Source organism: Heterocephalus glaber, unplaced genomic scaffold, assembly GCF_053883595.1.
Source record: "Heterocephalus glaber isolate CG9 unplaced genomic scaffold, H.glaber_assembly_v1.0 deba00001608, whole genome shotgun sequence".
NCBI classification, from domain to species: domain Eukaryota; kingdom Metazoa; phylum Chordata; class Mammalia; order Rodentia; family Bathyergidae; genus Heterocephalus; species Heterocephalus glaber.
The window spans coordinates 40,891,525-41,019,807 of NW_028258379.1; the positions used below are offsets into that span (position 1 = coordinate 40,891,525).

Sequence of the window (128,283 nt, forward strand, 5' to 3'; positions counted from 1 at the left end):
TACCCTACATCGACATCGACTGCAGCTGGTCTGCGGCAAATTTCTTGGACTGTTTCTTTTAGAAGTAACATTGTTACTAAACATTGGTTTTTAGAAGTAACATTGTTGCTGAAATAACATTGTTGCTAAAGTAACATTGTTACTTCTGAAATTTTAGGAACAGGGTTTCCACACTGGGCCTCCAGCCTGGGTTTCCTGCCTGTCCTGCACCATTTAACCAGGGACATCGGAGACCTTGCCAGCATCTGAGACCCACAGCCACCTGTTGCATCACAGGAAAGTTCTTAGACACCCCCAGAGCTGGAAGCACTGCTCGGGGGACACCATCCACCCTTGCAGGGTGCCTCCCTGATACTCCCAGCTCCCTGTCTTGCTCTATGCCCCTCCCCCAGACCATCACAAAGCTCTCTAGCTGAGTTAAGTTACTAGTTATCTTACCATCCTTTTCCTTCAAAATGAAGTTCACATGTGGAGCATATCTGCAGCCTAAGAGGGGGTGAAGAGTGAATGCTGCTACCACATGGCTGAGGGCTGGAGCACACTGCTCAGCAGCAGGAGCTGGGCAGGGGAGGAGCTCGCTGCAGGGGCCACACACAGGCAGCATCAGAGTAGAGTGCTCTATGGAGACAGGAAGGGACAAGGGGCTGCTGGGACCGTGGCCTTGGAGTGTTCTTTTTTGGGGTGACATCTTTTACTCTGCAGAGTGTTGTGAGATTCGCTCATGAGGTTGTGAGTATCTGTAGTCAATGTTGACATGTTTAAGAAACTGGGGTTGGTCTTTTAAGCAGACCCAACAAAATCTCGTGTCATGGAGATTTAAAGCCCACCATCAATGTTTAAAAGGCAATGTGTTAGCCCAGTGTGGTGGTACACATCTGTAATCCCAGCTACTTGGAAGACTGAGACAAGAGAATCACAAGTTCAAGTCCAGCCTAGGCAACTTAGTGCTTGAGGATATCCTGTCTCAAACTTTAAAAAATAAAATTAAAAAGGCTGAGTGTCTATCTCAATGTGAAGGCCATGGGTTTAACTCCCAGTATCCCACCCCACACACACACATATACACACACGGAGCTCTTTAATAGTCATCTTTTTTTCTCCTTTACTTTATATTTCCATTCCAACAGAATTGTGTACTTTGCACTGGAAAATCATTCACTAACACCTCACCATACATCTCTGCAATTAAAATCCCCACCTGATAGTTAGAAGCTCAGATGACGGTGGTTAGACGTGGCACCTTGGGGAGGTGACAGATTAGGTAAGGTCCTCAGCAGAGTCTGGCAGTGAATCCTGTGACTCCCTAGGAAGAGAAGACAAAGGGACCCACGCATACTCCCTGCAAGTCGGCCACAGCATGACGCTGTCCCTCGATCGATCGATCGTAGATCTCAGAGCCACTAGCCAAAGTCAGCTTCTTGCCATTAAAATGAACCAATTTCGGGCTGGAGATACAGCTCAGTGGCAGAGCAGTGCTTGTCTAACAGGGACGGAGCCCTGGGCTCCATCCCCAGCATAGGAGGAGAGCCAGAGAGACAGAGACAGAGAGGAGAATGGAGATCTGCAGTATAGAGTGTGTAAGTTGAAATGTCACTTTTTATCCTTTATTTTCTGAAGTTCTTCATTATCTGTACATTTTTCTGTTGGCTTCACTTATTTTTTACAATTATTAGCTCACACCTCATCCAAGCACAGATCCAAATATAAATAATTTGCTATCATTTTTTAAACTGTTTAATCACTTTAATGTGTACATACTTATTCACAAAATTTATACAGCTTATGCGATGTCAAACTAGCACATTACATACATACGACACTTTAGCAGCTGGCCTGAAATGTTAAGAACATCCTCAGAAAAGCACATCATCTGTGCTGCAGTCATAAGCGTCATCCTCTTCCGTCTTCTCATCCAAGGTAACGTAAGATCTTCCTGCTGCAGACCCCTCCGGCAGGGCCACTTTCCCCCACAGGGGACAGGCTGAGATGCTTTCCTGGTCCCCTGTCGCCTCGCCTGGAGTCCGGGCGCGTCTTTTCCTGCCTTATCCCCTCTGCCAGGCCCGAGGACCCGGAGCTGCGCTGCGGGCGCGTTGCTCTTGCACTTGGCCCTTTGAGTAGCGGGCGCCGAGCCTCTCCGGTCTCCCGGGCCGCAGCGGAGGCCGAGCCGCGCAGCTCCGCCGGGAATAGGCGTGGACTCGAGTCTCCGCCGGCCCCGGGCTGCGGTGCCCTTGCGAGGGCGGCGCCCCGGGTGGGGCCCTGGCGGGAAGCTGGGCGGGACTGGGGGCGGGATCAGGCCCCGCCCCGCGGCCGCTCCCAAGTCGGCGACGAGGGCAGCACCGCCGCGCGCCACCAGAGGGCGCTACCCCTCGCGTCCCCGGCCCTGCCCTGCCCTGCCGCGCCCCGAGGCTGGCCCGAAGCCCGGAGAGGCTGCTGCCCCGGGCTCGCCCGACTCAAAGGCCCCGTCTGAGCCCCCGGGGCGGCGCTCCGGCCTCCGGAGAACGAGCGCCCGGACCTGCTCACGGCTTCTCCGCGTGCCACTCGCTACAGTCTATCTCTTGGTTTCTTTTTTATTTGTTCCCCAGTACTGGGAATCAAACCCAGGGCCATCACTGAGCTACCCCCTCGCCCTTCTTTATTTTTTATTTTGGGACAAGGTCTCACTACGTCGCCCAGGCTAGACTCAAACTTTCGATCCTCCTGCCTCCGCCTCCCAGAGTGTGGGGATTACAGGTGTGCACCACCTCACCCAGCCATATTTAAATTTTTTTTATCTTCATTTTAAAACATTTTTCATTGTTTATTCACTCTGTGTTCTCTTTGTTTTGATTTCTAAATAATTTTTCAGTTACTTATTACGTTTTCTTTTTTTTCTTTGAGACAGGGTCTCACTATGCAGTCCAGCCTGGCCTTGAATTCACTGTGTAGCCCAGGCTGTCCTTGAACTCGAGGCAATTCTCCTCCCTCAGCCTCCCTAGTGCTGGGACTACAGGCGTGCACCGCCACACCCAGCCTTCTCACTCTTTTCTGTAGTCCCACCTCCTTTTTGAGCTTTTCTAGTCCTGATTTATCCTATTGTTTTTTCTGCTGTGTTGTGGTTGCTGTAGAACAATTCGGGCCCAGTGTGTGAGGCCTGGCCCCCAGGAGACCCGACAGGAGTTAGCAGCACGGACAGAGCCAGAGCCACGCAGGTGCTGGGGTGGGGAGGCCGGTGACAGAAGCGTGGGCTGGGACGGAGGTGACCTCACCCTGCTGGAATGCACCTGGCCTCTCAGGCGGCCTCCCCTCCCCTCCCCTCCCCCGGACCCTGTTGTCCGAGGTCCCTGAGCTGGAGATGCAGAGGTGCAGGACTTTGGGGACCACACCCAGAGCCTCCCCGACTCTGTGGTCAGAGGTGAAAAGGGACCCTGCAGGGCCCCGGAGGATCAAACACTCTGCCGTAGGAGTGACTGTTGCTCCCTCCCAGACTCGATTTATCACTCAGATTGGCCCTCAGGTCAGTCACGTGGCCGACCACCCTGACCAGGCCCTGTTCTTCCCGTGCCCTGCATGAGTTTCTGGGGACATCCTTCATTGCCCTTTATCCTTGCTTTGGCCTCTGTCAGTGAACAGCCTCGGAAGCTTCAGTGCGGGGCCTCTGCGCGAGACTCCCACGCCGAGGGCTCTCATGAAGGGCGCCCCTCTGGGCCTTCTTGGACTTTGAACTGGACTTGACTTCAAGTAATTTTTTATCCTTTGCACCGCGCCACAGTAGTGAACTACAACACACGACAGCCAAACTTTACAGATAGAGCTCTAGAAATCAAAAATTCAAAATCTCATTGATATTAAAACCTCAAACGTCACCTTATATGCACCAGGATGGCTGCTGTCAAAAAAAAAAAAAAAAGATAGATGCTGGTAAGGAGACAGAGGACCCAGAAGCCGGCACACACTCGCTGGGAGGCCGGGAGCGGCGGCCATTGTGGAACGCGGTGTTCCACAAAGCTGGAAGCAGAAGATGCGCCCAGGGGCTGCAGGAAGAAGTGGGCAGATGCGTGCAGTCCGGGTCCCGGCAGCACCTTCACAGCGGCCGCGGGCACCGCGTGTGCGCTGCAGCCCCTGCAGCCCCTCCCAGGACTGGAACTCCGGCCAGCAAGGGGCAGAGAGTTGTCACGTGCACACGGAGGGACTCGAGGATGCTGGCCCAGGGGAGGGCCGCAGCGTCACCGAAGGACACGGTGGTGCCACTCGGCCTGCGCAGCACTCGGATGTCCACAGGGACAGTGGCAGCTGGGCGGGGGAGCGGGGCTCCTGTCCAGAGTTTCAGTTTCCGGTTGGGAGCAGCAAAAGCCCTGGGCGTGGCTCTCCAGACAGCCGCTCCCCAGGCGAGGGTGCTGGTGCCCCGCCTGACCTGCGCACTGAGCACCGCTGACGCCCGCACCGGGGCCGGGGGCCAGAAGGGGACGGAGTGCAGAGAAGGTCGGAGGGCCGGGCATAGGAAGTGCGGGGCACGGAGAGAACACAGCCTGGCCTGGGATCCGGCAGGGGCAGAGGGACTGGGACCTCCCAGAACTGAGCAGAGTCCAGAAGGACCCTGAGCTCAAACAGGAAAGCAAAGGAAACCCATGCCAGAATCCGCTGTGGGACGCGGCAGGACGCGAGAGACCACGCAGGGCCGTCGGGGTGACACCGGCTCTCCCTGGTGGTGACGGAGCCGCAGCTCCAGAGCAGAGGCCCAGGCAGCAGTGAGATGGTTCAGAAGGAGCCCTAGGCCAGGGCTCTGAGGAACGCCCTTGAGGAGGGGCTGGCGGCACGTGGGGCACTCGGGAGGCTGAGGCAGGAAGATCGCCAGCCTGGGCAACTTAGTGACTTCAGAGATCCGGTCTCAAAATAAAAAATGAAAAAGCCTAAGGGTGTAGCTCTGTGTGAAGACTTGGGTTCAAGCCCAGTACTGAAGAAAATGAGCAGAGGAAGAGGGAAGGGAGGGAGAGAGGAAGGGGCAGCGATCGTGGTGAGACCACAGAGCCACGCAGCCCCGGGGGCAGCGCGGTGTGGGTCTGAGGGTGCCGCAGGCCGGCACGGCCGCTGCGGGCGGGGACAGCGCAGGAGGCGGGGGGGGGGGGGGGACAGGGCTCCCGCAGGAGCCATCTTTGGGTTTAAACGTGTACGCTGAGGCCGGGCCCAACAGAAAGCATGGAGCCGCTCTGCCTCGGCCTCCAGCAGGGCCCTTCCTCACCTGGAGCAGCAGGGCCCGCGGGAGCGACCCCAGGACCACGCGGGGCTCGGACTGGGCGGAGAGGCAGGAGAAGCGGAACCCAGAGGGGGCCGCGGGGGGCTGCTCAGGGGCGGACTGGGGACCCCACTTCGTCTGCCGGGGGCCGCCCACACAAGGGTGCGCGCACGCGCACTCGTGTACGAGCAGAGCCGAGGGCCTCCGGGCCCGGGCAGAGGCGGAGCCGCCTCCGTGCCGGCTGCCACCTCGCTCTCTGCTGCCCCCAGGAGGCCGGCGGCGGAAGTGAGGCTGGTCAGGCTGCTCCCTGAGGACGCCTGAGCCTTCTGGACAGGGGCCCGGGGCCACGCGTGAGCGAGCCACGCAGAGGGTCCCCAGCCCAGGCCGCGGCCCTGCTCACACCCGCGGACGGAGGGGACCCGCAGACTCCTAGCGGAACACAGGGCGCAGCGCTGACGCCACTGGCCGCCAGGTGCCTGCGCGAGGCCACAGCAGGGGCTTCACCTGGGGAGCCCTGCCTCCCTCCCCGTGGTGTCCTGGTTTGGATGATAAGGGGCCCCTCATCCTCTGCACAAAGGGGCCCACCGAGGCAGCCCCCCAGTGACCACAGACACCACAGACCCAGAGTCACCCAGTGGCAGGAGCGGGACCGAGGGCTCAGGTTCACGGGGATCTGGGTTCAAATCCTGCCGCCCATGCTTGGAAAGCTGCTGCCTCTCAGACCTGGGTTCCCTCTCTGTAAAGAGGAGGACCCGGTCCCCAGAGGGGCCTCAGTGGGCACAGATGCCTGGCTGTCCACACTCGCTGTCCTCAGCCAGGCCGGAGGCTGCACAGGAAGCTCAGGACTGAACCAGGGGTGTGGCGGGTGCTCCGCTCCTGGGCTCTGGAGCCCTCCCAGCCCTCAGCCCCGCTCTCACTTCCTCCCAGAGTGAGCACAGCTGTGCAAACCGCATGTCACCACAGCTCAGCAGGACCCTCATCCCCACCGGGCCTGTGTGTGCCTGGCCCACCCTGCCGGCCCACAGACCCAAAGCCTGGCGGCAGCCCCTCCCCTCACCCCTTCCCAAGCCGCCTTGGCTGCTTGGTTGCATCCACTGATTTCCCTGTGCACACTCACACACATGCACACGTGCGTGACAAGGACTGTGCTGAGCTGTGCATCCCTCTGTATTTGCAGGACCGAGCTTTGCACTCGTCATTTGGGGTCACTTCTCTGCTGCCTTGTGACCTGCGGATAATGAGAGTCACGTGAGGTGGTCATGTGAAGTGCAGAAGCCCAAGCGGGTCCCTGCCACCACACCAGGCCCTTGTCCGCTCCCCACACGTCCTCCCACTGTCCCTTTGCCTGCCACAGGTGCTCTTCTGTCTCACCTTCCTCAGGACCCGGAGGTTCGGCCCTGTCTGGAGTGAGGATCTCTCTCCTGCTGGAAGCCCAAAGGGTTTCACCTAGGAATTCGGGGAGGTTCAATATCAGAATCAATCGACGTGCATCCCAGGCAAATAAATCGAGGGACAAAGAGCACATCATTCTCTGAAGAGATGCATTTGTGGCTTTTCTAAAATCTAGGAAATACGGACAAATGAAACATTTCTATTTTGGTAAAATTGTTCACCAAGAATCCACCACAAAAGTACATTTAGGAAAATGGATTGGTGGTGGCCAGGGACTTGGGGGAGCCCAGGACATTCGGAGAGCAATGAGACTTCACAGTGGCATTGGAATGGCAGAGGCCTGAGCCTCAGTGCCTGTCACTCCTGAGCCCCAGGGGCCAGCAGGCTGCAAGGGGCTCCATCCATGCAGCAGAGCGGCTGCCCTCGGTCACTTCGGGAGGAGCAGGGTCTACAAGCTAAAGCCTGGAACTAAAAACAAGGAGAGCACACAGGGGCGCTGTGTCTCCCTGGCTGAGGGTTCACAGCCCCGATGCAGTTCCCCAGGGGTGCAGAGGCAGGCATAGGTGCTAGGTTCGGGTTCCAGTGACCAAGGGCAGGGCTGGACTAGGGCATAGACGTCAGCACCAGCTCTTGTTAGTGTGAACCAGACAGAAGGCCGCGTAGCCATGTCCCCACAGGGTCGGTGCGCACCAAGGGCCCGTCTGTCTTCTGTCACTGTCACAGAATACCCAAGGCTGAGCACCTAATAGAGAAAAGAAGCTGTGGGCCGGGGATTTAGCTCAGTGGTTCTGCTGCCTGCCTCAAAAGCGCAAGGTCCATTCAATCCCCAGCACCAAAAAAAAAAAGAAGCTTACTGAGCTCACAGCTGTGGAGGCTGGAAGTCTGTGCTTGGTCAGGCCTGGGCAGCAGCTGTGCAGCCTGTGGTGCAGGCCCGTGGCTGCATCACAATATGGTGGAGAAACAAGGAAGTCAGCAGCCAAAAGCAAGACAGGGCCAGCCCACGGGGCGGCCTTGCTTTACAGCACCGCACTCATGACGATGGCCCGGATCCCTGGAGAGTGACCCGAATCCCACCAAGAGTGTCACCCTGGGCCCAGGTGTCAGCCTCTGTCCGATGCTGTCAGGAAACAGCTTACAAGAAGGACAGGACCCAAGCAGGCCCCGGCACACGCGCGCACACACACACGCGTGCTCACTGGATGGCACCCGCTGTCCCCTCCCACCCCTTGCAGTGGGGCAAATGGTGACCTGAGTACCAGAAGGCCTTCGTCCACATGGGCCAGGTGGCCCTGGGTGACCCTGGAGCAATGGCACCCCAGCCGGGCAGGTGACCAAGGCCCAGGCTGGTGGCCAGAAGACTCGAGAGCATCTCAGGCTGCACACAATGAGGGGCCGGGGCCTCCAGGGTGGGACACACGGCGTTTCCAGCCTTGTCGAGGAGACTCAGTGCCTTCGCTGTGTGGAGTTGTAGCTCAAAACAGCTCAAGACACAGTCACTGCTTAAAAATTCAGAAAATGTGGACAAACCAAAGGAACACTGACTCACCATGGCCGTGCCGGCAGGTACTGTGGTCCCTCAGCTGCTCCGCACAGCAGAGGCACTGGGAGGGCTCTCATGGGCACTCCGCCCCATCCGGCCCACGGCTCCCTAACAGCAGGGCCAGCGCAGGCAGTGGCTGAGAGGCCCCCAGTTGGCTGAATCACCCAGCTGTTTTCCCACATGCCGGCACCTGCCGTTGGAAATTCCGTCTCCCTGGGGCATCTCCTGCAGCCTAGGTCTGTGATCGCCTCCCAGCCTATTGCCTGGAAAGGGCAGACCCTCGGCAAGGAAGTAGCAAGTCACCCTCAAGAGCCCTTACCTTGGAATTTTCTTTGTTTTGTTTTGTTTTTGCAGTGCTGAGGGTTGGACTCGGGGCTGCTCTGCCACTGAGTCACCTCCTCACCCCTTTCTGGTTTTTTATTTTGAGACAGGATCTCACTAATTGCTCAGGATGAGCTCACTTACCACCTTCCTGCCTCAGCCTTCCCAATAGCTGAGATACCAGGTGTGCACCGCCACACTCTTCTGAGTTGTACACCCTCGAGGGTTTTTCTCTTAGTTGGAACATTCCCGAGATCACAAATGACCTCCTTGACTCCTGGTCCATCCTGTAGTCCTTTAGATAAACATTTTCTTTCTACTTACGTTGGATTTTTTTCACCAAGAAACAGGTTAGCAAGTGCTAACCAAATGTTCCTGTTACGTGAAGCCCACCAAGTGTTGCAGAAACACTGAAGATGACTGGTTAGGAGGCCCAGGGACACGAGCTTGTCACTCTTTATCCCCTTTCCCTGGAGTAGTTGACTCAGAATTAACATCTGAACCTTTTAAGGAGGGGTTTTTTAGAAGTTACAAAACTGGTAAAAAGAGAGAACAAAGAATGACTTACAAAGAGGAATTTTGCACAATAAAGCCAATATTAGTAAAGTTTCCACAAAACAACAGGACTGGTGATCAGGACTGCTGCCTTCGGGCCCCCTGGACCTACTTAGGGTCTTAGTGATGTGTGGAGCTCACCCCAAATCCGCAGACGTGCAGGGAACAGCAAGAGGTGGCCAACAGCCAGCAGAAGCGGCTGGCGGGAGCCAGAGGACAAAGCAAATGAATACAGCAACCGGAATACTGTACTGAGCCCAGCAAAAGTATCCTTCAAGATGAAAGTGAAACAAAGACTTTACAGACAAGCAAAAAAACAGAGGAACCCATCTCGGATAGCTCTAGACTGAAAGGAAGGCTGAAAGAGAAGCAAGTAGGCAAAAGGAAACGATCCCAGATGCAAAGCTGAGTGCGGAGAGCACCTAAAGAACACCAGGAAGGATGAGCCTGGTGAGCCTCACGGCTCACAGATGTGCCGAGAGAATCTGCAATATCCTGGAGAGGTTAGGTATGTGTGAGACTTCACATAACGATGACCACAGCAGAAGGCGGGTGTCTGCCGCACACTCAGCAGCAGAGCTCAAAGGACTGGTGCACGTGCAGTGTACCTGGGCCCCACAAGCCCACAGCAGGGGTGATGACACCTCGGAAAGCAGGCGCAAGCCTGGGGACGCCTCACTGCCCAGTGCCAGTGAGCACACGGAAAGGTGCCCAGCTCAGTCGCCATCGTGGGACCCACCAGGTCACACAGCCCGAGACAGGTCAACATGAGGAGGTAAAACTCCCGACTGTCAGCACGGTGCAGAGCTCCTGAGGGCGCTAGCAGCATCGAGAGCCAGTTCAGCAGGGGTGGGAGCGGTGGCTGGTGCCTATTAACCCACAACCTGCCCAACAGAAACGTGCACAGATGTTCACCAGCACTGCGCCTTGTGCTCCATGGCAACAGCTCGTCAACGATGGGCCACAGGTGTCACTGTGATCCCATAAACCCGGTCACCTAGCAAGGTCACCGTGCTCTTAATTTGTGTAAGCACTCGGTGATGCTCACAGGATGATGATGTTGCCTAGCAACACATGCCTCAGAGTGCACCTCCACTCGAACAATGCATCCCAGTGCTAGAAGGGCCAGGGCCACACAGAAGCCACAGCTGGAAGCCACTAGTGTGCCCGAGGGCTATAGATGGTGAGCAAGGCAGGTTTGGTGCCCCACAGCCAGGGCCACCCTCTTGGGCCTGACGCCAAGCCCAGGAGCCAGATGCAGAGTCGGGGGCAAATAACACTCCACTGTTCAGGACAGGGTGCTGGCTGGGGCCCAGAGCCTGCGGGTCCAGGGTGGCTGGGCAGGCCCTGGTCTGGGGGCTGTTGGCAGGAAGTCCTGCTTGCTTCCTGGAGACAAAGCACACACTCTGCCTGGGCCGGGTGCCGCTCCAGGATCAGCGGGCGTGGTGAGAGGTCTTCCAGTGTGACCATTCAGGCCGCTCATCCAGAAAGCAGAGGGAGACGAGGAAGCCAGAGAGGGTCTGACGTCCACCCAGGACCGAGGTGCCGGCCACCTGCCCGCTGTGGGGTCTTCCAAGCCCTTTTACTTCTTCATGGGAGACTTTCAGGAACCACCGGCTTCCATCCTGATGAAACACTTGGAATTCAGCGATTCCTTCCAATGAAAACCAAATGGAATGCAAGTTGTTGTTGTCTTTTCAAATAAAGCGTTACAGTGCTATCCCATGCCACTGCTCAACCGTCTCAGCCTTCTCTGTCTCTGGAACACGGCGTGGCCATCGTTGCTCAAGGTTGGGCTGGGTGAAAGTGACTTTCAGACCCTTCCGATGTATTTCGCTGCTCGATCTGGTGATTTGATCCCAGCTCTGACCCTCTCAGAGGTCAGGGCCAGCAGGGAGTAGGGTTCTCCTGCCTACAGGGGTGGCCTGCGGGGCTGTGAGCCAAGGTCGCCCCAGCCTCTGGGACAGGGGACGTGGGAGCTGCGGCCAGCATGAGGAGTGGTGGGTCCTGCTGTGCTGGGGGACAGCGGGTGGTCAGGAGGGAGCCTGCAGGGAGGGCCTGAGAAGCAGCTGGGGCCTGGGGGCCTGGGGCTCAGTGGGCCTCTGGGAGCCACAGCAGGGCTCCCTGGAGAGGACCACGCCCTTACGCAGCCACTGCTCCCCTCCCACTCTTCCCAAGGAGGCAGCTGGCCATGGAACTCCACTTCCTGCACTGTCCTCGCTTTCCGGAGGAGAGTGACTCAGTTCCGAAGCTGCCTACCCCACCCGACCTGGCTCCCCCTCCCCCAGCAGCTCCCTCTGGAGACTGTGTGGCTCCTGGCTCAGAGTCCCTGCTGGGGCCCCGAGCAGGGAAACCCACAGCCTGACCCCAGCCCCGGGCCCCCAGGCCTCATCCCTACCCTGTGCAGTGCAGCAGAGGGGATAGTGTGGTCAGGTAGGGCCAGAGCCGGTATCGCAGAGGGCACCATGTAGCTCAGGCTGGCCCTGGCCAGGGGAGAGGGCCGAGGGCCAGGGGCCTGGGCAGGGGCCCAGGAGGAGGAAGGCCGGGAAAACAGTCATTTCCAAAGCCAAGGCTGCCAGTGTGGACGGCTGCAGGAACCACCCAGGAACGTCCCTCAGCCCAGAACAGCACCCTGATTGCCCACAGGGGCCCTTGAAAGGCCAGAGGTGCCCTCAGCCGGGCGGGGGGCGGCCCAGGAACCTCCAACCTGCAGGAGCTCCCCCTGCAGCAGCCTCTCCTCCTCTTCCCTCCCAGGACAGGCCGCACACACCCCTGCCCCTGCCACTCGCTGTTCCAGGCAACCACTGTGCCTGCAGCTCCTGCCTCTCGTCCCACCCTCTCCCCCACAGCCCTGGGTGACAGCTGCAGAAGCAGCTCAAGGCCAGGACCCCAGCCCAGGGCCACAGGCTGAGTGCAGGGCCAGGGCAGCCAGGACCCTGACCCAGGCTGGTGCCTCTGTATCCTGAAAAGCCCTTTGAGTTGGGCCTGTGTGAGCCCAGGAGGGCTCTAGACACCAACACTCAATGGTCTCGTGGGCCCCAGGGGTCCCCCACAGCTGCACTTGAGGCCTGGTGTCCACCCAGGTCCACCGAGCTGGGACCTCTGCCAAGTTACCAGCTCCTTCCAGCCCCCTGGCTACCAGCTGCTGCCGCTTCAGCCTCGACTGCTGCATCTGTAGGTTGAGGATGGTGAGGCGCCCCTGCCCAGAAGATGGGGAGTCTGGGGTCAGGAGGGGCGCTGGGCCATTCCAAGGCCAACCCCGTGCCACAAAGCCCAGCCAGGGAGACACGCAGGCTTCTGGGCCTGGGCTCTCCCATCTGTAAAGAATGACCCTATCTGCTGGGCAGAGCCATGGAGGGCACACGGAGCCAGGCCCAACAGGGGCTCCCAGCCATCAAGACTGTATGCTGTGTGGCCACGGGCAGGGCCCACTCTGCCTTCTCTGCCCAGTGTGCTGGATGTTCTGGCCCACGGTCAGCTGTCCCACACCCCAGGATGAGGGACAGCTCCAAAGCCAGCCCACACCCACCCAATGCCAAGCACCCCGGGAGCCCTGTGGGTTCCCCTGGAGGGTCCCAGCTGGCCTGGGCCACGCTGGCCTTTGCAGAGCACACAGCTGGCTCCCTCCCGGCATGCTGTCCCCAGTCCCACCTAACCCTGACCAGTCCCACCAGCCCTGCCCACATTACCAACCAGCGTCCCTCATACCTCCCCTGTTCTTGGGGTAAAACCCACCTCCGTCCTTACTGACCCCTGACCCCCATCGGAAGTGGCCCTGCACCTGCCCCTGGACGCCAGCCTGGCCATGGCAGGGCCTCTGCCACTTGGTCTGGTCTCTGGGCCACACCTTGGTGTCTGTCTGGTCATTTTTTACTGCCAGCAGCTGGGCACTGCTGGGGGCCCCATGTACACGACCCATTAGGACCTGGAAGCCCCGGGGGCTGGATCCTGGCTCCTTAAGATGCCCAGGCAGAGAGCTTGTCAGCAGCATGGACTGGGTCACCAGCGGGCACGCCCCCAGGGACCTTCTGGCAAGTGAGGGCTCTCACCCAGCTCAGCATGCAGCCTGGGGTGGGCGCAACCAGCCACAGGACAGGCGGTGCTAGCAGTGCTCAGAGCGCACTTCCTAGGCCCCATGCACCTGGCCTGCACCCCAGACCGCACCTCCCAGCCCTGCACACTCACCCCCCAGCCCCAGGGAGGTGGGTGATGACTCAGCCCCTGAGTCAGCAGCTCCGGGAGGAGGCGGCTGCCATCCCTGTGCCAGTACAATGAGGCCCCAGAGAGGATCAGCTCTGAGCGATGGTCAGTGGGGACCCCGGCTGGAGCTGGAGTGGCCACTTCAGGGAGTGTGATACAGGGCAATAAAGGTCACTCTCAACCTGCTAGATGACAGATACGCTGAGTTCCTGGTCCCTGGAATTGAAGAATGAATTCTGAGAGTAGGAAAACTTTATTGAGAAAGATAGCTCCTGAGAGACAGGAGGGGATCCGAAAGTGGGCTACCAGTGAGCCCACTTCTCCAAGGAGGTTTTATACAGCAAAACCATTCGGTGGATACCCGCGGGTCAAAACTATGATCGACCAGTAAGACTGCAAGCATAGCTAGTTAGGTAATATTGATCCAATGGGGAGGCAGGTCATGAGCGAGGGTACAGGCAAAGAACGAGGACCTTCTTGAGGAAGGGGTGGGTCGGGAGGTCCTGGTCACCCACCAGGGTGACTGATGTCTACCTAGGCTATCTAGACATTGTTAGACCAGGGCAGGACCCCGGGGAGGTACGAAGCCTGCTCCTTCTGTCTTTATCTTAAGGCCTGGCCTCCAACAGATGTGCCTCCAGCCACAGCTAGGATGTGTTCTCCTCCTCTACACTGACTCCCTTGAGGGCCCAGCCCTGTCTGACTGCCTAGGATATTTCTACCTAACTCAGCTGTCTGCAATAAGTTCACACATACACGCACACACACTCACTCGAAGCCCACGATCAGGATCAGGAGTCAGTGGGGCCGACCCAACACCAGCCTAGGGCAGAGATATCGAGTGAGCCACGATCCACCCAGCTCATCTTGGGGCCCCTCTGACCGTGGAACCCACAAGCCCCCACCCAGCCCCAGTGGAAAGCCTGGCAGCCAAGGAAGCCCAGCTCACCGCTGACTCATCCCAGCAACCACCGAACCCCTCGGGCTGCGGTCGGGCGGTGGCACCACTGGAGGGAACGGCCTGGGATAAGGCTCCTGGGGCTGGGCCTCGAGTTGCCCTGCACCCATTGCCACACTGATGGCGCAGATGCCTGCATGTCCAATAAACAAAGCACAAAGACATGGAGGTGCCCGCAAAACACCTAGGGGTGCTTTCTTCCCACCTTCCAGACGCCAGGCACGTGGCTGCTGTGTCACTGCTGGGCTGGGGACTGGAGCGGGGGTCCAGGAAGGGCTCACTGCAGAGGGCACCCAGCACCCAGCACCACCCACCCCACCGCCCAAAGCACAGCGAGGCCCGCAGTCAGTTACAGTTACAGTCGGGGCCCTCGGGGCCCCAATGTCCCCAACACGAGCCCGTGCCTTCCAGTGCACTTTGCAAACATGGCCACCAAAGTAGGGCCTGAAAGATGAAAGGAGTAAGACACCAGCGGGGGCCACAAAGGAGGGTGCAGAGCAAACTTGGAGAGCTGCAGGTGGGGGATCTGTGGAGAGGCCCTGGAGCTGTGCCCAAGACCTTCCTCCACCACTCCTGCAGTCCCAAGGGTGAAGATCAGGGCTGGCTGAGGGCAGAGTGGAGACCTGGCCATCAGGTCTCCCTGGGCGGAGCTGAGGCAGAGATGGGAAGGGACAAGGAGGAGGCAGGGCGCCAGGAGGCACAAGGAGGGGCACTCAGGTAAAGTAAAAGAGCAGATCATGCAGGGTGTGGGGGCGCACACCTGTGATCCCACTTGGGAGGCTGAGCCAAGAGGACTGTCTCGAGTTCAAGGCCGCCCTAAACTACACAGCGAGACTCTGTCTCAAAAACCAAAACTGAGGGCTGAGCATTTAGCTCAGTGATACTGTGCCTGCCTCACAAGCACAAGGTCCTGAGTTCCATCCTAGTACCAAAAAAACACCCCAAAACAAATAGAGTAGAACTCAGGCCCAGGCTGGTCCCATCAAGTTGGGAAGAGAGCCAGGCAAGCTGGGGAGGGCCCAGGCCTTATCTAGCCACAGTCTAGCTGGAAAGCCAGAGGTTGCTTAAGAACAGGATGCTTCTTAATCAGAATGTGTGAGTTGTGCACCCAGCCCCAGGCCTCAGGAAGATGGTCCCCAGCCCAGGGGCACTGACAGCCGCTCTTGGAACCCCGACTTCCCTCCCAGGTAAGCGTAGCATCAAGTACAGGCAGGAGGTCGGGCAGCGCTGGTGTTCCCTCCTGCTGAACCTGGAATCATCCGGCAATGTCCCTGGGAAGGTTCTGCTCGCCTTGCTGCTGTGGGGAAGCATCAGGCCCAGGCAGAGGGGACCAGCTCCCCTGCCATCTTAGTGCCCGCCTGGCAGAGAGGACGCAGATGCTGTTAGTATTCCTCAAAGAACTTGAGACTCACTCTGTTCAAAGGCTTGCTCTATTAAGTCCCCTTTTAAGGTGCCGATGAGGCAAATATCATCTATTTAATTCACAAATGCATTTGAAGAAGGAAGAGTCCCTCCTATAGTGACCATTAGAAATCACTAGATTAAGAAGGAAAACAGCATGCTTGGTAAAATAAACCAAATATTTAAGGTCTAGATGTGGCTCTGTGTGCTGCTTTAATAAATCGAGCGTCAATGTTGAAAACTCAAGGAGTGGCAAGTCCTCAAGGACACTGCAAGCTTGGGTGGAGGGGCCAGGGACAGAGCACCCCGGAGGCAGCAGGACCTTGGGTGCCTCCTGGCCCTTTGGTAGCCCTCTGATGACCCCCACATGGGGGTCCAGAAGTGACCCCTCCTCCTGCACCTCCAGCCTGGGGCCACATTCTCTGTGCCCAGCGCCCCCACGGCCCTGGCTTCCCAGGTGCGGGGACAGGGCCATCCCCAGCAGCCCGAAGCCCCAGGGGCCACTGTGGCACATGGGGAAGGTGTCTGGGGAGACCGAGGAGAGCTGACATCAGGAAGCCAAGCTGGTGCCGGGGGCCGGTGGCGAAGGCCTCAGCCCCCAGGGCCACATCACAGTCAGCGTGCGGCCACCTGGCCCCTTAGTCATCAGTGACCACCTTCTGCTTGGCTTGGAGTCCAGGCTTGGCTGTGTCCACAAAACATAGTCCAGGGCCAAGCCACCAGCCAGGAAGCCCAGGCCCCGCTGCTTCTCTGGGGGCACAGGCGGGGCTCAAGGCCAAGCCTAACTGTGCCCACCGATCTCCTGCCCAGCTCTCCCCAGCCCTGCTCGGCCAAGTCTGCAGCTTCCAGGCCAGGGCAGGGCGAGCAGACAGGGCCACATTCCTGGGTGGGATCAGGCCTCTCCCTGCACCCAAAGCCTTGAAGGAGGCCCTGGGGGCCCCACCTTGTGCCCCTGGTCCCTCCTCATTCCCTGTGCCTGGGCAGCAGCCCCAGCAGCTTCCCACTTCCTTAGCTGCAGAGCCTCTTTGAGCAAAGCGGAGCAGCCCCCATTGCATCAAGCACTCCGTGCAGAGCCAAGGAAAAGGCCTCTTGGCTGGGGAGCAGCGGTCGGCTGGGGTCAGCTGAGAGGCCCAGGCTGCCTCTGGCAGAGTTCCCGTGCTCCCCAGGGTGCTGCTCCCTGCTGGGCCCCACCAGCCTCCTGCTCCGGCCCCACCTCCTGAGCCTCCTCCTTGGAAGGTGGGCAGTGCAGCCTGCAGACTCGGAGGCCCCGGGCTGCGGTGGGGACACACGGCCCAGTCCAGGCCCAGGCCCAGCTGCCGGTGACACTGTTCATGCTGAGGAAGAGCCAGGGCCACAGGGGTCGCCTGTGTCTACAATTCTTGCCAGGCGCCCATCCGAGAGCATGGCCAGTGCCCACCAGGAGCCAGGCTCAGGAACCGCACCAGCCTCCTGAGCACCCACAACCCAAAAGCCACCTGGGCCGTGACAGGTTCGAGACGACACATTTCACAGTCACAGAGAGAAGGGGCACAGAGACTCATGTGGAGCAGAAGCAGTCAGGCACGCGCGTGGATGTTGAATCTCAGAACCAGCAAATGGGACCCACGGAGCAGGGGTGAGAACGAAGTCACCTCCTCCAGGGACGCCCAGGGGAGCAGCACCATGGCACTTCCTGGGCCCTGGAAGCACTCACTGCATCTGGGTGGTGGTACCCAGTATGCAAGAAGGCACAGCCCCAGCCAGGCATGGGGCATACACTGCAACCCAAAGCTTCGGCTTGTTATTCGCCATGGTTATGAACCATGAAGGGGGAAGCACAGACCAGGTTCTGGGAAGCCTTTGCTCACTCTTGGGACTGATCACTACACAGTCATTGCGTTGTGGGTTTTCCTTTCGAGGCCCCTGGTTACTGTGTGTCATCATTCCTGAGTGTGGAGCTCTCTCGGGCAGCAGTTCGGGGACTCTTGTGGAATGAGCCTGTTTACCTCAGGGCACAGCCTCAATCATGAAGCCAGGCAGCACCTCAGCACTGTGCCCGGGGCCTCTTTAAAGCCAAATTCCCAGCCGGGCACTGGGCACGCCTGCCACCCCAGCTCTCCAGGGGCTAAGGCAGAAGCACTGCAGTTTCCAGGCCAGCCTGTCTCAAAATAGAATTTAAAAAGGGCTCAGGATGTGGCTTAGTGAGAGGGTCTGGGTTCAGTCGAACCCCACTACTGCAAAACAAACAAAAGAAACTCTGGGGTACTTAATTAACAGGCAGGGACCGTGGTCTAGAGGATGAGATCTGGGACCAGAAGGAGAGTGGCCCACAGCCCACCTGCACGGACACCCGCACATGGAGGACTCAAGATTTTGCAGCTCTGTGAATGTCCTGGAGTGACCTGAAAGTGCCTCAAGTATTGACTAGGGCCACGGATAAACTGCATCGAGCAGGGGAATTCACAAATACAGAATCTGCAGACTCGACTCTGTGTGCCTGTGATGTAGACAGGAGGGTAGAGGCTCCTGCCAGGCCCTGGCCCCAAATGCCCAGCCCACCTCTGTCCCTTCTAACAGAAGCTGCTGGCCCAGCACCTGGTCCCCCTCCCTGGACAAGCACGGCATCCACCTCCTGCAGCCAGGGGCCCTCAGCAGCTCTCTGGGAGCAAATAGAGAGCTAGAGGAGGGCCCCTGCCTGGGGCCACTGGTGTGGGCACGGAGGGGCTGCCCTGGTGAGGCCACAGCAGCCTCCCTGCCCAGCTGCAGAGCGCCGACCAAGGCTGAGAGCCCACCTACCTGGGGTGGCAAAATGAGTCCTGTCCTTCTCAGAAAGGACAGAGCTGGACAGGGGGGGTGGGTACAGGGAACGTGGGCAGGTGGGCAGTGGACGGTAGGCCAGCGGGAGGGCAGGAGGTGACAGTGTGGGCAGACAAGTGGCTCGGTGGAGGGTGGCAGCGGGCAGGGTGAGGGTAGGTGGCAGGTGACTGGGTGGATGGGTGGAACAGTGGGTAGGTGATGGGGGTGGACATGTTTTCACCGACTTCACTCTGTGACAGTATCGGAGGTTGTCCCAGGGCATCCCAGGAGGACGGGAAATGAAAAAGGTTTCAAAAGAAAAATGTCAGGAACCATTCTGGGTGCTGGGCTGGCAAAGGAGATGAAACCCAAGCCAGGCTGCAGCTTGGGGTCCCGGGTGGCCTGGCGACCCCTCAGCCTGCACATAGCTGCCCGCCAGCCTCAGGGCCTTCCCGGCTCTGCACACGTCCGACCTCGGGCTGGGAGGTTCTCTCCTGGCAGTGCCCACGCCCACTCCGCCTCAACCCACCCTCAGCTTCAGCTTCCCAACCGGAGCGGTCGCGAGCTCTCTGCAGGTCTGTGGCTTCGAGGCCTCCCTCGCTGTGGTCTGAGCAGGGCCGCACGGGGCTTGGCTCGGTGTGGCAGGGTCTGCCTGGTGTTGGCTGCTGGCGGCACCTGCACATCATGGTGAGCTGAGCCCATGGACGGGGCCTCGTGTGGCTTAGAAAACCATGGTTGAGGCAGGAGGCCTGAGAACATAAGGTTGTCCTGTGCTGGATATAGAGGGGCCTCCAGTGCCGGCATACCGACCCACACTGCCACACTTCCCACCCCTGGCCCCCAGCACCCACTCTACCCACGACACGCACGCACACCCTCACGCCCGAGCCACCACTCAGCCTCCCCAGGAACTCCCCAGTGTCTCCCGCCTACCCGCATCTTCCTGCTCTCCCCCTGCTCCACCCCTCGGGGGCAGCACAGCCCAGGGTGCAGGGCCCCTCCATAGCCCCTGGCAGGAGCCGGGCCAAGGTGCCGGCTCCTCTCTCTGGACACCGGGATCCTCACACCTGAGTGCGCAGCTCCAGCCCAGCCAGGCCCTGCCTGGGTCTGCTGACCCCCGGAGTGTGGGGGCATGAGTGATTGGGTGGGCAGGGGTAGCGGCCACCCTCAACACTGCTTTCCCAGCTTGGGCCCTGGGCCCGCCCAAGGCTAAAGGTCATACTCCTCCTTCCGGAGCAAAATACACGCCCACTGACCAGTCCGTGCAGCCAGGCCCAGCGCGGGAGAGGTGAGTCAGGCGACCGCGGCCTTCCCCAAGGTGGTGCCAGTGCCAAGCCACCCCTGGGGTCCCCAAGACACCGGGATGCCCAGGCCCCAGTTCACAGGAGGACAGGAAGGTTCAGTGGTGAGGGTCACGGAGTGAGCCTAGAGACAGCCCAAGAGCCAGGGAGCCTCCAGGGCAGAGCCACGCCCGCCAGGTCTGGCCACTCCAAGAATGGCCACCACCTCCCAGCCATCAGCGGGGCCTGGCAGACTCCCCGGGCACACCCGGAGCTCAGGACCTTCCTTCAGCACAGGCTGGGGGCGGGCCAAGAGATTGCCGAGGCCAGGAAAGGTGGGCAGGGCACAGACACAGGAGTGGATTGAACGCCAGAGGGCGTGGGGCGGGTGCAGGGCGGACCCCCCTCCCCCGCATTCAGGCCTGGGCAGTTAGTTGTCCGAGCCCTCCCTGTTCCTGGGCCACACTGCAGGTTCAAGATGAGAGGCGACCCTTCTCCCTGTGTTCACGGCTATCCTCAGACAAACGGAGAAACTGAGGCTCGGGCGGCCACAGCCCAGCGTGGGGGCAGTGGGCGCTGGAGCAGGGCCCGGGACAGGGCTGGCAGGTGGATGGGCTCGGACCCAGGAGGCTGGGAAGCGCCCTCTCCCACGAGGGAGCAGGCGGGGACGCGCCATTCCCCAGGCTTGAGCAGGGCTCCGAGCTGCGGCCAGAGCGGGGGAGGCGCGGGAATCCCACGCACTGCCTCCGCGGGGACCGGGTCGGCCGAAGGGGCCCCGCAAGCGCCCCCGAATCCGCCCTGGGACGTCAGGGGACCCCGCCCCCTCGGGCGCCGCCCCACACGTGGCCTCCGCGGGCGGGGCGGTGCCGCCCCTTCCTCCCCGCCCAGCCGGAGCGCGAGAGCTCGGACCGCGCTGATCGCCCGCCCCGCCCGCGCAGCCGAGCGCCCCATCGGTGAGTCCGCGTGCCCGGTGTCTGGGGGTAAACTGAGTCCGGAGGCAGCGAGGGCGCGCTTGGGCCTGGGGATGGAGCTCTCGTAGCCCGGGGGCGCCCGGGTGGCAGCGAGCCGGGACCCGGCTCCCAGGTGCAGGGTGGGGCAGGGTCCGCGGGCCGCCCGCAGCCACCACATCCGCAGTTCAGAAAATAAACTTCTACTCCGTCCGCCGCGCCAGCCTGAGCCGCCTGCTGGCTGCACGCGCCCACGCGCGGGTAGGCGCACAGGCGGCCCCGCGCCCGGCCTAGGGGCGAGGCCCCTCCGCAGGGTCGGGCCTGTGCTCCTGGCCCCTTCCCGCCGGGCCCCGGAGGCCCGCTGCGCCCCATTGCGCAGCACGAGCGGGGCGCGGGCCCCAGCCGGACGCGCAGGGGTCCGGCAGAGAGGGCCCGGACCTGGGCGGGAGGCTGGCACGCCCAGGCAGCCGGCCGGGTAGGGAAGTCCCGGCCCACCTGCCCTGTCCCCCGGTCTGGGCCTCGGTTTCCGTCTGCTGGGGGCGAGGGGCGGGGTCAGGCTTGCGGCTTCTCCTGCAGGAGAAGGGCGGGGACCCAGGGCACCTTCAGGCAGGGCTCGGGGGCCTCCTGTTGGGTTTGGTTTTCTCTTTTTTTTTATTGGTGCCGGGGATCGAACTCGGGATCTTGCACTGGCGAGGCAGTTAGCGGCACCACTGAGCTAAATCCCCGGGCCTGTGTTTGGTTTCAGGGCTGTCCCCACCCACCAGGTCAGCAGGAACTTTCAGTTAAAAAGCCCAGTTGGGGGTCGGGGGTTTAGCTCAGTGGTTCAGCCACCTGCCTCATAAGTGCAAGGTCCCGAGTTCGATCCCTGGTACCAAAAAAAAAAAAAAGCCCGGTTGGGCGCGAGTCCCTCTTGGGACAAGTCTGGCTGACCACTGCCGTCCACCTACCCATTCTGTCTTCAGGACCCCCAAGCTCTACGTGGTCATGGCCCCATGGGCGGGCCAAGGGGGCATCGCTGGGGTCTGAGGTGGCCCCTGGGTGGGCTGCTGTGGAGGGCTGCACTCCCTCCCAGGCGGAACGGCAGAACTTTAACCTTCAGAGCTGGCTCTGTGGAGGTGTGCTGCTGTCAGCTAATTATGCTTACCTCGGAACGGAAGGGGGACGGGGAGCTTTGCCTTAAATAGACTGTGCCTTCCATCAAAGTACCATTGCTCCCCAGGTGGAAAGTTTGAGGTTCGTGGGGGCCTCCGGAGGGACGGGTGATCAAGGCGTAACAGTGGCGTACCACAGGCATGAAGGCGGGCCAGGCAGGGCCAGGCCTGGCAGAGGCAGGACATGGGCTCGGCTGTGGTTTTCCAGGGTGCCAGTGTCTGCTGCCTGCCCCCAGGCCTGCTTTGGCTGTACGCACAGGCGTCTGTGGGTGCAGTCATGGCCAGTGGAGCCTGTGGGTGGGTGGGTGGGGTTGTCCTGCTCTGTTTCTGGAGCGCATGTTGGGGAGTCAAGCAGGAGACCCCAGGTAGAGCCAGTCCTGGAGACGCCTGACCTCAAGGACAAGAGGTGTGGCTAGGGTGACTGTCCCTGGAGATGTGAGGGTGGGACCCGGATATGTGGCCTCCTGTTGTGGAGACCTCCACCCCACCAGTCTTGCCCGAGTAAGGAGGGTCCCTGGGCAGCCCGAGCCCTGAGCCAGCCGGCTGCCCACCTGCCCAGCTCCCAGCACAAGCGACCTCCATGGTGACCGCTACCAGTGTGGACCCAGGCCAGGCAAGGGGCAGCTGGGCCTGTTCTGTGGGGTTGTTGCTCTGTCCCTCTTACAGCCACTATTTAAGATGTGATTAAATAAGGAACTGTCAGATGGGGAAACCAAGGCACAGGCAGTTGGGTACAGACTCTGCCTGTTCTGGCAGGAGGCGCTCCCAAAGCCCTTGCTGTGGGTACTGGTCCTTGTGCCCACCTCCCCCCGGGGATGGCACCACACCAGCACACAGCCCCCATCACTCTCGCAGTCCCACAGCTGGCACAGGCCTGGGGGCCAGGGACTGCCACCCTGGGAGACGGAGGGCTTTGTCCTGGTCAGATGGCCCATCTGGGTCTCCAGATAGGGCGAGGCCGGGCACAGCTCCCCTGGTGGATGCCCCCTGGCCCCTTCCCCGTGTGACCCAGACCAGCCCAGGCATCAGCCCTGGACCCCTGCAGCTGCTGGCTGCCCACTGGCAGGGTGGGGTGAGTCTCCATCTGGTGGTGACTGAAGCCAAGGCCCATCCATGCTATCCAGGACAGGACAAACAAGACCACTCCTGTTCCGTCCACTTTTCTCAGTGGCAGGAAGGAGAGCGAGCAGATGGGGCCCCTGGCAGCCTCCGCGTCCCGGGCAGTGCAGCACTCAGGAGGGGCAGGCTGGCATGGTGAGGACTGCAGGGAGGCCTCTGCAGGGTTGGGGGCCCCAAGACACCCGGAGACTGTCACAGCACTGCCCACTCCCCCCGGGCCACACCTGGCCGGCACCTGCACCACAGTGACGGAGGGTGCAGCGGGTGGAAGGCCTGCTCCTGAGGCTGCGTCCCCGGCTGGGCCCACTGTGGAGGCCAAGGCTGCAGAGCCAGCTGTGGGAGGCAGAGGGCGAGGGGAAAGCCAGGGCTGGGTGGGAGGGAGAGGTGGGCTCTGCTCCTGTCCTGCAAGTTGTGCCACTGAGGCCTAACACCGCAGCTCAGCACTGAGACAGCCAGAGCACAGCGGCTCCCGCAGGGTGGGCAGGTGCCGCAGCTGGACACCACCTTGGGGGTGCGTCCCTCGGGCCTCCTGAGGCTGTGGGTGGAGGCCACGCTGGGCCCTCGCTGTGCCCACGGGGCAGGGGCTCCTCTGCTGGGCCTGCCTTTGGCCGTGTCCACAGTGGGGTGGCCTGGGCCTGGCTAGCTCTGTGCGGAGGGCTGGCATCCCCGTGGCCTTGATGGCCCTGTCTGCCTGGCCGGGTCCTTTTGGGCCTTGCATGTGGCCTCTGTGTACAGCCGGCCTCCCCCACCGCCACGTCCCCCCACCCTTGTGTCCCTGTTCCCACTTCAAGTACAGCTCAGCTCTGCCTCCTGTGCCCAGCAGCGGGAGGCGGACATCTCTCCGCTGCCCGCGGGGAGAGGGTGCTGCCAGTGCTTCGCCTGTCCCTGCCTCCCTCGTCCACAGGGGTCTCAGGACAGGTCCCTGGGATGCCCTGCTCAGAGGGACCGGGCCCTGCAGGCGGGCGCTGGAGGCGGGGCTGCCTTCAGCAGGTGGCGGAGCAATGATGGGGACCCAGTAGGTTGCCCCAGAGAGGACACGAAGAGTGGGCAGCTTGGGTGGGGACCGTGCAGGCCTCCCCCAGCAGCGCTGCAGGTGTAGTGGGTCTGGATCCACCACAGCCCCAGGCCTTGTGAGTTTTTATTTTGAGACAGTCTCACGGAGTTGCCAAGGTGGGACTCGAACTTTTGATCCTCCTACCTCAGTGTCCTCTGTGCTGGGGTCGCAGGCCTGTGCCCCTGTGCCCGCTTCCTTGCCACTTCACAGATGAGCAAGGTGAGCCCAGAACGGGCTGGCTTTCCCGGGGCCTGGTACCCTCAGTTTCCAGCCAGGGCTGCCAAGAGGCATGCTGTGCCCACGCCAAGCACCTCGCCCGCCCGGTCGGGCCTGACAGGCTGCTGGCGCTGGCGCTGGCCGCCGGGCCCAGGTGGCTGAGTGGGGTCCAGGTGGCCAGCCCAGCCACAGGGCAGTCAGGGCCCAGCCCTTCACGTGGTTTCAGGGCCTGTCGTCTCCTTCTGCCCCCCGCTGATGTTGACACACTCATCTCTGTCTGTCAGGCAGGGTCAGGAGGTCAGTGGTTGTCCAGGGCCTGCGGGCCAGTGGCAGAGCCTCGTCCTGCCCGGAATCGGAGCCACCCCTGCCCCAGGCCTTGGCAGATGCCTTGGCCGTGCCAGGCTGGGCCAGCTGTGGCCCTCCCGCACTCTCAGTCCATCTTTGTTCCTTCTGCCTCTGGGAAGGCAGCCCGGAGCGGGGACATGGATGGGGGACAGGGACCTCGGGACTGGCATGGGGTAGGCAGAGAGCAGCCTTCCCACCCCGCCCACAGGCTGGGGCCTGAGGCACCAGCACACAGCCACCAGGACCTGAGTCCTAGCCTCCCTGCCCCGGGCTGGGAGAGGCCTTTCCGAGGACAGCGTAGCATAGGAGGGACACAGCAGCCTTTTGGAGGCGAGTCTCCACAGTGTCCGGTCTTAGGGCAGAACCTAAGCACAGCACCCTGGGGTGGCCTGAGTTCTCCTGGGTGTGCCCCATGGCCCAGTGAAGCATCTGCAGAGGGAAGGACAGGGGCCCAGGCACCAGAGGAGGCCTCCAGTCCGGATCACCTTGCCTTGCCAGATCCCTGGCCCAAGCTGCCCTCCGTGTCTGAGTGGAACCACCACAGGGTGCTGTGTTCAGGTGTCTTTGTCATTCCCCAAGCCTCTCCAGAACCCCAAGGTTGTCGGGCGGCCAGGCCCTCAGAGAGCAAGCATTGACTCTGCTCTTTGTCCAGCTGGGGAGTCGGGGCCCAGAGAGGGGCCCTGTGGTGACAGCAAGTCCAGGGCAGCCTGGGCCTGCATTGTCTCGCAGCAGATGGAAGCGAAACCTGGCTTCCTGGTGCAGGGCCGCCACCCTTCCTGTCCTCCCTGGGCCGGGGAGCATGGTGCTGGGGGAGGGGAGACCCGGAGACCACCCTGCCTGCCCACTGAACCCCAGTACGTGGTGCCAGCACAGGAGTGCAGCCCAAGGGTAGCACCCACCATGCTCTGGCAGGCATATCCTGTTTCCTGCTCCTGTTGGCATCAGGCAGGTGTCCTGGTGACAGACATGTCACCCCACATGTGGCTGCAGCCCTACTTAATGCACCTGCTCCCTGCATTTTTTTTTTTTTTTTTGGTACCGGGGATCGAACTCAGGTCCTTGTGCTTTTGAGGCAGGCGGTGGAACCACTGAGCTGAATCCCTGGCCCTATGCTCCCTGCTTTTTGCTGTTTAACCTGCTGCTGAGAGCACCATCATGCCCTCCCGTCCTGGCCTCTCTGCCCTGGGGAGCAGCAGCAGTGGTCCGGGGTCTTCCTTGAATGAAGGCAGGCTCAGGTGGCTGTCCTGACCTGGGGCTGCAGGTGGCAGCTGGGTGTTCCAGACCTGCCCAGGCGAGCCTGCTGCAAGTGACCCTTCCAGGGCAGCCCCAGTCCCCCGGGGGGCTTGCAGCCTGATGGGAAGGAGATACTAGCTGGCAGGAGGGGAGGTCACAGTGGACGGGGTCAGCTGCAGGGACTGCCTCAGAACCCCCGGAGCTGCCAGGGACCGTGCAGCTCTGAAGAACTGAGGGTTGCCAGGCAGTGGAAAAATTTAGGTTCTTGCAAGAGCTAAAAATAGCGTTGCAGCCCCTGCCTCCAGGTTCCGGAATCCCGCTCCTGCTGCTCCTTCTGCCCACCCATGGAAGATGAGCTCCCTCCTTCTGCCCACCCCCAGCCCCATCCCAGAAGCATCCCAGCCTCTGTTCTGGTACTGTCAGGGCCCTCTAAGCTGCCTCCCCACCCCCAAGTGCCCCTGCCCTCCTCTGCCTCTGACACAGCTCCCCAGGACCCCACGACACAGGCTGAAGCTGGCCTGTCCCTCCTGGGGAACCTGGCAGGAGCCACAGGTCCCCAGGCCTAGCATGCTGCTCAAGGGCAGGGAACCCTTCTGTGCCACCTGGGAGCCAGTGACCGGTTGCCCTCGCTGGGGTCCCTCCAGGCAGTGCACGGCCCAGAGCCCACCTGGACACCCCCCGCCCTCTGGCTCCGTGTGCACAGCAGGGCCAGGGAGAGCACCTGTGAGGTCTGGGTCACCGTCACCCCACCTCTCCATTCGTGGGCGGACCCACGACTCCCAGCCAGGGCAGTGGCCTCAGGCACCCTGAGTCAGTGCTGCTGCCTGGGCTTGTGGAATGGAGGTACAGGCATCACCATGCCAGGTGCCCAGGTGCAGGGAGGGGTCAGATGTCTTACCAAGAGCCACCTCCAAGGGGGTGGCCAGCGGCTGACTGGACCCCAGTCCCTGCCTCTGCAGGGGCTGGCCCCTGGCAGGCCCTGTGGGAAACCCCACCTGCAGGAATCTTGGTCTGAGCGGAAAGCCCGGCAGAGGGCCCTGCAGTCAACAGATAAAGCAAAAGCTGAAGAGCCAGTGACTGGTCATCCTGGTGAGGGATGAGCCCCACCCGCAGCAGCTTCCTTGGGGCCAGGGGGTGCTGTGCGGGGCCATGGGACACTTCCTCCATTCTCCTCAGCAGTCTGGCTGACTGGAGCCTGGAAGGTGCTGGGTAAAAGCACTGCTAAGGCAAATTCCTGCTCAGGGCCCTGCCCTGAGGCCACACTCCCAAACGGTAGTCTGAGCTGAGTCCCCTGCCAGGCCTGGCTGGGAACCAGACCCTCAGCCCCAGGGCTGGGCAGGCCCAAAGCCGAAGGCCGAAGGCCCACGTTCCCGACACTCCTGGAGTGCCTGCTGGCCCTGTCCCCACTTTGCAGATAGAGAACAGAGGCCCAGGGCATCTGGCCCAGGGCACCGCTGGCAAGCTCAGGAATACGCTTCCACTTGGGCTGGCCTCGGTACCCACTGGGGCACTGTCGCCAATTGCACTATGCCCCTGAGACCAGTAAACTGGGTCCTCATCGTCCTGTGCCCTGGGGCTGGCAGGGCCCTGTTCAGGATTGCAGCCACCTCTGTGCCTGACAGAGAGACCCAAGGGCGAGCAGGGGTGGGGGAGCTTTAGTCTCCGTGGAGAAAGGAAGGCTGACGGGAAGCAGGGGCTCCTATAGCTTGGGGCTTTGTGGCTCCTTGTTGGACAAAAATTATGGAAGCTGTCGATCACTGATGAAGACCCACAGTCGTGCGGGGTCTTGCTTGGCTTTGGGTGTAGGTCGGCCCTTTGCCGGGGCTGCCCATCGTATGGGGTTGCAGTGTCACCTGCGAAGAGGCAGGGCCTTTGTAGGGTCGCGTCTCTGCCTGGGGCCTGACCCCACCGGTCTTTGTGAAGTTGTGCAGTCTGCTGGCATCAGGGGGAACGGCTCTCACCTGGGCCTCTGGGTGTCCAGCCGAGCTTGCTGGCCCAGCTGGACAGTCACCTCCTGCCCAGGTTCCACCGTCAGACCAAGGGGGTGCCCATTATTTGGGGCCTTTTAGGGAGCTGTAGTTCTAGGGACAAGGGGTACACAGGTGGGGAGGACTGGGCAGCACTTGGGGCAGTCCTGAGGTCAGCAAGCACCCTGGCCTTCGTATCTGGGGACCCTGGGGCCTGGGCACCGAAGCTCTGGGCGGCCCTGTTATGTCCAGCTCAGGTCCTTCTGCTTGGAGAGCTCAGGCTCCCAGCTGGAGTGAACACTGTGGATGCCAAGGCCTGGCTGGGAGGGTTCACGCTGCGTCCATTCAGCCTGTGCCAAGGGGGCAGGGACTCCGGCCAGCAGGGCGGAGAGTGGGTGGGGAAGGGAGGACCCACACCAGGCAGCTCCTCAGGCAGCTGCCTAAGGTGGGCGTCAGGCATCCAGAGGCCACTCAGCCTTGCTCCTCCTCACGGTGGAGCAGCTGCTGCTCCTCCCTACTGGGCCTTGGGGACCTGCAGCAGCGTGGAGTCCACAGCGATGAGAAGCCCACGGCAGGGTCCGGAATGGGTGGGCAGAGGCGGCCGCAAGGTCTTGTGCATCTGGGTGAGTGGACACAGGTGACCGAGGGTGGGCCTTAGGCTTAAACATGGGGGTCCAGGGAGGACCGCAGGCTCCTCGCTTTCTGAGGCCTAGCAGGGGCTCAGGCTGTGGGCCGAGGAAGGAGTGGAATCCACCCGGTGCCTCCATCACCTGCAGGCCTGAAGCCAGAGATACAGATGCAGAAACCAAGGCTTAGGCTGAGTGACCGGGCTGCGGGTGGTACCTAAGCCGGGTCCATTCACAGGATGGAGGGACTACCTCTTGTCCACCCCTGACCCAGCAGGGCAGCTGCAAGGCACACGATGAGGGGCTGGACAGAGCCTTGTCCTGTGTTCTGAACAGGCAGGGGCACTGCAGGACCCTCACCCAAGCAAAAGTGGGCCCTGGGGACCCAGGAGCACCTGAAAGGGGTGCCTGTCTCCCCACCCTGCTCAGCAAATGGGTCCTGGGTGGCCCTGGGCGGCCCCTTTGTGGTCTCAGCTTACCAAGTTGAGCAGGACTTGTAGCAGAGCCACACCGGACAGAAGCACTTAGACTGCCGGTGACCCCTGGGGTCTGGCCACACCTCCGCTGTCCTCCATGGTGGAGCAGTGGGTACGAGACCTGGCCTCCCTGAGTGTTTCCTCCATGGCCCCACAGCGGAAGGTCTGGGGAAGGTGCCCTTCCAGTGGGGCCAAGTCCACCCAGTGCTGCCCACCAGGGCCACCCTCCTGTGGCTCCACGCTGCCGTTCTCAGGCCCTAAATATAAGATCGAAGCCGTACATGGTCGCAGGAGGGCCTGGGATGCCCCTGACCTTTGAGGCTGTCCCCAGGGGCTGCAGTGGGGACAGAGTTGCAGCCAGCTGGGTCCACGCAGGGGGGCTCGAGGTGGCGGCAGGATGCTGTCTGCCTGCCCCATGGTTCTGCTTAGGAAAACCATGTTTTGGGGTGTCCCTGGCCTGGAGTCAGACCCACACTCTGACCCCTGGGGCCCAGTGCCAGTTCATCTGTGCACCCCCGTAACTGTGGTCTGGGGAGACCACAGCCGCCCACCTGGGTGAGCACCAAGCATTCGTCACTCAGCCGAGGCCATGGGCAGCTGGGACGCACCCCGGCCGGGAAGGGACTCAGAGACACAGTTCCAGCAGCATCGTCCCTGCCAGTCAGTGGCCTTCCAGCCAGCGTAGCTGCCCACGGGGCCCCTCCAAGCCTCCCAGCTCAGGATCTGAGGTTTGTGATGCAGCTTCTCCTCCCTGGATCTGCTCTGGGGTCCTCCTGTTCATTGAGAGGCCCTAACCCTCTTCCCTTCCAGCCCTCTCAGCAGGAAGCAGTGGGGAAACCTCCTGGTGGCCACGCCTCTCAGCCTGGGGGTCACTCCTGTCCCCTGACCACCTCCTCCCTGTCCTGTCCTGCAGTTTGACAAGATGTCGGTGAAGGAGGGTGCACAGCGCAAGTGGGTGGCGCTGAAGGAGAAGCTGGGGCCGCAGGACTCAGACCCCACGGAGGCCAACCTGGAGAGCGCAGAGCCCGAGCTGTGTATCCGGCTGCTGCAGATGCCCTCCGTGGTCAACTACTCGGGCCTGCGCAAGCGGCTGGAGAGCAGCGATGGCAGCTGGATGGTGCAGTTCCTGGAGCAGAGTGGCCTGGACCTGCTGCTTGAGGCGCTGGCGAGGCTGTCGGGCCGCGGGGTGTCGCGCATCGCCGATGCCCTGCTGCAGCTTACCTGTGTCAGCTGCGTGCGCGCCGTCCTGAACTCGCAGCCAGGCATCGGGTACATCCTCAGCAACCAGGGCTACGTGCGCCGGCTCTCCCTGGGTGAGCACGGGACGGGCTGGGCTGGGCCAGCTGGGCAGGCTCCCCGGCGGAGGGCGGAGGACGTCCCCACCATTTGCATGGCTGTCCCTTTCGTCCTCTGTCCCGTGGCTCTGCCAGCCCTGCAGTGGCCCCGTCTTCGGCCCCCAGGTCCTGGTCCACACAGTGACCACGTGAGGGCCCATCCCAGCCCCAGGCTCTTGCACCTTAGCCCGGCTAGGCACCAGGCACAGCCTCCACCCCGTCCATTTACACCACCGCCTCCAGATGTCTCCTGGGCATGGCCACGTTGGTCCCGACCTGTGGCAAGAAGCCCCTTGCTGGACAGTGATCTCGTGTGTCCTTTGCCCACCCTCTGTGCTGCTCCAGGGTGGCAACCAGGCCCACAGAGGCTCCCGCGCTGGCCAGGTTTCTGGGCAGGGATAGGGCAGGGCCATGGGGGTGGCCAGGGCCTGTGTGGCCGAGTGACCAGAGGCCGCCCTCCGTTCAACCCGGGGCCCAGCCAGTCAGCCTTCTCCCTGGCCAGGCCCTGGCTGTGCTCTTGTCTGGGGGCCAATGAAACAACCCCCAAAACTTTCCAAGTTGGGCACAGGGTAGAACTCCAGGGCTCATGGGACAAGGACGGACTCTAGGCTGCGTGACCTAGCACAGGGGGTGCTGTTTGGGGAGCACTGCACCCAGAGCTAGCAGCAGGGGCTGGGCCCGCCGAGGCTGACCCCAGGGCACTGGCTGGCCCCTGACCTTGCCTCTAAGCTCTGCCCTGCAGGGGTGGCCCTGCAGTGTGGGAGGCAGGGTGGTGCGGACATGAGTCAGCAGGCCAGGCCCCATGCCCAGCACATGGTGAGCCCAGGGTGCCCCCTGGTGTCCACTTGCCAGGCTCTGAGTTGCAGTCAGAAGGCAGTGGCCCCTGTGGGCCATGCTGGCCAGGAGGGTGGACAGTGGGCCGGCTGACATCCACCCCTTCCAGCCTTGGACACATCTAACGTGATGGTCAAGAAGCAGGTGTTTGAGCTGCTGGCCGCCCTGTGCATTTACTCACCTGAGGGCCATGCGCTGACACTGGATGCCCTGGACCACTACAAGGTGAGCGCAGGGCCAGCTGGGGGCGGGGCCTCCCACCCCGGTGCACACTCACCGCCTTGGCCTGCAGATGGTGTGCAGCCAGCAGTACCGCTTCAGCGTCATCATGAGTGAGCTGTCCGACAGCGACAACGCGCCCTATGTCGTCACCCTGCTTAGCGCAGTCAATGCCATCATCCTGGGCCCCGCAGACCTCCGCACCCGCACCCAGCTTCGGAGCGAGTTCATCGGTAACCGCCCACCTGCCCCATCCCCGGGGAGGCACTGTCGCGGGGCCCGGAGCCTCTGGCCACCTCCGCCTGACTCGGGCCTTGGAGCGCCTGGATGTCCACCCTGCTGGCTCCAGTCTGAGGCCGGCTGGGCGGTGGAGGAGGCCGGGACCACTGAACAGGCACCATGTGTGTCTGGCATGCTGTCTCCTCTTGTCCCCTGATGTCCTGTGAGCGGGTGCTTTGTGGGGCAGGAGTGACAAAGGAGGGGAGGGAAAGGGGTCCAGTACAAGTAAGCCAGGCGCAAGAGGTCGGTGGGTGTCCGGGGGCAGCCCCCAGGCCCTCTGACCCACTGTCCCCCCAGGGCTGCAGCTGCTGGACGTTCTGAACCGGCTGAGGTGAGTTCTGCTGTGACCGGCCCTGTGGCTCCCCCTTGCTCCTCCCAGGCGAGGCCCGACCCTGGAGTCCCATCTGCCTGTCCACACTGCACCTCCAGGGGACAGGTGGCTCCTAGAACTGCCCTGTGCCCCATCCTGAGCCCGCTGTCAAGGGTGCCGTAGAAATTGGGCTTCCAGGTTGGCACAGCACCCCAGTTAATGCCAGCGGCAGGCACATGGCAAGGTGTCAGTGTGAGCACACCCTAGATGCAGCTCGAGCACACTGACAGGACCGTTCGCCTCAGTTACCTGCCACCCAGGTGGACCTGGGCCCAGCTGAGCACCTGTCCTGACCTCGGCTCACACTGCCCCAGGGACGCCGGCTGGTGCGGCTGTTGTCCAGTGGCCAAGCTCTGCAGGGTGGGTGCCCATGCCCAGGTGGGCACTGAGGGCCTGGCCCTGCCTGCTGAGGGCTCTGCTCACTGGCCAGGCAAGACGAACAAGGCTCACGCTGTCAGCCCCAGCCAGCACGGCTGTGAAAGGCCGGCCTGGGGTGGGCTTCACCTTCCTTTCCCCTCCCCTCCGGGCTTATGTGGAGGTCATGCGAGGCTCAGACCCATGAGCCCTACCCCAGCTGCCTCCAGGGGCCAGTGGGGGCAGCAGGTCAGCAGCCGGCCTTTCCGCCTAGGGACCTGGAGGATGCCGACCTGCTGATCCAGCTGGAGGCCTTTGAGGAGGCCAGGGTGGAGGACGAGGAGGAGCTGCTGCACGTGTGTGATGGCATCAACATGAACAGCCACCAGGAAGTCTTCACCTCGCTCTTCCACAAGGTAGGCTTGCACAGGGCAGGGGCAGGGCCTAGCAGTGGCACAGAGCTGGGCGCCCTGCAGGTGGATGGGGGCTGTACTGCCCGGGGTCAGGCTGCACCGTCCTGGGCCTCGTAGTTGGCGGCCATCATCGGGGTCCCAAGTCCTGAGCCTGGCGGCCCTCAGCGGGGACACGTGCACGCTGTCATCTGGCAGCATCTGGAGACACCTTCATTTGTCACCGCTGGGCGGAGCGTGTTCCCCGAAGTGTGAGTGGTGGAGACCCTGTAACGCACAGTACAGTCCCCCGTCACCAGGAACACAGGGGCTCATGGGTGTGGACACCCCGGGCAGAGGTGGGGAGCGCTGACCGGGTTCCTGCCTTCTCGCTTGCCCAGGTGAGCTGCTCCCCAGCATCGGCCCAGCTGCTGTCTGTGCTGCAGGGCCTCCTGCACCTGGAGCCCTCAGGCAGCTCCGGCCAGCTGCTCTGGGAGGCCCTGGAGAGCCTGGTGAACCGGGCCGTGCTCCTGGCCAGCGACGGTGAGTGACCAGGAGAGCGGAAGGCACAGCCCACTGGGAAGACACTGTCCTCAGGCTGTGCGGGGAGGCTACCCCGAGCCTGCCACCCCAGCCTGGCCCACTTGCCCACCCTTCCCCGGCCTCTCCCTGACCTGAAAGTGCCCTCCCGTGTCACAGCCCAGGAGTGCACCCTGGAGGAGGTGGTCGAGCGGCTGCTGGCTGCCAAAGGGCGGCCCCGTCCGAGCCCCCAGGACCGGGCCCACAAAAGTGTCCAGGCTGACCTCGACCGGAGCCAGAGGGACAGGCCTCCCAAAACCATTGCCCCTGGGGCTGTGGACACCCCGCAGCCAGCAGTGGCTCCTGCCTGCCAGCAGGTGGCCAGCACCCAGAGCTCCAACGTGACAGCCACACAGCCGGTGGCCCCCCAACAGCGGGCACCCCGCCCGCCCCCACCTGCACCTCCTGTCCTGGGCCCCACTCCCGAGCCCTCATTACACCCCATGCCAGGCCTGGGGGCTGCGTCTGCCCCAGTGCCCCCCCCTCCCCCCCTGCCCAGCCTGGGGAGCCCGTTTTTCTCGGCACCCCCACCTGCACCCCCTTTGCCTGGCTGTGGCAGCGCCCTGCCCCCACCTCCTCCTCCACTTCCGGGCACAGGGTGTCCACCCCCTCCCCCTCCCCTGCCCCCTGGAGTGGGCTGGGGCCCCGGCATCTCTGGGCTCCCCATGGCAGCTGGCATGGAGGAGGTCATTGTGGCCCAGGTGGACCACGGCCTGGGCTCCACCTGGGTCCCCAGCCACCGCCGGGTGAACCCCCCAACGCTGCGCATGAAGAAGCTCAACTGGCAGAAGCTGCCATCCAATGTGGCCCAAGGTGAGGGCTGCACGTGCCCAGCAGGGAGCCGCAGGCTGTCCCCACGCTGGCCTGTGAGGGGCCCACCTCACTTGCCAGGGCAAACCGGCCCTGGGGGCTCTGCCTGCACCGTCAGACACAGGAGTGTACGCAGGCGTGTCCACGTTTGGGCTGCAGGACAGCACTGGGGTGGGTGGACTCCGCTGTGCGCTGCCCCTGGCCGGGCTGTGGGCCTGACGCCAGCCCCTCCCTGCAGAGCAAAACTCCATGTGGGCCACGCTGAGCGGGCCGGGCACCCAGCAGGTGGAGCTCGACTTCTCCAGCATCGAGCGCCTCTTCTCCTTCCCCACCGCCAAGCCCAAGGAGTGCACCACCGCCCCCACCAGGAAGGAGCCCAAGGAGGTGGGCACGGGATGGGATGGGCTGCATGGGCCCCACTGGCTGCCCTCCAGGTTCCAGCCTTGCTGGGTCTTCCAGGTTACTTTTCTGGACCCCAAGAAGAGCCTGAATCTCAACATCTTCCTGAAGCAGTTTAAACGGTGAGTGCTGGCCTGGCCACTGACCACCCGAGGCCCTGCGACTGAGGCCCTGCGACTGAGGCCCCAGGAGACCAAGGGGCTTCTCACTCACCAGTCCCTGTCCCGTCACCCCTCCAGCTCCAACGAGGAGGTCACTGCCATGATCCGGGCCGGAGACACGGCCATGTTCGACGTGGAGGTTCTCAAACAGCTCCTGAAGCTACTGCCAGAGAAGCACGAGGTCAGCTGGGCTCCCAGGCCACGAAGAGGACAGGACAGGCCCTGTCCTGGCTCTCCCCGTGGGGACAGGGCAGGGGAGGGTCCCAGGCCACCCTGCCCGGAGCAGTGAGCACACAAGCCAAAAGAGAACAGTGCAGGAGGGCTTCCTGGAAAGGGCAGGAGCTGGTGTGCGTAGGTTATGTGTGTGTGTGTAGGTTATGTGTGTGTGTGTGTGCGTGCGTGTGCACAGCGCATGTGCATATGCATACGTACAGCAAATCCTGTGCCCGGGCCTTCTCCCGGCAGATTGAGAACCTGCGGACATTCACAGAAGACCGAGCCAAGCTGGCCAGCGCCGACCAGTTCTACGTCCTCCTGCTGGACGTCCCTTGGTGAGTGTGGCCGAGGGGAGCGAGCCCTGCAAGACGGAGGGGCTGTGCAGACGTGGCCCCCTCATCCCCAGCCCTTCCCTGCAGAGCAGGGGCCTGGGGCCCCTCTAGGGGTCTCTAGGGCGGGCTCCTCCTGGGAAGCCCTCCCATGCCCCAGCACCCCAGCCACCAGCCGTGAGGAATCAGGCTTGGGCGGGCCTGGGAATGTGCATGCGGACCGAGCAGCGCTCTGTGCCCAGCACATACTGACTGCAGCGGGGCACCCGGCCCTGACCGCTCTTTCCCGGCAGCTACCAGCTGCGGATCGAGTGCATGCTGCTCTGTGAGGGCACGGCTGTCATGCTGGACATGGTGCGGCCCAAGGCCCAGCTGGTGCTAAACGCCTGTGAGAGTGAGTTCCGCAGGGGAGGAAGGAGGGACAGGCCGGGCGCAGGAGGGGACAGACTCGGTGCAGCGTCAGGACAGCCGCTGAGAGCACTGAGCGGGAGGGGTGACCAGGCAAGGAGGCCTCGGGCCGCGTTCCCACCCTCTCCACTGCCGGCCCCACAGGGCTGCTCACCAGCCACCGGCTGCCCATCTTCTGCCAGCTGATCCTGAAGATCGGGAACTTCCTCAACTACGTGAGTCCGAGGTGCCCCTGTGTGGATGCCCAGCCTGGGGAGGCAGGGGACTCACTCCTGGTCCCTCACAGGGCAGCCACACGGGGAACGCTGACGGCTTCAAGATCAGCACTCTGCTGAAGCTCACAGAGACCAAGTCCCAGCAGAGCCGTGTGACCTTGCTGCACCATGTGCTGGAGGTGGGCCCGGCAGGCACCGGGGATGGATGCAGCACCCCTCCTGCAGCCGCTGTCCCTCCCCAGGACACCTAGCCCTGTCTGGTGTAGGCCAGTCCCTAAGAAAAGCAAAAACATCATGAGATCATGGCCAGGCACCAGGGAAGGACCCAGGAGGCCCCGGGCTGAGGGTTTCCTGATCCTCAGTTGCTAAGGGTTAGAGCTGGGGGAAGCCCCAGGTCCAGGGGCCCAGAGTGAACCTTACTGGACACATCCTGTTGCAGGAAGTGGAAAAGAGCCACCCAGACCTCCTGCAGCTGGCTGGGGACTTGGAGCAGCCATCCCAAGCAGCAGGGTAGGTGGCTTTCTCCAGCCCCCAGTGGCCTGCCACCCCAGCTTCGGCCCCAGCCACAGAGGCTCCAAACAGGGCTGGCTCAGGTCACAGCGCATCCCTGGCACCTGTGGAACCTGCAGCCTGACAGGGTGCTGACCTTCTCTTTGGGACAGGACTTCGCCTCTGCTGTGGCCTTTGTCTCCATGTGGCCTAGACTGGGAAATGAGGCCTAGGGGGCAGGGAGTGGGCTGGGCTGGCACAGCCTTTTGACAGGCTCATGCCACCCCAAGGTTCTGCAGAGGAAACCGAGTCCAGGGCAGCCGTGTCACCTTCCGAGGTCCCACCACCTGGTGGAGCTTGGGGAGGCCCCCAGCCCCGACTGCAGGCCCTGCCAGGTTCCATCATCCCAGATGCCTCTGTGGCCCAGGAGCTGCCGGACCTTGGGGCCAGTCAGACAGGAGGGCAGCTGACCTCCCCACCCTGCTGGCCTAGTTCACAGTGCACCACCAGGTCCCCAGCAGGGTGTGGATGCAGGCCCCCTAGTCCCCGAGAGGCTGGGTGTTGGCTCTCCCTGAGTTGGCCCGGCCCTGGCACCTTTCAGGATCAATGTGGAGATCATCCGCACAGAGGCCAGTGCTAACCTGAAAAAGCTGCTGGACACAGAACGGAAGGTGTCCGCCTCAGTACCCGAGGTGCAGGAGCAATACAAGCAGTGCCTGCAAGTACGTGGGCACAGACCCAGCTGCTGGCGGGAGAGGCTGGGGGGCTCCAGGGAGGGCGTGCCTACCTGGAACTGGCCAGGCCGGAAGGGAGCACAGAGGCGGCATTCAGGGTGGTGGCCTCCCCGAGGCGGGTCCTGGTGCTCAGGTCCTCACGAGTCCAGGGCTGCCCTTGGCTGGTGGCCCTGCCCCCATGGCTGCTTCCCCACCCTGCCGGGCTGGCGACCCTTGAGTGGTGACCGAGCCCCTGCCCCCAGGCCAGCATCACCACCTGCCAAGAGCTGAACTCGGTGTTCGAGGCCATTGAGCAGAAGAAGCTGGAGCTGGCAGACTACCTGTGTGAAGACCCCCAGAAGCTATCTCTGGAGGACACGTTCAGCACCATGAGGACCTTCCGGGACCTCTTCACATGTGCCCTGAAGGTGGGAGGGGCCACCTGAGGCCAGACTGGCGTCCTGTGGCCCCTTGCCATGCCCAGAGGGTTGAGTGGATCCAGCTGTGTAGCCCTGCAGCTGGGGAGGGGGCCATGGCCATCCTCGCCACACCGCGGGCTCCCGGCCAGCAGAGGGCTGCAGGGTGGGTGACAGGCTCCTGTCCGCCCGAGCAGGAGAACAAGGACAGGAAGGAGCAAGTGGAGAAGGCAGTGAGGAGGAAGCAGCAGCTGGCGGAGGAGGAGGCACGAAGGCCCCAGGGCGGGGACAGGAAGCCTGGTGAGGCCAGGCTCAGTGGGATGGGGCAGGGGTAGGGACCGGGGGACATTGTCCTCCCTTGCCCAAGTCCTACAGCTCTGCCCCAGCCAGACCCGTCCTCCCCAGGGCCCCAGGGTGGGATCTGGGTCCCCAGAGCAGCTCTCTGAGGGCCCCTGGCTCCTCAGGGAGGAAGGCGCCTGGGAGGCAGGAGGAGGTGTGTGTGATCGATGCCCTGCTGGCGGACATCAGAAAGGGCTTCCAGCTTCGCAAGACGGCCCGTGGCCGAGGAGACGCCGAAGGGCTCAGCAAGGTGGCCGCCGTGGACCCCGTCAGGCCCCGGGAGCCTGGTGAGCCCGTCTGCCGCTTCTGCATGGTTCCCCTGGTCCCATCCTGCAGCCCTGTGACCTTAAGAGTGCTGCCCACCCCTGCACCCTGGCAGGGGCAATCCCAACTGCCATCCTGGGGGCGTGTCTGTGGATGGTCCTGTCCAGCTCCATCCAGCCCCGGGCACCGGGAGAGCTGGGGGTCGGTGACCCGTCCACAGACACCCCAGGGCTCGAGACGCGGGTGGTGGCCCAGGCAGGCCAGGGGAGGGGCCCACTCTTGGGCAGCTTTCCCCCGGGCCCTGGGGGCAGTGGCAGTCTTTGTGGTCCCCAGGGTGTCCCTGCTGTCCTACATTGCGGACAGCAGGACTGGGACCCAGTCTGGCCGTAGAAAGCCCCACTGGGGCCTCCGGCACAGCAGAGATTAACAGAGCCAGCCAGGCAGGGTTGGCAGCACTTCCTGGGCGGTAGGGGGCAGGCCCTTGCCCTTCGCTGACCGCGCAGCCCTCCGCCCACAGCAGCTGCCAGTGACACTGCGCAGGGCCCCGCAGGTGGCACAGGTTGCCCTGCCCCGGATCTGGACCTTCGCGTCACAGTGACCAGTGAGCCACAGGGCTGGGACCTTGGGGATGCTGTGAGCCGCAGCCCGGTGCCCCCTGGGGAGGAGAGCGGCCTACCACGCCTGGAGCGGCGCTCCTCCTGGTATGTCGATGCCCGTGATTTTCTGGATGCCGAGGACGCCCTGAACGTCTGCCCCTCCAAGGAGGCCTGTCCGGTGGCCCTGGGAGACTCACAGGCCCTGAAGCCTCTGCAGTTCTCCATCGAGAAGCCCCTGGGATCACAGAGTTCAGGACCCCAGGATCACGAGAACCCTAAGGCCTCCCAGGGTGTCCACCAGGCCAAGGCAGACAGCACAAGCCTGGCACCAGAGGACATAGGACCGAGTGGGGATGAGGACAGGGAGGACACAGCCCCAGAGTCTGCACTGGACACATCCCTGGACAAGTCCTCTGAGCACGCAGTGACAGACTCGTCCGGGTCTGGCACCCTCCCCAGGGCCCAGGCCTGGGGCCGGGCCTCAAAGGGCTCCAGCAGGCGGAGGAAGAAGCACCCCTCCAGGAGCCAGGAGGGTAACTCGGGGCTGGGCTGGGTGGCAAGTGGGTCTCGGGGGTCGGGCTCTTGTAGTCGAGGCTCCCTCCGGCCAGGGCTCGGGGCCGCCCCCTCCCGCGGCCACCACCTGGTGACAGGTCCCTTCCCTTACACAGAGGGTGCTGCAGCTCCAGAGCACCTAGGGGAGAGGGAGGGGGACTGGGCACACGGGGTCGGCGCTTCAGGGCCTCGCAGCTGCATCGCTGTACCGCAAACCACTCTGCCCACCGTCACAGCCCCGCAGGGAGTGGGGCAGCTCACGCCAGGCTGCACGGGGCTGGCACTAGGCCCGGCACACCCTGCACTGGGCTCCGTGCAGAGAACCGGGGGTGGTGCCAGTGCTGTCACCCGAGGACAGCAGCCCCTCTGTCACCTGGGACAAGCTTCTGAGTGCTTTTCTTTCATTTAAAAGCAGAGCTTGCCCCTGGTTCTGATGATAATAAAACAAAAAGGCTGTGTGTGGTCCAGTGAGGTAGGTACGCAGCCGCTCTGTGTGCACTAACGGTGGTGGGCGCTGGGCTGAGCCTGCTGCCCGGCCCTCCCGGGTGCTAACCTGGCTTCGCTCTGGCCCCTGGGGCACGTGGCAGGTGCCTCCTGTAGCCCTTGGTGGCGGCTCCTTCCGATCCACTTCCTTGTGCCACCTCCACTTGGGCAGGATGCAGCCTCAGCGCCCGCCTTGAGACCAATGGCCAGGGACGCGGTGGAGCTCCCCGTGGGAGGGAGGGGGCCAAGGCTGCTCCTGCCCCGGTCTTGGCCCTAACCGTGGCCCGCTGCCCCTGCGGCCCTGCAGCTTTACTGACCCCACCTCCCCGGGGGCGCCCTCTGCCCGGAGTCTAGGCGACTCTGGGGCTGCTGCAGTGCGGGTGCTGGCCACGCACGTCCCCAGGGAGGCTGTGAGGGGCTGCAATGGGGTGGGCGGCCCCTCCCTTCCCATAGCCGGCTCTGTGTTGGGCAGGTGCCTCCCAGCGAATGTGGACAGGACCACCGGGGGCCATGTGGCCTGAAGGGCTGAGGTGAAGCCAGGCGCCCCATGAGAGGTCAAGAGGGCCTGACCCCATCTGAGCTTGGCGAGAGCTCAGGGCCCACTTGGCGCCCTGCCCCTCCTCACACCAGGCTGAGGCTCCGGCAGGGGCACAGGGATGAGGTCTGTGGGAGTGGGGACGGGACCCGAGGGCCTTCCACTGAGCTATGCCCCCAGCCCTTCTTATATTTTATTCTGAGACAGGTAGGTACCAGGTACCAGTCAGTCATTAGGTTGCCCAACCGGACTCTGATCTCTCCGGAGTGCTGGATGACAGGTGTACCGCCTGGCTGAGGACTGATAGCTATGCTTGGCGCTACTGTTATGGCCTGAGCCTTTGCCCCTGGCTTGGTTTCTGGTCTTGGACCCTGATCTGAAGCCCTAGCCCATTTTCTTGAAGGGCTGTGGCATCCCCTGAGGTGGGAATGTGGCCTCGCAGCCCTCCAGCAGCTGTGCCCGGAGTGGGGACAATGGTGTCCTGCTGCCTGTGGCATGGAAGGCCACGTGGCCACCGTCCTGTAATAGGTGCTGGGCCCAGTGCCACGTGTGCCCCACCCTTGGGGTCACCTCGGGGAGCGGCCATCTGGGTGGCCACAGGCAGGGGAAGAAACCCCACTGCCTGTCTCCTAGCTTCTCTTTTGGACAGACCTGAACTCAGCATCTGAGAGAGATCAGAGCAAACTGCACCATCTCCCTGGAATTGCAGACCTAACAGAATTGTTCTCCCCTGGCAGCTCTGCCCCAGCTCTAGACCCTTGCAGGGTCACAAGGATGTCCTGATGCTTGGCCCTAGGCCCATCCACAGGGGACTCTGAAGGCCAAGGCGAGCGTGCAGGCCACTTCAGCCACGCCACAGAGTGCTCTGAACTGAGCCATGTGTGCAGCTGTCCAGCAGTGCCATTGTGGCAAATGCATGGTGTTTTGGGAAGTCCTGTCCACAACCCCACTAAGTGGCTGTGGCACCTTGCAGTGTCCTCTGTACAGCAAGTCTGGCTGCTCTGTGTCTCTCTGACTGGTGGCCTTGCAGCCCCTGCCCACCTTGGGCCTGGCCCATCCCCGTTCCTGTCAGAGGGCTGGCGCTGAAATCCCACCTGCTGTGTTCTCAGCAGTTTTTTGTTTGTTGGAACTGGGGCTCAAACTCAGGACCTTGTGCTTGCTAGGCAGATGCAGAGCCCCTGAGCTCCTTCCCCAGCCCTCTATGAAGTTTGTTTCTGCTCGTATTCTGCTGCTTTGGGAAAGAGGTTCTCAAACCCAAGCCTGCCGCATCCCCCACAGACCCCAGGACTCAGGCACCAGGATGGTGACAGGGCAGACTCAGGGAGCACAGAGCGTGCTGGGCAGAGGGTCTGCAGAGCCAGCCAGGCGTCCTGGTAAAGGCCCTGGTCCTCTGTGGGTGGAGACAGCGGGCAAGAGCTCCAGCCCGAGAGGCCCGGTGGGCACCACAGTGCAGACAGTGGGCGTGGGTTGGAGAGCCTGTAATCACTGGGCCCTGGGGCGCAGGGACCTGGAGCCGTCCCCAGCAGGTCTGCCGGTGATGTCCCTTCCTCTGCTCCACAGGCCTCCGGCCCAAGCCCAGAGCCAAGTGAGGGACCCACAGCCATGGCACTGCAGTGGCCGGGACATCCTGCAAGGAGGCTCCACTGGCCAGGTGGGACTGGGCCCCGAGGAGCCGGACTCCGTGCCTTACCCAGCCGGGGGCCTCGGAGCTCCCGGTGGCGTCGTGGCCAGGACCCCACAGGCTGCAGCGCCAGGGGCTGGCGCCCCTTGTACCACCCGCACGCACACAGCTTGTGACCTGGTTTATGACCTGGCATCAGCCCACAACCCTGTCACCCAGCCCTGCTCCCTGGGTGCCTTGTGGCCCTTGGAAGGTGTTGCCTCCCCCCGCAGCCCTGCCCTCGCCAGCTCAGCCAGGGGATTTTTTTTTTTAATTTTGTGTTTTTGGAGACAGGCTTGGTAAGTTGCTCGGGCCGGCCTCCAGCTTGGGACCCTCCTGGCTCAGCCTCCTGTGAGGCCGCAGTTACAGGCATGTGTGACCCTGCCCGGCCCTCAGCTGGCTTTTGATTGAAAGATGGCTCTTCTTGAGTCTGTGCTGTTCAGAGGCAGCTGTGTTGGGCCTGGGTGGTGGGCTAGCAGGCAGTGCCATGGGCAGTGTGCCCAGCCCCTGAGGGCAGCCTTGAGGCCCTGCACCTGGACTGGCCACTTCATCAACATCCCCCAAGACCAGCTGCCCAGGCCCCAGGTGGGCCACCGAGGTGGGAAGCAGCAGGGACTTTGACCAATAAAGAGCAGCATTGGGCCACCATGACTGTTGTGTTTGGGGCAGAAGGGGTGGGGTCGGACAGTGCTCTGGGGGCCCAGTCCACACCAGGCTCCCCTCGCAGCAGCTGGGGTGACGTGGGGAGAGGGATGGGTGATGAGAACGGAGAGCGGCAGGTGGAGGTCAGGGGCACGGGGCCTAGCACGAGTGGGTGGCGCAGGCTCCACAGCCGAGGCGGGGAAGCGGCAGGGGACCGGGCAGACCCCAGCGGTTCAGCCCTAGCTGTCCCGGCCTCCAGACCCACCAGCAGCAGGGTGGGCCCGAACAGGGCTCTGTGTCTGGCACCAGAGGCTGAATTAAAGTTGCCAGTGGGCTTCTGGCCATGGCCCCTTAGTCACTGACAGCAACAGTCATGGAGCCAGGAGCTAGGTGACAGCTTGGGCAGCAAAGGGGACACAAGTCGAGCCGTGCCCCTCTGGCTCCTGGGACAGGCATCAGTGCTCTGCAGTGCCCACTCTGGACATGCTGTCCCCTGCCATGCCCAGCAGCCTGGGTCAGGCCTTCTCAGAATCTCTCTGAGCACCAACCAGGGAGCCTGTGCCGCACACCCAGAGGCCCCAGCACTGCAGGTTTGTGGTAGGAAGCCTGCTTTCCTCCTCGGCCAAGCACGGCCCGGAGCATGGTGGGTGTGGTGCTGCTGGTGTCAAGTAAACATCATTCAGTCATTCAACAAGCATCTGCCAGGGGCCGTGGAGGTGGGGGGCACTAGAACAGGCAGGTGGAGAGTCCCAGCCACTGGGGGAAGAAGGGCAGGTGTGCACACCCACCCACCCCAGCAGTGACATTTTCAGCCCATTTATAAGGTGGCACAGCCATCGCCACGACCAGGCTTGGCTCACTGCTGTCTCTCCAGAGCCTTCCTGCCGGGCACAGTCAGCCCTGGTCATCACTGCTGCCCCGTGGACACTCCCTGGGAACCGCCACCTGCACCCTTCCTTCTTCGAGGCTTCTTCACTTAGGCTTCCAGCTCCTGAGGGCTGTAGCCCAGAGCAGGGCTTGCCCCTCACGGAGCTCCCCGTGGGTCCAGACCAAGTCCCGCCTCCACTGCGTCCTCCCCAGTGGGACCTCCCTTGTGACCAAAGCCTGAGAATTTGCATTCTGGCCCTCACATCCACCTTGCACCCCTTCCTCTGCTGTGGGTTTCTAGCAGAATGGCGGCTGTGGCTGTGTGCCGAGTTCAGGTTTAACATTAGGAACCTGCAAGATGAGTTTCCAAGGCCGAGTGTGCACCTGCCTGGCCCACCAGCCGCTCCTGCAGCCCCCAGAGCACACAGCTCTGAGCCGCACTTGCGCTGGACGCTCGACGTGGGCTGCCAGGGACCAGGCCTCCCCAGAGCCTGCCTTCCTGCTGCTCCCCGGAAGCAAGCTAAGCAGCTACACACCGAACCCTTAGGCACTGTGGGGGTGCCTGGCATCTGTGGGTATCTGGGTGTCCCACGGGGTCCTCCCAGGAGCCCACTGGTGGTCGTGCCCTGCTCCCCAGAGGGGATTTTGAACCCTCAGCCAGGTGGAGGCCACTGGTCCCAGGTCACAGCAGGAAGGCCACAGCCCATCTCCCCTGGACAGGCTGGCTGCGGGGTGGGTGATCTAATCTGGGCTGGGCCGTGTGACCGTGCCCAGCTGCTGGGCCTGTAGGAGGCTGTATTTAGAAGTGCCTGTCTCCCCACCCCAGGCCTGTGGTATTTATAGTCTTGGGCCCCTGGGACTCAGTGCCCCAGGTCGCCGTTGGCCCACACAGCCAGTCGGAGCCCCCAAGGTGGGACGGTCTAGGTGCCTCACTCCCGCCAGCCTAGGGCCCTGGGTCTCCCCAGGAAGGACAGCTGCACCCCCTTTTCCGATGTGACTTTAGACCTGGAAGTTCACGATGCTCCTCTCATCTGAACCCAGCTCCAGGACCCCTGGATGTCTCCAGCCACCATCCTGCCCCCGCCTCGCCTACGAAGCACCGCATGTCCCCCCACCCATCTCCAGGGGGTCCCACCTGTGCCAGTGTCAGTCTGGAGCCTGCTGCCCCTGGCTCAGCTGCTTCCCACCCGGCCATCTGTCACCCCCTGGTGGCACTGCGAGGGCGAGAACGTGTCCCCTTAACACAGAAGGTCTCTCCTGGGGACGCAGTCTGGCAGCTCAAGGCCCCTGACTGCTCGGCCCATAGGACAGAGGGCAGGGACAGGGAGGGGAGGAGCCTGTTCTCGGGGCTGGCCTCCTCTCCCGCCATCTTTCTCTAAACCAGTCCACTTGGGAAGGCGCGGGGGTCTGGGAGCGCACAGACCATGGCCTCTCTGGGTCCCCAGGCCCCTCGGGCTGGATCAGGAAGGGCTGGTGTCAGGCTCTTGGAAACCGGCGCTGCCATGGCCGGTGCGCATCAGGCGACCCCTCTGAGGGCCGAGGTCCCGCTCTGCCTGCACTTGGGGCTGAGGGCCGCGCACAGGCCGGCGGCTGAGCGGGGCGGGCGTCTTCGAGTTGGGGCCTCCGTGGTCCCGCTGCCGCTGGGGGCGGTGTCCGCCGGAGTGCCCCGCTGGCAGGGAGGCTCCGCGTTGGCTGGCGGGGATGTGGCGCCGTGCGTGGCCCGCCCTGCTTCCCGCAGGCCACGCCCGGTGTCCGCACGCCCCCTGCCGCCCAGTGCAGTGCTGGCAGCCCCAGGGCGGGACCTGCGCCGAGTCACGCGCGCCCCTGCCCGCCCCGCCCCGCCCCTGCCCGCCCCGCCCCGCCCCGGACGGCCCATTTAATGGCGCAGCGCGCGGGCTCGCGGGCTCCTGGGCGGCCCAGCGCGGCGGACGAAGATGTCGGGGACCCGAGCCTCCAACGACCGGCCCCCCGGCGCGGGCGGCGTCAAGCGGGGGCGGCTGCAGCAGGAGGCGGCGGCGACCGGCTCCCGCGTGACCGTGGTGCTGGGCGCGCAGTGGGGGGACGAGGGCAAAGGCAAGGTGGTGGACCTGCTGGCCACGGACGCCGACATCGTCAGCCGCTGCCAGGTGCGGGCCGGGCGCCGGGTCCCCCACCGCCCGGCGAGCCCCCCCTCCCCGGGAACCGGCGCCCCTGGGAGGTCTTCGCGGGAGCGGCTCCCTGGGGCGCTTCGCCCACGATCCGGCACACTCGAGCCACTCACACTCCCCGTCATGCTGCCCGCTCCCAGGGTAGCCCAGGGCCAGAGCTATAAATACAAGTGCTGACTTGGGGACACCCGATCCTCAGGGGTGGGCAGGGCGCGCCGTGAGAGTGACTGGGCCGCCCCGGGGTGTGGGACCCGGCTCGGGCTCGGGTAACTTGAGGCCGGGAGAACCCTCCCTCCTCCTTCTGCAGCCATGAGGGTCTGGGCAGCTTCAGGCTGGCCGCACCCGGTCAGGCTGAGTGTCTGGGGCAAGGACCTGGAGCAGAATCCAGAGGATCCCAGGCACCTGGGGAGGGAGGAGCCCAGACTTCTGGCCAGGGCGACCCAGGGTCTACTGGAGCCACGCAGGAGCCAGGCACAGCTGTGTCCCCAAGGACCTGCACAGGGCATGGGCACCTGCAGTGCTCCAGGTGCTGGGTGGACACTCTGGGCCACTGCCCTCGCCCATGGGACCCTGCCCATGCTGCCTGTGTGCTGTCAGCCCCATGCAGTGTCTGCTTTGGGTGCTCTGCTGTGTTTGGAGTCACCCCTGGGGCAGGTGCACCTGGTGGAACTCTTCCCTGGCACCGGGGCCTGGTGCTGGGCTCAGGAGTGGCTGTGGGAGCTCTGGAGGAAAGGGGTGGCCGCAGCCCGCTGCCCGAGAATACAGCCTCTGGACAGGCCTGTGGGTGGCTGTGAAAAGTGCTTCCTAGGGTGGGGCAGTCCCCCGTTCTCTGACCCCCACCCCTCAGACCTGTAGCTGGGTACACGTCCAGAATTTTGTCATTCCAGGGCGCCCCTGCCCCGCACCATCCACACAAACTGTAGGTCCATCAAGAGGACCCTGCTGACACAACCCTCACCCAGGTCGCCAGGCTAGGCCCCGTGACTCCCACCCTTTGACAGGACCTGTCACTGGGCCCACTCAGAACCCTCTCCCCCAGCCTGTCCCCTACAGAGATCAAACCCTGTCCTGGGCTGAAGGGGCCGTGGATGCCTGCTCAGCAGGAATTAACAGTGGAACCACGGGTGCCCCCCAGCCTGCTGACAAGCCCGTGAATGGGGCTCCATAGAGCTCCCTCACATCTCGGGAAACTCGAGGGGAAGCTGAGGCAGGCCCTAACTCCCTAACCACAGCCACCTGCCCAGCATGATGAGCCTGGGCTTGCACCCCTGCCTCACCTGTGGGCACCCAGCCAGCCCCGCCCCACAAGGCCATGCCACATCCCCGGTGACAGACCCCTGTTTTCTGCACATGCTCAGGGACCCAGCTTCCTGCACTTGTCTCTGTCCTGGAGTGAGGCTCCTGCCTGCTGCCGGCCTCCCAGCATCTGCCCCATCTCTGTGCACCCAGGGCCACCCTGGTATGGTTAGAGGCTGGCACTGAGGGTCCAGCCGGGGCTGCCTGTCCTTACAATGCAGGAGCATAGCCAAACGATGATGCCAGAGCCGGGTCTGATGCCAGGGCCTGACCTCACAGAGGATGCCAGGCTGAAGGAACCAGGTGGTCTGTGAAGTGGGCACAGAGCAAGGGCTCCACACCCGCCCTACTCCATGTCCTACCCATTCCTTCCTCTGAGGATGGCCAGCTGAGGGCACACTGGGCACTGGAGCCTGGTGGAGCTTTCTCTTGTCCACTATGAACTCATGTCCGTGACCACCCAGCTCCGGCCAGGGCTGAGGCCTGGCTCAGGTCACTCTCTGGGTCGACCTCAGGCTGGTGGTGGAAGCCACAGCCCCGTGGGTGGACCACAAATGTGGGCACCAGGTCCCAGGGGCTCCTGTGTCTTCTCTGGCTGATGTCCTGTGCCTTGGGGGGTCCTGTCCTATGGTTTGCAGGGTTCTAGAGCTTTCTCAAGTGCTCACCAGAGATTCCAGGCTGCTCTGGGCCCCCTGGAGTACCTGAGATGCTCCCAAAAGCAGGTCCCCTGCCACCTCTGCACCACCATGGTGCTGGCCACAGAGCATGGCCACATGGCCACACTGCCCTGTGCTTCCACAGGCAGATGAAGGCTCCATCCTCCCCAACTTTGCCCAGGGCCTCCCAGAGGGAACCTGGAAGGAGACACCGAAAGGAAGTGCGGCATCTCGTGGGGGTGCTGGGGCCTGGCCATCAGGCCCCTACCTCAGCCCCAGGAGGGTGGCTTTTGAGCCTTAAGGCCCGGGAGCACCCAGGGCACAGGAGGTGAGACCTCCCCCAAGCCGATGGAGCAGCCTGTGATGCAGTCGGCCCTGCTGCACCCAGGGTGACTTGGAGCCGGGGGAGCATGGACGTGGGCCGAGGGCTGGGGACTGGAGGGGAGCTTGGCATGGAGGGCCCACTGGGGAGGCACCTCGCAGCACTCCACCCAGGGTCTGCCCTGGGAGGAGCTTCTGGGGCCCACGCTGGGAGCACCCAGGAGGGCAGGGCAAGCCACGGGCCTCCAGGTGGGGAGCCAGGCAGAGCCATGCAGATCCAGCCCTGAGGTCAGCCTCCTTGGGGCCCAGCACCCAGGCAGAGCCACAGGAGGGCTGCCGGTGACCCCAGGGGCCCCCAGGGTGATGCCAGCAAGGGCCCAGGAAGGAGACTGCACGCTGAGACGTGGCCATCGCAGGCTGAGCACACAGGCCCTCACACTGCACGGTGGCCGGGCTGATGCCCATGTGATGAGAGCTAGCTCTGGGCACAGCGTCCTCCAGAGCCTGCTCACCCGGATGGGGGCAGAGCCTGCAGGGCTCAGGGCACCACATGGCTTCCTCTTGCCGAGCCGGGCAGGTCCGAGTGCCCCGCCCCCTCCAGTGGTCGGTGACCTCTGCAGGGCTGCTGGAAGCCCCGTGGCTAGTGCCTCCCCAAGTGCCTGTCCCTGACGCCTGGGCTCCACAGCGGGCACTGGCCCAAGGTCATGGGATGCCTGCTGGCCTGTGATGCTGTGCTGTTCCCAGGCACCCGAGTTTACCCCGACACAGGCGGTGTGCTCCTGTGTCCTCTGCCAGCTGGCCTGGTCCTGGGCACCCTCCCGGGGCGTCTGGCTTCCTGGCCCCCAGCTGCCCTGGCAGGCAGTGCTCAACCACCTCATTGTCCCTGAGGTCTGCCCACTGCACGGAGGAGGCTGTGGGCCAGGATGGTGTGTTGCCGGCTCTGCCCCAGACTCGCCTTTTCTCGGGACCTTGGTCCCTGGAGACCTCACCTCCGGTAGACACCGGTCATAGACGCAGGTGCTTCCCAAGCCAGAGGGGTTGCACATGCCAGGTGAGAGAGGAGCATGGAGGGGTCTCCCAACCTGGCTGCAGGGTCCGCTGTGGGCCTGGCCCATCCCACAGGCTGTACCCACAAACCCAAGAGAGGATGCAGCGTCTGCCAAGCCCCCAGGGAGTTCAGGGATCTCTCAGCTCCTCCTTCCTCCTCTTGCTGTGCCCCCAGCCTCCTTTGTCTCCCTGCCTCCAGGCAGCCCCCAGAACAGCTTGCCCATGTGCCCCATGAGGGGCTACACAGGTCCCCTCCACGCCCTTGCTCCCCACAGGCCCCTCAGCATCTTCATCATCCACACACAGAGCCCACCCATGCCAGGTTGGACCACAGCCACCACCGCATGGCCCAGTGCCGGCTGGGGGTGCCCTGGGAGGAGGTGCACTGCCGTGTAGTCAGCCACGTCTAGACGGGGCCCCCAGGCGGGGAGGCTGACCTGGGTGGATCTGGGAGGGTCTCACCTGGCCAGGAGGCATCACCAGCATCACAGTGTGGGTGTGCTGGAGGCTGCTGGGAGAAGCCCCAGGGAGACCTTCACCCATGCGCTTGACATCTAACGCTTCAGCATCACATCTGGGGCCGTGGTGTGGGGCGGCCTTCTAGCAGGCCCGTCTCTCCGGGCTGGAGGATGGGGAGGGGATTGGGTTCGTGGCACTCCAGCCCTCTCCTCAGTGATCGCTGCGAAAGTGGGGGCCCTCAGGGCCCCGAGCATCACCACCTCCACCCAGCTATTTCAGCAGAGGACCCAGGAGGCTTGGACTCGCCAAGCATGCGAGCCACAGGCAGCCGCATTGAGGGTCCTGCCTGGGGAGGCAGGGAGGGGTGGGGTCAGCATCAGCAGCCTGTTGGGCCCCTGTAAGGCACAGATAACAGGTGCGGCATCGGAGGTCTTGGGGCCGGGGTGAGCCTAGCAGGGGACAGGAGGAAGGAGGAGGTTGAAGATCAGTCAGCCAGCAAGTCCCTTGTGTGGTAGTGGGCCATCCTTGGAAGGGAGGCGCTGCCACCCCCAGGCCCCTTGTGTGCCTACCAGCACATGTGTGTCCCCGTGGTGGGTCCGCCTGCCTGCCTGAGGTGCAGCCCTATCCATTGCGCCCAGGGTCAGGGGTCCCGTTCCCATCTGCCCACCAGCACGCCTGTACTGCAGGGGCCTGTTGGACAGGGCCCTGTGAGCTTCCCCAGGGGCCCCTCTCTGCTTTGTCTGCTGGTGCCTAGGGAGCCTGAGGACATTGCCAGCTCAGTCTCTGTCCCCAGGGGGGCAACAATGCTGGCCACACCGTGGTGGTAGACGGCAAAGAGTATGACTTCCACCTGCTGCCCAGCGGCATCATCAACACCAAGGCCGTGTCCTTCATCGGTGAGTGTCCCCTGTTGCCACCCTAGCATTGCAGCCTGAGCCGGAAGGCCCAGAGTTGGGCTCAGGAGACCCTATATGCGGTCTGCCCACAGCCCTGGGCTTCCTGGACGTCAGGAGCTGGTGTAGGAGTCCCCCACAGCCAGCCACCAACCAGGCCAAGCAGGAACAGACAGGAGGGGGCCTTGCAGACCAGTGTGGTGCTGCCCGGGATGCCCCGGGGTCAGAGGGCACAGGAGTCTGCTGAGCTTGGACTCCTGCCTGTGCATGCACAAGTCTACCCACCGATGTGCCTTTCATGACCTCTGGTGCGTGTGCTGGGCGAGCACAGCTCCACAGTGTGGACTGGGTACGCTTGGGAGCCAGGCTGGCCTCCTACCGTGCGACTCCAGTGCCTGACAGGCTCCCCACCCCAGGGCCCAGTCCATGCTGCAGGGACCCCCTGCCCCACGGTCCCCCAGCTGCCCCAGGCTCAGTGCACATCCCCCTGTTGACCTCACTGCAGCCACCTGTGACCTTTCAGTGCCCGTGAGAAGTGAAACCACCTTGGTCCCCAGGTTCTTGTCTCCTCCCCACCTCCATCAGGGCTTCGGAGCCGTCCTGGCCTAGTTCCTAGCCTAGTTCCTAGCCCGTGTGCGTAGACCTCTGCCTGGTCCCCAGCCAGGCTTGGCTCTGTCTGGCCCATTCCTTCCAGCTCTTCCCAGACCCTAGAAATCTAGCTGACCCCAGCCCTCAGGAAGTGCAGGGGATGGGAGCAGCTTGGCTGTGCCCCAGGATGACAGCCTCTGCCTACTGTACAGAAGCAGAGGGGGCACCGGCTGAGGACTGGCCTCATCCTGCTGGGCCCTGGTCACTTCCCGGGAGGGTCATCTGCCTAGACGCTGAGGCCAAGTCAGGGCCATGGCCAGAGCCGGGCCACGGGGTCACCGGGAGCACGAGTGAGTGGACTCACAACCAGCATGGCAGGCACCCCGCAAAGCCATCAGCAGGGGGTTTTCCACGCTCACCACCTCTGCCACGAGCTTATTTCCAGATGCCGTGGCATTTAGGTGACCTTTTCCGCTCGCTGTGACTTGTACAGTCTCCAGGTCACTCCCTTCTGAACTGAGCTCCCCCTCCCCTCAGCCAAACCGTGCATGGCAGTGGGGCAAGGGGCTCCCCTGGGAGGCAGTGGGGGACTCTGCTGGGCTCCTGATGGTGAGCCAGAGGCCCCTTCAGCCAGACACACCAGCATGCTGTGTGACCTCGGGAGAGTTGCCCGCCACTCAGCCTCGTGGGACCCCTCTGTGGACCCCACCTCAGTTTATGTGGATGGAAAACGCCTCAGAGCTGGGTCGGTAGGGTCCTGGGGGACGTGGGGGCTATGCTTTTCCAAGGTTCCCCTTTCGCATAGTCACGCTGTTTTGGTAAAAAATCCTTTCAATGAGGTTGACATAGGAGTCATAAAGTCCTCTGTGGGGTTGCTGCCCTGAAGCCAACTTCAGAACTGTTTTATCACCAGAAGCTCTGTGCAGTTGCTGGTCACTGCCTTCCCTCCACCTGCACAGGCTGCTGCTGAGCTGCCCACTGTGTGTGTTTTCATACCACACTGCTGCTTTTACCTTTTTTTTTTGGTGTGGTAGCAAAATATATTCAGTGAGCTTTACCATTTAAATCAATTTCTAGTCTTTTAAAAGACTTTATGCCTTAGAGCAGTTTCAGGTTCATGGGAAAACTGGGGCGGGCACAGCACATTCCCAGCGACCCCATCCCCTGCACTTGCAGCCCCCAGTTCACACCCTGTCACCATGGAGGAGCCACACAGCCACCGCTGTCGCCCCACCCAGGGTTCGCACTGGGTCCCCTGGGGTGGTCGGGGGGTGTAGACATGTGCAGTGATGCGTGTCCACCGTTAGTGTCACACACGACAGTGTCACTGCCTTAAAATACCCCGTGTCACCTGCTCACCTTGCCCACCACTGATCACTTTACTGCCTTCATGGTTTTGTCTTTTCCAGTGTCAAAGATAAAGTTGTATCATTATAGTTTAAAGACTGAGCTGGCTCTTACCTGCCACCCCAGGATGGGCAATGCCTGGACTCCATGGAACAGGGTGGGCAGAGGCAGTGGCAGCGGCCACTGGTGGTGTCACAGTCCTACCCACACTGGTCCAAGCTGAGGGGACAACCTCATGGTGCTCGCTCAGGTAGAAAACTGTCCCGTTTCCAAGTTCAGGTTGAGGTCATGGCCCTTGGCACAGTGCCACCGTGCTGGTCTGGCCTGGTGGTGGGGCAAGGCTCACAGCCCTGCCCCCCGAACCCTGACCTGCCTGACCTTCCTGGCCACACCAGGGTCGCATGCTGCACAGCCCCTCCACTGTCAGGTGCGCCTCATTTCCTCGCTCCACACAGGGAAGGGCACCTTGGCTGCTCCCGCGGTGGGCAGGCAGGAATAAAGCTGCCTAGGCACTGTGCTCAGGCCTGGGTGTGACATCCGTTTTCAGCTGCTTTGGGTAAACGGCAAGGAAGTGATTGCTGTGCAACATCGCACTGTCCATGCGTAGAACCTGCCACCCACCCGGACGGCAGCTCTGAAACCGGAGCCCGTTAACCGCGGTCCCGCTCCTGCCTCTAAGTCTGCCACTTGGGGACCTCACACCTGGCTGATGTCACCAGGCGTCATGTGCCAGGGCTCACCCATGCTGTCGTGCGTCAGGGGTCCCTTCCTTTCCAAGGCTGGGTCAGGGTGAGTCGTGCGAGGCGACACCTGGCGCACGCATTCACCCAGAAGGACGCTGCGCTGCTCCCAGTTCCTGGCTGCTGTGACCCCGGCCGGCCAGGTGCAGGCCAGAGTAAGCGTCGGCTCCCAGGCTCTGGGCCTGGCTCAGCCTCGTGTGGCGTCGCTGTGTTGCAGGCAACGGTGTGGTCGTCCACCTGCCGGGCTTGTTTGAGGAAGCCGAGAAGAACGAGAAGAAAGGTGGGCCCAGGGGCGCGGACCGCCCTGGCCTGCAGGGTGGCTGGGGCTCCGCCAGCGTCCCGGACGAGGAGGCCTGGAAAGAGAGCTGAGCATCCTGGCTCTCGGCACTGGGCTGGGTGCTGCAGGGCGGGGCGAGGGCCCGGGAGGAGGTGGTTTGGGCAGGGCCATCATGCTGTGCACAGTGCGGGGGACCCCTGGCCTCCTGGCCCCATGCTCACCCTGGCGGGGCTGGGTGGGCTCGCCTGGCCTGGGCACAGGGCACCTGTGGACGCAGCGGGCCATGAGGCCGCCCCGTGTGCCGTGTCCCTGCAGGCCTGAAGGACTGGGAGAAGCGGCTCATCATCTCCGACCGGGCCCACCTCGGTGAGCTTTGAACCACGATCCTGCCCGGTCCCACACAGCTCCCACACCTGTTCCTCACCCTTCCCAAAGATCTGGGTCAGGAGCCACTACCCCCATTTGCAGACAGGGAAACTGAGGCCAGGGAATCACGCAGTCCCACCTGCATGGGCCCAGGGGAGCCTGAGGTTCTGGAACCCCAGCTTCTGCTCCTGCCCGGGCCCCAGGGGTCATGCCCACACCCTCACCCTTCCTGGGAGACGGCTCATCCCGCCGCCGAGTACCTGCACAGACCTCTGCCCTCTGCTTCTCTCCCGCCCCCTGACACCTGGTGGCCCGGCAGTGTTCGACTTCCACCAGGCGGTGGACGGGCTGCAGGAAGTGCAACGCCAAGCCCAGGAGGGGAAGAAGTGAGTATGGCCCGCTGCCCTTCCTGGGTCTTGGGCCACGGGCACGTCCGTCCTGGGTGCAGTGGGCGGGGACTCCACTCAAAGCCCCTGAGGACACCCCCATGACAGCCCACCTCTCAGGGCCCACACTGTCCCTGCTGGCTTCCCTGCTGTCCCTGCCCTGGCCTGCACCACCCTGGCTGCACATGAGGGCCTCCGGGAAAAGAGAAGCTGAAGCAGCCCAGCAACCCTGCCCACCCAGCCCCAGCCAGTGCCCACATCCTGCCCCTGCACGGGATGGCACTCAGCGTGCACTCAGACATCTGCTAGGACCTCTGACAACCAGAGACCGGGGGAGGCTCACGTGCAGGTCCCACTTCCAGCTGCTGTCCTCATGGGTTACACGCATGCGTGCAGACACGCCTTCACACCTACACACAAAGGCACATCTACAGTGGGCCTTGTGCTCACATGGGCACACAGCCAGGCACAGATAGCAATGGTGAGCAGCCTGCGTGCTAAGAGCAGGCCCTGGGGATGGTGGGCACAGCCAGCACTTCCGTCTGGGGGAAGCAGCAGTGGCTCAAGAGCAGCATCCTCACTGCCCAGCACGGGAGAAGCCAAGGAAGGGCAGCTTGGAGGCAGCAAGGGCACTGCTGGGGACAGGCAGAGGGCTGGGGCTCTGAATGCTGTGCCCTCACCAGCCCTGCATACGTGGAAGCCATGCACTTGAGCATGGGGGACCCCACAAAGCCCCACATTTGGTGTCCTGAGTGCAATTTCAGGGATGCTCTTGGGACGTCACCCTGCCTGACCTTCATCAGTTGGGGGACCCCAGCTCTGCAGGAGCTGGCAGGGCTGAAGCAGGCCATGGTGAGGGCCAGGGGTCCTCGCCAACACCCGGTCCTGTCTTTCAGCATCGGCACCACCAAAAAGGGAATTGGACCGACCTACTCCTCCAAGGCTGCCCGGACAGGTCTCCGCATCTGCGACCTGCTGTCGGACTTTGATGAATTTTCCACCAGGTACTGGGGTGTCTGGCAGGAGAGGAGGGGGCTGGGATCCTGCAGGGCAAAGTTCTGTGTGACAGTGTCGATCACCTGCACAGATTCAAGAACCTGGCCCACCAGCACCAATCCATGTTCTCCAGCCTGGAGATAGATGTCGAAGGCCAGCTCAAGAGTCTCAAGGTAAGTGGGGCACCCCAGGGTTGGCGAGTCACTCCTCCCTTGCTATGACTGCTGGACTCCTCGGAGCAGCCTATCAGCACCGCCTGGCGTGGTCCCTGCAGGGCTTTGCCGAACGGATCAGACCCATGGTCCGAGATGGGGTCTACTTCATGTACGAGGCGCTCCACGGCCCCCCCAAGAAGGTCCTGGTGGAAGGCGCCAACGCTGCCCTCCTCGACATCGACTTCGGTACGCTCTCCGCCCCTGTCCCCACCCCCGCTCTGTCCTGGGTTCCGGATCCCGATGGCCTTTTGTGTACGCTGGGGACTGGCTGCCTGTGGAGCGCCGTGGGGTGAGCAGAGCCTCTGTCACAGCCATGGTGCCACCCACGCCCACAGAAGTGATGCTGCTGTCCCAGCTTTCCTAATGGCAGCAGGTCAGGGAGAAGAGAAGGGCTGAGCTGCAGATGGACACTTCGGGCTATCCCTAAGCCCACAGGCACAGCAGTGGACACCAGGGGGACCAGGCCACCTTGGTCCACACTGGGAACAGCCTGTTTCTGCCCTCACCCCACACTCCTATGTAAGCTGCATGGCCCTGTATACAGCATGGCACGCAGGGGTAGACCCGGCCCCTGCCCTTTGCTGAGAGGCACCTGGGCCCAGGGCAACCAGGGGGGAACGAGACTCCAGCCTGTGGCTTGTCTTGCAGGGACCTACCCTTTTGTGACGTCGTCCAACTGCACAGTGGGTGGCGTGTGCACAGGGCTGGGCATCCCGCCCCAGAACATAGGCGATGTGTACGGCGTGGTGAAGGCCTACACCACCCGTGTGGGCATTGGAGCCTTCCCCACGGAGCAGATCAATGTGAGTGCCCAGCCTCAGGCCGCAGGGTGGGGCTTTGGGGGCCCTGCTCAGCCTCACCGCCCCCCCACACACACACACAGGCAGGCAGGTAGCGAATGGGCTGAAGGTCAGCTTGCTCCTGTGGCGGGGTGCATGTGCGGGTGTGCATCCTGCACTCTGCTCACCCCCGCAGGGTAGGGACCTCAGACACAGCATGCCCGGAAGCCCCAGACACCTTCACTGCAGTAGCTAGCTCCTCTAGAGAGGACACTGGATGCTTTCCTTGGCCTGTTCCTGGGGCTGGGCTGGCTGGGTCCTGTTCGGGGCTTCTTTTTCCGGCTCAGGCCAAGCTAGGACAGGGCTGAAAGCACAGCCCCACCCTCAGACTGTGATGGGTAGGAGGGGCCGTCCAGAGAGCCTCGGGGCTTTCACCGAGCAGCACAGACACAGGTGGATGAGATTAAAAGGTCTGCTGTCCCCAAGCTGAGCTGCAGGCCCAGGCTCCTCCCTGCCGGCTCAGTCCCTGTTGGGCCCAGACTTAACCAGAGCACTGCTGCTGGGTTCTGAGCCCCTTTTCCACGAGAAGCTCAGGAACCACATGGCTGGGACTTGATGTCTGAGGTCCCTGACCTCAGTTTCCCTGGTGCAGCCTGGGGCTCCTGGGAGGCACGGCTGGGTGCCATGCACCTCAGCTGGGGACATGGCTGCTAGGGACACAAGGGCGGGGGACATGGGGGTGACCCTGTGCAGAGTGCACCTTCAGGGATCCCCAGGTCAAGAAAGGGGCAGCAGTGGGAGGAGAAGGCACAGAGACCACAGGCACGAGGGCCACTGAGCCATGTGGATGCCCCCTTGCCTGCGCAGGAAATCGGAGATCTGCTGCAGAACCGTGGCCACGAGTGGGGGGTGACCACAGGCAGGAAGAGGCGCTGCGGCTGGCTGGACCTGATGATCCTGAGATACGCGCACATGGTCAACGGCTTCACGGCGTAAGCAGTCCCTATGCAGGGTTCTTCCATCTCCCCTTCAAGGCATGACAGGTGGGCCTGGTGTATAGTGGTGGCATCCTGGCCTTGTGAGAACTCACAGCAGGTCCTGTGCACATGTGAAACAAATCCAGGTCACAGGGCCATGCTTCCTCCCCAGTGAGGCAGAATCCCTGCTCAGGTTGTTGGGAGCAGTGATGCCCATCTGGGACCACTTGCCAGGCCAACACTCACCGAGTCTGTCTTTCAGGCCCTTCCCAGTGGCCCTGAGTGTGGCTGCTGGACTCATCTTCAGGGGCCAGGGGACAGGCTGCAGAGGGACAGCAGGGCTGGGGCAGCCCAGCAGCAGGTGCCCATTCCCCCTCATGCCCAGAGTCACGCTCAAGTGGTCTCTGAGCTGAGGGGCCTGGCATCTGAAGGACCATCTTACAGGTGGGCTCAGAGAAGGAGCAGGGAAGAGACCAGACCCAGTGGGGGTGGCGCAGTGACACAGCCCTCAGCCCTCAGCTCCCCAGACCACCACGAGTGTCTTGGGCTCCTAGGAAGGACGCAAAGCCCCAACAAGAAAGGCCACCTGTGACTCACCAGAGACCTGACACCTGCCCTTCGAGGAGAGCCACAGGGGGCCACAGAGGCATCAGCTTGAGTTAAGACCCAGAGTATAGAGGTGCTCCTGTGGTGCTGCCCAGGTTAGCAGCCCTTGGGAAGGGCCTCACGGTCCCCCACCTCTGTGAGCCCCAGGAGAGAGCGCCCGAGGATGCTGGGAAGGGGGCTGCTTTGCTGTCAGGTGGAATTTCTGGATTTTCCTGTGAGGGTGTGGCGGGGAGAGGCATGGTGGGCCCCCAGGGTTCCCCAAGAGGACCTGGAGGTCCAGCTGCTTGGGACCCTCTCTGGGGCAGCAAGGCTTTGCTGCTTCCTCTCCAGCTTAGTGAGACAGCCAAGGCTGTGAGTTGCATGTTTTCCACCAGGTGGCAAAGTCCTCATTGGGTCCAGACTTAAACAGAGCACTGCCTGGTGGGTTCCAAGCCCATCTTCCCAGGGGAACCACATGGCTGGGGACCTGATGTCACTGACCTGTTTCCCTGGTGCAGCTGGGGTTCACGGCACCAGACTGAGAAGCACAGGGTCCAGGATCCATGAGGGCCACCGCACCTGGGGTCTCCTCGGAGGGAGGGAAGACAGAAAAAAGGAGAGAAAAACCTGGACGCTCTAGCCTCAGGCTGGCACAGAGGAAAGTCGTGGAGAGCCAGCTGCCATCATGACACCAGCTGCTCCAGAAGCAGGGATGGGGGCATGGGAGGGCAAAGGGGACACAGTGCAGTGTTCGTGGCACTGAGACCCCACATGAGGCCATGCTTTGGGCAGATGTGGCTAAGCCTCAGGCAGAAGGGGCTCCGACTGTCAAGGAGGAAGCTGCAGTCACAGGAAAGAGTCTGGGCCAGGGCATTTGGGGCGGGAAAGCTGGACAGCCAAGATGGCACAGGCCTGAGTGGGTACCTCCCCTGTACCCTGGAGCAGATCAGTCTTCTGGGATCACCCAAACTTCAGGGTTAATATGAGGGAAAAGGAGAGGGTAAGAACAAAACCAAGGCAGTGAGGGCTGTTTCTGCATCTCTCACTCCTTGCTTTCTGGGCAGGCTGGCCTTGACCAAGCTGGACATCCTGGACATCCTGAGTGAGATTAAAGTTGGCATCTCATACAAGCTCAACGGGAAGAGGATTCCCTACTTCCCAGGTGCGCGACATGAGCCAGCATTTGCCTGCCCTTTGGGCATCAGAGAAGGGGACCGGGGCGGGGGGGTGGCATTGCCAGCAGGTGGAGCACCACTGCTTTGCCCCAAGGACCTGCCCCCACCTGGCTTTGGCCTCTCACGGGTTCCTGGGGAGGACTGGCCAGTCTCAGGGACACTTGGTGAGGACCCTGAGGACCCTCACCCACATCGGCATGAAAGTCTCACCTCCTGAGATGGGATTCTGAGTTAGTGGACATGGATGGCTCTGGAAAACCTAAAAGCCTCTGCATATGGAAAGATGACTATTTCATCTAGGAAAATATGCTTCACAATTAGATTTATTTCCTTTACTTTTTGGAGCAGGGATGGGACCCAGAGTGTCACTCATGCTAAACACTCATCTACCACTGACCGCCATCCCTAGCCCCAGGTAGACATTAAGATCTAACTGAGCTTCTGGCCCTATTCGTCCTTTCTTTTCAAAAGCATATGATGTTCTTTGCCTGGGTTTCCTCTTATGCATTTGGAACATCCCTTTTGATGTCACACCATGGGTGCAACTGACCTGCTCCCCTGACAGCTACTTCTCCAGCAGCTGTGGACATCATTTCCCTTGCTTAGCACCTGCATGGAGATCTGGGTAGACCCAGAGGTGCCCCTTTGGTGTGAGAGCCATGTGAACCCTCGGGGGTCCCTACTGACCCTGGTCTTGGAGAGGATACACCATGGAGACCTGGTCTCCTCCTGGTGGTCCCCATGGCTTTGCACATGGGGCATGCCCGAGGCAGACCCTTCATGGGGGGCTGCTTGTTCCGGGACTTCCCACCAGCAGGGGTGGTCAGCATGGCACAGGGGTCCTTGCCCAGGAGGCATGTCCTCAAGGGTGCCTGTACCTTAATGCTGTAGGACTCTAGAATCTCCTAGGGTTGGTTCCCAAGCAGAGCCTGACGTCGCCAAGAACACTTGGAGAACACGTGTGTGGGTCTGTGTGCCCCGGGTCTGGAAGCTCAGACCCTGAGCACTCCTGATTCACTGGCAAACACCAAGAAAACCCAGGATGTCCCTCGCCTTTGCTGGCTTCCAGTCTGCCAAGTGTTGTGTCAGGAACACTTCCCTGTGGTGGACGGTCTGTGGGATTCTGCTCACTCCTGTGTGACCCCCCAGCTAACCAGGAGATACTCCAGAAGGTCGAGGTAGAGTACGAGACACTACCTGGCTGGAAAGCGGACACCACAGGTGCCAGGAAGTGGGAAGACCTACCCCCACAGGCCCAGAACTACGTGCGGTTTGTGGAGAACCATGTGGGTGTGGCAGGTGGGTGCTAGTCCCCCTTCCCCACAGTCCTCCCTGCACCCTGGACACCACCTGGGCCCAGGTTCCGGTGCAGGGCATAGAGAGCAGTGAGAACCCGCAGGTGTGCTGAACACCTGAAGGCATCAGGCAGTGAGGGGCAAGGGGACTGGAGCTGGGACAGTGGGTACCTTCCAGGGACTGTCAGGTCAGCAGCTCCAGCCAGACGGGGTTGCTCTTCCCTTGGCAGGAGCAGTAACTGCCCAGAAGGTGAAAAGGTGGGTGGCAGGCACCCTGTCCCTGTGCAACTGGCCCACAGACTGGACTGTGCAGGCAGTGGCTCATCCAAGGGGCGGGACCAGGGGCTGCTTGCAGCTTCGTTCCAACAACTCTCCTTGGGCACTGCCTTTGTCATTTAAACTTTATAGCTCTTTCCATTTGGAGAATAACAGTCCTTTTTGCCAGGTGAATCGTACTACACAAAACTCCATTTGTTTACGGACTCTGTGCTCTGGGTACACCTTGACCACTCTCTGTTGCCCTTTCAGTCAAATGGGTCGGTGTTGGCAAGTCCAGAGAGTCAATGATCCAGCTGTTCTAGACCCAACAGATGCCCCGGGCCACAGATGCACCCCATCCCTGCAGGAGCAGCTGCAGCCATGTTCCTCGGCATCACAAGCAACACTGGAAACAAAACATTTGAAAATTATTTTCTGTACTTCTGTTTTTCTGTTGACGCTTTCAGCTTGACCCATTGAATTCTACAATGATTTTAAACATCTGAAAGCCAGCTCTGTGTACAGTTTTTAAAATTCTGCCATTTAAAATGAGCCCCAGTGCTCAAAACAGAGGCCTTGTGTGACACACTGATTGTCACACAGTGTGTCCATTTGAAGCCATGCTGTAATAATGTCCAGGAGCCGCTGCGTGCTTGCCTCAACTCTGTCCTGCTGCTTTCCAGCCCTAAGAGATGACCATGCTTCATGACCAGAGTGTGCCTGGTGCAGCTTCCTAAGAGGAAATCCTGTCCTGCACATGAGCTGGCTGCCACTGGTAAAGTACCTCGAGGCCAAAGAAAGGGGCAGGCAGGCCCAGGACTGCATGAAATGCAGTGTGTTGGAAACTTGGGCATGTCGTGGTGGCAGCAAAACAGGAAGGGCTTGGTGTCCAGTGTATGGCACAGGGCTTGGGGTGGGACAGAACAGCAGGATCAGTTCTTTGGGTTTTCTGGGAATCCTTCCATAATATGTCAAGGAAGGGAAGAAGAGAGAGCTTCCAAAGAGGCAGATGCCAGCCCAATGCCCAGCTTAGAACTCCCATGGACACCTGCATGGGTAACCCCTAGGACCCCAATAAAGGCCCTCAGGTCTCTGCCCCTACCAGCTGGTGTGTCATGGAGAGCTGGCCTGCTGGTCTTGTCACCTGGATCTGTAACAAACCACTTTGGAGGCAGGTGTAGTGACACATGCCTGTAATCCCAGCACTCCGGGAGGCTGAGGCAGGAGCATCACAAGCACCAGTTCCACCTGGGCAATTTAGTGACTTGGTGAGACCGCGTCTCAAAAAAAACGTTTTTTAAAGAATTTACAAAAGGGCTGAGGATGGAGCTCAATGGTAGAGTGCCCTGGGCAAATAAACAAAAGCACTCCAGTTTCGTGTGCTGTGTGAGCTTCGGCCTGTCACCTGACCCACACATCCACACGGGCCCAGCGCCAAGGCTCCCGGGGGTGGCTGCCTTGGCAGGGTTATCTAGACACAGGTCGGACGAGAGCCACCCGGCTCCTGCCAGTGTGAACAGCTTTCTGTGCGAGGGACACGGGCCCTGGGTCGCCAGGATAAGGAAGGAACGGGAAAGGCTCACGGTAAACATCCAGGAGCAAACCTGGCGCCCCGCAAGACGGGGCTGGAGATGACAGCGGCTCTGCAGCGACTTCCGGCCAAGTGCGAGGAAAGCCCGACAATGACGCCCTTGATCACCCTCAATAAAATGTCATTTCTCCCGACCGCATTAAACACGGACGCCCGGGGAAGGCAGTGTCTGGGGGGGGCGGACGAGGAGACGTGGGCAACGCCGAGGACCAGCGGAAGCGGCCCGGGTCTGTCGCGGCTGAGGGCAGGACCGCGTGTGAAGCCCTGACACTCCGGGCTCGTGAACCAGATCTGCCTCACGGGGGCGGCCGGACCCAAAAGCCCATACACTCCTCCGCCCCGCCCCGCCCCAGCCTCGGCCTATTCCGCTCGGGGCCGCGCCGCAACGCCCACAAGTCCCGCCTAGATCTAACCTCCAACCTATTCTGAGCAGCGCGGAAGGCTTGTCTCTTTCCTGCCACTCCTTTCCGACCTTCGGCCTCTCTCTTGGCTTTTCCCGGGCGCCGAGTCCCACCTCCAATCTTCGCCTCGACCAATCCTGCGCCGCAGCTCGCACGAGCCCCGCCTCCGAAGTCTTCTCAGCCTATCCCGCGCCCGACAGTTGGCGCGCTGCTGTGACGTTCGCATACGCGCGCGGCGTGTGGCGCTCTGCGTCCTTCGGCCCCGCGGCCATGCCCAAGCGGGGCTGCCCCTTTGCGGATGCTTCCCCGCTGCAGCTCAAAGTCCGCGTGGGCCTGAAGGAGCTCAGCCATGGTGTGTGTGGCGAGCGGTACTCGCGAGAGATCTTTGGTGAGTGCGGGCGCCTCGGGCCCTCCCGCCGGGGGCAGCTCCAGGCTTACCCAGCGGGCGCTAGTGTCCTGGAGCCGCCTCCTCTGTCCCCACCCCGCCCCTGCCGGTCCTGCGCTGTGGAGCACTTGCGGCCGGAGGGGTGAGGTCAGGGGAAGCGGGGGAGCCTTTCGCACGCATAGTCCAGACGGATTGGTGTCACTGAGCCTCCTTTCATGGTGACCTGCCCGGGCAGATGCACAGTAGAGCTTCCTTTATCTAGCGGTTTATGCACGATGACCCGGGGTGCTTGTGAATGGTGCTGTTGTGCCTTTGGGACGTGGGAGAGCCCAGCTGTCAGAGACAGGCACCTCCAGGCCCTCTTCGCCCCTTCCCCGGCTGTGCCGCTGCTGTGCCCTCTCTCCCCGGGCGCCCGTGTTCCAAACTCAGATCTGCTCCCAGGCCATGCAGGTGATCAAGTGAGGGCAGCCCTGGGGACTGGCTGACCTGCAAGACTGTGCCTTCAGAGACATAAGCACTGTAGGCAGAAAGAATAAAGTCGAGTTGGGAAGGTGTCTGTCTCTGTCTTGCCCTCGTCTTGGCGCTTTGCAGGGGCGTGTCCCTCACAGCACCGGCTTGCGGCCTGGGGAGGTAGGGACAGGAAGGCTGGTGGAGCGGGCAGGCCTCAGCCAGTCTGTTTCCACCGCTGTTGCTGCTGCTGAGTTCGCACAGAGCCCCAGCATCTTGCATCTCGGTCTTGGCCGGGTTGAATATGGCTGGGGCTAGCACCTGGCATTTGCTTTTGTGAGGGCACGTAGGTGCCTCATGAAGCCTGATGGAAAGCACTGCTTCCAGCAGCTGCTTTAGCTCCCAGGCACGGGTTTGTGTCAGGGGCCAGAGGGCCTGGAAGACTCTGGAATTCCTTGGTCAGGAGCTGTTGTGGCTGGCAGGTCCCTCCGGTGGGTAGAAGGAGGGCACACTGGCCTAGGGTTCTAAGCACAGTTCTGAGCCTCTGGCTGCTTTTGATAATGAATGCTCCTAGTGCTTCAGGGTACAGGGCTTCCTCTACATGATTCTCCCACTTGCAGGAGGGAGAATACAGGGGAGGGAAGGGGTGCAAGTCCAGGGAATTGAGGCCAGTGAGCGGACCAGTAGAGACAGCCCCTGGATGGCGCACAGGCAGGGTTGCAGGATCCAGAACCTACCTGGGCCAGATGGCAGCTAAGCCAAGTGAACCTGGGAGGGAAGAGCGTTTTCAGCATGGAGAGGCAGAGTGGGCCGGGGTGACAGGCACATGTTGTGCCACCTCATGGGTCGGGCAATGGCTGTGTGAGGCCTTCATGGCTGCACAGTGTAAACTTAATGAATGGTGTGTGTTCCCCAGAGAAGACCAAGCAGCTGCTTTTCCATGGAGCCCAGGCCTGCAGAGACCATGTGTGGGGTGAGGGCTATGCCATTGTCCATCTACCAGAGTCCCCAAAGCCAGGTCCCACAGAGACCCCTCGATCTGCAAGGGGCCAGATGCTGATTGGACCCAATGGGCGACTGATCAGGAGTTGTGCCCAGGCCTCCAAAGCTGGTAAGTGGCCACCAACCACATTTGTGGCCATGGCACTGAGGGCGATGGTGGAAAGATGGTCTGCCTGCTTGGGACTTTTTCCTACCAGGGCAAGCAGGAATCCCACCCAGAATCTGACACTGAGCAAATGGCAGGAAGTTGAGAAGCCTCCAGTTGTCTGGAGGTTATTAAATAGCTTTTAACTCTCGAGTTAGAAAAGAATCAAGGCTCTTTTGTAGGCCTCTGAGGCAGTGTCCCACCTGCTGTTCCCAGGCCTTGTAGGTGGGAGCACATTGGCCGGGTGGCTCTGTGGCCCTGGGGCAGGTTAAAAATAGTTGCCAGCTTCATTCCTGGGTCTGGTCAATGGTCCTGGGAGGGTCTAGGAACTTTTGGTTAAGCAGTGACGCAGTGGGGCATACTTTGAGACACAGAGAGGGACAGAGATGTTCCAAAGCAGTAGCAAGAGCTGGGTAGTGATCACAGTGCTGACCTGGAGTCTCACTGTGTATTTCTAGTTGAACAGGGTCAGGTGCTGTACTTGGCCGCAGGTCGTCTAAAAGACTCAGTGGTAGATGGATTGGGGCCCTGTGCTGTCACTTTTGGAAAGAGACAGGTGGTCCCGCAGCCCCATGTCCTTCCAGCCTCCTTCCAGGGCTGACAGCCTGATGTTTCTTCCTCACAGACCTCTCCGGAGCAGTGTCCCGTGCCTGCTCATCGTGCGTGCGAGCTGTGGATGGGAAGGTGGTCTGTGGCCAGTGTGAGCGGGCCGTGTGCGGCCAGTGTGTGCGCACCTGCTGGAGCTGCGGTGCCGTGGCTTGTGCCCTGTGTGGCCTTGTGGAGTAAGTGCCTTGGTCTGTGGAGCTTCTGAAGTCGTGGGCCATCCCTCCTGTCCCTCCCCACAGCGTGCTCCAGGAGCCCTAGGATGCCCTGCAGGGGACAAGTGCGTGCTCTCTTGGCACTGTTGCTTAATGGGATGGGACACAGTGGTTAAAGATGCTTTGCCCACCTTTATTTTCTGAAGATTTATGATCTTTTCTAAAGGAGATCCAAATTTCATAAGCCAGCTACTCTCTCTGGGGCCTCCTGTCTTAAAACACCTCTTTGTTCTTCTTGCCTTCACATTTAGGACTTCCTCATGGACCCGCTTTCCCTGTACTGTGCTTGTTGCCTGAGGAATGGCTGACACAGGTCAGCAAGTGTGCACTCAGTTAGGCCACGTGCGGCCTTGTTTATAGGGTTATCAGTTGTTTCTTTTTTTTTTTGGTACTGGGGATCGAACTCGGGTCCTTCCCCTTGTGCAACAGGCGGTGAAACCACTGAGCTAAATCCCTGGCCCCTATCAGTCGTTTCTTAATCGGGGAGTGGGCCATTTGCTTAGTCAAGTCAGTTTGTGTTTGCGCGTGTGTCTCCTGCAGCTGGCTGAACCTGGCACTTGTGCTTGCCAGGAGACTGCTCCCTCCAGGCCCCTGTAGCTGGGTTCGGGGTTTTCCGCCCTCCCTGATGCTGGTTTCCATGTGCCTCTGCTTTCTGCTGCTCCTTCCCCAGACAAACTCTGGTGTCCAGGGGACCCTGACGTCCCTTGTGACATGCTCTTCTCATGGCCACAGCCCAGGAGGTTGGCTCTCTGCCCTGCTTTACAAATAAGTGGCTTGCCCAGGTCGCTGGCCAGAAGTGGTGTCCCAGGCTTGGGAGCTAGGCCTGCCCACCAGACACACCCTGGCTTCCTGGGTTAGGACCCAGAGCCCTGTGAGTGTCAGGAAATGAGGTTTTTTCAGCGTGGCTGTGATTACCTGAAACACGGCCCAGCTGCCGCCACCATCCCAACCTGGTGGCCCTGTACCCTGCTCCTGCTGTCCCCCAGCTCACAGGCCGGCTGCCAGGGCATTTTGTTGGCTCCTGTGCAGGGCTGTAGCCAGCAGCTCTGACTCTGCTCATCTCAGCCTGCGTGTCCCTGCTGTGGTTGGGCAGTGTGTTGCCAGCATGTGTCCTTCCCTGGAAGTGGTGGGCTCCCTTTGGAGTCTTTTTTTTTTTTTTTTTGGTACCAGGGATTGAACTTGGGTCCTTGTGCTTGTGCAGCAGCCAGCGGAACCGCTGAGCTACATCCCTGGCCCCTCTGTGGAGCCTTGATCCCTGTGCCCCCGTGTAGCCCTGTGGATTCTAGGAGATCCCTGGGCGTTCCCTGGGGGCACTGTCTCTGAGATCCCGGTCAGGCCAGCTGGATGGCGTAGACAGCAGAAAGTCACTGTCACACTTGCAGAGGCTGGACATCTAGGGCAGGTGCCGGCAGTGTGGTAGCCTCCAGAGGCTGAGGAGAGTGTGGTCCCGGCCCTCCTGCCGTACGCTGGCTGCCAGGAGCCCTTGGCGTCCTGTCCACGGGCTTGTTCTCCCTTTGTCCTCGTGTTCTCCTCCCCGAGTGGCAGTCTCTTTAGGACAGACGCTGCTGTTTTCGGGTGACGTCATGTCTGATCACACTTGCTCACCCAGGGAGAGGAGGAAAGGCCCAGACTTCTGAGCCACAGGGCATCTTTGAGCTGCCCCCAGCAAGCCAGTGTTGGAAAACAGCCCTGAGCCACCCTTGTCACAAGAGCCCGTCTATAAACGAGGGCGTGTCCGGAGGTGTCCTGGATTTGGACAGCAGTGGCCCCTAGGGGACAGCCAGCCCTAACACGTTTCTTCCCTCTCCCCTGCACGTGCAGCTGCAGTGATGTGTGGGAGAAGGCGCTATGCAACAGCTGTGCCATGTTTGAAGCCTGAGGCCGCCGCGTCCACCAGGAGGAAGGAGGGCGTGGCTCGTGTGTGTGTGTGTTTCATACTTCGATGACAGAAGTGAATAAAGCCTTTTATATTTGCACACACAGCCTCCTGTCTGTCACCAGTGTAGGTGTGGAACCCGTCACAGGCAGAGGGTGTCATCTGGGGGGGGGGGTGGTGACAGAGCGGCAGGGCTGGCCTGCCACCCCCGGGAAGGACGCGGCCTGCTTGCTGGCCCACCCTTCCTCCTGGTGCCGCCCAGCAAGAGTGAGCCCTGCTCAGGGCCAGCACCTGGCTCCCGAGGGCATCAGCAGCATGCTGGGCCGCCCCGTGGCAGGTATTGTTCCTGACCCGTGCCTGAAATGCTGCTGTCACACGCCTGGCTGTCACAGCCTGGTGTCTGCTGTGCTTTCCTGGTACCTGTGTAGCCTGGGCCTCAGCTGACTTGACAGCCCCTGCTTCCAGGAGCTCTGGTGTGGCAGGGGAGGAGTCTGGGCTAGGCTGGGTGGCTGGAGGTCCTTGCCCCATTTTGAGTGGCTGTGGTTGCAGGAGGCCCTGGGGACAAGCTGATGAGAAGTCCAGGGCCCTGGAGGATGGAGGTGGAGCCCCGCACATGCGCCCCTGGGGCCTGTCCTGAAGGAGGTAGGTCCCTGACCTCCCAGTGGCTCAGTGGGCAGTTGACCTGCTTCCCAGTATGAAGCCTGGGACTAGGACAGGTTTGGGGCAGAGGGCAGGGAGCAAGAAAAAGCCTTCCCTACTGTGGCACTGGGCACGGCAGCCAGCGTCCGGGGGCAGGCAACCTGGTTCTCAGGAAAGCCAGGCCCGAATGGGCTTTGGCCACGTCCAGCAGGTGTGTGTGGGTGTGAATGGGGTTGTAGCTCTTGCCTGGGTCGTCTGCACCCGAAGCATTCTGAGGCCTGGGGTAGCTGGCTTGAGCACTGGCTGACCGGCGTCCCGTGCCACAAGCACCAGGAACAAGCCATGTCACCTTGTGCTGGCGGCTCCCGCCAGGCTCACCTCTCCTCCGGCCTCAGGCCCAGAGCTGCCTCCCAGTCTCTGCCTGCAGATCCAGACCCCTGTGCTCGCGGCCGTCGCTGCCTTGCTCCCAGGCTGCCGCCCACCTGAGCACACCCTCAGCTCCTCTGCTCAGCCCCATTTTGGCAGCAGCCAGCTGTGTCACCTCCGTGCTGTGCTCTACCGGCTTGCATGTGCCTACCTACCAGTGACAGGCAGCAGCCTCAGCCCTCCTGCCCCCACCCCCAGCCTGCCCAGCCCTGGCTTTCTGCCTCAGCGTCCCTTCCTCGCCAGGGCTCTGCTCTGGGTGGCTGTAAGGCTCACTCTTAGGCTTGGTCTCGAGCAGCACCCACACCCTGGGGCTCAGCTCCCACCCTCACTCCTCAGCCTGCCTGGCTCACCACCAGCTGCAGCAGCAGTCTGGGAGGGTGGGTGCTGCCTGGACAGCACCTGGAGCACAGGTTTGTCACTGGTACTTGCTGGAAGCCCAGCTGGCCTTTAAACAGGTAAGAAAAGGCAAATCAGCCAGACCGGGCAGAAGCCCACAAGACAGGAAGGGCCCCAAAGCTCCGTGCCCAAGCTGAGGGCATACAGGGTCGGAGCCAGGGCCCTGAGTTTGCACACCGAACACAGAGGGGATGCTGCCCTGCACTAGAGGGGCATCAAGAATACAGCAGGGGGGCCGGGGATTTAGCTCAGTGGTGCTGCCGCCTGCCTCGCAAGCACAAGGTCCAGAGTTCGATCCCCGGTACCAAAAAAAAAAACAACAAATTACAGCAGGAAGCAGGTCCATTCGCAGTGGAAGCCTGGGAGCCTCACCTCCATGGGGCACAGGCAGGGTCCTCGGCAGGGTATCAGACCAGCAGGGGCCACAGGATCCAGGAGCAGCTGCCCTGTCCCTCACAGCCAGGCCATTGCTGGTATTTTGTTTCACCCTAATACTCAATAAGACAAAACGTACCTACCTGGTGTCTAGTAAAAACAAACATGCAGAGAATAGGAAAATACACTTTACAGTGAGAAGGAAAGCCGGAAGTCTAGAGGAAAGTTCATTGGACAAGATCAAAAGCAAGGTTAATCACTGCAGAAGATTTACGCCCTGAAGACAGCAACAGAAACAGTCCAAAAGGAACCAGAAGCCGGGCTAGGAAGTGAGCAGAGCCGGGCACAGTAGTGTGTGCTTTTAACCCTCCCAGCACTTGGGAGGCCTGAGCAGAGCAGTGTGAGTGGTGAGACAGCTTCCGGCAGTCTAGCGCCTGAGTGGGGCGGGTATGAGGGTGCAGGAAGGGTTTTGAAGGTATAATTGCCGTAAAGCTTCCAAATTTGCTGGAATCATACACCTACTGAGCCCCAAACAGAAGCATGGAGAAAGCCACAGAAAGACACATCATGGTCAGATTCCCCCAAAGCAAGACCCTCTCAAGAAACCAGAAGGGAAAGAGAACCCTCCTAGGATTCTCCGCCCAACCCTGGCTTAAACACCCTGTCCCCTCCAAGCCCCTTGTGAGAGGCGCTGGTAACTGAGGCGGGCGGACCGACCCTCCTGTGGCCAGCGGGTGCTCTGAAAGCTCCTTGACTTGGCCACCTGTCACCCTGCACTGCCCCAGGACTGTGCCAGGGAGAGGCATCGCCAGACAGGGCCCCTCCACCTCGAGCTGGAGCTGGTAGCCAGAGGGAACCGCTTTTCCTATGCCCCGCCAGACTGGTGCTGTATCGTTAGTGACAGAAAGTGAACTTCGACCCTTGAAAGTGTCTGACAAAAGCGAAGGTGAAATAAAGACATTTCAGACATGCCAAAGCTGGAAGAATTGCAAGAACTGTGGAAAGCAGCTTTCCAGGCAGAAGGAAGATGACAGCAGATGGGAAGGAGATGTGTGCAGAGGCCGAAGAGCTGTGGCATGGGCAGGGTGTGGGTCCGGTGAAGGCTGTTTTCTTCATATCCCTGGCAACCCTTTACTGACTGTGTATCAAGGACTCCTACACTGAACGATAAACACCAGCCCAGCTCGAAGAGGCGCAAAGGACTGGACTGGACGTTTCTCCATGGCAGGGATGCAGACACCCCATAGTACATGAGAAGATGCCCATCAGGAAGCTGCAGGTCTCATCCACGGTGAGGCTGTCATGTGGTGTTTCCACTGTGGAGAGCAGGAGGCCGTTCCTCAGGAAGCTACAGCGCTGCCTGGGACTCAGCAGGACTGCGTCGGGGCGTGTCACCAAAGAAATAACAGTACACAGTCGGGGCTGGCGTATATATATTTACTGCACACTAGTGTTCATGGCAGCTCTATTCCTAGTAGCCAGCGGGTAGGGACAACCCAGATGTCCAGCACAGCAGGATGTGCAAAGCCTACTGTCAACACAGTGGAACGTGACTGCCCTCAGAAAGAAAGCTCTGACCCACACAGTGACATAGATGGACCTGAAGGAGAACACTCAGTGAAAGAGCCAGACACAGAAGACCTCACCCGGGTGAGGCAGCCAAGCAACCAGAGCTGTGGGGATGGGAAGCATGGGCGGGGACCAGGGGCTGGGGCCAGCAGGGATGGAGAGCCCCACTCAACAGTGCAGCTTTCATTTGGAGAGGCCAAGTTCTCAACAGGACAGTGGTCGGACAGCACACGAAGGTGTGTAATGCCACCGACTGTTCACCTAAAAACGGCGAGTGGCGAAATGCACACATATTTTACCACAGTAAAATAGCGTGAAACAACTATTCAAAGCAAAAATGATGACACTATTTGGAGGTTTATGCCATGTTTGGAAACAAAATTTATGACAATCCCAAGGCTGAGAAAGGAGAAATCAAAGTGGACTGCTTTTAGGCTCTCTTACACCACTTGAAGGTGGGCTATGACAAAGATAGCATAAAGCCTGAAGCCACCGGGCTGGAGAGCCATTCATTTTTAAAATATTTAAATGCAACATGGTACCCTGGAATAAAAAGACAGCATTTGTGGGAAGCTCATGAAACCCAGGCAAATGAGCCAATAAAGGAAATAAAATGGGAAGATTTAAAAGACACATTTAAAGGCCTGGGATTTAGCTCAGTGTTTCTGCCACCTGCCTTGCAAGCACAAGGTCCCGAGTTCAATCCCCGGTACCAAAAAAACCAAACCAAAACAAAAAAGACACATTTAACCCGAAAGGAGGCAGACGTGGGGCAGAAGTGGAGAAGGCGGTGTGTGCCAGCTCAGCCACACCACCGGCCCTGCCACTGTGCCGTCCGAATACCTCCCTGCTGGCCAGAGGCCTTTTTTTTAAAACAAAAAGGTAAGACTCAACTATATGCTGTCTACAAGAAATTCACTCTAAAGAAATGAGTCACAAGAACAGGGTGGAATAAGCAAGCCTCTGCCGAGTGATGAGCCCAGACTCTGAGCAAGGGCCCCTGGCAGGGGCCTTACCTGGGAGAGCAGGCACAGCCTTCAGTGCCTCCCAGCATGCTGATCATCCATGTTACCCGGACCCGCGGAGCTGACTGCTGCACCCGCTGAAGCATGGGAAGGGCCAGGGCCAAAGCCACTTGTGTCTTCCTGTCTTCCAAGCCTGCCCGGTGCTGGGAAGAGTAGGCTGTGGGTGCACTGGGCACGGGAAGGAGCTTCGTCTGGCAGAGCCCCACTGCGGCCTCCTTGGCTGCCCCTCTGCTGCGGACCATTCCATCTGAGCAGTGGGAAGGTTGGGGTGGGCTCAGAGGCTCTTCGTCCCGTCCCTGCATCCATCCCTGGGGCTCTGGACTGTAGAAAGGGCCCCAAGGGCTCTTGGGAAGGGGCAGCTCTGGCTCTCCAGCACCAGGTCCATCCCTGGCTCCAGCTGTGTCTCCATTTCCCCCTTCGGTCAGTCACTTTTTCAGTGAGGTATGCTCACGGTTGGAGGATAATGGAAGGCCGTTGCATGTTCTGGTTTCTGCCATGCTCGTTTTGTATGATGTGAAGTCTGGATGCCTCCTCTCCAAAGCATCGTGAGTGTGTAGCGCTGCACGTATGTTCTCCAGCAAAGCTGTGTAAGGCGTCAGCGGGGTGGCTTGTAACACACAGCCTGTCAGAACTGCGGATCAGGGACACCCAGAGACCTCAGCTGCCCCTGAAGGTCCAGAATGTCACCCTGTCTGCCCAGTGGGAATGGGACAGCACCCACCTTGTCCACCCTGCACAGAGTGGATCCCATTACCAATAGGCCCTGGCCCCCGCTCTGCAGTCCCTGACCAGTTGCGCCCCGCCTGGCCCAGAGCAGTACCACCAGGGGGCGCCAGCTGTGCATCCTGCAGGCGGCTGGTTCCAGGTGCTCTGGGGGGATCTGGGCCCCAGCTGTTCCCCTCACAGCGCTGGGCCCTGCCATGTCCAGTCCTTCCCGGTGGCCAGGGTCTCGCTCCTTTCCCAGCCCAGGCAGCTGCCTCCTCTCCCCACAGGGGTGTCCTGGAGGCTGCCCCTGCCTCAGAACGAGGCCAGCCTCAGCACAGGCCCTGGCCACAGCCCTTTAGCCCACAACACCCAGCAAAGCCAGCCACAAACTTGAAAAGCAATTTTTATTGAAGATTTGGAGGGAACGTTTCATATTATAATAGTAAAAATGCTAAAGTTCAATGTTGTAAAAAATGGCATGGTGCAGCAGCAGCCAAATCTGGCCAGGACAGGGAGGGCCAGGCGAGAGGGTCAGAGGTGAAGCTCAGGACAAGTGTGGAGGCAGAAATCATCCAAGGCAAGGGGTAGGGAGGGGCTTCCTGTCACTGAGATTACACCCCCAAAGGCCGGGAATGGCAAGGTACACGGCATTAGACTGAGACCTTGCATCTCCATCCTGCAGGCGAACCCTGGCCCACCTCGTCCCGTCCCATCCCATCCCATCCCGGCCCATCTGGGGGAAGCTCCAAGGATGTCCTCAGAGGCATGGCCCCAGTGCAGGGGCTGCCTGTGCCCCACCTGCAGACGGGGTGCCAGCCAGTGTGCCCAGTGAAGCTGCCCAGGTGCCGCAGGCAGGCCCAGCCCTGGACCTGGGGTGGGTGGCAGCTGGATGCATGGCCAGCCGGGGCAGTGCAAGATGTGCCCAGACCCGCCGGCCCCACACTGCAAGGGCTGCAGAGGTCTTTGACATTTCCTACGAGTGTAATTGTTCAGAGGGCTGAGGCCACATTTGCAGAACAGATTGGATGAAATAAATTAAGAGAAACTGCAGGACAATATTTCTCTTGACCTGGCCAGGTGGCAGCACACTGTTCCAGCAAGAATGTCCTCCATCTGGGAGGCTCCTCCCAAAGCATTTGAGAAATCAGCCATCAAATGCAGGTCATCTGTTCGAGGCTTCCAACACGTGCCAGATGCAGCTGCCGAGGCTCTGCTGAGGGCGCTTCAGGCTGTGCCACTGGCTGAGTAGGAGAACTGTGGGAAGTGCGGCCTCCGCTCGCTGTCCACACATTCCATGTTGTCATCTGCAGGGCGAGACATGGCTCAGGGGAAACCGAGGCAGCGCTGCAGCCCGGGTGCAATGATGCCAGCCCTCAGAACACTGACACCCGCCCCACCACTGCCACCACAATCTAGACTGTAAAGCGTCCGAAGCCACCAGAGCAGGTGTGCGGGGGTAGCCCCTCACCTTGGTCGGGCGGCGTGATGGTGATCATTTGGGCTGTGAACTCTTCATCAAAATACCTGGTGTCGGTCTCCGAGGTGACCTGCGGCTTGAAGGGCGGGCTGAGCTGCAGGAGGCACAGCAAAGGCTGGTTACAGACCTTGTCCCACACCCCCGTGTGCCCCAACTCAGGGGACAGCCCCTCAGTGCCTGCACTCCAGGGCCGTCTGGGAGGAGTTCCGGGGAGGAGTTGGGGTGGGCAGGGCGGGGGAGCTCCACTCACAGCCCCTCAGGTGGAGGGAGGACCCCAACCCCGACACAGGAGCCCCTCGTGTTCCTCGCACAGGGTGAGCCAATCTGGCAGCGGGCAGTGTGCCAGGCGGGAGGGGACCTGGGACCCCAGGACCCCAGTGTGACTGCCTCCTTGGGAAGGGGTCCGGGAGGGGCTGACCCAGAGGTACAGGGACAACGGGGGCTTCCCCTCTTCTCAAGCTCATCCTCCAGAAGCCCGGGGAAGGACAAATCTCTTGGAGGAAGCAGCCTCAGACTGCCCCTTAGGGTCCACAGGCGAAGAATCCCAGACATCATCCTGGAGTCTGGTTTGGGGATCAGTGCTGCCCCAGTGGACTCGCAGGCTCCCTGGTCAGGGCTGGGCAGGAGGGGAGACTGTCTACGCTCTCTACCCTCAAGGGCAGAGCCAGAAGGGGACAGGAAGCTGGGCAAGGGCCGGGGGGCCTGCTGGCTACTGCGGCCTGCAATGGGTACTCAGGGAGACACCAGCGAAAGACGGCTCAGTGCCAGGGCACCCAGTACCCACTGGGCAGACCAGGCCCCTCAAGGCCAAGAGCAAGGTGCACCCACCACTGGCAGAGAGCAGACCGGCACCCTCCCCACGCCCACAAGCTTCCCACATGGCCTAGGTGGATGGGGTGCGTTGGGGCCCAGCTCCTCGGGGAGGAAGGAGGGAGGGAGGCCTGGGCCAGCTCCAGGACCCCTGCAGGTGAGCACAGGCAATGGGGTGCAGGTGAGGGCTCTCTGGCTCCCGTGTCTGTGCGTGTGCTGGCGAGGGCAAGCATGCATGCCACCGTGCGGCCCAGCGGGCTGGCTGGGGCTCAGTGTGGCGAGGGCGTGCGGCGCAGGGGAGGACGTGCGGCGCGGGGGGGCTCGGCCTGCACCTTCTTCTCATACACATCCTGCCACATGATGCTGGCGAAGAAGCGGTGCTGCATGATCTCCTTGGCGTCCTCAGAGCCCCCGCCGAGCCTGCGGGGACACAGCTGGCTCAGCACTGGCCCGGCCCCGCCCTCCTGGGTGTGCGGGGCAGGGGCCACACCTCTGCTTGGGGTCCTTCTTGAGCAGTCCCGAGAGTAGGGACTTGGCCTCGGGGCCAAGCGTGCGTGGGAAGCGGATCTCCTCCATGAGGATGAGCTCGAACAGCTTCTCGTGGTCCTGGTTGTAGAAGGGCAGGCGGCCGCACATCATCTCGTACATGACCACGCCCAGCCCCCACCAGTCCACTGCGCGGCCGTAGTCGTTGTCCTCCAGCACCTGCCCGGGGACTCAGTGTCACAGCGCACTGTGGCACAGGGCAGCAGGGCATGGGTGGCCCAGTGGGTGACGCACCTCAGGGGCCAGGTACTCAGGCGTCCCGCAGAAGGTCTTCATGGTGGCGCCGTCCTTGATGCCCTCCTTGCACAGCCCAAAGTCCGTGATCTTGATGTGCCCATCCTTGTCCAGCATGAGGTTCTCCAGCTGTGGGGAGGCCTGGGGTCAGCACTGCCGGCCCGGTCCCCGCCGACCACAAGCTCACTCCGGTGGCACACCTTGGGGTCCCACCTTGAGGTCTCGGTACACCACGTTCTTCTCAGAGTGCAGGTAGTCCAAGGCCGACACAATCTCCGCACCGTAGAAGCGGGCCCGGTCCTCGGAGAACACACGCTCACGGGACAGGTGGAAGAAGAGCTGTGGGAGGGGACACTGAGGGGCCACAGGTGGAGGGCTCCCTGCCACCTGCAGGCAGGGCACAGTGGGGCCAGCCCAGGAGGCCCAGGGTCTGGAGGTCCTACAGACCCCAGAGACCCCTACTCGGGACAGAGCACCTGTGTCCCCGACGAGCCCACCCGTGGACAGGTGCCCTCGGGCTGCACCCTGCCTACCTCGCCCCCGTTGGCGTACTCCATGACAAAGCAGAGGCGGTCATGGGTCTGGAAGGAGTACTTCAGGGCCTGGAAGGGAGCACAGCTGGAGCCGAGGACCTCAGGGCACAGACAGATGGAGGCCACGTGCCCACCAGTGCCAGGTGACCCACAAGCACCGAGGCACGTTCTATGGGTGAGCTACAGGGTCTGGGTTAAGACCCAGGGGCCCACCAGGACTTCACCGGCAGATAACGTGCCAGACGCCGGGGCCAGCAGAGCTGAAGGCAAGTCAAGTGCCGGCTAAGAGCATCCACCCAGACGCGCTGAGCTGCCTGGCCACCTTTACCTCTCAGAAGGCCGCCAATGGCTGGTCACCCGCAAGTGCTGACCCTGGGGCTAAGTGACTGGCTGGACTGGGCCCTCCCTTGGGATGGGGCACCCAGCACACGCCCCTCCTGACTGGGGCCCACCCGGTAAGCCTGGAAGGCGGTTTTGAAGAGGTGCGGGTCTTCCGGGCCCTTGGCAGAGTGGGTGGAGGCCAAGGTCACCAGGCCCGCTTGTGCAGCCTGCAGCCCGCAGCCGGCCCCATCATGCCCAGCCCGCCACGGGCCACGTACAAAGCCCCACAAGGGCTGGGCGTGAGTGGCCCCACTCACCGTGAGGAAGGGATGCCTGGAGTTCTGCAGGACGCGGTTCTCAGTGAGTGTGTGGGCCACCTCATCCTGGAAGGTGGGACCAGTGAGTGCTGTCGCCCTGCCCCGCACCCCCACCCTGCCTGCCCGCGTACCTTGGCCACGATGACCTCCTTCTTTAGGATCTTCATGGCGTAGTAGCGGCCCGTGGCCTTCTCCTTCACCAGGATCACTTTCCCAAAGGTGCCCTTGCCCAGCAGCTTCAGGTATTCAAACTCATTCATGGTCTGTGGGCAGCAGGAGCGCTGGTCAGGGCCCCTGTGTCCCACAGCTGCCTGAAACCCAGAGTGTCAAGCACAGCAGCCTGGGAGGCAGGGTGCAGGCAGGGCCTGAGTCACCTGCAGGCCTGCAGGGTCAGTAAGGATGCTAGTGACCCCCGGGCCTCAGACCCAGGCCACACCCAGGAAGCTGGGTGAGGACCCCGACCCCCAGCGGGCCCAAGCTTTACCACACGGTGCTTGGGCTTGGCCAGAGACACCTCCATCTCCTCGGCCCCCGAGTTGTCGCTGGGTGAGCCTGACTGAAACTCCATCAGCTCCTCCTCCTGCCTCTTGAGCCCATCGGCCACTGTCTGGATGGCTGTTGTCCACTCCTCCCTACAGAGCGTCGGCTGAGTCCCCTTCGTCTGTGGCTGGCCCAGCAACCCCAGACAGAGGCCCCAGCGGCCACCCAGAGCCTGGCCTCCACACACACAGTCTGAAAACGCCCAGATGCTGGGGACATGGAGCTCCAACCCCAGCAGCATGGCACCCAACCCACCCTGTTTTCACCTCCAGCTTCAGTTTTTCCAGCCACCCAAACCGCAAGGTCGGACAGGGCTACTTTCTAGAATGGACCAAGGATGGCCACAAGCAGCAGGCTCCGTAGCCCTGCCCGCCACCTCCGTGGCTACTGCCCGCAGCCATCCACACCCCACCCTTCGCACCGCTCCTCTGGCGTCTCCACGTGGAAAGTGCGCTCAATGACCGTGGTCCACTGCAGGCAGCGGATGATGAAGGTGTTGGGCCTGGGCCGCTCCGTCTTCATCAGCTGGCATTCTGAGGACGGGGCCAGGGGGCACCATCTGCATCTGCCTCCTCAACACACACCCCACAGTCCTGGCTGCACCAGGCTTGTCCCTACAGAACCTCACCTGGTCCCAGAACATCCCAGCCCCTCTCCAAGGCTGGATCCCTCATAAACAGGGCCGGGCCCTGCTGCAGCTGGGATGCCTTGCCCTGGAGCTGAGAGGCATCCCCAAGAGGGACCCCCTCCCACAGCACTTCCTGCCTTTGTCTGTGAGCCCCCATCTCATGCTAGGCCTTGGAGAGTGGGGGGCATTGAGGTTCCGGAGCAGGGCTGGGATGCAACCTGCCCATCCCACCTGGTACATGAATGTCTGCAGCTTTTCCAAGTCAAGCTGGAGCGTCTAGAGAACACATATGTCTAGAGCACATGCACACCTGAAGCACAGACACTGGAGCACATACACCTACAGCAGGAACACCTGTAGCACACAGGAGTAGCTACACAGCTGCAGAACATCCTCCTTGAGCACACACACCAGCAACACATACACACCTGCAATATACACACCCAGAGCATATGCATGCCTGCAACACATGCACACCTGGGACACGTGCAAGCTGGAACATACACACACCTGTGATACATGTATACTGCAACATGCATACCTGGGGCCCACACAACCCTGGGGCTCATGCACACCTGCAGCACACCCCCCACAGTGGATTGATGGTGAGGACAAAGCACCCTTGAGGAGTGTGAGTCATCTGTGCAGAGAGGGCTCTGGGCAGGGCTTGGAGTGAGGCAGACAGGGCTGAGGGGCCAGCAGAGGGGCCTCCCACATTCCAGCACCCAGGCCCTGGCAACGTGAGGGCCTGGCTGGGCTCCACTGGGGGCCCAGCTCTGTGGGGAGGGCCTGTGTCAACAGGCATGGGAGAGTGGAAAACCTGCCTGCCCTTGTGTGGCACGGAGCCTCCTGTTTCCTCCAGGACAGTCCACTGGAAGCCACCAGATGGGGCGCCATGCCCAGAGGGGCTGGGGCTTTGGCCCCACACACACCAGAACCCACCCTGGAAAAAGCCCCTGGTCACAGAGGCCCAGCACACCCAGCCCATCCCACCCCAAGCCCACTCCCTGGCCGGTGCCACCACCTGTCTCCTGCAGCCCATGGCCCCTGCCGTGCACCTCTAGAGTGCCTGCCTCCTGCCCCTGCCCACCACACTTCCGCTGGGGCACAAGCCCGGTGCCTCCCCCAGCAAGGCCCCCTCTGCTGCCACGAAGGCCCTGGCTCTGACCGTGGAGACGCTGGAGAGAGCTTAGGTGGAGGCTCCCAGGGGCCTTGTGTCTGCCTCCCTGGTCTCACGCGTCCTGGGGGCCCCCCGACTGTCAGATCGCTCTGCCGCTGTGGGGCCTCAGGCTGCAGGAACCTCGGAGGAGGAACTCGGGGTTCAGAGGAACCAGGTCAAGGTAAAGCCCCCGGGAAGCCCTCAGCCTGGCCTCATAGGGCAGAGTCTGCTCCTCCCACCTGGGTCCCCGGGGCTAGCAGTGCTATGTCCTCCTCCTCAGAGCACAGGCTGGGGACACTCGGGGTTGGTGCCGGTGCACCCAGGGTGCCAGAACCATCCCCACTCCTCTTCCTGTCCTCAAGTGCTGAGGCTAGGTCCTTGCATACCCAGCCTGGGTCCCACCGGTTCTGGCTGGGGCCAGAACCCTCAGGCCAGTGAGACTGGGGGAGCCAGAGGACCCCAGGTCCCAGGGTGCAACCCAGGACCAAGCCACGGTGGGCACTGCACTACACCCCCAGACTACAGCCTCAGGCCAACCCGAGTCCTGACCTTGGCCAGCCCCCCTCCCCAGATGCCCCACAGCGGAGCCCTATCAACACTCGGTCACCCCTGTACCCTTGGGCCTGTTCTGGGCCAACCCCTAGGTGAGCTGGCCTACAGTGGTGGCAGAGAACAAGGATTCAGCATCCTGCCAGCCAGGCCCACATGAGCAGGGCTTCCTGGATGCCTACGGCCCTTGCCCACCGTAAGGGAGGCAAAGGGACCCCACAGATATGGGGGACTCAGGGAGCCTTCAAAGGAGAAGCCCCGATTCTTCCTGGGGGTGGCAGAGGCTGTGGGAGCTGGAAGCCCCCACCCCTCCTGCCCTGCCCGGGGGTCCCCAAGAGAGACCTGGTGGGCCCCATTTAGCCCCATGTCCCAGAGCCTCCAGCTTCCAAACAAGAGCCCCAGGGGACAGTGCGATGGTGGCCATGCCTGAGCTGACCATGAAGGCCTGGAGGTGACCCAGGAGCTGGCACCGCCCAACCTGCTCCCCAGGACACAGGCCAAACGGGACCTCAGCAGGGGCCTGGCCCGCACAGAGGGCTCCAGCCATCCCTGCCCACCATCACCATCCCCCTCCAACCCAGGGCATCCAAGAGGACACTTACGCGCCACGGAGAAGTTGTTGAGAGGGGACTCACGCTGGTCCACGTCCTGTGGCCGCTCCTTGTAGCCGATGAAGGTGCCATCGTTCTTGAGGAGGAAGTAGCGTGGCCGCCAGGTCTTGATGTACTCCCCTGTGGGCGGGCAGGAGGCCGTGTGCTAAGCATACTGTCTGTGCGGGTCGACAGAGGTGCTCCGGGGAGACAGGCACCCAGAGGGCCCAGCTACACCGTCAGGGCTCAGGATGAGAGCTCTGCCCAGGCACCTGAGGCCAGCAGGTGGTGGTTGCTGGTCCCTGGCCGAGGAGGGAGCCTGCTGTGTGGCGGGGCGGGGGACGTGTGGCTGATACAGGCATGTCCGCAGCTGGCCAGGGCTGGGCCACAGGATGGCAACCCCACCTGGGACAGCCCTGCCGGCCCTAGGCTCTGGGTGCCACTTGGGGCCTGTGGGGCAGACCTGGGAGGCTCCCGCAGCTGGGCACCAAGACCTGCCCTGGGTCACCCAGGTACACAGCAATGGTCTCCCTCCAGTTTGCAACATCAGCCATAAACAGGCGCTCATGAGTGGGGACCAGAGCAGATGTCCTCTGTGATCTCCGAGCAACTGTCATTTTTCATACTGACACCCGGAAAAAATGTTTCATTTACATTTTGCCGAGCAAGGAGTCTGAACAGGGAACTTACTAATCAGGCAATTTCTTCATCTGAGGGGACACTGAGCAGAGGGTGGGGTGGGACCAGCCCACAGGGCTGAGGCCCTGCGCAGGGGCCAGGTCCTCCGCCACGCCTAGCCCTGGAGGGCACCTGGAGGGACAAGCAGACAGCAATGGCGTGGTCCCTCGGGGTGAGGCACGCACACTACAGCCCCCCAGAGCACAGAGTGGGTCCCCGGTCAGGAGCCTGGGGCAGGCACTGCTTCCGAGGTGCCCGGGCTGCGGGGACAGGCAGCACCTCAACTTCCTACAGCCCAGGAGGCCTGGCCATGCTTCTCCACCTACGGCCCTCCTGCAGGCCACTCCACACGCTGGTGTCCAGGGGACCCAGTCTCGAGCCCTCAGAGCCTTGGCTCCGCCCTCCTCCCAGGCTGCAGGCCACAGAGGCTCCTCCCAAGCCCACCACCCCATCCTCCAACCAAACTGTCTTCACCCCGTGCCACCCTGCCCACTGGGAGGTGCACAGGGGATGGAAGCGCCTGCCCTAGCAGGGCCAAGTGTGCGTGTGGGGCTCCGGGTGGGCGTGGGGCAGGCTTGGCAGAGGGTGGCCAGAGCCCAGCCCAGGCCACCACCCCGGCCCCAGACACCAGCAGGAAGGTTTCCTGGTCTGGGCCGCCCGAGACGTGTGTGAGCGCTGCAGGGGTCCTTCGGAGGGGATAGCCCCTCGGTGCTGGCCCACAGCTCACCTGTGGCCGCCAGGGCACCTAACCTAACCCTGGATCCCAGGGCCACTGGGGGCCTTGGACCATCAGCCAGCACCAACCCTCGAGAAGGAGGGTCGCCATCTGCCCCTCTCCCAGGGCACAGCGCAGGGTCCCACACCCTGGGGACCCCAGGGCTTCAGGCAGTCGGCAGCGCAGGCCGTGGACTCCAGCCCTGGCCTCGCACCGCAAGGCCCCACCCAGCCCCCAGCCCGGATGCAGGGCCTGGCAGCACAGCATGGGCAGGAAGTGGAGGGAGCAGAGCGGGCAGGGGGCACCCACCCACCCCGTGTGCCCACCCGCCGGTGCCAGTCTGGAGCTGTCGGCCCCTGATGGAGTGCCTCCCATCTCGCCAGCTGCCGCTCCCCGGGACACTAACCGAGCGGGGCGGCTGATGAGCAGCGCACCCGCACGCCCCGGAAATCCATCTTGCTCCACCAACTGCCGCCCCCCGCCGCCCCGCAGGCCCCCTCCCACCACACCCAGCACTCAGCCGCCCAACCAATTCCAACCTGGCCCTACAGCAGCATCCTCCCAGCTCCTGCCCTGCCGGCTCGGCCTCAGCACAAGCCATTCTGGGAGCAGGACCTGGGGGTGCAGGCTAAAGGTAGCCCTCACTGGGAGGAGCTCAGTCCCCCCAAGAGAAGCGTTGGAAGAGGCCTCGCCCTCTCTTTGCCTGTGGGCCTGGCACCCAGACCCCTCCAGAGGAAGAACAGGGCCCTGCACCCGGGCCAGGCTGGGAAACACAATCTCCTCCTTCATCTCCGTGTCCCGGGCCAGGCAGGCCCTCACTGTGGTGGGGGGCAGCTATGGCCCGGGCCGTGAGTAGCATCTTAACAAGTTCAGTCCAGACAGGATGAGAGGCAGGCGGGCAGCCCGGACTACAGCCCTGGGCCCCGTCCTCACCAGGATGGGGAGACCCTGGGGGATAAGTCAAGGGGGCAGCCACAGAGGGCTTGTGGGGGGCACATGCCCACCCTTGGGGTCGAGGCGGGTGGGATAGGCAGGAAGAGACTGGTCCTCGAGGCTCCCTTTTGTGTAAGCATCTCAGAGGCACACCACTCTGACCTGACTCCTTACCCTGGGGCAAGCCAAGTCCTGGAGCTGGCCGCCCTTCCATCCTATCCTTCAGCGACGCAGAGCCACATGGGAACCCCAGGACCCAGCCTGCACCCAAGTGCCCTCACAGGGCCACACTCTTCCAGAGGACAGAGCCAAGTCAACCTCCCAGGACACTGCCCCTCCACAGGTCCCCACTGCTCCCCGAGGCCAGAGGCACACTCCACAAGCAGGATGATCCGAGGCAGCCACAGTGGGCACCCAGCTGGAGGCTCACACCCCCTGCTCGGCCCAACCCTGACATGAGCATGGGCACAGCTCCCCGAAAAGTGCGGCGGCTGTGAGGACCCATGTCCGCACCTCAGGCTGGCAGCGGTGGGCACTGTCTGTCCCCGCTTCTGGGCTCCCGCCCTGTCCACCACTCCAGGACTAGGTCCTTCCAGCCCCTGGGGTTGGGGCCCCGCCTCCACCCAGAGCTGCAGGGTGGGCAGCTGACCCAGGCCCTCTGCCCCAGCCCGTGGCCCATATGCATCCCTGTGGTCAACCTGATTGGGTCCCCAGCCATCCCCGGGAAGGGCAGGGGTCCCTCCAGGCAGTCCCTCCTGGGCTGGATGCTGGGGTTCTAGCAGGGCCCCCCAGGAGGGCCCAGTGGCCAAAGCACCATTGGTGGGGCCTCATGGCCAGTGCTAGGCCGGCTGTAGGTCAGGGTGCCCATGCAGCACCATCACACATCCGTCCTTGGGCTCCCCCCAGGCGGCAGGAGTGCAGGCCCCTCTGAGCCACAGCACCCAGCCCCCACATCCCAAGTGCCACAAACACCCCACGTCCCGGCTCTCTGGAAACTGCTGGGTAAACACTGCTGCACGCTGGTGCAGTGGCAGGCGGCAGCTGGCGGGGCGCCAGGCGGCACCGAGCTGTTTCTCCACAGCAAAGTGAGCCCCAGCAGGCCCGTGGAGCAGGCACCAGCTGACAACGGCGCCTGCACAGTCCCCCGCTGCTGCCACATCCATCGTGCTCGACAGCTGCTGGGCGCCCATTTACCTTCTCCAGCACATTGAGCACGCACGCACACAGTGAGGATGGTGGCCCTTGGGGCCGGTGGGCAGCAGGCAGCACAGTCACCTCCAAGACCCAGCTGTCCATCGTGCTTCTGCCTGGGCCTCAGGTCCCTACATCCCCAACTCGAGCAGGTGCAGGCCACCAATAGACCAGGAACCAGTGAGGTCAGCACAGGGCGGGCAGGAGCCACACGACGGTGGCCACAGCCCCCACCTGGGAGCAGGGAGGGCAGGATCATTATGCCCACCTGCTCCTCAGGGAAACTGAGTCTCCCACAAGGGCTCACTCGAGGTCACACAGAAGCAGAGATCGAGCACAGGCCCAGGTGCTGCAGGACTCATGCAGCTCTTTGAGAGCTCTGGCTCTGCCCTGAAGCAGGCCCGGCCAAGGCACATAGGGTCCGGGGGTGCAGGGAGGCCCAGGGCCATCAGGGTGCCATCGGGGCCGCGCTCCAGCCTCCAGGATGACAGCACCACTCCTGCCCATTACCACACCCGTCGGAGCTGCAGGCTCCGTCCCACCCACCCTGCTGCCTCCCTACAGCACCTCCTCCTTGGCACTGCCCAGCACCCTACCCTGGCCAGACCCCACCACGCCACAAACCCAGCCTATACGTCTATCACTAAGCCCAGTGCTGCCGCATCCTGTGTCCCCCACATCTTCCCACTCAGCCCTGTGGCCTGTGCTGGGTGGTTGGTCCCCTCCTGTGCCCACACCCAGCTTCTAGTCTCCAGCCTGGTAGCCCAGTCCCCCAGGCACTGGCTCTGCCTGTCCTGCTCAGAGCTCACAGTGGCCACACCCCAGCCCACGAGCCGCCAGCTCTGCCTTCACCAAGCTCTGTGCCCACACCAGGTCTCCCTTCACCTGCTCTGTGTGTGGAGCAGCTGCTGACAGCAGGGGACCTATGACAGGCTGGAGGTCACACGAGGGAGGGGCCCGGGAGGCCTACACAGCACGGCACCTGGGAAGCACTGCCTGCCCTCAGCCCAGCCCAACCCACCCTAGCAGGGACAGCGACAGGGTTCCTGGTGGGATAAGGGGAGGCAGGGAGGGCACCGGCCAGGAAGTGAGCAGGCAGTGCCACCCTGTGCGGGGACAGGAGCCCAGGCTCCTCCGGGGCAGAGCAGGCAGGGCAGTAGGGCTGCTCACACGCGAGCCCCGGCCCGTGCAGACACCTAGAGGACAAAGAGGCCGGGGCCCAGGGCACAGGTGCTACCTTCCCCGAGAGCTGCCTTGCACCCCAGGATCCCTGCCTCAGGGCCACCCTGGGCCAGCAGCCTGAGCACAGTGCTGAGTCTGCTCTGCAGGACGCCCAGCCAGCACCTCCGGGCACCACCGGACCCAGGGGGTCTCAGCCCACTCCCACCAAGCTGGGTTCCTAGCAGGACCCAGTGTGGGTCGCCAGCAGGCTCCCCCGGAGGAAGCCCTACCAGACACCCTGCTGAGGCCCCGGGCAGGTGGCCCACTCCACATGTCACTTGTAGGGGGCTGCAGCGCTGCCCACCTAAACCCAGCACCCCAGGGTCCACCCACACCCCAGAGTGGCAGGAGTCACCAGCGAAGCCCACTGCCCAGCACCAACATCTGCAGGAACAGACCTGTTATTTCCCAAGGTCAAAGAGAAGCATGTCCAGCAGCAGAGGACAGGCAGCACGGAGGGGTGAGTGGCCCCCAGCAGACAGGGCCACGGCTGTAACAGGGCCCTCCGCCAGCTGCCGGCCCAGGTCTGGCCAGGGAGAGCGGGGCGGGCAGAGCTGTGGCCTCTGCCATCACCACAGGGAGGCCCCGGGCAGCTCCAGCTGTGGGAGGGCCGAGGCCGGGGGCTGGCGCCGCGCCTGGCCTGGGTGTGCCCAGACGGGGGAGTGCCAGTCCAGCCAGCCAGCTCCCTCCGCACCCCCAGCACTTCTAGGAACCAGCCTGATGCAGCCCACCGGTCTCTCCTGGGAGCCAGGAGCCACCCCAGTGCAGCCCTTCCCTGGCCTCGGCTCCCTGTAGCACAGGGCTGCATGGGGCCAGGCCCACGGCTGGGTGGGCCGCATGGCTCGGTGCCCACTCCACTGCCCCATGACCCCATGGAGCCGCCCCCACCGAAGGACACCTCTGCCAGACAGGATGGACAACTAGGACATAGCGGCAGGAGCGGTACCCGCGTGGGAGCCACCAGGCTCAGGGGCCCCAGATCCAGGCTGGGGCCGACAGTGACCCCGTGCCCAGCACAAGGCCGCCTGCTTCCTCTTTTGTTGTTTGTTTTTAGAGGGAGAGTTCAATATGCTCACAAAACAGGAAACTTGGGCCCTGCACCACTGCCCTCGGCCACAGCCACCCCACCGGCCCCACCACCTGTCTCCACCAGCGGGCCAGGGGCCGGGCTGCCACACTCAGCACACCCTCCTCGAGGACAGCCAAGGTGCACCAACGGCGACCAAGCGGCCAGCCCCGGCCTGGGACTCACTGCCCAGGGTTCCAGGCCCGAAGCTCTCAGATGTCCAGGGCGGGGGTCAGGTGAGTCCACAGCAGGACACAGGTGGCTCAGCCAGTGCACTGCTCTCCTGGGTTCAGCTGAGCCAAGGCCCAGGCACCCCAACACGCACCCGGGCACACACACCTGGCAGACCCACGCAGGAGACCACTGGCAGGCAGGGTCCCGGCCAGGCACGTGTGTCTGGGGCCAGCCCTCTCTATCCGCAGGGTCCCTCCTGCCGGCAGCCGCACATCGCCCTGTGCCAGAGCCCACATCCCTACCTGTCCCTGAGTCCTTCTCTCCTGGGCCAGCTCCGGTGTGGCTCAGGGACACGGGGGACTATGCAAGCCTGGCCGAGGGCACAGGACCAGGACACCTGCGGCAGAGGTTCTGCCTGGGCACCGCCCTCCGGGTGCGCGACACACAACATTCACTGGCTCATCTCCATGGCCTCGTGGCCCCGAGGCACGGTCACCCAGCCTGGGCCAGCCCAAGTGGTCCTGATGGTGCTGTGTCCCTGGACTCAGCCCAGGCCCCAGGCTGTCCCACGGAGCCCTAGCTGAGACAGCCCCTCACCTCGGGCAGCACCCTACCCTGCAGGAGCTGAGGAGGGTAAGGCATAGCCAGTGGCCCTGAAGACAGGCTGGCACGTCCCAGCAGCCCCGGCCTGCATGCTGTGGGGCCCCCAGGGGACACTGCAGGCCAAAGAGGGCAGTGAGCACGAGTGGCCCACTGGGCTGGGCAGGGCAGGGAGGGCCCCGGAGGCCAAGAAGGGAAACCAGGGGCCCAGGCCAGGCCGAGCAGCAGGAATGCTGGCGCCACCTCCTGTCTGGTGGCTGCCCACACCTGGCCACCTGTGCTGAGGCTGGAAGCATGGGGACAGGGCCTCTCCCTGGCGGGGAAGCTGAGGCCGGCAGCTGGGCCTCGGCTGTGCTGAGGGATGGCAGGTCCCACCCCACTGTGCGGATCGGGACGCTGAGGCCCCAGGCTGTCCACCGTTGCCCCGGAGGGCACCACCAGGACAGAGTGGCCCAACAGGGCCCCACCCAGCCCACCCTCGGGACACCCCAGGGCCGGATGTCCTGTGGCCTCCAGGCCTCAGAGGGAGCACTGGGAGCTGCAACCTGAAACTCCCAGGCCCCAGGGGAGCCTGCCGGGCCTGGCGGTCACAGAGGGTCTGACGAGACACCCCGGAAGCGAAGCCAGGCCTCTTCCCATCACTCAACCAGCAACTGCCCAGGAAGCGGACTGTGCGGCAGAGTGGGAAGCCACAGGCCCAGTGGGACTGGGGTCCCCGCACCACCGGCTGTGAGGTGAGCCAGTCGGGGAAGGTGTGGCCTGGGCCCGGGGGCCAAGATGGGCCGGCGCTGGACAGGAGCCAGGGAGGAGGCCGGCGGGCAGGAAGAGGGCGGCCAGCACGGCCCCCACGGCCACAGGCTGCAGCCTCACCTCCCGGCAGCTGCCAAACTAGGCTCTCTAGGTACAAGCCGACCACATCCTCCATGCCAGCTTCTAGCCCTCTGGAGGCCCTGGTGTCTCGTCTCTGTCACCCTTGGCTTCCTCCCAGCCCCTGCAGCTCCCAGGCCCACTCTGCTGAGGAGCTCCTATACATCCCACAAAAACCCTATTTCATAGCACCCACTTTTGCCACAGCTCCCTGTCTGACCTGTGCCTGGGGCTCCCCGCCACACAGACACGGGGTCTATCCACAGGAGGGCATGGTGGGCCCCTGGCATGGAACCACCAGGACTTCCAGAAGAGTGGGGCTCCAGGAGAGGAGGCGTGGAAGGGCTAGCCAGCGCCCACCCTAGGGCAGGAGGGCACAGATGGAAGAAGAGCCTGTCCCAAGCCCTTCCCTGGGCTGCAGGGCTCCCGAGGGTGCAGGCTGGCCCAGGCCGGGCCCCAGTGGGAGGGGCCCGCAGCCCCAGAGTCCAGCTTCAGGTGGCATGGCCCTGCACCGCCGCGGGGAGCCCTTGGGAGTGCCCAGCTGCCAGCGCACCTGCCCCCGGGTGCCATGTCCTCACCACATTCCAGGAAAGCCAGGGTGGCACCCGCCCTGCCAGCACCCACCACCAGGAAGGCCAGCGTCCGGCCCAGGCTGCGGCCTGGCCCGGCAGCGCCCACTGACCTCGCTTGTGCAGCCAGCCCTCCTTCACGATGGCCACGTCGTTCATGGTGCCCGTGGGCCCTTGTGGTCTCCACAGCCTCCTCTCAGGGGGCTCAGGGCCCAACCCTGGCCACCGCGTCTGGAACAAGAAGGGGATGTGAGGCGGGGCCCGAGGGTCCCGGCCGGCACCGCCCACCGCCCCTCCGCCCCTCCGCCTTCTCCCCAGACCCATGGTTCCTGGCCTGCAGGAGCACTCCCACCCAGGGCCTCTGTCCAGCCTGCCCACTGCCTCCTCCAGGCCACCCTGGCAGGACGTTCGGCCCACAGGCTGGGACCCCCACACACTGGGAAAGCAGAGCCCAGGCCAGATGCAGGCAACAGCTCCAAGGGGAGCCCGGAGCGTGGCGATACTGACACCGTCCACCAGAAACCCCAGGCCTCCTAAGCCACAGCACCCTGCCCTCTGAATCTGATTCATTCATTCCGCCAGCATGGACCAGGCTTCTCTGGTTTTGCCATGCCCTGGGCTGGGCGCCTAGGACAAAGACACGTTCAGATGGTCTGTCAGTGAGTGAGGACCATACACAGCAGGTTGGTCACAGACCCACAATCACAGCATTCACCAGGCCACAAAAGGGGGGCACTGTACAAGCCACACCCTTCAGGGGCCCACCAGCCAGCCCATGCCAAACAGCTATCCCACTGCAAGTACTGTACTCCTAGGCATCCCTCAAAACCCAGTTCCCATGTCACCACTTCTGGGCATCCTGTGAAGGAGCACCTGGACACTCCTGCCAGCAGCCCTGTGCTAGCCCTCAGGGGACTATAGGCCCAGCAGAGACCCAAGGGCCAGGTGGCATGGACCCCAACATGAGTGCTTCTACAGCCAGCCTAGAGCCCTCCCACCGGCCACGTCTCTGGCCTCCCAAGGCTCAGGCTGGGCACCCAGGGTCACTGGCCCTCATTGTCTTCAGTGACATCTGGCCCAGCAGGAAGGCCCCAACACCTGTGTGAAGGGCTGGGACAGGGAAGACCAGGCCCCAGGGGAAGTGGGCGCTGGACAGTCCTGGGAAGCAGGGCAGGAGGCTCCCCGGGGCAGGGCAGCTGGGGGCTCTGTGGCCCAGTGGGCGTGGCCTGGGCGCCTCCACCCCCACCGCGGCCCAGGCCTGCTGTTGACAGTCAGACAGCTGTCGGGCCTGTGTATAAATACATCACACACACGCGCCGGGTGCAGGGGCAGGGCGCGCCTGGGTGTGGGACCCTGCCTCGGGTCCCCAGTGCCTCACTCAGGAGTGGGGGGCGCTACCATTACGGCCTGAGGCACAACACCCAGACAACATCTGACACTCGGCGGGGAGCTGGGGGTCCATCGGCCTCCAAAGCGCCCGCCCTTCACTGGGGCTGGGGCAGGCTGTGACCAGTGGCCGCCTGGAGCAAGGAGGGGCTGGGGCCCCAAGGCACAAGCGCAGCTCGGGAACCAGCTGGCCCGGGACGGCCCGACTCGGGCGGCCCCCTGGCCCTCCAGGGTGGGTAGCACCTCCAGGCCCAGGCAGGCAGGAAGCAGCTTCCGGGCCGGGCCGGGAGGGCCAGGCGCCCTTTGTGGGCTAGGCTGGGCGCCCTGCCACCGCGACAACTTTTCGTCCACGGGAAATGAGGTCTTCCAGGCCCTCCCACGGGCTCGCAGGCCCCAGCCTTTCTCCTACCCCAGCCCCACTCCGCCGCGCCCCGCCGGCCCAGGGCGCCGAGCCCCCCGCGCCCGACAGCGCCCCTCTCCGCGGGCCAAGGTCAAGCGGAGGCCGGGCTGGGCGGTCGGCTCCCGGCGCCCGCGCCCTCCACGCCCAGGCCGCGCTCGGCCACTTCCTGCTCTGCGCGGCGGCCCGGCGGGAACAAAGCGCGGCGGCCGCGGACGGACGGCGGGGGGCGGCGCACTCACCGGCCGCGTGCGAGCGGGCCTAGCCGGGCCGCGGCCTCGGGCGCCCGCCGATCCGCATCCCGGGCCGCGCTGGGCAGGGCCGCCGGAGGCCTCAGGGCGCAGGGCGGGCGCGGAGCGGGCGCGGGGCGGGCGCGGGGCGGGCGCGGGCCGGCTGGGCGCTGCTCGGTCGCCGCCGCTCGCCGCTCCGTGCTCCGCACCGCTGCGCTGGGCCGGCCCCGCCGCCTCGGCTCCCTTCGCTTCGCCTCGCTCGGTGCTGCGCCGCGCCGCCGCTGGCCTCTCCCCGCCCTCTCCCCGCCCCGCGTGCCCGCCCCGAGCCCGAGCCGCGCCCACATCCGCCTCCTCCGCCCCGGGCGCCCAGAACGCGCTGCGCCCTGGCCAGCGGCCGAGGAGCCAGCGCGAGGCCGGGCCGGGGCCGCTAGCCGAGCGCGCAGCCTGCTCGGTGGTCTGCGGTCTCCGCTCTCAGAGCGACCCATTGCCTACTTCCCTACGGCTCCCGGCCCTGTTAGCGGAGGCCTGAGACCCTGCTGGGGCGGGGTGGTAGTTTGTGTGCAGTCCTCATCCTGGGGCACGGAGGGGCAGCCACCAGTGTCCCCAAAGGAAGCATGTGGGGGGCTCGGTCGCAAACGTGGGTGGAGGACATAGCAGGTGACAGAGGACACATCCGGCCCGGGTCCCACCTGAGCTGGGTTCAGACTCCCAGAGGAGGAAGGGGGGACTCGCGGTGGGGGACCCTCTTGGCTGGACTCAGGTGGGTGGACCCCCTGTTTGCTGGGGACCCCTAAGGCACCCCTGATTCCTGCACAGGGGCTGCATCGCGCCCGCACCCCTATCCCTTGTCCGGCTCCCAGTCGTGGGCTCCTCACTGCCCTGCCCCCACCCAGAGGTCCCCACGGATATTAACCCTTTAGGGAAAAGGCTCCCCCGGTACTGGGGGGCGTGGGGAGTCACTTTTTGGTTTTTCATCCAAGGGTCAGAGTTCCCTTGGGAACTCTGGGCGGAGCGCTCGGGATGGAGTCTGGGGCTCCCCTTGCTTCCTGGGGCTGACCAGAAAAAGTACTGTCACAGGCACAGGGCACCCTCCGGGCAGGGCCTGTCCCAGCTCACAGGACCCATCCGGCAGGCCTGGGCCCTATGCTGCCCACAGCGCAGTGTCAGATGCCTGTCCATCCCTCACGCAGCGAACCTGCCCCCTTAGACTGTCCCGGGACAGGGTGGCCGGCCAGGGCCACTGAGTGCCAGTAGCACGCCCCCTTGTGGAAGACGCGGCAATGCCCGCTGCTCTGTGGCCGGCCCGAGGGCCCCCTGCCTGGCAGCTCGGGATGCCCAAGGCTGCTGTAGCCCAACACCCCAGCCACACCCAGTCCTGATTTCCCTCTGTGTGCACCGGCCCCCCTCAGGCAGGGTCTCTCAGTGGAAGGGCACCCCCTCTTCTTTAGCCCCCCAAGAAGAAAGCAAAGCCTCTCTTCTGAGCAGCCCTGTGGACCCCCAGACAGTGCCAAGGAGAGGACCCTGTGGCCTAGCCTGGCTGCTGCTTGGAACCAGATGTTCCTAACAGAAACTGCTGCACTGGGCCCCTCCTCCCTAACACCTTCTGCAGGTGGCAACCCACACAGGATTGAGGGCCCCAGGCTGCAAGGTCTCAGCAGCAGCTGCAGGCTGGGCTGGGCAGCTCCCAGGCCAGATGGAGGCTCTGGACAGGTTTTACCCACACCCCACCCCTACAGAGCTCATGACCACCTCCCATCAGTACTGAGCCTGCCCACACTGTGGCTGGGAGGGCGTGCTAGGCCCTGGGTGGCTCAGCAGGTGGGACCTGAACTTGGGTCTTCAGGGAGGGTCTCGGCCTCTCTTGCTGTCCCTCCCTTCTCTCTGGCCATGCCAGTGGGGCCAGCCACCCAGGTCCTGCAGGCAGCATCCTGACCCTCTCTGTTCCCCACAAGCTCTTGGCCCTGCTGGCCAGGCTGGGAGGCCGTGCTGAACAGCAGACATGAAGGAGTGCAGTCACTGGACACCACTCTTGGCTGGCCAAGCATCCAGCAGGCCTCAGAACTGGGCCCCTGGAACAGAGGGAAGCTGCTCGGCAGTGGTCCAGGGGGTACCTGGAGAAGGCCAGGGAGGATTGGGGGGGCTCAGAGGACCAGGGAAGAGCACCCTAGCTCTAGGACAGGACCTGCGAGCAGAGACAGGAATGAAGAGGGGCCATGAAGGGCTTAGGGGGGTGAACCGTCCTGGGCTGAGTGACCAGCAGCAAAGAGGCCCTGTGACTAATATTCTCTGAGCCTCTGGGTCGTGCTCTGATGCCCATTTTGCAGCCAGGAGTTATCAAGGCTCATGGGATGAGGGCAGGGGCCAAGGCCAGGAGAGGCTGGGCTCGGCCCAGAGGGGTGGTCTTACAGGCTCTACCCTGAGCTGGCCTGACCCCAGCTGACGAGGGGCACATTATGGAAAGGAAGGGTCCTCTTGTGGGAGCCAGGGGTCTGTTGCCCCTCTGCTTGCCTGAGGGCCAGGCGTGCGGTCTGATTCCAGGATTCGGAACTGCAGTTGCCAGATTTAGGAAATAAAATTGCAGGATGTTCAGTCAAATTTGAATTTCAGATAAACAAGGAATAATGTTTTAATATAGCAAGGGGGCTTTCCTTCCGTAAACTTCAGGTGCTAATTTCTGTGGGCTTCAGGACCTCAGGCAGCCCCACAGCCCTCCAAACCACCAGGTCTGGAGCCGCCCAGGGTTCCGGCGTCTCACAGCTGGGCACTCCTCTCCCAGTCTGAGGATCGAGGTCTGGGCTCCCCACTCCCCACTGCCTGACCCTGGTGATCCCCTATCGTCCACCACCCCACACAGTCACACTCCACCACTGCCCACTCCCAGCACAGACGCGCCCACCCATCTGGCACACCCACCATCCCTGGACGCAGTGTCAGGCAGGAATTCCACATGAGGCTGGTGGGACTGGAACCCTGGCCCAGCAATGTGACACCTGCGGCATGGCCCTGGGCAGTCCCCTCCCCTTACCCTGAAGGGAATAAAGTCTAGAGCGCCTCATTAACGGGACTACCCTCCCGGACCCTGCTCGCCTCGGACAGCGCCCCCAGGCTGTGTCCAGGAAGAAGCCTCCCAGACGCTCCAAAACCCATCGCTCTGTCGCTCCCGGGAAGCACCGGCGCCTCCTCGAATCCCCGCCGACCCTGATTCCGCGGGGACACCTCCCCCTCTCCGTGTCCCCTCTTCGGTCATGGTCCCCCGCGCCAGCTCTTTCCCGCCGCTGGCCACCTGTTCCCCAGACACCCTGTCTGCCCAGGGCCTTGTCCTGTGCTCTGGGACACCCAGTTTAGCGTCCCTCCCCACCCTGTCCAGGGTCTAAGATGGTGGGGCTCCCCTTGCTGGACTCGGGGTCGAGACCCCACTGCGTCTGGGCGTGGATCCAAGGGAAGGCTTCCTTCCAAGAAAGACGCACGCGCCTCCTCCCACACCCCTCGCCACCCCCGGCCGGTGCCCGTGGGGGTTCCGAGGCCTGGTCTGCCGACTGCTCCCTCGCGGCGCTCCGCAGGGGACCTCTGCAAACGGGTGCTACGCGGACCTCACGGGGGGGGGGGGGCGGAGGCCGGGCGACAAGTATCGCGAGAGCCCCCACGTCCCCCCACGCCCCGCACCCCACCGCCCGCAGCGCCCCTGCCGATTGCGCGCGGGACGGGACGGGCCGGCCCGGGGTGGCGAGGTGACCTCAGAGGTTCTGCCGCTCCGGGAAGTCGCCTCGGCCCGCCCCCTCTAACCGACGCCCGGGTGGGGCTGCCTCGCTCCCGGGGCGGGGCGAGCGGAGGGCGGAGCCGGTGAGGGGAGCGGGGGTCCGGCTCCGCCCGCCGCGCCCCGCGCCCCGCTCCCCGCTCCCCGCTGCCTTAAAGGGGGCGGCGGCTCCCGGCGGCCGGCGAGGGAGGCGCGCGGGCGCGACGTCGGGGGCGCGGCGCCGGAGTGAAGTTCAGGGGCGCGGGCGGCGGGGGCGCCGGGCTCCCCGCGGTGGCGCGGCTTCTGTTTACTTTCGGGCGAGTTTTTCCGGCTCGCGGCAGGTGCCCGGAGGCCCGGGCACGCGCGTCCCCGGCGCGCTGACGGGCGTCCCGCGCGCGCCTGCGATGAGGGCGGCGGCATGGAGTTCCCGGGGCACGGTGGGCGGCTGCTGAGCCGCCTGAGGCAGCAGCGCGACCTGGGCTTCCTGTGCGACTGCACCGTGCTGGTGGGCGACGCACGCTTCCCCGCGCACCGCGCCGTGCTGGCCGCGTGCAGCGTCTACTTCCACCTCTTCTACAGGGACCGGCCCGCCGGCCGCCGCGACACGGTGCGGCTCAACGGCGACATCGTCACGGCGCCCGCCTTCGGCCTCCTGCTGGACTTCATGTACGAGGGCCGCCTGGACCTGCGCAGCCTGCCCGTCGAGGACGTCCTGGCCGCCGCCAGCTACCTGCACATGTATGACATCGTCAAGGTCTGCAAGGGTAGGCTCAGGGAGAGGAGCCCGGTGCTGCACCGGGGCGTCCCTGCCCCCGAGGCAGAGCCGCAGGGCCGGCCACCGTGCCCCCTGCCTGCATGCACCCCGGACCTCAGCCCGGCTGCTCTGACGGCCAAGCTCCGTCTGCCAGCATCCAGGCCTGCCCCTTGGCAGGCCCCACGGGAGTCGGACCGAGCCCTGGACCTGTCGCTGAAGCCGGGCCCGAGGTCAGAGCCGCCCCAGACACCAGTCTGCAGCAGCCGGAGGCAGCGAGGCTCCCCGTCTCTGGTGAAGGATGAGCAGGACTCACCGTGGGAACAGGGGGAGAGCCGCGGCCCCCTGCAGCCAGCCTGTGCCCCCACAGCCCAGTGCCTGCCACTGGATTTGGAGCTGCTGCCCTGCCGCGAGGTGGCCAGCCAGGAGCTGGAGCTGAGTTCCCAGCCGGTGGTGGGCGCTGCAGAGGAGCTGGGTCCTGGAGGACACCTCTGCATCTGCCCGCTGTGCTGCAAGCTGTTCCCCAGCGCCCATGCCCTGCAGCAGCACCTCAGTGCACACTTCCGTGAGCGGGATGCCACCCGGGCCCGGCTCTCGCCCGACGGTGCCGTGCCCACCTGCCCACTGTGCAGCAAGACTTTCTCGTGCACCTACACACTGAAGCGGCACGAGCGGACGCACTCGGGGGAGAAGCCCTACACGTGCATGCAGTGTGGCAAGAGCTTCCAGTACTCCCACAACCTGAGCCGGCACGCCGTGGTACACACGCGGGAGAAGCCGCATGCCTGTCGCTGGTGTGAGCGTCGCTTCACGCAGTCTGGGGACCTGTACCGCCATGTGCGCAAGTTCCACTGCGGAGTGGCCAAGTCCCTGCTGGTGTGACACCCCTTGCTGGGTGGGTCCCGGGGATGGAAGGAGCTGTGTTTGCGGAGGGGGCTGTCCTCCCTGCCTCCCAGCCAGGTTTCAGGACAGAATTTGGGCCTCGGGTTCTCAGTGTGGCTGACGCAGGTGTCCAGGGCTTTTCTGATCACCTCTCTGGCATGCTTGGGTGTCCTCTGAGCCTGGTTCCCCAGTTGCAGTGACTCACAGGTCGGAAGGAAACAGACCACCCCTGGTGCGTGGCAGCAGGGGCCCCTGCTGGGAAGGCCTGGGGCACAGCAAGTGGTGTTAAGGGGTGCAGCCACAGCAGGGTCCCCAGGGCAGCAGGAGGAGAGCCAGCTAAAGCCAGTGGCCTTCGGGTCAGTGTCACTGGGGTGGAACTTCTGGAGCATGTGATCCTGACCTCACCGTAAGTCTGGGCAGAGAAACTGGGAATTTGGAAATGGATTATCTTTGGACTCAGAAAAGGCCTCCCTGAGGCCGCCAGATGTCTGCCAATGGGCAATGGGGCAAGTGCCAGTCCAGTGTGCCTCCAGGCATCCCTGGGGTGGGGGCAGGGAGCTCCCCCTGGGGTCTCTCCCACCTTCCAGGGGTCTCCTTGGGGCTTCAGGTGTTTCTGAACCAGAAGCACAGGGTTACCAGGAGCTACGTCTTCAGGGCTTCTCTTCCCCACTGGAGCAGGGGTGGGTGCTGCCATCATATGGGGAGGGAGAGGCTGGGATCCCTTGGACCAGAGCCGCACCAGCCCACTGAGTCCACACCCACTGGCCCCAGAATGGGAAGGACACGCTTGCTGCATTGGAAGTCCTTCTGGCCAGCTACCTGGACACCAGTCTTGCTGCTGGAACCTTGATGGTTACAGCATGGGGTAGGTGGAGTGGGGGTGCCCCCACCCTCTAGTGGGGCAGCAAGTAGCAGAGCTGCCTGGACACCTGGCTGTCACCAGGACACCAGGCTGTTTCTCTGTGGTTGGAAGTGGCACAGGGACGGAGTCTGACTGAGTCTCAGTCATTGTCTCCTCATAACGCTTGGTGTTATATTCATTTGTCTGCCTGATCCAGAGTCAAATGCCAGTCGCCTTCTTGGTGGGGGGACAGACTGCTGTCCACTTTCCTACGGGCTCTACTCTCCTGGTGCCTCTGCGGCCAGCCTGGGACCTGGACCACTGCAGCCCCAGAGAGATGAGTGAGGGACACCTGCTTCTGGTGGTCCTGGCTCCTGACCCCACCTCATGGGGGCTGGAGGGACATGGCCACGTGCTATGGGTTCTGGGTTTGCCTGTGTGTCCAGCACCCAGCAGGAGAGCAGCTGCCACTAGCAGGCACAGCACTGTCACTGGCTTCCCTGAGTGCTTTCCTAGGGCAGGGATGCCTGCCCTGCGTTACCAACACTGGGTTTGTTGTCTTTGTGCACAGTTACTGTGACGTGAATGTAATGAGAATGATCAGTTTTAATTTTGTAGGCGATGGTTCAGATAAAATATGCACACTTACGTAGATCTATGTATCTGAGATACTGCTTGGGGGGCAGTGGCATGTGGAGCCTGTCGGCTGGGACGACTGCAGAGTGACCCGGGAGACAGCTGTCCCCCTCAGCTTCGGTGGGGAGCCTCTGCCTGCCACTGCCTGGGCTGGCCATGGAGACAGGTGCCATCTTGCTGTGTGTCCACGTCATGGTTGTCACGATGGCAGTGTAATAAAGCCCACCACAGGTAGAGACAGTTGTGTCATTCCTGGGGATGCCAGGGCATGAAGGGTGGGCACCACTGGCTTGGGAGGAGGGCCAGTGGGTGGTGGGCATTTGGGAGCTGTGCCTGGACACCACACGTACTCCTGCAAGGGTGGGTTCAGTGGGCCAGGCTGATAACCAGCAGCACAGTCTTTCCTCGCGTTTGCCCTCCACTGCCGGAGGCTGGGGCAGAGGGCCACAGGGAGGCCCCTGCAAGGTGCAGGCTGGGACGGCAGCCTGGAGGAGAAGGCTGTACCCTCCAGGAAGCCTGCCAACCCTGGGCCAGGTGAGACCTCCTGATTTTGTGGCTGGTGTCTCCCTCCTTCCCTGTCCTATCCCCTCCCTCCCTCCCTCCCTCCCTCCCTCCCTCATTCCTGCCTCTCTCAGAGAGGACCTGGGTCCCTGGAAGCTACTGTGCCCCACACCGTCCAGCTCTCCTGAGTGGGTGGCTGGGCAGACCTGGCCCCTTGGGTAGGTGAGCTGCCTGGCCTCTGGGCTGAGGACCAGTGGACACTCCCCCCACCTGCCTGGCATGTTAAGCAGGGATGAGGTGGCCCCAGCCCTGTCTCTGGGCTGGGCTTCTCTTCTTGGGGCAGCTGAGAGAGAATGGCCCTTACATGTGCTGTCAGCTTCACCCTCCCCAGGCTAAAGCACCTGCTCGACTCAGGGAGGCCCCAGGAGACCCTGAGCTCAGTGCAGCTAGGGCTGTGCTTGCCACAGGGTCCCCGGAGGTCAGGCTGTGTGGGGTCCAGATGGGCCTGTCCACTCTTAGGCCACTTCCTGTGCCCTTCCCAAGCCTGGGTCCAGATGCAAGTCCTTGCCCCCCCCAACTCCCATTGTGCCTGGGCCCCATCACGTCCCATAGGAAGCCCTGTCATGTTCCCTGTAGGGCACACGGCTCAGCCCAGCCTCCCAGCTGGGAGGAGGAGGAGGAAAAGGCTGCTGCTGTATGGCAGCCTGGGGAGGGGCTTCCTGGGCCCCTGCACCCTGCTCAGCCTGGCACTGCTCTGCCAAGGTGAGATGGCACTTGGCCCACTGCTGGAGCTTTTACCAAAGCTGACAGCCCCATTCCTGGGCAGCACAGGCCCCTGACACCCTCCCTGGAGGGCATCCAGCCTGACCCATTGGCTGGGTGGTAAACAGGCATGTGGAAAGGCCTGCAGTGGCCCCTAGTCCCAGAATCCAACTTCCTTTGATGAAGGAAGGTTAGGACTCAGCTGTGCCTGTGTTGTCCCAATGTGGTCAGAGGCCTGGGGCCTCTGTTGGGACAGTAGCTCTGCAGGGCACCAAGAACAAAGAAAGGCTCAGAGGTGTCCTGGAGACTCCCCAGGCAGGTAGACCACGCAGAGATAGGTGCAGGCCAGAAGCCTTCTGCAAGGACACTGGGTGAGAGGTCGCGTGAGCAGGTCCAGGTGGACACGCGGCCCAGACGCAGCATGTGGATGCACCTGCAGAAGGCTGCCGGATGGGAAGTGGTGCAGGCTAGGGACCACCTCCCTCCCCATGTCCCTGGCCCTTGGCCTTGGGGCCACTGAGCTGCCCGCTGCCATCTGTGCTGCCTCACCCTTTCCAGCATTCCTGAGCAGCCCCCAGTCCTTTCCCGGCACAGGGGGTTTCTGCAGACCCCTCGGGGAGCCTAGGACACACACATAGGGCCCAGGTATGACCCAGCAGTGTTGAGAGGGTGAACACCAAGCCTCTCCAGCCCTCTGCCCTGGTCCTCCCTGGCGACTCTCTCCCCCAGCCACGTCCCACCCTCTCTGCACCCAGCACTCAGCCTTTGCCTTTCAGACATCAGGGTCCTCACCGCCGTCATCTCTGCCCGCGCCTCCTCCACTGCCTTCACAGCGCCAGTGCCCCTGACGCCAACACCTCCACCTCCGCCCGCACCTCCAACACCAACGCCTCAGCCCCCTTCCTCCACCACCTTCCTCTGCGGCACCCCGCCGGCACCACCAGTGCCTCCAGTGCTGACACCTGACGCCCTGCTCTCCCGCCACTCCGCCTCCAGCCCCCCACCTGCCATCCCCGGCGCCTCCCCTACCCTCTGTCCACGCCATCCCCATCGGCATGCCTACCCGAATCTCAGGCAGGCAAAGTCCCTCGTGCTGCCTCCTCCCAGTCTGCTTGCACCCCACCCCTGGCTGTTCTCCAGAGGCTCCACCCCCCTGTAGGGTCCACTTGTCCCAGCAGCCGCGCCAGACAGGTGCAGTGACGGACCTCCCTGCCCTGCCCTGCCCCCTCCACTCTGGGTGCCTCTCAGCTGCTCCACCAGTGTCCCCCTCTACTTCCCATCCTGCCTCAGCCCCCCACTCCTGGCTTGTGGCTTGGACCGCTCATCCCCCCACTCTGGAACCCGAGGTTTGGGCACCCTGACTCCCGCCACGCACTCCTCTCCCCGTGCCTGGCCCGGCAGCCTCTCTGGAATAGCTCTGGCCGCGCCTTGGCAGTGAGCCTGCCGGGCCTGCGCCTCTCCACCAGCCCCTCCCACCTCTCTTCCCGGCTCCGCCCCTCCTTGCCTGGGGTCTGCCGCCCTCTCACTGCCAAAGCACAGCCAGGGCCCAGCGTCCCCTCCTCTGTGCAGTGCTCACGGCACAGGGGGGACAGCGTCTCCAGGATGTCGGACGGTGTGTTCTGCCCCCTCACCCTAAACAGCGGAAAGCAGTGGAAGGGGGTCTGTAGCATGAAGAGGCTGTAACAGGTACCATCCCTGGACAACAGTGACACATTCCAGACAGAAACGTTAAGGGCTGGGTGCGACTTGGTGCAGGGCACTGGCTCCGCCCACTCGAGGCCTGTGTTCCCCTCACCTGTCACTTGCAGGCACTGGCAAGCCAGGGTGGACCAGGACAGGGGGCAGGCCCCTCTCAGGGCAGCGATGGTGGTGTACTTGAAACTGTTCTCCTATAGTTTGAAACTTTCCATCTTAAAATAGTTAGAGAGAAAAAATACATAAAGATGTCACTTTGGATCAGACTGGCAAAGATAAAAACGTTGTGTCCTAGTCGTCGGTTTCTCTGCTTTTACAGATGACCCAGACCGGGGCTGGGAAGGCCATGGCCAAGAGCCAGCAGCCTGAGCTTCTCAAGACTCCTGGCAGGCACAGAAGGATCGCACTTGCTCCTCCTCCTCTTGTGGGGACCTGGCCCTGTCCCGCCCGGGGCTCCACCCTCATGACCTTGTCTGCACCTCGGTCACTTCCCCAAGGTCCCATCTCCAAGCCCCATTGCATCGGGACTAGCATTTCACATCAAACTGGGGACACCTGTGGACCCAGACACACGGTGCTTTGAAGTCTACGTTATTGGTGAGGCTTTGAGGCAAAAGCACTTTTTCTTGTTGCTGCTCATACACATCCAGCTCAGAGGACAATTCTCTCATCCATGTCCACACAGCAGTGGCACAAATGCTTGGACCCACTAGTCCCAGGAGTCTGTCCTGCAGATAGGCACAGGGCAGTCTGTGTCCACAGCACTCGACAGAACATTGTTCAGGACACTGTGAAGGGCTCAAGAGTTTGGAGTATGATGCAGCCATAAAAATGAAAGTGCTCTGTGCTTGTGGATGGTACAGGACAATTTCCAAGATATTATTAAGCAAAGGTTATTCCGTGTTGAAGAAAGTGATCCTGTGTTATCTTTTTTTGACATAAAAATGGGGAATTATAATAATATGCATACAGTATTTCTGGGAAGCTGTTATAGACATTCTGGTTGCAAAACACAAGGTCCCAAGTTTGATCCTCGGTACCAAAAAAAAGAAATTCTGGTTGCGTATAGGCAGAGAAGTTGGTGGCTGGCAGATGAGGACCAAGCTGACCTTTTAAACTTCTGAGCTCCATTGCCAGTCACTGACTGCCCACTCAGTGAATTAGATCGAATTGTGAAGCACCTTCCTGTATCCCATATCTCGCCCCATTTTTCTGTTCTTGACAAGCTTTGTCACATGACTGGCCAAGTCTGGTGCTTTTAATTTCCTTTCCCCTAAGTATTATGTTTAATCCAAATGTCATTAGAGGACAGACACAGAGCTGGGGTGTGGCTCAGTGGTGGTACACGTGCCTTTCGTGCACGAGGCCCTTCGCTTGATCTCCACCACAAGAAAAGAAGGTGGACACTGACAACTCAGCTGTGTTCCCTGCCCACCTGCACTGCCACCCCCAGCCCCTGCCCTCAGGAGCCACCATCAGCAGTTTCTCGTGTACCTTCTTTCTGCAAAGGCGAGCAAATATCACCCTCATTGCCACCCGGAAAGGCAGCACAGCAGACACTCTCTCTAGCCCACTGGGACGTCCACTCTGACATCAAAGAAGCAGCCACTTTCCCCAGAATATGCTGTGGTTTCACTTGTTTTACATTTGTGTCCCTGACTGCTCTGGTCTGAAGTGGTGGAGAGTCACGGCGCAGCTCCTGCATTGTCGCTGACTGCTGACAGAGCGTCACCCTCCACACGGGCCGAGGTGGGGGTGGGGCCCTGCACTGCTCTGCCGGCCCCATCCTGCACCCTGGCCACCGCACGGGGACAGCTGCCACAGCAGGGCAGCCATCTCATGCCTTTACTAATCTGCTCGGTGAGGGCTGGGGGTGTAGCTCAACGGCACGCACTGCCCTGCAAGCATAAGCCCTGAGTTTGATCCCCAGTACTTGGAAAAAAGAAAAAAAAAAAAGAACTAATCTGCCAGGTGACTCTCACTCAAGTCCAGTCCACATGTCACAGGGTGTGGGAGGGCGTGGGCTGGAAGGGAACAGTGGGATGCTGCCCCCTGCTTTGCAGCTGCTGTGAAGCTGCTTCCTCTGACACACGTTCACATAATGATGTGCCACCTTGCCACAGCCCCAAAAGTGACAGAGCCAAGCAACCAGGGACTGAGCCCCCCACACTGTGAGCCTCCACGAACCCCTCCTTTCTGAGTGGACTCTGTGGGTGTGTTGTCACAGTGATGGAAAGCTGACCGAGTCTCCCATGGACTGCACAGGCCAGAGACCCAGAGCCTGATGCGCAGGGCCCACTGTCCACCATGGTCACCCCCAGGGGTCAGAGTGGCCTCGGAGCTCCAGGAGCAGCAGCTGAGGGTTAAAGGTTGGCCAGGAAATAAGGCCCCAGGCGATCACCAGGCCAGATCACCAGGAGGACACTGATCCTGGAGAACTTGGAGCCATGGCTACAGATGAGGCCCAGGGGCCACGCAGCTGCCCTCTGGGGTCTTGGCATAAACTGTCCAGCCGACTTTTGTCCTCAGAGGACCATGACCTCCGTGCTTATGGAGACCATCATGCCTTGGGGAGGAAGAGCAGTCTGCATGCCGGCCTTGCATGCTCTTTGAGGCACATGTCTTGCCGTCAGTGAGGGGCTGGTGGCAGGGCTGCCACTGGATGACAGATGAGTATTTCACTTTATTTTTGTGGTGCTGAAGATGGAACCCAGGCCCTTTGCACTGAGCTACATCCCCAGCCCCTCCCCTTTTTTTGTAATTGTGTTTTACTCGGTGGCCCAGGTGGGACTTGAACTTGTAATCCTGCCTGAGTCTCACTGAGAACCAGGGGGAGAGCTGGTGTCCTCTCAGGGTTCCTGGGGTGTTGGAGAACCTCTGAGACCTCGGTGACCCCAAAAGGCCTGGCCCCTTCTTGGGAAGGTGTCAGACGGTGCAGGTGGCGGTGGGCACGGCTGGCTCTGAAAAGAACAGCCCAGGAGGCTGAGCCCTTGGGGTGGGATGGGGGTGCGGGGTCCAGAGGTGGGACAGGGCAGTGGGAGGGGACCGGGCCCCAGGCCCTGCCCAGCTCGGAGGGAGGTCCAGCGCGGTGTGCAGAAGGCAGGGCCACAGGCAGGGCCCGCTCCGGGTGGAAACGAGCCTCACCCCGCTGAAGGGGCGCCCGGCTGGTGCCTCCCTAGGGAGAGCATGTGCGGTCACAGCGGGGCCATCCCGATCTACTCCGCCCCTCCAGGTGTCTCCAGGTGTCGCGGCCGGGCCGAGGGTCCCTTTCCCGCGGGCGCCCCAGGGTCCCAGGGTCAGGCGCCCCCTGGCGGCGAAGCGCACCCGCCCCGGGCTCCTCCGCGGGTACGGACAGCCGCTCCCTCGTCAGTCCAACCTGCAAGCGCGCGGCGCGGCAGGGGCTGCCGGGCCTGCGAGGTCCCCGGGAAGCGGGCCCGGGCCACGGCCCAGACCTGCCCAGCTGGGGCTGGAGACCCCACGGAGGGACTGCGCGAGGGCCGAGCGCGCGGGGGCCCTGAAGAAGCGGGGACGGAGCGGGAGGGGACCTTGCGGGCCTGCGCGGCTGCCGGCCGGCTGGGCGTCCCGGGCCTCTCTTCCCCTCCGCCGGCCCCAATGGCTGACACCTCGCCTGGACCCTCTCGGGCGGCGTCATCGCGTCTCCCGCTGGGGTCTCGGGTGGGGGCCACCTTGCGCCCTACCCTGCCCAGACCGCTCCTCTAGGGCCGGCCTTGTGCGGGCGGCGGGGGCAGGGGGACCCCCTGTCCTGTTCCCGGGGACCCAGGGAGGGCAGGCGGGTGCTCAGGGTGGGGACAGCTACGCTGGACCCCAGCCTCGGAGGTTCCCAGGCCGCCTGCTTTCCCGAGTCCCGGGGATCTGTTCGTTTGTGTGCGCCTCGCTTGAATGAATGTTGGAACTTCAACCCGAGGAGGTGGTGTCAGGAGCTGGGCCTGGGGAGGGGTGGAGGCCAGCATGGGACTAGGGCCTGTGACCCCAGCACCTCATCTGCGCCCCGCCCCTGGGTCTTGGGCTGCAGCCCCAGAGCGGTGAGAGGGGAGTTTATGTGATTCATCAGTCAACCAGCCTGTGGGATTTTACACCAGCGGGGGGCGGGGGGGGGGGGACGGGACTGCACCATAGGTGTTTAAATGTTTGTGAATCATGCTGTTTCTTTCTTACCATGCTTTATAGAGGCATAATTACATACAGTACTGAGCTCCAATTAGGTAAAGCCAGGCATGGTGGCCTGTGTCTGGAGTCCCAGGTACAAAGGAGGCTGAAGCAGGAGGATCACCGGAGCTCAGGAATTCGAGACAATATAGTATGATTCCTTGTCTAAAAAAAAAACTTACGTGAAGATTTAGGAAATTTTTGCACATGTGGGCATCCCTGCCCTGGGGTCAGCAGGCCCAGAGCAGTCACCAGTGCCTTACCCACCTACACCAGCAGCACCATGTGACAGCCTCTGTGGAATGGACTCGGGCTGCATGTTCTTGGGTCACTTTCTGTTGCTGTGACAGAAAACCTGAAAGTCAACTCAAAGGAGGAAAGGGTCCTTTACAGCATGGCAGAAAGGCGAGGGTGAGGACAGCTGCTCACCAGAGGGAGGCCCTGGGGCCATCCCTAGGCACACTGCCCTCAGCCAGGCACCACCCCTAAATTTCCACACTTCCTGTGATGTCATCGAGTCACGCGACTGGGCCATTTTAACGCACCCTCAGGGACATTTTGGATTCAAGCTGCCATGGTTCTCTTTTGTGTCCAGTCTTTTTCTACTCACTGATGCTGTCTGTCTGTGAGTGTCACCAAGTCACTATGTGTCCTTAGTAGTGTTCTGCCAGTGACAGCACCCTTCTCCAGGTGAGGGACATCTGTTGTTTCCAACTTGGGGTTACTAGGAATAAAGCCACTGCAGTTGCTCTTGATGGCTTGGATCCTGAGTGTCCCCCAAAGCCCCACGAGTTAAAGTGTGGCACCGGCCAAGGCATGACTGGGGGGCCCTTGTGGAATGGCCTCAGGGCCCTGGGACATAGCAGGACCCGCCTCCTCCTCACCTCCCCACTCTCTGACTGGCCACGGTGAGTCCTCCTATCTCCCATCACATGCTGCTGCACTACTGCCAGAGCAGAGAGGGGCCCTGACCATGGCCTGGAGCCCCGAAACCATGAGCCTCTGACAGGTTGATCATCTCAGGTGCTAGCTGCAAGACGGAAGGCTGACAAACACCATGCAGCTAGCATTCTCTTCGGGGCCTTTTCCCTGTGTGCACTTTTTATTGACAAATAAAAGGCACAGTTCTCAGCTCCAAAGTGCCTGCAGAATATTATCTAATACAATATCTACAATTCTTCTCTTTTCATCATCCCTTTTTAACCACTTACCAGTCCAATTATTTAAATACAGGATGATCAAAAATTGCATTTTCCTTAATTTTTATAAGATAATATAACAGGAAATATTAAAGTGACAATTTTATCCAATTTATTTAATACAAGAATCACCTGGTGGAAATGACACCTGCCCAAATGACACTCAGAACAGTCAATATGTAAACAAACACTGCCCCAGTGACACTTGTAATAAACGGCTAAGTGGCTAAAAATACTTTTACTTTTTTTTTTTTTTTGAGACAAGGTCTGCTGTGGAATTCAGGCTGATCTTGAACCCACTATGTGGCCCAAGCTGGCCTTGAACTTGTGGCGATCCTCTTGCCTCAGGCTCCTGAGTGCTGGGATTACAGGTGTGCACCACCATGCCCAACTAAAAAAAACTTTAAAAACTGAGACAGGATCTATGCATCATAAAATTCACACCTTTAAAGTGTATGGTGCAGTGGTTTAGGGTACATTCCCTCTGTGCAGCCATCACCACCATCTAATTCCTGAACATTTTCATCACCTCCAAAAGAACACTTAGCCCTTAGAAGTCCCACCCCATTTCCCCTTTCCTCCAGCGCGGAAACAACAGATTTACTTTCTGTCTCTATGCACAGGCCTCTTCTGAACATTTTCTATAAACGTGGTTGACAGCATCTAGTCCTCTGTGGCCAGCCTCTTTAACTTAGCGTAACTCCCAGTCATTCACGTCAAGCGTGGATCGGGCACCCTCTTTCACATGACTCCAGAACATGCCATTGCGTGGACAGACTATTTGCTTACCCTCCACCCGTTGATGGAATGCTAATGTCTCTCCTTTGCCATCATGAGCGGTGCTTCTGCGAGCACTCGGCACAGCTTTCTATGTGGACGTATGTTTTCAGTTCTTCTGGCAGTGTAGCTGTAAGTGCAATTTTGAGGTCATGTGGTGACTGTTTAACGTGCTGCACCTCTGGCAGCAGCGTAAGGGGTTCCAGCTCCCCACATTCTCAGTGCTTGCCAGGGTTGTCAGATTATATCCATCCCTGCAGGTGTGCAATGGTATCTGACTGTGGTTTGAATTTGCATTTCTCTAGGGACTAATGATACTGCGTATCTTTTCATGTGCTTTTTGGCCATTTGTGTACCTTTATATATTCTGGTTGTGGACCTTTATCAGATACAAGGTTTGTAAATATTTTCCTCCCATTTCAGAGTTATTTTTTAATCTTCTTGATGGTATCTTTGGAAATACAAAATTTTTTACTTGTGTGGAAGTCAACTTTTCCTATTTATTCATCTATCGTTTGTGTGTTTGGCATCATGTCTAAGAAAAGATTGGCTAATGATATTCACCTGTGATGGTTAGCCTTAATTGTCAACTTGATGTGCCTGGGAGTTTGGGGGCCGCCTAGGGAATTAGTAAACCATTTCCGGGTGTGTCTGGGTGGGCCATGGGGCGTGACCTTGGGTACTGTATCTGGTCCTTGGCTCCCTCCTGTCTGGCACTGTTTCCCTGATATGCTTCCAAGCTGCCATGAACTGGGCAGCTTTGCTGAGCCTTGCCCTTCCACCATGATGTTTCTGCCTTGGAGCCAGCAGACCATGGACTGAATCCCCTGAAACTGTGAGCCAGATGAAACCTCTCCTCTTATCCATTGTGGATGTCATGTATTTGGTCCCAGAGATGGGAAAGCTGATGAATACCGTAGCCTGTGTTTTCTTCTAAGAGCATTATGGCTGTGGCCCATCATCTCAGTCTTTTAGGTATTTAGGGTTGGTTTTTGTAGCTGGTTTGAGGCAGCCCTCCGACTGGGGTCTTTTGGATGAAGACATCCAGTTGTCGCAGCATGATTTGTTGCAAACATTATTCTTCTATCATTAAATTGTCTTGGCACTCTCGGTGAAAACCACTTGACCATATGTCTGGATTTATTATTGGACTCTAGATTCTGTTGCCTTGATTTACACATGTATCATTATTCCAGTACCAGACTGTCTTAAGCACTTGAGAAGTATGAATTCTCTATCTGTATTCTTGTTAAAGATTCCTTTGGTTATTCCACCTCTCTTGTGTTTTCATATCAATTTTAGAATCAGCTTGTTGGTTTCTAGGGGGAACAGCTACTGGACTTTGATAGGGGTTGCTCTAACTCTGCAAGTCAGTTCAGGGCATGCTGCCTCCTTAGCAATATTGTGTCTTTGGATCTAGAGCATAGGATGTCCATCCACTGATTTAGGATTTTTAAACATTTTAAATAATGTTGGGTAGTTGTTAGTATATCTCTCTTGTGTATGTTTTATTAAACTTATTCTCAGATTGTTCGTTCTTTTTGTAAATGAACTCTCCTTAATTTATTATTATTTTTTTTGAGACATGGTCTCACTATGTAGCCCAGGCTGGCCTCTAACTTGCAGCCATCCTCCTGCCTCAGCCTCCCAAGTGCTGGGATTACAGGTGTGTGCCACCATACGTGGCCTTAATTTCTTTTTTAGACAGTTCATTGCTACTGTACAGAAATATAATACATATATGTACAGTGACTCATACTCTGAAACTTTGCAAGTCTCAGTTTCTAGTTTTAACAGGTGTATAGTGGAGCCCTTCGGATTTTTTATACCCACAGATCATGTCACCTGAAAGTGACAGGGAGTTCAGCTCTTGTTCTCCAAGCTAGGTCCCTTGTATTTACTTTTCTTGTCTAACCATCAAGACCAGAACCCCTAGTGCAATGTTGACGAGCAGGGGCAAGCATGAACATCTTTATCTTGCTCCCACTGTATCAGTGAGTGTGATGTTAGCAGGTGGAGGAAACTTCTAGTTTGTTGAGAGTTTTTGCAAATCATGAATGGGTGTCAGATATTGTCGAATGCTCTATCTGAGTCTATTAAGATGGAGATGTGGCTTTTATTCTTTCTTTGGGGTTTTAGTTTGTTTTTTCTTTTTAGTACTGGGGATCGAACTCAGGACCTTGCACTTGCAAAGCAGGCAACAGAACCACTGAGCTAAGTCCCTGGCCCTTTTGGTTTTTTGAGACAGGGTCTCACTATGTAGCCCAGGCTAGCCTCAAACTTGTGGCAATCCTCCTGCCTCAGCCTCCCAAGTTCTAGGACTACAGGCATGTGCCACCATGCCTGGTCTTCCCAGTTTCTTAAGGTGGAAGATTAACTTATCGATTTGCGATTTTTCTCAAATGTTTATATTTAATGTAGGCATTGGCAGCTGCTGCATCTTGCACTGCTCAAAGACCCTCAGAGGGAGAATGATGGGGGATGAAGAAAAGACAGGCAAAGAGATGCAAAGAGCTGAGGCCAAGTAGGGCCTTTTTTCTGATGGGAGAAAAGGGCTGCCTGGTAACTGCAGTGTGTTTATTTATAATGACAGCAATAAAAAAATACAAAAAAAGGTAAAGGGGCTGGTCTATAACCAAAACAAGAAAAACAACTTGTCTGTACAAAACATCATGCTTTGATGGTTTCATAAAAAACAGACCAAAAAAAAACATCTACAGCGCGGCACTCCCAACAGGCAGCTATAAATTCCCTTCTAAGAAGTGCTTTAGCTTCGTTCATAGTTTTAGAAAGTTATGTCTTCATTTTCATCCATATCAAGGTATTTAAGATTGCAGTGTTATTTACTCTTTGACCCGTTGGTTATTTAGAATTGTGTTGATTTCTCATTTGCTTCATTAGCCTGAGCAGTACTTGGGGTGATGGTTAGTTGCAGGTATTAGTTTGATGGGGCTGAGGTGCCAGGCAGCTGGCACAGTGCCCTTTTTGGATGTGTCTGCAAGGCCTCTCCAGAGGAGACGGTTGTGGACGTAATGTGGAAGACCCACCCCCCGCGGATGGGCCTGTCCAGTCCACCCCGATAGAACAGAAAAGGAGAGAAGAAGATTTCCGTTCTCTCCAGGACCTGAAACACTGTCTCCTCCTCCTCTCACCTGGGACACTGGAACTCCAGGTAGGGCCTTGCACCCTCAAATTCGTACCTCAGCCTCCTGGGGCTCTCAGGTGCTCAGGCTCAGACGGTACATTTGGTCATAAGGTGCTTTGGGCCTGAGATTCCAGCCCGGACTGAGCTAGGCTGCTGGCATGCCAGGGTCTTCCTCTTCCAGACAGCTTCCCACAGGAATGCTCAGCCTCCAAGTCACGTGAGCCGGTCCCCTGCAACCTGCACACCCCTCCTCATTGAAGAACACTGCCTAACATACTTTGTAGGATATCAGTCCTTTTGAATGTACTGAGACTCGTGCTCACTTTGGCACCACATATACTAAAATTTAAATGTACTGAGACATTAGTCCGTTTTCTTCTGGCACTGTTGTGCAGAGTGTCTGACCCAGATCTGTTAAATCCAGCTGGTCCGTGATGTTGCTGAAATCATCTAATTCCCTGTTGACCCTCTATTAGGAGTTCTATTGAAAGTGGACTATTAAAATCTCCAACTATGGTTAAATTATTGATTTCTTCATTCAATTTGGTCATTTTTTCTTCCTGAATTTTAGGAGCTCTGTTTTTAGGTCCACATATGTTTCTAACTGTTATGTCTTCTTTATCAGTTACCCTTCATCATAACACATCCATCTTTGTCTTTAGTATAACTTTTTGTCTTAATGTTTATATTTCCTAATAATATAATATAAATATAATATAATATAATATAATAATATAAATTTTACCTCCCTCTGGGTGGCTGTTGGTGTGCTGTATCTTAGCACTGTACTTTCAACATAGTGTATCTAAATCTAAACTGTATTCCCATTAGACATCATACTGTTGGATCCTTTTTTTTTTTTTTTAAAGACAGGTTCTCTCCAAGTTTCTCAGACTGGCCTTGAACATGCGATCTCATCTCAGCCTTCAGAATGGCTGGGATTTCAGGGCTGAAACACTATGCCTGGGTGTACTACATTTCTTTTTAGGGTTAAATATTATTCCATTGCATGTATGCATTTTCTTTTCTTTTCTTTTTTGGTTTTTTGAGGCAGGGTCTCCCTTTGTAGTTCAGGCTGGCCCTGAACTCACTATGTAGCCGAGGCTGACCTTGAACTCTTAGCAATCCTCCTGCCTCAGCCTCCTGAGTGCTGGGATAACAGGCATGTGCCACCATGCCCGGCGGTTGGATCCTATTTTAAAGTCCATTCTGCCAGTTTCTTCCTTTCGGTTAGTGTTTAATGTATTAATATTTAACATAATTACTGATACAGTAATGAAGGTTTGTCTGCCATTTTGTTTTTGTTTTCTATATTTCTTGCATATTTTATTCCTCTATTCCTCCAGATCACCTTTTTTGGTATTAAAAAGATTTTTTTTAGTGTGCCATATTTTCTCTACCTATATAATTATTTTAAATTTATTTACTTACTATTTAAAGAGATAGGGTCTCTCTCCTATGTTGCCCAGGCCAGGCCCAAACTCCTGGGCCTAGGGGATCTCTGTCTTGGCCTCCTGAGTAACTGGAACCAAGGTATTTGTGTGTGTGTGTGTTAAGAATATATGAGCTAGCTGGGTGTGGTGCCGTAGGCCTGTAATCCCAGCACTTGGGAGGCTGAGACAGGAGGACCGCCAAGAGTTCGAGGCCAGCCTGGGCTCCATAGTGAGTTCAGGGCCAGCCTGGACTACAAAGAGAGACCCTGCTCAAAGAAAAAAAAAAAAAAATATATATATATATATGTATGTGTGTATGTGTGTGTGTGTGTGTGTGTGTGTGTGTGTGTGTGTGTATATATATATATGAGACAAGTTTTTACAATACAACCATTTTAAGTGTGTAATTTAGTAGCACTGAGTATATTTACACTGTTGTGTGAACATCACATCATCCATGCAGAACTTTTTCATCAGCCCAAGCTGCACCCACTGAGGAACAGCTTCTGGGCCTGCCTTGCCCAGCCCCTGCTGCCTCTGAGTGTGCATACCCCAGAGGCCTCAACCAACGGGACAGGCGCCATGGGCCTGTGCACCGGGCTCGTTTCACCTCACACAGTGTCTTTGAGACTTTCGCACCTGTAGGACCTGTCACAGCCTCATTCCTTTCTGGCTGAGGAACATCCCATTGGCATGCTAGGCAACATTTTGTTTATTCATTTTTCTGTTGATGGACACGCAAGCTTTTTCCAAATGTTGGCCATTGTGAATGAGCTGTTGTGGATGTTGGCATGTAATCATCTGTGCAAGTCCTTGTTTCCAGCTCTTCTCAGTATATCTGCATATGTCAGTGTGGAGTTGCTGAATCTTACTGGTGTGTCTGTGTGTGTCTCTCTCTCACACACACATACACACACACACACACCCGGTACCGGGAATCAAACTCAGGACCTTGCTGTTGCCAGACAGGTGTGGTATCACTGAGCTACATCTCCAGCCCTGTGTGTCACTTTGTGGTTGTTATTTTTAGTGCTAAGGATTGAACCCAGGGCCTGGAGCATGCTAGGAAAGGGTTCTATCCCCAGCTGTATTTCACTTTTTGAGGAACTGCTAAACTGTTTTCCATGGTGGCTGTACCACTTAACATTTCCACTAGGAGTTCACAAGGGTTCCTATGTCTCCACATTTTCACCAATATTTGTTGTTTAAGAAAAATAGTATGCAAAGTATCTCATTGTGCTTTTGCTTTACATTTCCCCAATAACACATGATGTTGTACATTTTTATGTGCTTACAGGCCCTTTACATATCTTTTGTGGAGAAGTGTCTATTCAAGTCCCTTGTCTATTTTTAATTAGATTTTTGTTGTTGTTGTATTGCACAATTCTTTATATATGCTGGATATCAAACCCTTAATGAATGATTTGTGGACATTTTTCCCATTTGTGGGTTGTCCTTTCTTTTGATAATGTCCTGTGATGAACAGTTTTCGAATTATGATGAAATCCAATTTATTTTTTCTTTTGTTCATTGTACACTTTGTGTCACACTTAACAAACCATTACCAGATTCAAGGTGGTAAAAATTTTAACCCATGTTTTCTTTTAAGAGTTTTATAGTTTTAGCTCTTAAATTTAGGTCTTTGATCCATTTTCAGTTTATTTATGATACGATGTCAGGTGAGGGCCCAACTTCATTCTTTTGCATATGAATATCCAGTTTCCCTGGCACCATTTGTTAAAGACTCTTTTCTCTATTGAAAGGTCTTGGCCTCTTTGTCAAATATCACTTAACCATATATGTAAAAGTCTATTTCTGGATTCTATTCTATTTCATTGGTCGATATGTCTGTCTTTATACCAGTACCACACTGTTTTAACTACTATAGCTTTGTAATAAGTGTTTTTATTTTGGCAAAACTAGGGATTGAACCTAGAGAATGCTAAGCTATATCCCCAGTTAAATAATAAATATATTTATTTATAAATATAAATATCCTTTAGGTTTTGTTTGGAGACAGGGCTCACTAAGTTGCCCAGGCTGCCTTGGACTTGGGATCCTCCAGCCTCAGCCTCCACAGTAGCCAGAATTGCAGGTGTCTGCCATCACACCTGGCTGTAAAATGCTTTGACGTTGGGAAATGTGAGTCCTCCAACTTTAGTTTTTAACTTTAAAAACTATTTTGACTATTTAGACCCCTTGCAATTCTGTGTGAATTTGAGGATTGGCTTTTCTATATTTCTGTAAAAAACGATTGTTGGCATTTTGATAGAGACTGAATTCAATTTATAGACTACTTGGGGTAGTATTGACATCTTAACAATGTTTAGTCTTCCTGTTCATGAACATGTGATTTCTTTTCATTTATCTCTTCTTTAATTTCTTTCAGCAATATTTTATAGCTATTTGTGTACGTCTTTCACCTCTGAGATTTATTTCTAGGTATCTGATTATTTTAGGTGATATTGTAGATGGATGATATGTTTTATATCTGGATGTCCACATAAAGCCTCATGCTCTCAGAGGTGGGGCTCATGGAAGGTAAACAGATTTTGGAGTCTATAGCTGGCTTGGTGTTGGGAGGTGGGTCTGGTCCGAAGAGGTGGTCCCTGGGGCTGACCCGGAAGACTCCATCCCCCTCCCTGGCTCCACTCTTCCCTCAGCTTCCCAGTGCCACGTCAGGAGTAGCGCTCCTCCACATCAGGCCTCCACCATGCTGCCAACCACGAAAGGCCTGAAACTTCTACATGAGTCAAAATCGGTCTCGGCTCCTTTAAGTTGCAGGTGAAGGGAATTTTGCCCCAATGGTGAGGAAAGTGGTTAAAACAGTGGAACTGTTTTCTTAATTTCCTTTTCTCTCCTGAATTATTTTTTACATAACTACTTGCCATTACCTGACATTTTCATTATATTTACTTGTTTATTTCTATCTCCTTGACTGAACAGACCTTCCATAAAAGCCAGAGCTTTGATTTGCTTATCACCACAGTCTAGGATCTCATAACACTGTCAGGCACATGTAATTGTTGACTGCACCAGTGGGTGAAGGAGCTGTTTACTTCCATTCAAGTTATGTACCATGGGTTGTTTGTTTGTTTTTGTCATTGTTTTTGTTTTGCTTCATTTTTTGTCTTTTGCCATTGCAAAGAATGCTGTGTGGTAAAACTTCTCAATTGAGGTTGAGGGTCAATGTCCACTTACTGTCTTTTTAATGTATTTGCAGCTGGCAGACTGCTTCCCGTGCTAGCTGTAATGACTTCGGCCAAGAATGTCCCCAAAGGCCTCATGGAGGTGCTTTTGGAAGATGGCTGAATCTCAGTGGTGTTATGAGGTGGGGTGAGGTTGGGAAGGCGCTGGGGCGTGGCCTCAGGTCTCCGGTGCGTCTCCCTTCAGGTCTCCTCGCTTCCCTCTCTGCTTCCTGGATGCCATCATGTGCACGGTGCTCCTCTGCTGTGCCCTCTCCATGCTGCTTCTGCCCCGGAGCCACCTGACTATGGTGGAACCCTGAGCCAAAATAAACCTCTCTTTAAGTCTCGGGGGTCAGGCATTGTGTCTCAGTGATGAGTGAGTGACTGAGACACTAGGTGACCAGAATGGGACTGTCTGCTCCGGTCACCAGCTGTTCAGCTTTACTCCTGTATGAGTTGCTCATCGACGCCCTTTTAATGCAGAAATTTTAAACGTTCAGGCCTTAAGAATTCTCATAGGGGACAGATAAAGAGTAAGCTTATCTGCCCTTGTTCCCCACCTTAAGGAGAAAGCATTGTATCTTCTCCATTCATACAAGGCGTTCTCGCTGGAAATACAGAGTACATGTCTTTAATCTGTTGAGAAGGTTCTGTTCTACTTCTAGTCTCCTGATAGCTTTTACCATGAACAGCTGTAAAATTTGGTCCAATACTTTTTCTGCAACTAGTGACAGGATCGTATGGCTTTTTCCTTTCCTCTGTTAAAATGATGACTTTTGGGGGTGGATCTTCCAATGCTGAACCAACACTGCCATCCCTATAACAAAACCACTTTCTACATCCTGCCAGATCTGACTTCTAATAGTTTGTTTTGTTAAACAAATTTCTATCTATGTTCATACTTTTTTCTTCTATTATCTTTATCCAGTTTTAGGATTAGCACAATGCTGAGTTCCTAAAATGAGGGGAGAAGTGTTCCTTCTTTTTTCTGCTTTAATTGTTTGATATAATTTATCAGTTAAAATGTTTATGAGCCTGCTGTTGTCATATAGGTAGGTTTTCAAGCTAGGAATATACTTTCTTTAATAGGTGCTATTCAAATTTTATATTTCCTACAGAGTTAGTTTCATTAATTTGTCTTCTAAGTTACTTCTTAGAAGTTGTCAAATTTATTTCAAAAAAGATTTTTGTAATATGCTTTCTATATCCTTTTAAATTCTGTAAAAATCTGTGGTAATGTCTCCTAGATCTTAATATTGTAATTTAAAAAATGTGTAACTGATATTGTGTAACAGGAAGAAAAGGTCTAAAAGAGCAGGGGAATTGAGAGGGGTAAGGGAAGGGAAAAAAGGGAAAGGAAAAAATATGAGAAGAGGAAAAAAATGGAAACAAAGTCTTTGCAAATAGGAAAGGCTGGAGGGGGTGAAGGGAGGGCAAGGGAAGGGGAAAAAAAATAAGAACCAAGAGACTCATGTAATGGTACAAGATCCCAATGATGAATTTAACTGTATTTTATACCTAAAATGTACCGATAAAGTTAATGGGGAAATAAATAAATAAATACCAAAAAAAAAGAATCCTCATAGGCCCTTATTTTGTTCCTGTTTACCCAGAAACAGGCAGATCCACAATCCCTCCCAGTGAGTGGTACTTTATATAATCACAATGTAAGCCACCACAAAATACATATGTATATCCTGTTAGCTTTAGTATTCACAATATGTATTCTGTTATGTCCTCTGGTAGCCTTGAAAATATATCCCCTTAGCCTCAACGTTCACAGCATGCATCCTGTGTGTTACACTGTGTGAATATCCTGTTCCTAAAGAAAGCCCCAACCTCAAGACAGTAATGTTATCGCTCATCCCACGCCCACCCCAGCTGAAGCTACTGTACAAACTCCCCCGTTTTAAAATTTGGGGGCCCAGGTCTTTATAGAGCACCTTGCTCCACTGGGCCGGCCAGTCAAACAAAGCTTTCCTCCATCTCTTTTGAGTGGGCTTGTCTTTCCCGGCCCAGATTTCCTACAACATTTGGTTCCCTGACTGGGAGAGCCTACTGGCTCGGAGTCAGAGAGTGGCCACGGGGAGCCTTCTTCAAGGATGATGCACCTCCGCCCTATTTGGCAGCGTCTCTCCTCAGACGAGGGTGATCCACGGCTGCGCTAACTTCTTCCGACCAAGACGGATGGGACTCAGGGAAGGAGGTAGACTGAAAGCCCTGGGGACTGCAGAATAAAGTAAAGCCCCAGGCTCATGCCAGCCCAGTCAGGCCTGCGCCTTTGAACAGAAGGAGAGATGGGTCAGGCCGCAGAGGCTCAGGCCGGAGACTTCAGTCAGGAATCTCCCTCAGCGGGGAGGAAGTGTCTCTGTTTGGTTGAGGCAGTGAGTGCTGTGTGTCAATGAGATGGAGGCCACCTTCCTGGCTCTGGCTGGGGTGCACAGGGCTGAAGTGAGTGCTAAGCCCCAAGCTGCGGTTCCAGGGCCACCGTATGGCATAGGGCAACACTGCAGCGATAGATAGGCGGGATCTCTGGCCGCCAGTGATGAGAGGCGCCGGAGCTGTCTCTGTGAGGAGACTGGCCAGGGATGGACAAGCTGATTGATGTCTTGCTTGTGTCCGTTTCTGTGGGTGAAAAAGGAGGCAATGTTTTAACCTCCGAATGACGGCTGAATGTCTGAGTGCCTGTAACTGGGCGGTGTCCTCCACTGCTCTGTGGCTGCACGGTTGGTGGCAACTAAGGAGCTTGCTTGGGTCCTCCCCTGCGTTTCCGTGGTGATCGCTGTCAGGCAGACCGGTGACTCACCTCCCATAATAGGAGGTGGACCAGGTAGGGGCTGCCTGTGCACCTTAGCCAAAGCACATCTCAGTCGCCACGAGGGGCGCGGCCAGGTGAACACCTGAGCGGTCTCTATCAGGAGGTACCACCCTTTGTTGTTCACCATTCAAGGGCAGCACATACACCACACGTTACGGGAAATAATCAGAGTAAGCCCACGGTGTTAGACTGCATGTCACCCAACTGCAGGAAAGGCTTTAGTGGAGACTATGGAATTAAGATGAATCCCTCCAAACGGAAGGTTTCTGTGAGGTAGAGTGGCCCAAGCTTAATGCTGGGTGGCCAGCAGAAGGGACCCTAGATGTCCCCACAGTGCAGGCAGTCTGGAGTGTTGTGTCAGGTCAGCCTGGGCACCCTGACCAGTCCCCCTATGTTGATTCTTGGCTGGAAATGGCTCAGACTCTCCCCACAGTAGGTTCGATTCTGCATTAGTAGGAAAGGACAGAGTTCAGTTTTTGTGGCTCAGAACTGTAGCCAACCTTCTAAGGCCCTAAAAAAGCCGGTTCATCAGGGCCCCTCTGAGGAGGACTATCTGCCACCGCCTTCAGTCCTCGAGCGCCGTCTGCACCTCCATTACCCGCTCCTGTTCTGCCAGAGCCCACCGCCCTCTAATTCACTGCCGCCCCAGACCCTCTCGGATCCCCATCTCCAAGTCGCCACCTGTCAGACCAGCAGCCTCGCCTCCAGCCACTCCAAAGTCTCCCCTATGCTGACACCAGCTCCATGTCCTGCCAACTCTCTCTTGTACCCACCGCTTCCAGCTGAGGCCCCCACTCCCCCACTGTCCTGTATGGCAATGAGATCACTTCTCCAGAGACACCCCTGGCCAGACGTCTCAGATCTGCTCGGCCCCCTGCTGCCCACCTACCAATCCATGAGGTCTGACTTCTACCCACCACCCTGGAAGATGGCTCTGAACAACCCAGACCAGTCACCCTTGATTACCAACCTCTTACCACAGCTGACCTCAACTGGAAACAACACACTCCATCGTGTCCTGAACAGCCCCAAGCGATCACCAACCTTGTGGAGTCTGTATCCCAGACCCACATGCCTACCTGGGACAACTGCTGTCAGCTGCTCTATACCCTGTTCATCACCGAGGACAGAATCATCGTCGAGGCCAGGAGACACCTTCGAGACATGGCCCCTGCCAGCCAAGATGCAGCAGCGTAGGCCAAACGCACAGCTCCCGAGACCAGACCAAACTGGAACTTCCACACTACCCAGGGACAAGAAGCCCTCACCCGGTACCTTGGGCCCTCTCCACGGTGTTCATGTAGCCGCCAAAGCCTCCAACATGTGCAAACCTGCTTCTGTGCAGCAAAAGCCTGACAAATCGCCCAGCGACTTCTTTGAGCCACTCTGAAGCATGCATTTCCACACCCCGTTTGATCCAGAAGACCCTGAAACCAGCGCATGGTAAACTCTGCATGTGTGGCCCAGTCTGCTCCTGACATTCAACGCAAGCTCCAAAAACTGGACAGGTTTGCCGGCAAGAATAGCACAGAATTACTTGAAGCAGCAATGAGTTTTTGCCCACAGAGACCAGGAAGCCCGAGAAGCAGAGAAAAAGATGAGACAAGAGGTCTCGCTCCTCACAGCTGTGTAGGAACCAGGTCCGACCAGAAAGCCAGGACCACCGGGGAGGGGACCCGCAACCACGCCTGTGTCCAGATGAGTGTGCCTGCTGCAGAGAAACTGGGCACGGGAAAATGAACGTCCTAAGTGGAGGGGGCCACACTCAAACAAAAGACCGATGGTCGCGCTGGAGTCTCCAGTGCCAGACCCGATCGGACTTGCTGCAGTGGACTCAGATTAGCACAGATGGGGCAGCCTCAGTCTCAGCCCCCGGGAGCCCACAGTCAATGTGACAGTTGGGGGCCCACCAGTGACTTTCCTGACCGATGCAGGAGCTGCCCGTTCTGTTGTGGCCATTCCAGTGGCACCCTCACCGACAGAACTGCTGCCATCATAGGGGCCACCTCATCTCTGCCAGCCTCGAGCCTGCCGCCTGGGAGGATGTAACATAGTTCACAGACTCCTCCATCTGCCTGACAGTCCCGTTCCTCTGCTGGGAGGAGACCTGTTAACCAAACCCGGAGTCAAATCACGTTCATGTCTGAAGGGCCAACCTGTCCGACCTTCCATGATCAGGACAGCTTCCTCTTACCAGTTGTGGTCCCAGAGAAGAATGGAGACTACACAACACTGATCAAACAGAAGCAAACCCTCCTGATCTCCTCCAGGCCTTTCCAGAAGTCTGGGCTGAAAAGTCCCCGCCTGGACTAGCCAAAAATCGGGCCCCAATTACCCTAGACCTCAAGCCAGGAGCTACTCCTGTCAGACTCAAACAGTACGCCACGCCTCGTGAGGCACGACTTGGCATACAGCAACATACTGACCGCCTCCGAAAGGCCAAAATCCTTACTGTCAATCCCCTTGGAACACTCCCCTGCTGCCTGTCAGAGACCCTGACGGGAGTTAGCGTCTGGTACAAGACCCCCAGACAGTCAGCGCTGCTGTGGTGGCCATCCATCCAGTCGTGCCTGACCCATATTCCTCACTGAGCCTGCTCTCAGCAGAGGCAGAGGCACCGGCTTCACTTGCCTAGACCACAAAGATGCCTTTTTCTAATGGCCGGGAATTTAGCTCAGTGGTTTCGCCGCTTGCTGCCAAGCGCAAGTACCCGAGTTGGATCCCCGGTACCAAAAAAAAAAAAAGATGCCTTTTTCTGCCTATGATTGGCACCCCCAGAGCCAACCACTGTTTGCCTTCGAGTGGGAAGATCTTAACACAGGACAAAAGACACAACTCACCCGGATGAGACTCCCACGGGGCTTTAAAAACTCCTCCACTTTGTTCAGAGAAGGTCTAGCTGCCCATCTATAGCTGCTTTCTCAGGAGAAAAACTGAACTATGCCCTGCTACAGTATGTGGATGATCTCTTGGTAGCCAGTTAAACCAAAGAGGACTGTTGGCAGGGAAAAGTAGCCCTCCTCCCATTACTTCTAGAGACTGGCTACAAAGTATCCTGGAAAAAGGCCCAGATATGTCCGCCTTCTGTTTGATACTTGGGATTTATCATCACTAAAGGACACCAAGCTCTAGGACCCGAGAGAAAACAAGTTATCTGCTCCCTTCTCAGGCCAGCCAGCAAACGAAAACTCCACAAATGCCTGAGGACAGTTGGGTTTTGCAGGATTTGGATTCTGGGATTTATTAAGAAAGCCAACCCCCTCTATGCTGCCTTCACCCACTGCCCTCACCAGACCAGAGAACTAGTCTTTATTCACAGAGGGATGATCAGCAGGAATCTGCTTTTCAAGAGTTCAAACTCATCAGTATCCCTGCTTTAGGGTTACTGGATGTAAGCTGAGAATTTAATCTCTTTGTTCATGAAAAAGACCATGTAGCCCTAGAAGTCCTAACTCAAACTGTAGGGCCCTGGCAGAGGCCAGTGGCTACCTATCCAAACAATTAGACACCGTTGTGGCCGGATGGCCCCCTGCTGCCGTGCCCTGGCAGCAGCTGTTACTCTCATGAAAGAGGTAGACAAACTGACCTTGGGACAGAGCCTTAGAGGCAAAGTCCCCCACTCAGTTATGACTGATGAACAATCAAGGACATAAATGGCTTTCAAATTCCAGAATGGCCCAGTATCAAGGGCGACTCCGTGAAAATCCCAGTCACCTTAGAGACGGTGAGGGCCTTGAACCCGGCCAGCTCTCTGCCTGCTGAGGAGGCCCAGCCAGACCATGACATGAAGAAGTTGCTGACAGCTGTTCTCCAGCCGACCTGACCTCACTGCGGAGCCAAGGCCTCCACCAGATGCCACCCTGTTCACTGAGGGCCGCAGCTTCATGCTGGATGGGGAGCGACTGGCAGGGTGTGCAGTCACTACCACTGACCAGGTCGAGGCAGCCCCTTCGTAGAGGGGTCGGCACAGGGAGCAGAGCTCGGGGCCCTCATCCCAGACCTCCCATGGGCTCAAGGAAAGACGGTCCACATTTATGCTGACTCAAAGTATGCCTTTGCCACTGTTCACATCCACCGGGCAATTTACAATGAGAGGACTTTTAACAGCTGGAGACAAAGAAATTAAAAATAAAAAGGAGACACTCCAACTCCTAGAGGCAATTTGGGAACCCAAAAACGTAGCCATCGCACACTGTTGAGGACACCAAAAGGGACAGGTCTTATTACAAAGGGAAACTGATTGGCCGATCAAACAGCCAGAGAGGCTGCCAGACAGACCCAATGTCCTCGCACCCTGCAGGTTTTTAGTCGGTCACATTGGCAACCCAGAAACTAGACCTACAGACAAATGGCTTTTTACTAATGAAAGGCCTCTGTAAAAGACGATAAGGTTGCATCTCAGGGCACCTCCCACTGCTACAGCCACACCCCGATGCACAGGACAGTCCTGGCTGTTACTCACCAGAAGAGAATTTATGGGCTCAGGAACGGGGCCCTCAGGATGGGGTCAGTCCTCTACGCACTGCCAGATACCAGTCTTCCTTCCGGCTCACCCATTTGTTGTAGAAACCCATAAAAAGGCCCACTTAGTTAAAAACAAAGTGAGCAGATCCCTTAAAGTGATGCTACTATATTGCAAGGCTCCCCTCGATCTGTGCCAGTCTGTCAGAGACACAAGACCTGAGCCTACAACAACCCTCTCCGGAAGTGCTCCCACTCCAGGAATCCAGGAACATCCCTGATAGAAGCTTTACAGACAGACTTTATCGAAATGCAGCCCTGCTTTAGACACAAATACCTATAAGTCATAGCCTGCACTTATTCTGGGTAGGTCGAAGCCAAACCAACCAAGAAGAAAAAGCCCGAGAAGTCTTTCAACTCCTCCATGAAGTCATTCCGTTATGGACGTCGCTTGTCAATCAGGAGTGACAATGGCCTGCATGTGTGGCTGAAGCTGTCCAGAGCTTAGCTGACATGCTCAAGATTGAATGGAATCCACACACAGACTATAGGGCACAAGTTCAGGAAAAGTAGAATGCATGAATGGAGCCCTCAAGACTGTCTTAGCTAAGTACTGCCAAGAAACAGGTGCAAACTGGCCAGACATGGTACCGCTGGCCCTCCTCAGAGTCCGATGCACTCCTGGACCCTCAGGTTACTCACCTTATGAAATAATGTATGGGAGGCCTCCCTTATAGTTAAACACTTTCAGGGAGACATTAGACAACTAGGGGATAATTATGTAGCGTTCGAACTACAAGTGTTGGGAAAAATTTTCACACAAATCAATAAAACTGTGCTAGAAAGAACCTCCATTCCTATGGGAAGTCCCACATATTCTTTTCAGTGTGGGTTAAAGATTGGAAAAAGACCTCACTTAAACCAATCTGACTAGGACCTTATGATGTTGTACTTGCCAGCTCCACTGCTATCAAAGTTACAGGTATTGCTCCTTGGATCCACCCTACCCGCATCTAGAAGGCCTACCTGCCCAACCCTCCAGCCTAGGTAAAACCTTCTGAGAACATGACTCCCCTGCAAAAGGCCTCCACCAAACATCCCTGGATTCAAAATTCCTGACCAGCTGCCAGACAACCGCCCTGTTCTGGTCTCCCCAGAAGCTGACCACCAGTCTATGCTGAAGCCTGAAGACATTGTACACAGGATTAAAAAAAAAAAAAAAGGACTGTCTCATGTATTGCCATCCCTGGTTTCCAGGCCTCCTAGGTCTTCCAACCTTAACCTTTGCCATTGGTCTTGCCACAACCACACCTAGGCACTGAACACTCACCCAAAGGACTCTCCTAGTCTCCTATTTTATAATTTACATTGGGTGTTTAACTTCTTTGTTTTTAACTTTTTTTTTTAAACTTCTTTTTTTCTTGGTACTGGGGATCAAATGCCAGATCTTGTGCTTGCGAGGCAGGTGTGGTGCTACCGAGCTAAATCCCTGGCCCAAGTGTTTAACTTCTATTCAGTGCCTTTTATAACTCATCCTACCACAATGATCACCACGTTCAGCTTAGCTCTGCTCTTTCTATCCTCCCTCCTACCCAATGGGGGCTACACACAAAACAACCCCTGCCCAGAAACCTGCCAAGGATCTAGAATAGTGGGTGGGGATCTAGATGGTACCCAGGGTTTACCGTCTATGAGACTACAGTATCTTTGTATTTTGAGTCAGTCCGACCTTGTACCCAAAATGGAAAGTGTTACTTCTTTGGCTGAGTCATAGGTCAAGGATCAATCTATGCTGACAAGACAGGACAAACAATCTGCTTCCAAAGCATTTGAGATGGCTTTACAGTATGGAAGCCAGAAAGGCCCAAGAAAAAGTAGTTAAAATAATAAAAACAAATCAAGCCAAAAAACAATACCATTGCATAGATCTAGCCAGCTTCCACAAGCTGACCAAACCAAAGGGTTTCCCACTTCATCTCAAGAGGTTGCTTAATATCTCTTTTGACCTTTACCAACAAAGTGTCCATAATACCTCCTGTTGGACGTGCCTTTCCCTCTGCAAACAAACCTACATGGGGATCCCCATCCCAATAGGTTGGACTCCACCAAATCAAAACCTCACCAACCCTACAGATATACTCCTTGGACACATTACCAGGGGAACTATTTAGGTTCTATAGATAGCACTTTGATCTGTGTCCTCAGTGCAAAAGCCCCTGCCAATCTGACCCTACCAGGAAACCTAACCCCAACACTCTGCTCTAAAAACCTAACTCTGCCTAGTAACATGATCCAGTGCAACCCACCTGGAGTTTTCTTTTTGTATGGAGATGCCTCCTGTCAGTTCCTAGAGCCCAGATGGATGGGCATCTGCCTAAAAGTATTTCTCACCCCAAGATCTCAATCTATACTGACCCCAAGTTAGCTCAAGCCTTAGCCCCCAACTCCGGGAAAAGGAGAGCAGTCTTATCATCTGTACTGGTAGGGGCTGGCATTGCTGCCAGGGTGGGAGCAGGAATAGGAGGAATCAGGTCCTCTGTGGGATTACACTACAAACTATCCCAAGAATTATCATTGGACATGGATCAGATTACAGACTTTCTAGCCACATTACAGCAGCAAATTAATTCATTAGCTGGGGTCACTCTCCAAAACAGATGGGCCCTGGACCTCCTCACTGCAGATTAAAGAGGGACTTCTGTGTTTTTAAATGAAGAATGCTGTTATTTCATTAATCAATCTGGAATAGTTATGTCAAAAGTTAAAGATTTAAAAGAAGGAGCTGACAGCTAAGGGACAACTCACAAGGAGGTCTTTGGTCTCTTTTTGGGTTCACCTGGACCACATGGCTCCTTCCCTTACTCGGGGCCCTTAGCTGCCTACTACTTTTACTGCTCCTTGGTCCCTGTTTGATTAGACTATTAATTGACTGCTTTCCAAATCAGGTCCAAGCTCTAACCAAATCAACTGCTAGTAAAAACTTACTCAGGCTATCGCCCCATAACCACAAGTGATGCCCTATGAGGCTATGCCTATATAGAGGCATCAAAGGGGGGAAATAATGCAGAAGTTTTAAACTTTCAGGACTTCAAGCCTTAAGAATTCTCACAGGCCCTTATTTTGTTTCTATTTACCCAGAAACAGGCAGATCCACAACTCTTCCCAATGAGTGGTACTTTATATAATCACAATGTAAGCCACCACAAAATACATATGTATATCCTGTTAGCTTTAGTATTCACAACATGTATTCTGTTATTTAGCCTCGAAAATGTATCCTGCTAGCCTCAACGTTCACAGCATGCATCCTGTGTGTTACACTGTGTGAATATCCTGTTCCTAAAGAAAGCCCCAACCTCAAGACAGTAATGTTATCACTCATCCCATGCCCACCCCAGCTGAAGCTACTGTACAAACTCCCCCATTTCTAAATTTTGGGGCCCAGGTCTTTATAGAGCACCTTGCTCCACTGGGCCGGCCAGTCAAACAAAGCTTTCCTCCATCTCTTTTGAGTGGGCTTGTCTTTCCCAGTCCAGATTTCCTACAACACTTTGACCATTCTTTCTCCATCTCTTGCCAATTTCCAGGAGGCTTTTATGTAACATGGATATTCATTGTGTGCCTGTTTACTGTTTTACCAATATTTATTTGTCCCAACTTATCACCTTTATATTGAGTTTATCTAGACCCTCTTTTCCCACAAGTCTGACACTGTTTAGTCAACTGCCTGCACCTCGGCCCCCAGCCCCGGTAAGGTGCCAGCTGTGTGCACCTTTCCCCTGGAGGCCCAGGCATCAGCTTCCAGTTCTCTTCCACACTGAGTGCCTATGTGCTATATAGTGTTTCCTACTCCTTTAGTTTCTGCATCTCATGGCTTATCAGTCTTGCTTTACCATGCACATGTGATGTAAATTCGCTCTCACACACGGTGTCTAGTTGTGCCAGCACCACTTACTAAACACCCCTCTCTCCTTCTGAGTTTACCCTCTTCTGTTACAAGCGAGTCTCTGGTCCAGTGTATCTGTGCCTAATTTCTACTCTGGTCCCCTGTGAGCTGTTCAAAGGGTGGAAATGCAATCTAACTGCAGTGTTTAGAGGTGAAGCCTTTGGGGGTGATTAAGAGGTGGCGGAGCCCCATGATGGAATTCTGGTGGCTTTATAAGGACAGAAACAAGAATGGTACACATGTGTATGCTCCGAGCCCTGGACCAGACCTCTAGAACTCCAAACCCAAATACACCTCTTTTGTTCACAAAGTAGCCTCTCTCGGGTATTTCATTACAGTAATGTCAAATGCTAAGAGTACACAGCCCTTCCTGGAGCTGTGTTAAAGATCTGCCTCCCAACTCTACCAGCCCTAAAGAAAAGAATTTCCTGGGTATGGTCTGGCTCACGCAGGTGGTCATGACAACCATGAGAGAGAAGGAAGGCAGGGCAAACACATTTGATTTAAGAGAAGATATGTAAGCCAGGCCAACATCACATACCTTTAATCCCAGCATTCTGGGAGGCTGGGACAGAAGGATTCCCACTTCAATGTCAACTCAAGCAATTTAGCAAGACCGTGTCTCAAAATTTAAAAATGGGTTAGGGATGTAGCCAGTGCAAAGGGCCTGAGTTCAATCCTTGGTACTTCCAGAAATTGTTCATGGCTAAGTGGCCACATGGATTCACCTTTCACAGAAACACGCACCACTAGCAACCCAGGGGCAGGGTTGGGGGGAAGCTGAGCCAACACACTGCGCTACACTCCTCCAAAGTGGCTGCACTTAGCACCACCTCCAACACAGGCAGCCTAAACAACAGGGAGCATCTGCACGTTCATTTAGTGAGGAGGAGGAGGAGGAGGAGGAGTTTGCGGGTTCTGGGCCCAGGGTGACTCTGGCGGGGACCTGATTTGCCTCTGCTGTGTCCCAGGTCTTTTCCTCGTGGTCACAAAATGGCTGCTCAGCTGTATGCATCAATACGTCGCCCAGCAAAGGCAGCAAATGCAAGGCAGAGTGTAACACTTGCCCCCGTCTTCCATGGCAGACCCAGCCCCTCCCCTACAGGTATCCTACCCCTCAGTTTTCCCCGGCCTGGAACTAGTCATGTGCACACACCCAGCTGTCCAGAGGGGACAGCTCCGCTGGGTCAGTGGGAGCAGGAGTGAAGGGCCCTGAGGCAGGCGGCCGCCATTGCTGGTGCAGGCAGACCAGACATGAGGTCTGCAGAGGTGAGCCACTTCTTGCTCTCTGGCTGACGAATCCCTGAGAACAGACCCACGGAGGCTTGGAGGTGGCTCCCCCCCACCCCCGTGCCTCCTGCACCCAGGGAACTGCACTTGTGGGTGTGTGTGGTGGAGGATGGGGCAACCCTCAGCCTTGAGCAAAGATGGCGCCACATCCGTCTGGTGCTCCGGCAGGGTCACGGAGATTCAGGATCTCCGCCAAGGGCCAGGACAGGCCTCCTGGACCCTGCATTCCTGGGTCTCCATGCAGGGAGGGGTGGAGGGAAGGGTGGATGAGTATAGGGAGGGGGAGTACAGGCGGGGTGGGGCAGCTGCTGGGGACAGGATGGCCCTGCTCTCCCTGCTCTTTGGAGCCCTGTCAGGTAACATGGGATGGTGCAGGCTGATGGGTGGCCGTGGGCAGGCACAGCCCCTCCGCTCCTTCCCCAGGCTCCATGCTGCTCCCTTGGGGGTCACGGGCCAGGGTGCAGAGGGCGCCGGGCCCCTCTCCACCATGCGTGGTCTCTGGTGAAGAGCAGGAACACGGCGCGTTCGGCCATCCTGCCCTTGGCAGATCATCTGGGCTTGGGGCTGAGTCCACAGGTCTGGGTCTCAGAAGGGAAGCAGCAAGGGAACCTCAGGGGGGCCTGCAGGGGCCATCCTCCTTCCCCTGGCACCCGCGCTAGCAGCAGCACACAGCCTGGCCACGGGGACTCGGCCGGCAGCAGCCACGCAGTGTAGCCTGCAGAAGGCCCTGCCTGCTCCTGGGCTAGACAGGCCTGCACAGGCAGACACAGCAGACCTGGAAAGCCCCACTCCCTCCTGCAGCTGACCTGCGGCTTCTGGTCCGTGGCAGAGGTGGACAAGACTGGGACAGAACTGGAAAAGCTGGTGTCAGCCCTGACTCGTGGAACCTGCATGTCCTGTAGCGGACAGTGCTGTGTCTTTCGTTCTTGAGAGATTCTTTCTCAACTGGCAGAAAATGCACCAGTTCTTAGGGCCCTGCCGGTGGCTGGAAGCTTTGTGTGTGTGGTACTGGGGTTTGAACCTGGGGCCTTTGTACTGAGCTACATTCCCAGCCTTTTTCTTATTTTTTATTTTGAGACTGGGTCTTACTAAGTTACTAAATTACCCCAGCTGGGCTTACACTTTCGATCCCCCTGCCTCAGCCTCTCAGAGTGCTGGGATTATAGGTGCACATCACATGGCCCAGCTGTGCCTTGAAGCTACAAGTGCTCCAGAAACCAGGGACTACACGCAAAAATCTAAACAAAGGGCCCCTAGGAGTTCCACGATCCCTGCTCCTGGAAGTCAAGAACCAGTCTGACCAGAGACCTCAGTACAGGGCCTGGAAAGCAGAGGTTGGGAAGTGAGGAGGGCCTGAGCTGCCATCCCCAGGCTGGTGCAGGGTGGTTTGCAGCCCCAGCTCCCAGCTAGGCTGTCCATTCAGCACTGCAGAAGGACTGCAGGGTGCAAGGCCTGGAGGCCCTGTGCAGGGGAGGGGGCCTCCGACCCCCACTGTCCCCCACCTTCCTCTCCTCTATGCATGCCCTAGGTCCTCCCTCCACCCCAAGGAGACACCTGCATGCTGTGTCTCTGTCCCAGCCACCAACTCAGGCCCCAACCAGCCTTGGCCCTAAGCTCACCTAGCATACTGGACACTCACTCAACTCTGCCACATTCACTGCAGAACCACCAGCCTCCTGACTTTCTCCCCTAAAAATACAGCAAAAGGGCCGGGGGCAAAAGGCTCAGTGGCACTGCGCCTGCCTGGCAAGCGCAGGTCCTAAGTTTGATTCCTGGTTCCAAAAAAAAAGAATATAATAAAAGAGGCTAGACAACATAGTGAATTCGACCCCATCTCTAAATAAATAAATAACCAATTAAACAAACAATATCAACAACAAAAGCAGCACTCTGAGGCTGAGGCGGGAGGATCGAAGATTCCAGCCCAATCTGGCCAATTTAGCAAGACCCTGTCTCAAATAAGGGTGGTGGTGGGGTTGGGGGGTATAGCTCAGTGCAAAGGTCGTGGGTTCAATCCCCAGTACCCAAAATAAAAAAGGCAAATTCTTTACTGCAGCTCCTCATTGAAAAGAATTCTAGCAGCCCAAAGGGGGAAGGGTGGAACACAAAGTTCCCCCTCTACCTGTGCCCCCAACTCCTGAGACTAGCTGAAGTGCCTCCCCCTGCTCCTTAAGCCTGGCAGTGGCAACACCTCTCCTCGTGCGACCAGGCTGCATTTTTCTGAGTTGTGGAAAGTTAAGCACCTTCCAATCAATAGCTACTGGGGCTCCTAATGTGAAGGCTGCCTGGGGCCTGGCCATTCATTCACCTAGGACAGTGGTGGCAAACCTACATCACTCGTGCCACAGCCGACTACTTCCCTTGAAAACTCTAAAAGCTTCGCCATCACTGTCCTAGGAACTTACTGGTCTTCTAACTCCATTAGCTGAATCGGCCCGTGGTTGGGTGTGTGAGTTATGATCTGTGTCCTCGGGCTGTTGCTCATCCTTGGTTTCAAAGATGTTGTC

General features: G+C 59.7%; 5 protein-coding genes and 2 long non-coding RNA genes across 25 annotated transcripts; 4 read left to right on the forward strand and 3 right to left on the reverse strand.

The window, feature by feature from the left end:
- Window positions 1-1,718: 1,718 nt before the first annotated feature.
- On the reverse strand, window positions 1,719-11,286 carry LOC147822884 (uncharacterized). 3 transcript variants are annotated; one of them, XR_015445189.1, is made up of 3 exons: window positions 9,159-11,278; window positions 6,581-8,757; window positions 1,719-6,437 (listed from the first exon to the last, which is right to left on the reverse strand). It is a non-coding gene; the product is annotated as an uncharacterized LOC147822884 (long non-coding RNA). The 3 variants fall into 3 exon arrangements; XR_015445188.1 differs by having other exon boundaries at window positions 6,581-7,343; window positions 7,456-11,269; XR_015445187.1 differs by having other exon boundaries at window positions 6,581-11,286.
- An 8,303-nt stretch (window positions 11,287-19,589) lies between these two features.
- On the forward strand, window positions 19,590-42,353 carry Inf2 (inverted formin 2). Of its 12 annotated transcripts, none has more exons than XR_015445190.1 (24): window positions 20,473-20,584; window positions 29,679-30,078; window positions 31,043-31,158; window positions 31,226-31,385; window positions 31,729-31,762; window positions 32,430-32,571; window positions 32,946-33,087; window positions 33,244-33,936; window positions 34,172-34,317; window positions 34,393-34,454; window positions 34,572-34,674; window positions 34,959-35,044; window positions 35,332-35,432; window positions 35,591-35,661; window positions 35,733-35,840; window positions 36,101-36,171; window positions 36,752-36,872; window positions 37,127-37,291; window positions 37,477-37,579; window positions 37,744-37,905; window positions 38,400-39,011; window positions 39,443-39,502; window positions 39,986-40,174; window positions 41,609-42,353. XR_015445190.1 is itself a non-coding variant. In XM_021243618.2 (23 exons), exons 2-22 carry the CDS (start codon window positions 29,688-29,690, stop codon window positions 39,499-39,501), a joined length of 3,648 nt encoding a protein of 1,215 aa, XP_021099277.2. In that variant the 5' UTR covers window positions 19,590-19,639; window positions 29,679-29,687; the 3' UTR covers window position 39,502; window positions 41,609-42,353. The 12 variants fall into 12 exon arrangements, 8 of the variants coding, with proteins under 8 accessions (XP_021099277.2, XP_021099272.2, XP_021099252.2 ...); XR_015445191.1 differs by having other exon boundaries at window positions 39,986-40,043; XR_015445192.1 differs by having other exon boundaries at window positions 39,446-39,502.
- A 2,720-nt stretch (window positions 42,354-45,073) lies between these two features.
- Adss1 (adenylosuccinate synthase 1) lies at window positions 45,074-60,532 on the forward strand. Of its 2 annotated transcripts, XR_015445194.1 has the most exons (14): window positions 45,074-45,343; window positions 49,937-50,039; window positions 52,929-52,991; window positions 53,304-53,354; window positions 53,674-53,740; window positions 54,637-54,744; window positions 54,828-54,909; window positions 55,011-55,137; window positions 55,600-55,754; window positions 56,598-56,722; window positions 57,262-57,408; window positions 57,811-58,454; window positions 59,617-59,766; window positions 60,291-60,532. XR_015445194.1 is itself a non-coding variant. In XM_004836856.4 (13 exons), the coding sequence occupies exons 1-13, from the start codon at window positions 45,152-45,154 to the stop codon at window positions 60,341-60,343; spliced, it is 1,374 nt and encodes a 457-aa protein (XP_004836913.1). In that variant the 5' UTR covers window positions 45,074-45,151; the 3' UTR covers window positions 60,344-60,532. The 2 variants fall into 2 exon arrangements, 1 of the variants encoding a protein (XP_004836913.1); XM_004836856.4 differs by lacking the exon at window positions 57,262-57,408 and having other exon boundaries at window positions 58,357-58,454.
- LOC110345606 (uncharacterized) lies at window positions 51,691-60,291 on the reverse strand. Its single transcript, XR_015445195.1, has 2 exons — window positions 59,934-60,291; window positions 51,691-57,878 (listed from the first exon to the last, which is right to left on the reverse strand). It is a non-coding gene; the product is annotated as an uncharacterized LOC110345606 (long non-coding RNA).
- A 1,697-nt stretch (window positions 60,533-62,229) lies between the features above and the next one.
- Window positions 62,230-66,785, forward strand: Siva1 (SIVA1 apoptosis inducing factor). Of its 2 annotated transcripts, XM_004836853.4 has the most exons (4): window positions 62,230-62,400; window positions 63,761-63,955; window positions 64,617-64,773; window positions 66,631-66,785. In XM_004836853.4, exons 1-4 carry the CDS (start codon window positions 62,283-62,285, stop codon window positions 66,686-66,688), a joined length of 528 nt encoding a protein of 175 aa, XP_004836910.1. In that variant the 5' UTR covers window positions 62,230-62,282; the 3' UTR covers window positions 66,689-66,785. The 2 variants fall into 2 exon arrangements, with proteins under 2 accessions (XP_004836910.1, XP_004836911.1); XM_004836854.4 differs by lacking the exon at window positions 63,761-63,955 and having other exon boundaries at window positions 62,232-62,400.
- Window positions 66,786-72,207: 5,422 nt separating this feature from the next.
- On the reverse strand, window positions 72,208-89,699 carry Akt1 (AKT serine/threonine kinase 1). 4 transcript variants are annotated; one of them, XM_087195644.1, is made up of 14 exons: window positions 89,564-89,699; window positions 87,652-87,769; window positions 79,537-79,665; window positions 77,020-77,131; window positions 76,543-76,690; window positions 76,190-76,321; window positions 76,059-76,124; window positions 75,421-75,489; window positions 75,101-75,226; window positions 74,888-75,016; window positions 74,598-74,713; window positions 74,440-74,527; window positions 73,289-73,391; window positions 72,208-73,124 (listed from the first exon to the last, which is right to left on the reverse strand). In XM_087195644.1, the coding sequence occupies exons 2-14, from the start codon at window positions 87,695-87,697 to the stop codon at window positions 73,045-73,047; spliced, it is 1,344 nt and encodes a 447-aa protein (XP_087051770.1). In that variant the 5' UTR covers window positions 87,698-87,769; window positions 89,564-89,699; the 3' UTR covers window positions 72,208-73,044. The 4 variants fall into 4 exon arrangements, with proteins under 4 accessions (XP_087051770.1, XP_004836908.1, XP_004836909.1 ...); XM_004836851.2 differs by having other exon boundaries at window positions 74,598-74,812; XM_004836852.2 differs by having other exon boundaries at window positions 75,101-75,241.
- A 3,760-nt stretch (window positions 89,700-93,459) lies between these two features.
- Zbtb42 (zinc finger and BTB domain containing 42) lies at window positions 93,460-96,924 on the forward strand. Its single transcript, XM_004836849.3, has one exon. The coding sequence runs from the start codon at window positions 93,703-93,705 to the stop codon at window positions 94,915-94,917; it is 1,215 nt and encodes a 404-aa protein (XP_004836906.1). The 5' UTR covers window positions 93,460-93,702; the 3' UTR covers window positions 94,918-96,924.
- Window positions 96,925-128,283: the final 31,359 nt, after the last annotated feature.

Coding starts and splice junctions, on each gene's coding strand:
- Zbtb42 (XM_004836849.3), top strand. CDS start 93,703: ATGGAGTTCCCGGGGCACGGTGGGCGGCTGCTGAGCCGCCTGAGGCAG.
- Siva1 (XM_004836853.4), top strand. CDS start 62,283: ATGCCCAAGCGGGGCTGCCCCTTTGCGGATGCTTCCCCGCTGCAGCTC. Junction 62,401..63,760: donor GTACTCGCGAGAGATCTTTG/GTGAGTGCGGGC, acceptor TGTGTTCCCCAG/AGAAGACCAAGCAGCTGCTT. Junction 63,956..64,616: donor TGCCCAGGCCTCCAAAGCTG/GTAAGTGGCCAC, acceptor TCTTCCTCACAG/ACCTCTCCGGAGCAGTGTCC.
- Inf2 (XM_021243618.2), top strand. CDS start 29,688: ATGTCGGTGAAGGAGGGTGCACAGCGCAAGTGGGTGGCGCTGAAGGAG. Junction 30,079..31,042: donor CGTGCGCCGGCTCTCCCTGG/GTGAGCACGGGA, acceptor CACCCCTTCCAG/CCTTGGACACATCTAACGTG. Junction 35,841..36,100: donor TGCTGCACCATGTGCTGGAG/GTGGGCCCGGCA, acceptor ATCCTGTTGCAG/GAAGTGGAAAAGAGCCACCC.
- Akt1 (XM_004836850.2), bottom strand. CDS start 87,697: ATGAACGACGTGGCCATCGTGAAGGAGGGCTGGCTGCACAAGCGAG. Junction 77,132..79,536: donor CAACAACTTCTCCGTGGCGC/GTAAGTGTCCTC, acceptor CCCCGTCCTCAG/AATGCCAGCTGATGAAGACG. Junction 75,242..75,420: donor AGTACGCCAACGGGGGCGAG/GTAGGCAGGGTG, acceptor GTGGCCCCTCAG/TGTCCCCTCCCACAGCTCTT.
- Adss1 (XM_004836856.4), top strand. CDS start 45,152: ATGTCGGGGACCCGAGCCTCCAACGACCGGCCCCCCGGCGCGGGCGGC. Junction 50,040..52,928: donor CAAGGCCGTGTCCTTCATCG/GTGAGTGTCCCC, acceptor GCTGTGTTGCAG/GCAACGGTGTGGTCGTCCAC. Junction 56,723..58,356: donor ATGGTCAACGGCTTCACGGC/GTAAGCAGTCCC, acceptor CTTTCTGGGCAG/GCTGGCCTTGACCAAGCTGG.